A 144179-nucleotide genomic window follows, 5' to 3' on the forward strand; every position below is an offset into this window, starting at 1 on the left:
CGAAACATGACCCGCCAAACCGCACTTCTTAACACCCGCCCGCTTAGCCCTGAAGCAAGCCGCACCAATGTGTCAGAGGAAACACTGTTCAACTGACAACCTGCTCAGCCTGCAGGTGCCCGGCCCGCCACAAGGAGTCGCTAGAGAGCGATAAGCCCTAACCTGGACGACGCTGGGCCAATTGTGCACCGCCCTATGGGACTCCCGATCACAGCCGGTTGTAATAAAGCCCGGAATCGAACCCGGGTCTGTATTGACACGATGCAGTGTCTTAGAACGCTGCGCTACTCGGGAGGATACCCTTTTTATTTTTATGAATTAGCAAACATTTCATTATGGGGTATTGTGTGTAGATTGATTAAATAAAACATTTTCCTCAATTTTAGAATAAGGCTGTAACATAACAAAATGTAGAAAAAGTCAAGGGGTCTGAATACTTTCCGAATGCACTGTATGTCTTAGGAATGTCACTCTCTCCCCAGCACATACAACTACCTGGGCAGCAGTGTGAACAGACTCATTTCGGCCTTTGATAAAGGGGACCTTCCCAAGGCCAGGACTATACAGGTACACCTTCTTTTCAGCCTCAGACAAAACAACAACTCAGGACATCATTGTAGTTTTCCTAAATCTGTGATAATCTGATTGATTCATGTCTTTGATCTCCCTTTGCAGTTCCAGGTGCAAGATATCCTCTGTTATGCAATAAATCTAGGTGAGTGAGTGCAACATTTTCACCCACAAGTCATTCCCATGTGTGTCATCTGTGAGATTAACCTAGAGTGAGTCTGTGCCTTTTGTGATATGATACATTGTGTTTGTCTGTGTGCAGGGTTTGATTTGGCTGTGAATAAGCAGCTGATGAGTGAGGTGTCAGGATTGGCTCTGGGCCCTCCCCGCCTGCCCTTGCTGCCCTGCCCCCATCCCAAGGCCCTCTCCATAGCACAGAGACTCCAGCAGATCCTCGGGGAGCAATGACAGCAGCACGGAGGCTTTGCTTTATAGGCCAGCCTGGGAGCATCACAGTCGGTTTAAACAGTCATGCATTTCTCTGTTTATCTAGACTCTCCCAAGATGTCAACTCTGAAATCTCCTATTCTGTTCTCCTGCTTCTAACTGATTTTAATAAGGAGGAACAGAAAACACTAACACTGTACCCAATAAGTTTGATTTAACTGACTATCGCCTGCACATGTATTCAAATGTAAAGAAACATTCCACTGCCAGAAGCCCAAAATGCCCAAAAAGAACAGACATGCAAGAGGTGCAATCAAGCATCATGTAGTAGGGCATCAAGAGCATCAAGAGCATAGCCTACTAGGGAACTGTTAAAAATACTTTTAGCACCTTGTATCTTAAAATGGTTTCTGATATGTAATCTATATTGTTTTTATAGTGAGACCTGCAGGGTTGTTTTCTTCATACTTTTTATTTTTACTCTCTTTGTCGTTTACATGAGCAACACTGCATTTTTGTGTGGTCGATACCTTTTCATATAAGTACTGTATTAGACTGTAACCTAACCCTGAAGTAAATCAGTACATCTATAAGTTGAATTGCCACTGACCTCAAAAGTGTGAACTGCATTCTTTCCAGTATTGTAGTCTTGATATTATCTTTAAAGTGAATTACAGTATAACTGAACTTGTGAGTGAAAGGGAAATTTAAACAAAACTTGAATCATTTTTGTAAACACTCTTGGACATTGCATATGAAATAAAAGATCAATTGTTTCGGAATGTTATGCCATATAGATTTTCACCCGTTATTCTTCCAAGTTTCATGTTCATTTGTTTGTCTCTATCTTTCTCTGTTATGATTCTGGGCTCTGCAGAGTATGACTTCAGTTTCAGATCTCTTTCAGTACTTGTAAACCAAAAAGCAGAATGATCTCAGAGGTTGTGTGCCTGCCTGCCTCTGTCAGACAGAGAAGTGCTTTGTCAGTCCCTCTTGGCTGTGGTGTCTGCGGTCTCTCTGTGTTCTTAGTCGCTCCCGTCCTCCCTCCCCCTCTACTTCCCTGACCCTTTCCATATCCGCTATTGACTATACTACACATTCCACCCGTGATCATACACACTTTTCACTCTTCTGACGTGAGAGGAGAGACCAAGCCAGCCTTTCTACTCAATAACAGTATCGCCAACTCTTGGACAGAATGAAACTTTGGACATGTTTTCTTTGAGGCTATTGAAGCATAGCTGTTGTGAAATCTATTGGAATTTGATTAAATGTGTACAGGAGAGTGAGACCGGGACAGACCGAGCCGGAGGGAATGAGCGAGGGAGAGGGGTGTGTGGTTTTGGCTGGGATAAGAAAATAGATGGTTGGTCAGGAATCTGGCTGAAGGACAGTGGGAGGAGGAACACATGATGTTCAGAAGTCTCTCAGAGGAACTGAAGCTCTCTTCGAGCCTATGCTTTGGTACGGTAAGGTGGGTTATTGATAACAGAGCAATGGTTTGGGTTTATCTTGGGCTCTGGGTGTTCTTGTTGGGGTGTAGCCCCTCACAGCTGAATGGACAGGTTATTCTAGGTAAGGGGGAAGTGTGTGGAGGGGCAGTGGAGGGCCAGTGTGACACCAACCTCACATGTGTGTCTGTGAAGCCCGCTGACAAGGAGCAAACACCCAGTGCTGGACTCTGCAGCCGTAAGTCTACCTGTTACTATTTCCAATATTATGTGTTCCATATTTTGACTTTTATTTGTTTTATTCATGAGTGTATTTGAAAAGCAGTTAGATAAATAGTTATTTGCATCCTCTAGTGAACTCCACTTTGGCTATGACAATGGAATTGCAGTATTGTAACTAACTACAGAGGTGCGTGCAGTGCATCATATTGTCTATATCGCCCACAGCTCCCCTTGCCCCAGGCTGTGTGCCATGCTCTGGAGTGCTGTGTCCCCATGCCAGGCGAGTCTGCCCTGGGGGACATGTCACTGAGCCGTGTGGCTGCTGCCCACAGTGTGCCCGTCAGATGGGCCAGGTGTGTGGAGGCCCCCACTGGGAGAAAGGCTATTGTGACAGAGACCTCACCTGCACCCTGTTCACCGGACGCAGCCCTGCCAGACCCCCACACACCGGTGTGTGCAAAGGTAAGAGGATTGGTTCTAACAGATGGGGCTTAAGAGGGCACATTGAGGTACGGCCCCTGTACAAATTTAAGCATTGCGTAACAGCCACAGTGATGAAAGTGGTGCATGGTTGTGTATTGTGTAACAGCTTACGTTTGTTAATGGGTGACTGTGTATGTCTGCCTATAACCTACTTAAACTACATAAATCTGTTTTATCTATACATTGTCAGGACAGAACGGTGGTGTCGGGGGAGGGGTGTGTCTGTTAACACCTGGTCTCTAATATGAAGGAAGTCTCGAGTTTCTGCTCGCCAGAGTTAGAATACCTCATGATAAGCTGTAGACCGTACTATTTACCAAGAGTTTATCTATATTTTGCTATCTATTTACCACCACAAACCGAGGTCGGCACTAAGACTGCACTCAACGAGCTGTAGAAGTACATAGGCAAACAAGAAAATGCTCATCCAGTGGCAGCGCAGGGAAACTGAAATCTGTTTTACCTCATTTCTACCAGCATGTCACCTGTGTAAGTAGAGGCGAAAACACTCTAGATCACCTTTCCTCCACACACAGAGACGCATACAAAGCTCTCCCTCACCCTCCATTTAGCAAATCTGACCGTAACTCTATCCTCCTGATTCCTGCTTACAAGCATAAACTCAAACAGGAAGTTCCAGTTACACACATGCTTAATATAGAAGTGGTCTGATGAAGCAGATGCTAAACTACAGGACTGTTTCGATAGCACAGACTGGAATATGTTTTGGGATTAATCCAATGGGATTCAGGAGTTTACTACATCAGTCACCGCCTTCATTAATAAGTGCATCGTCCCCACAGTGACCGTACATAGATATCCCAACCAGAAGCCATGGATTACAGGCAACATCCGCACTGAGTTAAATGCTAGATCTTCCACTTTCAAGGACTGGGACACTAATCCGGACGCTTATAAGAAATCCCGCTACACCCTCCAATGAACCATCAAACAGGCAAAGTGTCAATACAGAATCCTATTACATCGACTCTGATGATCGTTGGATGTGGCAGGGCTTGCAAACTATCACGGATTACAAAGGGAAACCCAGCCTTAAGCTGTCCAGACAAACTATATACCTTCTATGCTCGCAACACTGAACCATGCATGAGAGCACCAGCTGTTCCAGACGACTGTGTGATCACGCTCTCCGTAGCCGATGTGAGTAAGACCTTTAAACAGGTTAGCATTTACAAGGCCGCAGGACCAGATGGATTACCAGGATGTGTACCTAGAGCATGCGCTGGCAAGTGTCTTCACTAACATTTTCAACCTCTCCCTGACCCAGTCTGTAACACCTACATGTTTAAGCAGACCACCATAGGTTACCTTGGCATTCTTGGGCACAGGTACTATCTAAATGACTATCGCCCCCTTTTGGTCCCCTAAAATGGGGGAGACTATGCACAAAAAGTGCTATAATTTGTAAACCGTTCACCCGATATGGATGAAAATACCCTCAAAGATGACATTAAAGCTGATAGTCTGCATTTTAACCTCAGTCATTGTATCATTTCAAATCCAAAGTGCTGTAGTACAGAGCCAAAACAACAAAAATATTGCCACTGTCCCAATTCTTTTGAAGCTTACTGTATCTACCTCAATTACCTCGTACCCCTGCACATTGACTCTGTATTGTTACCATGTATATAGCCAAGTTATCGTTACTCATTGTGTATTTATTTGTCAATTTCTTTTTTTGTGTCTCTACATTGTTGGGAAGGGCCCATATGTAAGCGTTTAACTATTTGTTTACGAAGCATGTCTCAAATAAAATTGTATTTTATTTGACATATATTATAACAGATCTTCAAATAAAATGTTACCTTTCTCGTTACCTTATTCCAGTAATCTCACCCTTTCTGTGACTCTCCCCTGTCGTGTTCCAGTGTTACTTGGGCATCAGGCAGACCCCCTGGCAGACCCCCTATGCCCCTGGATGTGGGGCTGCAACGTCAGGGCAGGGGCCTGTGACTGCTACTCCCTACAGACTTGCCACGCTGCCTTCTCCTATCACAGTTTGGACCAATGTCTCAAAACAATGAGAGGTGAGATACATAGACCTAGGCACCCATGTATACGGACACACACACACACACACACACATACTGATAAGGTTGGAAAGTACTGTAGCCTTTCAAAGTTTTGTAGAATAAGCTCCAGCTGTATGTGCTTTTGATGTTTTAGGCATATAATTGAAACTTGGCTATCGATTTTCCAGGGGATGAGCTCTGGAGCGAGATGGAGGAACAAGGGGAGCATACATGTGTGGAATGGGGCTGTGAGTTGCAGGGAAGCCAGTGTGTGTGTATGGAGAGGAGCTGCTACTCACCCACACCATTATTCTCTGAAGACACCTGTGAAAACATGCTGCGTGAGTTTCACCACAAAAATAATAACCAACTGCTGCAACACAATAGAGTAAATCGATCTTCACAAACAATATGGTATTCAAAAACGAAACGTGAACATCTATACATTAATCTCCGTTCCTCTTTCTCTCCACATGTCTATCTCAGAGAGAGAGAGCTGCAGCAATGTTAAATGCCCTGAGGTCCAAGTCCCTTCCTGCCCTGCTGATTCCTTCCTCACTGAGCCTTACATTCCTCATGGCCAATGCTGCCCCCTGGTGCCAGCTATCTGCACATGCAACTTCGATAAATGCCCGTTGGCACCCCCGACCTGTCCTCCTGGCCAGCAAGTCCACGGTGTGGAGAGCAGGGATGGTCTTCCAGGGGCTTGTTGCCACCAGTACCAGTGTGTGTAGGGTTAGGCACTGCTTAGGCAGCAAAGTTTGATGAGATGATGACAGACAAAGAGAAAAAAAGAGAGAAGGGGTAGACAGGCCAAAGGAAAGTGCCAGGACCTCAAACAGAGCTGGACTCGAAAGACAGGACTCCACTGGTTAATTGCTGATGGATTGCATGGGCAATTTTATATGCATTATGACTCACACATTACCTACAGTTTTATTTCTGAAATCATGGCATTAATCGCTATTTTGAGCAACGTTGCCTAAATGTAACTAAAACCATTTAACTAAATTCTAATACATTCTAATACATCACTGATAATGGGTTGGGAGGAATAGGCTACTGTGCCCGTGGTAGGATACTGGATGTCATGTGCATATTTTCATAATAAAGGAAACAATAGACCCCTCTTTCCAAATGACATGAGTCGTGATTTATATTTTATGCATAGTGGTCATTTTATTTAATCCCAGAGGCTATTCAATTATAATAAGTGAGGAAGTAACGCGGAACCTTTGAGGCATTCCTGATTGGGATGGACGGTCAGATTTGAGCGACACCCAAAGCACTAGCGTTTCCGGCCAGCTCAGCGCGTCCGGAGTGTTGTGTTGTCAATCTAGCTACTGCCTGTCATTAGCTTTCACTTAGCGACACTGTGGCGATCACTAGTGGTGGACAATAACAAATTCAGTTCCAAAATGGTGCTGCTGACAATGATCGCTCGGTTGGCGGATGGACTGCCGCTTGCCGCCTCAATGCAGGAGGACGAACAGGTTAATATTTCTGGTTTTCCTAATGCCATGTATGTTAACTTGAATTGATAGTGCTAGCTATCTATCGTCCCACCTACTATTGGCAAATCGTTTTTCGCTAGTGTGCTACGTGTGCAATATGGACCTTAATCTATGCAGGCCTACTTTCTTCATAATAAAATCATATTATATGAGCTTGATTGTGTCTGACATTTAAATCCAGATGGACGTATTCCAGCTGTGTCAGAGTAACAGGCAGCTAATAATTGAATGGCCTAACTACAGATGTGTTTAAACCAAGATTGTTGGTATCCGTTAGTGGGAGTTAGAGGATATGTACTGTTTGGTGTAGCTTGGCAATGCTTTCTTCATCCTCGATACGTAGTAACAGGAGTCTCGTAAAATGGCCATGTCCAGTTGCACGGGGTCCGTTCGAATTCAGAAAACGCTCCTTTATTAAATTAAGTACATTTTTTTCTACATTTAGTAATCCAACACTGCCATCTGGTCTATTTCAAGTCTTCTCTAATTGACCGAGACAGGTGGGTGTCTACCCCGAAGTGCCGCATGTCTTGATCAATGAGCGAAGACTTGAAATATACAAGATGGTGGTGTACACGTTGTTGGATTACTTAGACCCCTCCAAATTACTTATTTTAATAAAGGACGATTTTCTAACCTCAAACGTACCCCGTGCAACTGGATATGGCCATTTTGAGACTCCTGTTTCCACAACTCGAGGACGAAGACCGTGTCCCCAAGCTAAGGTTGGTCGAAAATGCTCTGCTACACCAAACAGTACCAATCATGTAATGTATACCAAACATCTGAGGTTAAATCACATTATCTGGTGTAACAATCTCTAGCCGCTAATGGCCAGGCTTAGTCAGATCATGTGATACCATATTCCAACATTCAAAATGTATCTCCTTTGGTTAATAAAGTAGGTCCATTGAGTAAATTCTGCTCAAGTTAATTTGCGATTTGTGACGGTCTACTGTACTCCCACAAATTGTTTATCAAAAGCATCATTCGTCCTTGTTATTTCCTTGTAGTTGTAGCAAATGAGGCGGCAATGTATTACCGAGTTGCTGTAGGCTACATGTGAGTCTTGCCACCTGCTGGAAGAACTCTAACATGTTTCCCTTTGCTTTCCTAACTGCTCTCCCAAAGGGAAGTGAGAAGGTTGGTCTTTTCTCTGCACTGTAACCGATGCTTGGAAATCATACACATTGTTCCTGTGATGTGTTACTGTGTTTACCATACCCAGACCACCCGCTTCTTTGTTAATGACGTTTATATTGATCCCGATCATTGGTTCAGTGTCCTTTTAAATCTTCTTGGATGCTTAACCTCTTGCTCTGTCCTGTGTTTAGTTGGGTCGGGACCTGCAACAGTACCAGAGCCAGGCTAAACAGCTGTTCAGGAAACTGAATGACCAGAGTCCCACACGTTGCACATTAGAGGCAGGATCCATGTCCTTTCAGTGAGTTCAAACCACACTCTCTTGGCAAAACACTAGTCATAACACACCTTTCTCAAATGTTTTTTAAAGAGTAATGACTTGCACTAATAAGCAGGCATCCACTGACCGTTATGCATCCAAGACACTGACTCATGTTTCCCTTATGTTTCTCCCTCCAGCTACGTCATAGAAAAAGGAGTAGTTTACCTAGTGCTGTCTGAAGCAAGCTTTCCCAAAAAACTTGCCTTTGCTTACCTGGAAGACCTGCAGGCAGAGTTCCATGAACAGCACGGGAAGAAGGTCCCCACTGTGTCCCGGCCGTACTCCTTCATTGAGTTTGGTGAGATTCAATGAATCCCTACTAACAACCCAATGTTGATTTAATAGGAAACCCTAGCATTAAATTATGAAATTATGAATAAATATGCCATAAAGTCCTGTAACGTTCCCATGTCTCTTTTTTATGGAGTTTTTCCCTCTGTCTACAGACACTTACATTCAGAAGACCAAGAAGTCCTACATAGACAGCCGAGCCCGTAGGAACCTGGGCAGCATCAACACAGAGCTGCAGGACGTCCAGAGGATCATGGTGGCCAACATTGAGGAAGTATTGCAACGAGGGGAGGCCTTGTCTGGTAATGTCTACTTCTTGTTCTTCCTTCTCAGATTTACAGTGATAATGGTTCATGTAGGTCGATGTATAACTGAAACACCTCTATTATACAAACCTTATCTCCGATGTCTAACTAGGGCCGGGCTTATTTCATTAGCATAAATGCATATCATTGCAACAGAATGATAATAGGTAGAATGTAAATGTTAGGTAGAATTCACTAGATTCACTAATAAAAGGGAGTATCACTTCTGTTACATACTGTTCGTCAAGCTCTGACAAAGAATAGTGCTTCAGAGGAAGAGGAAGCAGATGCCATTTTCACTTGTGTTAAATGAGGATTTGTTCTGGTTTCTGTTCCCTCTGATCACCTGGATCCACTCCTATCACATCCAGCTCTGGACTCCAAGGCCAGTAATCTGTCCAGCCTGTCAAAGAAGTACAGAAGCGATGCCAAGTACCTGAACACTCGTTCCACCTATGCTAAGCTGGCCGCAGGCGGGGTCTTCTTCATTATGCTTATCGTCTACGTCCGCTTCTGGTGGCTCTGAGAGAGGGGAGGGGTTGGAGAAGAAGAGCTGGAAGAAGTTGAGCTCTGGTCTCACATTCTATCCAATATGGGATCCCTCCTTTTAACACAAGACTGTTGAAGACTTGTTTTTCCCAACTGTCTGTCCATATATCTATAAAGTAATTACATGTTATGTTTTATTAGCAATTAGGTAGTCATCCTGTAGTGGTTATACTTTGGAGTTGAAAGAGTGTGAGTATTGCATGTGAGAATCTGACAGAGGAAATGTTTGTTTTGTTTGTGTGTGTTACCAAATCCTGTATGATGACAAATCTTCTCTTATCAATTTAGTTGTGTATAGCAGTAAGAAAGAAAAATCTACATAGTTATATTTACCCAGAGGACATCATAAGGGCTTTGCCGTTAATAACACTACTATTATTATGTTGGCATTGTGGTTTGGTGGAGATTTCTTAATGGTTAACCTGCTGTTCTGGGGTGATCAATCACATTACATGTGATATTGGCTGCAGAAATAATATTCCTCATTCACCTTCATCTTCACGCTGAGAGATTGGAAAGGTTTAACACCAGACCAGACACATTTATCAGTTGATGTCTAAAGGGGGCATCTTTTATATTGTAAAAAGTTTACACAAGTTAAGACACCATGTAAAAAATAAATTAAAAAATCAGGATGAGAATTGTAGCTAGTTTATGTTATGTAGCTGGCTTATGCTAATCAGCGGCTGGATAGGATAATGAATTTCAACTTCACTGTTTCGTCTGCTATAAATAAAATGATTTTCACTAAAGTATTGAATTTCTACTACAGAATGCAAACTTGGTAACAAGTCAAGATTCTTGCTGTATCGTTCTATCGAAACACTTGTATTCCTGCCCTGTGCTTGGTCATGAACTTTGGACACAGCCAGTGGTAGTCCATGCATAGCATCAGGTCAAAGTCAGACCTCTAAATACATAAGAGGAAGGTGTGTCATCAGCTGTGTTTCGTTCAAGTTGTGTTTGTTTAAAAGAACCAGCCGCTACTGGTAGGCCTGGTTCGTGCATCAGCTCATGTTATTCCTATCCCAGCCAGCAGTTGGTGCCCTTTGCTTATGATAATGTTGCAAGTGAAAATGGCATTCCTTTGCAACTTGTAGTGTTGCGGCGAAGACTAATGCACAAAATCTTAGGGTGGTATTGGAAGACGAATATAGACTGCTGCTTCCGGTGTAGAAAAAACTATTATCTACATACGTTCAGAAAGTGCTGAAGCCTGTTTCTGCTCACATAGTTTGAACAGGAAGTGGGCATAGCAGAAATGAGAAGCAGCAGAGGGTAGTGTCAGTAGTAGCATGCAAAGCTAACCACAGGGCACAGGCTAACCTTTTCACCTCTCACCATACTCTCATCTTCAAGGGAAGTGTGTGTGACTGACCTAGCAGAGACTGTCTTTACAGGAAGGACACATCAGATACCGATGACACTTAATGGTTTCAAAATGGTAACGCAGCCTATCACTATAGTCACTGTTATTCTAGTCTATGTTACATCGCTGGAATCAGCCCATATGCTCAATGCTGTAAAACAATTTGCATTTATTTCATGAAATTTACTTTGAAAGAGTAGAGTTCATACTGTTGATGCCTCTTGTCAAATAACTCTCTTGCTAGTCAAATCACTCTGTCTTGTTGGAGGTGTGTTTGAATGGGTTCCTCAGGCCTTTGGCCATGGCTGAGAAGACCCTGATGATGAGAGTCTTTTTTTGGGCTCCTCCAGCTGAAAGATGGATGAAGAAATGTCTTGAACTGAAGGCTCAGCACCATGAGGATCAATATGAGGGGCTAAAGACAGGAGAGGGTGGGGGGTAGAGAGTGAAGGAATGAGAGCAAAGTATTTATCATTGTTCCGTAGCAACTGCTATTTACATGTTCCTAACACACACCTAGACAAAACTACAGATCTAGTTACAGTTGAGCTCTCAAATATTGTTAATGTGGCAATTTCCATCAGCAGAGGAAATATTGCCCTGGACTGACTGGCAGTTCTTGTGTCCTCTCTTGGAAAGCTAGCGGTTGAAACAGAAATCAATTACAAAGGGAATATGTAAATAAATGTAACTCCTCCTAATCCCAAAGTCAACAATATAGTGTTGACTCTTGTATTTCTCTCATCATTCCCACATCAATAACACAACCTAATTGGAAAAAACAATAATCCGTCTGATGTACCTTGAAGATCCTGAGTTTGGTCATTGGAAAACAAAGGAAAATCCTTCCTTTCTGCTGAGCCTCGATTCTCTGCTCTTTATTTACGCCCCTGAACACCTTGTGGATACACATGGAGCAGCCGGACGCAGAGCAGAACTCAGACAGGACTCGTCTGATGAACTGCTGAGATGTTGTCATGTCCGCTGACTATTGGGAGGGTCCATTTAGAACTGGGAGTAACACGAAGTACTTGGGATGCTGTGGTTCAACACACTATTGGATGGTCCTACCAGATCCAACCCCCATGATGAGGGGGGAATCAGAGATGGCAGCAAACAGTGCTTCACCGACTCCTCTGCAAAGGTGTATAGGTCATCAGAGGAGGCAGTAAGGTATGAGAGAGGAGAGCTGCCCTGCCATCTCCTCATTGGCTCCTTGGACCAGTATTTATTCTCAAGAGCCAGCAGCCTTCTGTCCTCCTGGATAAGGCTCCACTCCTCAGGTTCACCCCCGTCTGGGTCACGATCTTAACGATCTTCAGGCACAGCATGGATAGCTGCTCGAACGTCAGCTTTAGCCAACAACAGGGTAGGGTTTTGTCAATATCTTAATTTTGTTTTGCATCTCAGATGACACTCTATTCCCTATATAATGCACTACTTTTCACCAGAACCCTATCTAAAGAGACTTACGTTATTCTTCATGCCATGCTTGATCACTCTCTATTGGCTGGATAAAAAAATAATATATATATTTTAGTTGGTGTTCACTGGTGTTAATGAAGTTACCGTGTCACCAGATTGCCATTAGCTACAACAAGTATCTATTCTGTTAATAGTGATTACCGAGTACATGAGTCATTTGTTCTATGCTTATGGTTAGAGTGAAGGGTACGGTTGAGGTTGTGTGTAGTGATTGCTGTTATTGTATTTGAGGTTAGTGAAAGACATGGGACGTACTCATCAGTTAGACGTCAACTTCTCAGGTAGTTGAGGAGGATTGGAGCACAGCCTTTCGCTATGTTGAGAGAAGGCATTAGAGTCCTCTGAGCCTCTTTCTCCAGCGGCTCAGTGGTAGAACTCTGGTCCGTTTTAACCACACCTGGGTCCCTGAGAGGACTCTGGGGAACCACAAAGAGATGAATATGGAGTTGAATCTTAAGTTATATGGCTCCCTCTCCTCGTCTTATTTCCTTCAACTGTACTGATTTGATAGCACTGGACAGGTGAAAGCATATCCAACATCACCATAACGCACTGAACACACCTCAGATCGGTAAAACTTGTTGTACAAATCAAATTTATTTGTCACATACACATGGTTAGCAGATGTTAATGCGAGTGTAGCGAAATGCTTGTGCTTCTAGTTCCGACAATGCAGTAATAACCAACAAGTAATCTAACTAACAATTCCAAAACTACTACCTTATACACACAAGTGTAAGGGGATAAAGAATATGTACATAAAGATATATGAATGAGTGATGGTGCAGAGCGGCATAGGCAAGATACAGTAGATGGTATCAAGTACAGTATATACATATGAGATGAGTATGTAAACAAAGTGGCATAGTTAAAGTGGCTAGTGATACATGTATTACATAAAGATGCAGTAGATGATATAGAGTACAGTATATACGTATACATATGAGATGAATAATGTAGGGTATGTAAACATTATATTAGGTAGCATTGTTTAAAGTGGCTAGTGATATATTTCCCATCAATTCCCATTATTAAAGTGGCTGGAGTTGAGTCAGTGTGTTGGCAGCAGCCACTCAATGTTAGTGGTGGCTGTAACAGTCTGATGGCCTTGAAATAGAAGCTGTTTTTCAGTCTCTCAGTCCCAGCTTTGATGCAACTGTACTGACCTCGCCTTCTGGATGATAGCGGGGTGAACAGGCCTAGTCTCTGTGGGTTTTCGCTCCTCTCTTGTACTTGATTGATGAATTACGGTGAATTACGGTCACTGATTAGTAAGGAAGTCACCTAACCTGGTTGTCTACGTCTTTATTGAAAGGACAAACCAAAAACCAGCAGACACTAGACCCTCCATGAAATGCGTTTGCAACCCTGGTCGAGACGATCCTATCTGCCAATCAGGGCTGAGTACGTAAATATATTTAAATTTGTATAAACACATGATCAGACAGCATTTCAATGGCAAAAGGCGGCTCAGGGAAATAAATAATAAAAAATATGTTGTTTTAATTAAATAAACACACACAACACACAAAATGGTTTATTAGACATACAGTGATAATTTAAAACGTTCAATGAATTATAATAATACAAAAATATATACAGTTGAAGTCGGAAGTTTACATACGTTAGCCAAATACATTTGAACTCAGTTTTTCACAATTCCTGACATTTAATCGTAGTAAAAATTCCCTGTCTTAGGTCAGTTAGGATTACCACTTTATTTTAAGAATGTGAAATGTCAGAATAATAGTAGAGAGAGAGATTTATTTCAGCTTTTATTTCTTTCATCACATCCCAGTGGGTCAGAAGTTTACATTCAATTAAAGTTCAAGTTTACACTCAATTAGTATTTGGTTGCATTGCCTTTAAATTGTTTAACTTGGGTCAAACTTTTTGCGTAGCCTTCCACAAGCTTCCCACAATAAATTGGTTGAATTTTGGCTCATTCCTCATTGGCTAAAGGTTTGTAGGCCTCCTTGCTTGCATATGCCTTTTCAGTTCTGCCTACAAATTTTCTATAGGATTGAGGTCAGGGCTTTGTGATGGCCACTCCAATACCTTGACTTTGTTGTCCTTAAGCCATTTTTCCACAACTTTGGAAGTATGCTTGGGGTCATTGTCCATTTGGAAGACCCATTTGCGACCAAGCTTTAACCTCTTGACTGATGTCTTGAGATGTTGCTTCAATATATCCACATAATTTTCCTGCCTCATGATGCCATCTATTTTATGAAGTGCACCAGTCCCTTTTGCAGCAAAGCACCCCCACAACATTATGCTGCCACCTCTGTGCTTCACGGTTGGGATTGGGTTCTTCGGCTTGCAAGCCTCCCCCCTTTTCCTCCGAACATAACAATGGTCATTATGGCCAAACGGTTCTATTTTTGTTTCATCAGACCAGAGGACATTTCTCCAAAAACTATGATCTTTGTCCCCATGTGCAGTTGCAAACCGTAGTCTGACTTTTTTTTACGGCAGTTTTGGAGCAGTGGCTTCTTCCTTGCTTAGCGGCCTTTCAGGTTATGTCGATATAGGACTTGTTTTACTGTGGATATAGATCCTTTTGTACCTGTTTCCTCCAGCATCTTCACAAGGTCCTTTGCTGTTGTTCTAGGATTGATTTGCACTTTTCGCACAATAGTACGTTCATCTCTAGGAGACAGAACGCGTCTCCTTCATGAGCGGTATGACGGCTGCGTGGTCCCATGGTGTTTATACTTGCGTACCATTGTTTGTACAGATGAACGTGGTCCTTCAGGCGTTTGGAAATTGCTCCCAAGGATAAACCAGACCAACCAGAAGCCATGACATAATTTTCTGGAATTTCCCAAGCTGTTTAAAGGCACAGTCAGCTTAGTGTATATAAACTTCTGACCCACTGGAATTGTGATACAGTGAATTATAAGTGAAATAATCTGTCTGTAAACAATTGTTGGAAAAATGACTTGTGTCATGCACAAAGTAGATGTCCTAACCGACTTGCCAAAACTTGAAATTTGTGGAGTGGTTGAAAAACGAGTTTTAGTGACTCCAACCTAAGTGTATGCAAACTTCCGACTTCAACTGCATTAGGAAACTATTCAGACCCCTTTACTTATTCCACATTTTGTTACGTTACAGCCTTATTCTAAAATGGATTAAATCGTTTTTTTCCTTATCAATCTACACACAATACCCCATAATGACAAAGTAAAAATTATTTTTTAGAAATATGACATTTACATATGTGTTCAGACCCTTTACTCAATATTTTGTTGAAGCACCTTTGGCAGCGATTACAGCCTCGAGTCTTCTTGGGTATGACGCTACAAGCCTGTTTTTGGGGAGTTTCTCCCATTCTTCTCTGCAGATCCTCTCAAATTCTGTCCGGGCTCTGGCTGGGCCACTCAAGGACATTCAGAGACTTTTCTCGAAGCCACTACTGCATTGTCTTGGCTGTGTACTTAGGGCCGTTGTCCTGCTGGAAGGTGAACCATCACCCCAGTCTGAGGTCCTGAGCACTCTGGAGCAGGTTTTCATCAAGAATCTGTCCTTACTTTGCTCCGTTCATCTTTCCCTCGATCCTGACTCGTCTCCCAGTCACTACTGCTGAAAGGCATCCCCACAGCATGATGTCACCACAATGCTTCATCGTAGGGATGGTGCCAGGTTTACTGCAGACGTGACGCTTGGCATTTAGGCCAAAGAGTTCAATCTTGGTTTCATCAGACCAGAGAATCTTGGTTCTCATGGTCTGAGCGTCCTTTAAGTGCCTTTTGGAAAACTCCAAGCGGGCTGTCATGTGCCTTATACTGAGGAGTGGCTTCCGTCTGGCCACTCTACCATAAATCCCTGATTGGTGGAGTGCTACAGAGATGGTTGTCCTTCGGGAAGGTTCTCCCATCTCCACAGAGGAACTCTGGAGCTCTGTCAGAGTGACCGTCGTGTTCTAGGTCACCTCCCTGACCAAGGCCCTTTTCCCTCGATTGCTCAGTTTGGTCGGGCGGCCAGCTCCAGGAAGGTTCTTGGTGGTTCCAAACTTCTTCCATTTAAGAATGATGGAGGCCACTGTGTTCTTGGGGACCTTCAATGCCGCAGACATTTTTTGGTACCCTTCCCTGAATCTGTGCCTCAACACAATCCTGTCTCGGAGCTCTACTGACAATTCCTTTGACCTCATTGCTTGGTTTTTCTCTGACACGCACTGTCAACTGTGGGACCTTATAGACAGGTGTGTGCCTTTCCAAATCATGTACAATCAATGGAATTGACCACAGGTGGACTCCAATCAAGTTGTAAACATCTCAAGGATGATCAATGGAAACAATATGCACCTGAGCTCAATTTCGAGTCTCATAGCAAAGGGTCTGAATACTTTTCTAAAAACCTATCATTATGGGGTATTGTGTGTAGATTGATGCAACAAAAAATAAAGGCTATAACAAAGTAAAATGTGAAAAATGTCATGGGGTCTGAATACTTTCCGAATGCACTGTATATATATTTTACAAAGTGCAGAAAACCACCTTCTCCTTTAACTCTAGTGTGGTTATATTATAAGCCACAAGCTGGATGTCAACATTCCAAACAACAGCCCTGTTCCGTCTGTGACATGTACTCTGTAGTTAGAGCGTGCATGATTCGTGTGCCCTTCTGAATTTCCTGTCAAATGTCCTTTTTAATATGTATCAGCATCTCGCAACTTCAGCAATTCCTTCCTCGCCCCTCTGTTCTTTGCAAATCTCAAAGCTCCCATGTTCCCCTTGCTGCTTGTAAACCATCAAGTCACAATGTTTTTGAGGCCTGCAAAATCTCTCACTGCCCTGTCTCCCCTGTTATATCTTTCCATATTCGGTAAGTTCTCATACTTCACCTCAGACACAGATCTACTATGTAGCATTAGCAGGGAATGGGGAGTAGAATTTCACCACATGGGAAAGCTGAAATGTCAAATTGATAAAAGGATCGAAGGAGTTGAGAGAGTGATGTATTGCTCCCCCTCCTGTCCTTTCTCTCACCCTCCTCTGTATGTTACCATGGCAGCAGGGGGTGCGTGACAGTCATGTGAAAACAAAGCTGATTGGATTAAAATACTTAGAGTGATCAGGGGTCAGGTAAAACTGCACACGCACTAAACACACCATAAACTGATTATGTATACACACAGACACAGGCAGACACACACGCACACACACACACACACACACACACACACACACACACAATCACATTAATGGCATAGAGCTTGGCATACAAATTTAGACCACAGCGACATAGATACAATAGACAATGCATGACACGCTAACTTGATTAAAGACGTTTACTGAAAAGACTCGCAAACACACAAATAGATACACATAGTCCCTCATGTCTCCTGCACATTTTTTACTTTAAAAAGCAACAGCACCTTTAATTGATGACATCCAAGCCACATGCTGTAAACCTTGTTTGATGGGAAATTCAATGACAGATTGTTGTTCCAAGTTTATGAAACATGGATTCAATCAGTCCAGGCCAAGAGCCTCACTAGACAGGATGTGAGAATAAAGGCTCACACACACAACTGTCCTATGTAAAGTGCCATGACTTTAAATGATGGATGTGACTGTGCAACGTACATGCAGTGTTACCAGTTTCTACTACAGTAATACAAGCCCCTCTATTGTAGTTCTACAACTTAGACATAATCATATTTACTATAACAGTATTGAATAATATCAATAACAATGAATGTCATTAAACCAGTGTGTTTCTCTTCTCCCAGCTTTCCTTATGCTTCCCTGTCTCTTCCTGTTCCTCTTCTCTCACGCTCCCTCCCATTCAGCTCCCTCCCATCCAGCAGCTGCACGGTAGTGGACGATGGGGTTGTAAAAGCGAGGGCCGAAAGAGGAAGTCAGCGGGACCTTGTGAGTTATTATCCCCCCAACCCCCAACGTACACATAGGGGCCTGGGAACTGTCCTCTTCTCATAGAGGACCACAGTGCAGCGTGGAGCAGGGCTGTTCTCCGGGCCTACTTTCTCCATCCCCATCTGTGTACCTTACCACCCGATCACAGGCCTGCTATACGTCCACAGCCGTCATAACAACACATGAGCGTATGTGTACAACAAGACAGCATTTTCTTCATAATAAATCCACTTGCTCACCATTGCCTTACAACAAATGAGTTCCCATCGTGATCACTTGCGGGTACTGCCCAAGGTGTCTGTTGGTGTGTGGCCCTAAACACGTCACAACGTGATAATTCATGGCAAAGCCATGGGTCTGCCAACAGAAATAGAAAATGTACATAAATGTATAACTCAATAGGTCGGACATTATACGGGGTACACAAAGATATAGACCATTTACAACACAGTCAGATTTCACCTGTGGAGGCCCATGGTTATGGTGTTGAGATGCACCATCTGGGTTTATTAATAGTGTCCTATCTGGATCCCTGGCCTCTGGTCTGAGAGAAAACTGTGAGGTGTGAATACCAGTCATGCCTTTCCTCTAACAGCTGGTGATGATACAATTAACCTCCGCCTGGAGAAACGCCAGTCTCACTCACTTTACACTCGGGACTCCCGAGTGGCGCAACAGTCTAAGGCACTGCATCTCAGTGCAAGAGGCGTCACTACAGTCCCTAGTTTGAATCCAGGCTGTATCACATCCGGCTGTGATTGGAAGTCCCATAGGGCGGAGCACAATTGGCCCAGCGTCGTCCGGGTTTGGCCAGTGGTAGGTCGTCATTGTAAATAAGAATTTGTTCTTAACTGACTTGCCTAGTTAAATAAATAAATAAAAAACACAATTTCTCTGTATATCAGACACTAACTCACAAACATGAACAAACACACACACCAGTGCTTTCATCTCACTTGCACCTCACTGATAAACACTCATCACTGATATAGAAGAACATCTGACTTACAACAGCAACACTTTTTGTATCCCCCCCCCCTCTCTCCAACTCTCCCCTCCCTCCCTTTTTTTTCTCTCTCTCTCTCTCTCTCTCTGTCACTCACTTTCTCACCCAGTCTGTGTGTCAGTGTGGTTAAAAGGCTATGGACTATGGCAGATTAGTTTGACCTTAGTGTACCGACAGGATATGACTCCAGAGGGGAGAGAGCTGGCACCATGAACTCCAACTCCAGCCCATATACCAAGTCAAATGACAAACATACACATGCATTTGTTATTGTGTATTACAGAGGTCCTGGTATTGACCTGAGAACCTCAGGGCTCGCCATATTCCTCTAACTAATCTGCTCCAGTCATATCAGCTCCAACTCTACCATACCCCAAACAGACCTTGACCCAGCTAGGAGCTGGTTCTATGTATCATGTCTTTGAGTCTCCAGGTCATAAATATGACAGGGAAATAAACCCTGCAGAACCCAGCTCCCACTGCTGGGGCCATCCTTTTCCCACAGTGCAGTATAAATAGCCCAGAATAGTGTAGGCCGGGTGACAGCATGGCCACTCAGGGAAGGTTCCCACACGCAACAGCACATTCCAGCCCACCTGGCCTTGACAGCGCCCAGGTCACCTTTCAGGATATACGTCCCTCTCCCGGCTACCCAAATAACCTCACACCTTCAAACCGCTTCCCCGCCGACCCTCTGCTTTCTCCACATCCCCCTCAGTAGGACCCCTTTGCACTGAAGGCATCCAGGCTACCTCATGCCTGCCTGGATACTGGGTCCTCAGCTCACGCTCAATGACCTTCCAACCCTGACCACTGTGGAACGCCATGACATGGCACGTTGGCGCGCCCAGGGCAGTAACTAGGGTTTGAGTTTTAGTGAGGTCTGGAAAGAGGGGAGGGGGGTTTGAAAGTTGAAATGTTTTGAAAGTTGAAGCTCATTTATTGCATTTCTATTAAATTACAAAACTTTAAAATGCTATTTGGAAAACCCTATCCATTATCACCTTAACTGCTGTAGGTTCATTCACCTCAGTAAATCTATAAAATACACATAGACTATTAGCTATACAATTGTAATATAAAAAATGGGGGGAAATATATCGGACATATCTGTAAGCGACTATTTGTTTACTAGTTGTGCACTCATTCTCCGAGAGTCGGTTTTTGTTTGTTTGTGGGATGTCCATAGACACCGCAGGAGTCGCGGGACAAGTTTAAAATAGCTTTTTGCCCGGCATCTCGCCAAAACCTTCAGCAGCGTCTCTAGACTGTTGCCCATTGCGCAGACTGCGCGTTGGGGTAGTTCGTTTTACGTCCGCGAGAAGGCGAAGATAGCCGTTTTAGAAAGTGGTTAACGTTTTGGTAAAAAGGCACATCCAGGAGGCAAATCCGGGGGACGCAGGTGAACATAACGAACTAACCACTGTTAATGATTCCATTCGTTAGCACAGATGCAAGCGCTAAGTCAGATCAATAATATAAGAGTTCTGAGCTTTGATCAACTGGGAACAATGTTGACCGGTAATTTATTTTCAATATATATTTTTATTGTATTTATTTTTTGTAATGAGAAAAAATTACCGAGGTGAGGTCCGGACTTCGGTGTCTTCATATGTAGGCTTGGTTACCGCCATAAGCGAGCCAATGACAACACAAGCACAAGTAAGCGCCTCACGCGCTTCTCACCAACTTGTGATGTGGTTGTGAAGTAGCCTTAATCATATTTGCATGTATGAACATCAAGTGCAAAATGATATTGTGTGCTGCTGTAGAACTTGATTGGGTTTTGTAGGTCACACTGCATATCTCAGTCAGTGTGTGGAGACATTGTGGAGACCCAGGCCTAGTCACTTATCTATAGTCTAGTCATAACAAATAGTTGAGGGAATCAGTGGTTAGTTGTTATTTAAGGTCTGAACTTGTGACTTGACAAGACCAGAATTCAACAGTATTTATCCAACTTTATTATCCAACGTGTATTGTCAGTCAATGTCAAAAGTCAGCAAGGTAAAGGAATACCACAATGTGTAAATAACATTTGATATGGGTTTCTGTCTAGTCAATCATGTACTGTAGTTGAATTATGAACATGTTTAATGATCTGGGTCTTCTCTATTTCCTGACATTAACATTGGCTCATGTAACCTCAAGTCACACCAACATGATTAATGCAATGCGCTTCTTATTTTGGAAGTGCATTTCTGCTACTGTATCACTTCATCTCTAGCATAGACTAGAAACACATTTTACATTACATTTAAGTCATTTAGCAGACGCTCTTATCCAGAGCGACTTACAAATGGGTGCTTTCACCTTATGACAACCAGTGGAACAGCCACTTTACAATAGTGCATCTAGGTCTTTTAAGGGGGGGTGAGAAGGATTACTTTATCCTATCCTAGGTATTCCTTAAAGAGGTGGGGTTTCAGGTGTCTCCGGAAGGTGGTGATTGACTCCGCTGTCCTGGCGTCGTGAGGGAGTTTGTTCCACCATTGGGGGGCCAGAGCAGCGAACAGTTTTGACTGGGCTGAGCGGGAACTGTACTTCCTCAGTGGTAGGGAGGCGAGCAGGCCAGAGGTGGATGAACGCAGTGCCCTTGTTTGGGTGTAGGGCCTGATCAGAGCCTGGAGGTACTGAGGTGCCGTTCCCCTCACAGCTCCGTAGGCAAGCACCATGGTCTTGTAGCGGATGCGAGCTTCAACTGGAAGCCAGTGGAGAGAGCGGAGGAGCGGGGTGACGTGAGAGAACTTGGGAAGGTTGAACACCAGACGGGCTGCGGCGTTCTGGATGAGTTGTAGGGGTTTAATGGCACAGGCAGGGAGCCCAGCCAACAGCGAGTTGCAGTAATCCAGACGGGAGATGACAAGTGCCTGGATTAGGACCTGCGCCGCTTCCTGTGTGAGGCAGGGTCGTACTCTGCGGATGTTGTAGAGCATGAACCTACAGGAACGGGCCACCGCCTTGATGTTATTTGAGAACGACAGGGTGTTGTCCAGGATCACGCCAAGGTTCTTAGCGCTCTGGGACGAGGACACAATGGAGTTGTCAACCGTGATGGCGAGATCATGGAACGGGCAGTCCTTCCCCGGGAGGAAGAACAGCTCCGTCTTGCCGAGGTTCAGCTTGAGGTGATGATCCGTCATCCACACTGATATGTCTGCCAGACATGCAGAGATGCGATTCGCCACCTGGTCGTCAGAAGGGGGAAAGGAGAAGATTAATTGTGTGTCGTCTGCATAGCAATGATAGGAGAGACCATGTGAGGTTATGACAGAGCCAAGTGACTTGGTGTATAGCGAGAATAGGAGAGGGCCTAGAACAGAGCCCTGGGGGACACCAGTGGTGAGAGCACGTGGTGAGGAGACGGATTCTCGCCACGCCACCTGGTAGGAGCGACCTGTCAGGTAGGACGCAATCCAAGCGTGGGCCGCGCCGGAGATGCTCAACTCTGAGAGGTTGGAGAGGAGGATCTGATGGTTCACAGTATCGAAGGCAGCCGATAGGTCTAGAAGGATGAGAGCAGAGGAGAGAGAGTTAGCTTTAGCAGTGCGGAGCGCCTCCGTGATACAGAGAAGAGCAGTCTCAGTTGAATGACTAGTCTTGAAACCTGACTGATTTGGATCAAGAAGGTCATTCTGAGAGAGATAGCGGGAGAGCTGGCCAAGGACGGCACGTTCAAGAGTTTTGGAGAGAAAAAGAAAGAAGGGATACTGGTCTGTAGTTGTTGACATCGGAGGGATCGAGTGTAGGTTTTTTCAGAAGGGGTGCAACTCTCGCTCTCTTGAAGACGGGAGGGACGTAGCCAGCGGTCAGGGATGAGTTGATGAGCGAGGTGAGGTAAGGGAGAAGGTCACCGGAGATGGTCTGGAGAAGAGAGGAGGGGATAGGGTCAAGCGGGCAGGTTGTTGGGCGGCCGGCCGTCACAAGACGCGAGATGTCATCTGGAGAGAGAGGGGAGAAAGAGGTCAGAGCACAGGGTAGGGCATTAACGGTACAACATGAAAACAGTTGCCACCAATGCTGGGGGGGGGGGGGTGGGGGGTTATAAGGCACTGCATCTCAGTGATAGAGGTGTCACTACAGACCCTGGTTCGATTCCAGACTGTGTATCAAAACTGTCCGTGATTGGGTGTCCCATAGGGCGGCGCACAATTGCCCCAGCGTCGTCCGGGTTAGGGTTTGGCCGGGGTAGGCCGTCATTGTAAATAAGAATTTGTTCTTAACTGACTTGCCTAGTTAAATTAATAAAATAAATTAATAAAAAAATCACCAACTGTATAATTATTTCAATCTTTTGGTCTGTGTTCAGATATTTTCTGTGGATTAGTCCAGGAGCCTACTAGTGGCCATGTTTCATAGATGAGTGTCGTGAATTACATGTAAACAACTCCACCAACCATCATTGTCTATATGTCTACCTCAGAGGAGGCTTGTGGTAGGAGCTATAAGAGGATGGGCTCATTGTAATGGCCAGAATGGAGTTCATGGAACGGAGTCAAACATGGTTTCCATATGTTTAATACCGTTCCATTTATTCCATTCCAGCCTCTCACCAGTCTCCTCTGGTATAAGTATATATTCCTCTCACTTGCCAACTATGCCCCTACAGAAGGTTACTTCTTTCTAGAATGACAACCAGTGATTTGGTTTCCCACGGCTATGAAATCGGGGTGGGAAGGTACCAATCCACGGGCAATCACTCTTCAGCCCTTTATCTGCCCCCTGACACCAATGTCCACCGCTATAAATCTTTTGCCTGGCAGCTAGAGTCTTCCTGATAATCCCGACAGTGGTGTGAACCACACTACTCCAATATTGACAAACACACACATTGAATCCCCAGAACTATACACACACAGAACTATACAGAACAATTCAATATATGTTGGTCTACATATTCCTCAATTGAACAGATCAATTTATCTTAGTTTGTATCCTTGTTATGTCTCCCAAATCATGAAATGGGTACTACAGACTCAAATACATACTTTGTGACACTGCACTGTTCAATCAAAGACTCTGAATTGAGTGGGGTAGTTTCCAGGTGTGTGTCCTTGGTTATTAAACATATTTGAGTTGTTTATAAAAACAGTCATTAATGAACATATTCTAGCCAGACACCAATGCATCAAGTGAAGGATGAACAGCAACCAGGTGAAGTACAGCAACCAGGTGAAGCTGGTTGAGAGAATGCCAATAGTGTGGAAAGCTGTCATCAAGGCAAAGGGCGGCTACTTTGAAGAATCTCAAATGTAAAATATATATATATATATATTTTACTGGTGTTGTATGTCTAATTTTCAAGTAACTTATGGTCTTGGGATAAAGTGCCATTTTACGATCCAACTTATGATGTATCATAAAACTATTTTGATATTTGTTGCATGAAATGTTTCTACAGCAGTGAATTTGTGTCCTGTCTGTTAAAAGAGAATACAAAGTGTTTATTGAAGGCAGATGGGAGAACTGAGAGAAAGAGAAAGTGGTGGCTCTATAAAGGAATAGAAAGTGAGCAAATGTCTTTTTTGTTGTTGTTGCTTTACATTGCATTAACCCTGCTGCCATAAGGCTTGTCTTGACATTGATTACCACTACAATAGAGTTAGGTGGAATCCCTGAGGAGATCAATTTGCTCCCCCTGGACCCAGCTCTTTCATGAGCAGTGAATAGGTACAGTGGGAAGTCCCAACAACAGGGGTCCTGCAATGTTTCTCTAACAGAGTGTGAAGACAAACACATCACTGTGATGAGCTCTTTGTTTAGGTCATGAGTCTGTTATTTACACCTGGATCAGAATGATATGACCACGTCAACCTGCAATAATTTTTTTAAATTATCTGTGGATACAGTAATAGATCATTCAGTTTGTTGTTATATTGGAGGTTGAATGATACCAATAAAGTGATGCTCTTTTGCTCAAACTGCATGATGGAAATAGGATTTTGATAAGATCACTAACCTGTTTCTAATATTGAACTATGTCAAGACCTACAATAACTCTAATGTATGGCATATCACCCACTATTTTACTGTAGACTACCAGATTGCTCTGTGACTCATTTTTATTTACATTGCTTTTTTACTAATCTATTTAAAGTAATTTTGTTCATCAAAACAACATTGACAGTAAATACTATGGTATACATATTGAAGGGAATATTCTTTCACAAATACCAGTAAACCTGCCGATGAGGGCAACCTATAGTTGCACAATGTGTAAGTGGAAGTTAAAAGGCAGAACGGAAAATCGTCAACGTCTATTCGGAGAAAAATACAAATAAATAAATCAACGGATTCGTTTAGAATCGTACGAAGCTTTGAGAAGTTGAAAAGGAGTGAAAATTCCTCCGCCGCGGCGACAGAAAAAAAATAAAAGTTCAATTCGAAAGGTGGGGTTTTAAAACAGTTCTACAATTAAAACCACTCAAATATCTCAGTAATCCAATTGTAATGCAATGTTGGTTGGGTGAGTGTCAAGTGTATATTAAAATGTGACGACACTCAAACAGATAGGCCAACTCCTCAGATAGATCCTCCTCTGTAACTTCTGCGGATGCATATATTTTCCTTTGAGTGACTTCTGTAGTGACGGGGTGAGGGGATAGTAGTGAAGAAACTTTGACCAGGGTGACGTTGTCTTTTATAGGAAAATATAAACAAAAACGAATATTTTAAAGTTAGAACAGACGCGGAAGAAATAAGGGGAACGGGTGTTTTATTATTTTTACTCAGTAACAGTATTGTTCTTGGCGACAGACTTGGAGTTCATTTCACCTAACCAGAGACGGAGCTCAGCCTCGCGCTGGCGACTCTATGTGGATTTTACAGAAATCATGGGCCAATTACCCGGTTTTGCTTCGGACAAAGTATTAGTCTTCGTCGTCTGCTGCATTCGGCTTTCTTTGGGTAAGATGCTGCGATGTTTTTTTGTAATACCTTTTTTTGACCTAAATCGTATTCTCTCGCTAGTTTCTTAGCATCTCTGCACACATGTCTGCATAACAACGCAGATGTGATTTTGACTTATTGATTCGCAAGGTGATTGGGCTACGTTTGATACAAAGTAACACATTTCGATACTTTGAAACTTTGTCACTTGCTTCTATATGTTAGTTTAGTAAATAGCCAGAAATAACGTTGTAGTGGTTACATGGCCTTAGCAGCTCGAGAAAAGGTGAAGAATGGGAAAAAGTTGAAGGACAGCTACTGTTTTCTTTAGCAGTTTATTGTTCAGGGTACATTGCATAGGCCTATTTCTATTTTAAATATGTGATATAGTACACACAATATCACGTAAGATTGATATATGGTGTTTAATTATAAATTATATTTAGTTGCCGAAATTGAGCTATATTGACTTTATTCTCTAGAGCTCGCACCGCTGCCCAGATGTTAGCTAACCATTGCGCTCGTCCATTATAGCTAGGGCTACAAGTGAAAGGAATTCAAAATGGTTGTGTTGTGTTAGCTGTGAAAGTCGGAATTAAAATGTACGAATAAATCTCTTCTTTGTCATTTAATTGAGTTTGATGGAGTGTAGATTTGAGATGTCCTTATGGTATTTTTTGTATTTTTTTTGTTTTGGCAGTATGTGTTTAATGCTTATTGCTGATTGGCTCAAACAATATTGTTTTCTGGCAACACGCATATTGTCACATATTTACGACAATCACAACAATCATCGTGATAACAGTACTATTGTTAATACACTCATTCAAATCATCACACCATGAATTATTAGGCTAATACCAATGATATACATACAGAAATTGTTATTGTAAGGGACAGATCGAAATATACAGGGGGGTGGTCCCAAATAGCGAGAGTTGTCAAACGTTGTAGAGTTGTATTTTTGATATTACCTTAATAAAGTTGAGAAACATTTGTGAATGTTTGGTATTGTGTTGCTATTACTATCTCTCTGGGGTTAGGCCTATGCTTCTCTTCCTTTGTACAGTTGAAGTCGGAAGTTTACATACACCTTAGCCAAATACATTTAAACTCAGTTTTTCACAATTCCTGACATTTAATCGTAGTAGAAATTCCCTGTATTAGGTCAGTTAGGATCACCAATTTATTTTAAGAATGTGAAATGTCAGAATAATAGTAGAGAGAAAGGTTTATTTCAGCTTTGATTTTTTTCATCACATTCCCAGTGGGTCAGAAGTTTACATTCACTCAATTAGTATTTGGTAGCATTGCCTTTAAATTGTTGAACTTGGGTTAAATATTTTGGGTAGCCTTCCACAAGCTTCCCACAATAAATTGGGTGAATTTTGGCCCATTCGTCCTGATGAGCTGTTGTAACTGAGTAAGGTTTCTAGGCCTCATTGCTCGCACATACTTTCTCAGTTCAGCCCACAAATTTTCTATAGGATTGAGGTCAGGGCTTTGTGATGGCCCCTCCAATACCTTGACTTTGTTGTCCTTAAGCCATTTTTCCACAACTTTGGAAGTATGCTTGGTGTCGTTGTCCATTTGGAAGACCCATTTGCGACCAAGCTTTAACTTCCATGTCTTGAGATGCTGCTTCAATATATTACAAAAATGTCCTCCCTCATGATGCCATCTATTTTGTGAAGTGCACCAGTCCCTTCTGCAGCAAAGCACCCCCACAACATGATGCTGCCACCCCCGTGCTTCATGGTTGGGATTGTGTTCTTCGGCTTGCAAGCCTCCCCCTTTTTCCTCCAAACACAACGATGGTCATTATGGCCAAACAGTTCCATTTTTGTTTCATCAGGCCAGAGGACATTTCTCCTAAAGTACGATGATCTTAGTCCCCATGTGCAGTTGCAAACCGTAGTCTGGCTTTTTTTATAGCGGTTTTGGAGCAGTGGCTTCCTTGCCGAGTGGCATTTCAGGTTATGTCGATATAGGACTCGTTTTACTGTGGATATAGATACTTTTGTACCTGTTTCCTCCAGCATCTTCACAAGGTCCTTTGCTGTTGTTCTGGGATTGATTTGCACTTTTCGCACCAAAGTACGTTCATCTCCTTCCTGAGCGGTATGACGGCTGCGTAGTCCCATGGTGTTTATACTTGCGTACTATTGTTTGTACAGATGAACATGGTACCTTCAGGTCGTTTGGAAATTGCTCCCAAGGATGAACCAGACTTGTGGAGGTCTACAATTTTTGTATGATGTCTTGGCTGATTTCTTTTGATTTTTCCATGATGTCAAGCAAAGAGGCACTGAGTTTGAAGGTAGGCCTTGAAATACATCCACAGGTACATCTCCAATTGACTCAAATGATGTCAATTAGCCTATCAGAAGCTTCTAAAGCCATGACATAATTTTCTAGAATTTTCCAAGCTGTTTAAAGGCACAGTCAACTTGGTGTATGTAAGCTTCTGACCCACTGGAATTGTGATACAGTGAATTAAAAGTGAAATAATCTGTCTGTAAACAATTTTGGGAAAAATGTGTTGTGTCATGCACAAAGTAGATGTCCTAACCGACTTGCCAAAACTATAGTTTGTTTAACAATAAATGTGTGGAGTGGTTGAAAAACAAGTTTTAATGACTCCAACCTAAGTGTATGTAAACTTCCGACCTCAACTGTATATACAATACTAGTCAAAAGGTTTGGACACACCTACTAATTTCAGTGTTTTTCTTTCTTTTTACTATTTTGTACATTGTAGAATAATAGTGAAGACATCAAAAATATAAAATAACACATATGGAATCATGTAGTAACCAAAAAAGTGTTAAACAAATCAAAATATATTTTATTTTTGAGATTCTTCAAAGCAGCCACCCTTTGCCTTGATGATAGCTTTGCACACTCTTGGCATTCTCTCAACCAGCTTCATGAGGTAGTCACCTGGAATGAAGGAGTTCCCGCATATGCTATCATGTAGTAACCAAAAAAGTGTAAAACAAGTCAAAATATATTTTACATTTTAGATTTATCAAAGTACCCACACTTTGCCTTGATGATAGCTTTGCACACTCTTGGTATTCCCTCAACCAGCCGTATGTTCCCACATATGCTGAGCACTCGTTGGCTGCTTTTCCTTCACTCTGCGGTCTAACTCATACCAAACCACCTCAATTGGATTGAGGTCGGGTGATTGTGGAGGCCAGGTCATCTGATGCAGCACTCCATCACTTGCCTTCCTTGTCAAATGGCCCTTACACAGCCTGGAGGTGTGTTGCGTCATTGTCCTGTTGAAAAACAAATGATAGTCCCACCTGTCTAATGTCCATTGCTCGTGTTACTTGGCCCAAGCAAGTCTCTTATTATTATTGGTGACCTTTGGTAGTGGTTTATTGCAGCAATTCGACCATGAAGGCCTGCTCAAACGGATTAAGAAGGTAATACATTCCACAAATTAACTTTTAACAATGCACACTTGTTAATTTAAATTTATTCCAGTTGACTACCGCATGAAGCTGGTTGAGAGAATGCCAAGAGGCAAAGGTTGGCTACTTTGAAGAATCTTAAATAAATAATATATTTTGATTTCTTTAATGCTTTTTGGGTTACTACATGATTCCATATGTGTTATTTCATAGTTGTGATGTCTTCACTATTATTCTACAATGTAGAAAATAGTAAAAATAAGAAAAACCCTTGAATGAGTAGGTGTGTCCAAACCTTTTACTGGTACTGTATGTCTCATACAGTGGACACCTAAGCCTATAGGCCTATGCATACAATGCCCTGATACATTTAGTCCTTAAATCTCTGACAGCAGAACTGTGTGTTGGGCAATTATTCTTTTAGGAAAGTAGTCTAATGCTACACATCGAAAACACAAGGAATGGTGTTTTTGTCATTTGTTATAGCTGTTTTTAAGAGCACATAAATGTGGCTCATATTGCCAACATCCCTCGTTTATTGATGGAGCTGTCTGCCCCAGGTCAGATCTGAATGCATATGGATGTCTGGTAAATTAAAATCTTCCCTGTCATGTTTTGGATGGAACCTAGCTATATACACTCTAAAGACTCTTGCAAGTGAGATAGTCCAGCCCCAAACATCTAAAGAATAAGCTACTGGCCAAACAAGCTTGTAAGAATTGTACTCAAACTCCCCCCTCGTACTCATCTGGATAGGTGGCATTTTTTCGTGTCTGTATCTATGTAATGTGTCTGTATCTATGTAATGAATGTGTCTGTATCTATGTAATGTGTCTGTATCTATGTAATGTATCTGTATCTATGTAATTGTTTTCATGTAAAAAATAGGGACCACAATGGAAATAAGTCCCTGACTTTAGTGTGCAATCCTGATCACTTTATAAAACATCTTTGTGTGTGTGTATATATATATATATATATATATATATATATATATATGTGTGTGTATATTTTCTTTACTCACAAATAAAATCAATCAATCCAAACCGTGCAGCAGCCAATTGATGAATGAAAAGAGACGTCTGTTACAAAACACCAAACAGTTGAATGACATTCAGAGATTGTCAAGTCAAGCCTTCATTACTGGGTAAGCCTACAAGGTAGGGAGGGAGGTATTTTCTGTTTGTGAAGATTTACATAGTATATTTATTGTGGTGTTGATAATGCAAACCATGAGGGGGGAGGGTGTTCTGTTTCATATTTGTATTGTTGGGGAGGGGGGCGCATTTTTTTTGACACCTTGAGTTGGACCAGCCCCCCACCAGTACATTTCTATATGCCTCTTACTATTACTATCTGCACTAGAGGTCGACCGATTAATCGGAATGGCCTATTAATTAGGGCCGATTTCAAGTTTTCATAACAATCGAAAATCTGTATTTTTGGGCGGCGATTGTTTTTTTATATTTTTTTATATATAAAATAAGAATTTGTTCTTAACTGACTTGCCTTGTTAAATAAAAATCGGTATCGGCTTTTTTGGTCCTCCAATAATCGGTATCGGCGTTGAAAAATCATAATCGACCGACCTCTAATCTGCACTGTACTATTACTCCTTTGTGATATTAACCAGATTCAACAGTCCTGGTGCAGACACAGTCATAGCACAGAAATGGTGGTCAATAGAAAAACACATGAATTCCAGCCAGGTAAGGGACACTAACATAAAAGTGATTACATGTGACTGTAATTTATCAATTTTACATGGACTCTCACACTTTACAACAGAGGAGTCACACAAAAGAACACAAGACAATGCAAAACTGTTGCATGTAGGAGAAGAAGCGGGTGGAATGTTGCTGTTGGTGTTTCACATTCCTCCCCCTTTCTTTCTCTCTGTCCCTCATGCTTTCTCTCTTCACTCACTCTCACAGTGCAGCACTCGGCTGTAACCTCCCTATTGTGTCAAGCAGATGATGCTGTCTTCTGTTGTGCTGTATTAAGTGTCATCCCTTGAGGAGGAAGCCTCTGCCTATTTTTGTGGCACACGACCTAGTACTTGCTCTTAGTGATGGCTGCATGTATTTACTCAGTCCAGAAGGCATGTGTGTGCACTGAAAAAGCCCAGTGATTGTGCCTGTAACTGCATTGCTTGTTCTGCAGTCCGACCCATGCTGGAGCGTGGTGTGAAATGTAATTTATCTGTGACATGCTGCACCCTCCGCATGGAACACAAGCATCTGTTTATTGACCTGCCCACAGTTCTGCATTACTGAGCAGCTGGTGGCTGAGCGCCTGCTCTTTCCACTGCCAGTGGTGGGCACAATTTTTGATGTTGTTCTGTTTGTTGCTCCTTCCTCTCAATCCTTTCTCCTTCCTAAGCTATAATGCTCATATTAGAATAAAACACCACATGTGTTTTTGCCCTGTTCTTTTGTTTGGGGTAGTAGTAAAAAATAATCAAATGGCGTTACAGCAGAAAAGAACAGAGCTGTGTGACAAGGTCAACGGGCAAGAAGCTATGGTGCTCCAGATGTGTTTTTAGTCAAGTAGAGGGGGTGCGATCTGATGGGGGTCTTGGTCTGGTTAATGCATACATCAAAAGCACAGGCTGCCAAACTGAGCCTGAAGTGGTATCAGTGTTGGATGAGTGAAATACCAGAGGAGGTGAGAGAGCAGAAGGGAGTAAGAGAAGGGGGTGCTGCTGTGAAAGGTGGGGGGGATTACAGAGTGTTGTCTGCATTGTTGAGCAGGTTAGCAAATTAACAGGGAATTAAGATGTCCTGCATTCCTGCCCTAGCAGAACCCAGTAATCCTGGAGCCACCAGGGCAGAGAGCTAGTGCCCATGTCCAGGGCTCTACAGACTGTACACTACACCCCTGCCCGCAGTGTGAAGGCCACTCCACCAGCAGAGCATAGCCCTCCTCTGTGTACACAGCTTTAGATCAGGGGTGCTAACTACTTGAAACAGCAAGATTATCATTGGGACTTAATTGTTGCTCTTGGCACTCTGCATTTTTTTTTAAAGTCGCCTCCCTCGCTGTATGTGACCTAGTCCTAGTACAAACCTAGCTTGATGTTAGTAACCCTCTGACAAAGTTGTTGAGCTTAGTTTCTCTGCATGCTGAGCCAGGGTATTTTATTGCAGGCTCCCATGGCAACTGTTTGGCCCCGGGATATGGGCTATAGCAGTGTTTCCTAACTCCAGTCCTTGAGTACTCCTAATAGCACACATTTTTGTTGTAGTCCCTGACAAACTCATCTGATTCAACTCATTGAGGGCTTGATGATTAGTTGAGAAGTTGAATCAGGGGTGCTTATCCAGGGCTACAACAAAACTGTCTACGGTTGGGGGTACTCGAGGACTGGAGTTAGGAAACACTGGGTTAAAGCAATTCCAGGAAACTGGGTTACTTCCTCAGTCGGTGCGAACAACTTCCTGCCCTCTCCAATATTGGACTGGAGCCAGTGCTCGGGGACGCCCATGTGTGTGCACCCTTTGTCAGTGTTTCATAATTACTTCCCCATCTCACTCCTCAGCCATTAGTTCAAATCCCCTTCGTCACTCATTCCCTCTCCGCAATGGGACCCAACTAACAGAGCCTCCCCTCCCCAGGGTTTGTAGTGGTTTCAGTAACAAAGCAGTGGTGAGCATTGAGGGGGGAATCAACGTGTGCCAGCCAACTGCACAGCAACATGCCAAGGCCCCTGGCCCTGACTAGAGACACTGTTTGTTTGTCTTTGATCTGTGCCCTTTTTTCAATTCCCATTTGTTCCAAAATATTTTCATTAATGACCGTCTTGTGATATATCTTCATTGGAGCTTCTGAAATAGACATGGAACTGGTTAATATTGAACTTCTGAAATGGACAGAGATCTCTGGTTGTCAAATGTCTTACAGTGCACAGACCAATGCAGGCACATGCACACACGCACAGAGAGAGAAAGGAAGAGGGAGCGTGAGGAAGAGGGAGCGATAGATATTCACTTCCATTACTACTCATGTGGTCATTTCATTGTCCAGCCCACACAGTCTCTGACCGCAGTCACACATGCACCTGCTCGCATCACTACACGTGTGGTGGAGGAGTCATTACTGTCTCTCTGTGTGTGTGTTGTCACAATACCAGAAGTTTGACTTTGATACTAATACCAGGTTTAGTATCACAATACTCTATACCATCACGATACGCGATACTGAAACGATACCAAAACACTATACCACAGCAAAAAAAGAAGGCATATTAGCCAAAGTCATAGATTGGGACTTGATACAGACAGATAAACTCAGCTACTGCTTTGTTCAATCATTGGGCATCTTTTGAATTGCATTTAACTTTTTTCAGAGACTGCCATGTATGCGTTAATGAATCAATTATACAATAATACAATCAATTTGACTTTGTTTTTACCAATATAACTTGTATTTGAATGTTAAATCAACATGTAGCCTTAGACCTATTCACAGTACAGGTAGCCTAGTGGTTAGTGTTGGGCCAGTAACTGAAAGGTTGCTGGATCGAATCCCCGAGCTGACAAGGTAAAAATCTGTCGTTCTGCCCCTGAACAAGGCAGTTAACCCATTGTTCCCCGGTAGGCCGTCATTGTGAATAAGAATTTGTTCTTAACTGACTTGCCTAGTTAAATAAGGGTTACATTTTTGTATTAAAAAAATGCATATCAATAGGAGTGTGTGTGCATGCATTGAGTTATTGATCTGGTTTTGGCTGATTTCATGGATCTACTGATCAACAACGTTTGCATAGATGTAGTTTCTCTTGTAAAAATGTGTGCTGTATCTTTAACAAGTAATTACATCATTCACGAAGCAAGAGGGGGGCGGCCTGTCAGAGCACGGTCAGTTTGCTGAGGCAATAGATCATCTCTGGGAGAGATGTGAGAGAGAGACTGAATAAGTGAATTAATAATGTTTTTGGTGGCAATCAGCTCCTGGAGAGAGAGGCAGTCGGGACTGGGCTGTATAGACGCCTGCCCCAGTCGCCCCTCCGTTCAGCCTCTGCTTCACATTAGGTCCTCACAGCTTCACACTCACATTAGCGGGGATCACAGGCTGCTCCCACCCAGACACTGTAAATCTCATCTGTTTTTCCTTTCTCCTTTCCCGTCATGCCATCTCTTTTTTTCTTCTTCATCTCTGTTCCTGCGCTCACTTTAGCCATCCCTCATTCAGTTGCAATGTTGAGGAAACTAGATGGAGGAGGTGAGGAAAATTAATACAAATATAGCTCTAGTAGTATGTGAGGGAAGGAGGAAGGGTATGTTTTAGTCATCTAATACCCTTTGTGTTCTCCCTCTCCAACTGACCCCAGTTTTCCTTAGCTGCCTGGTTCTTATCATGTCTACAATGTCAGGGAATTCCCCTAAAGCACATTTCACTGAATAGGAGAGCCTCCATTAGGGGGAAGAAAGAATGTCAGTTTGTAGTTACAATAGGCTGGTAAAAGTTATTTATCAGCGGGGTGTGTGGTCGTGTGGGGGTACTGTTTGTTGTGTCTGTGTGAGAGGAGTGGGGCCAAGCTGCAGTGGGGAGGACCACCTCCCTCTCCTCTCTCTCCCAGAGTCCTCCCTCCTTTCCAGAGACAAGGCCCGGGCCGGTGGCCTGCTTCAATGGCTGTCCCTGACAAAATAATGAAATAAGTATTGGTCTGCCGGAAGTCATCTGTTCTTTTGACCAATTGATTGGTTGACATTTTTAAATGTCTATTTTTTCGTATATAGACACACCCTATGTGTTTCAATAAAATCAACTATATGCATTCTATATGCATTGAGCTTGTCTGATGCTTTAAGTTTACGGTTGGATTAAATAAGACAAACGCCTTGAGGGCACCGTTTTCATATCTCAAAATAATTGTCATGTGTTTAATCAAAATTCTATCCAAATCTAAACGAAAATGATACAAACCTAAAAAGTAACTTTTATTTCCATTGCCAGCTATGTAAAAATAGCCTACATAAAACCAACACATAAAAACATTGCAGCCTGCAGGTAGAAATTATGCTGATAAAAATCCTATAAATCACATTGGCTACACATGGCCTGTCTTCAATGAACTTGAAACATTGTATCAACTATTAACTTGGGTCTGGCCTAAAGCTTGCACTAGCGAACTTGCAACATTGTACAAAATATTCTGGTCCCTCAGAGTGTCCTGTACCAGTGAGCATTTTTCTACGGCTGGCCATGCTTTCCACCTGGCTACCCCTACCCCGGTCAACAGCTCTGCACCCCCCACAGCATCTTGCCCAAGCCTCCCCATTTCTCCTTCACCCAAATCCAGATAGCTGATGTTCTGAAAGAGCTGTAAAATCTGGTACCCCTCCAAATCAGCTGGGCTAGACAATCTGGACCTTCTCTTTCTAAAAGTATCAGAGAGTAGTACCCTGAACAGCTAATCAAATGGCTACCCAGACTATTTGCATTGTCGTCGTTCCCCCTTTTACACTGCTGCTACTCTCTGGTTATTATCCAACTTTAACTCTACCTACATGTACATGTTACCTCAATTACCTTGACGAACCTGTGTCCCATCACATTGACTCTGTACCAGTACCCCCTGTATATAGCCTCACTACTGTTATTTTACTGCTACTCTTTAATTCTTTGTTATTTACAGTGGGGCAAAAAAGTATTTAGTCAGCCACCAATTGTGCAAGTTCTCCCACTTAAAAAGATGAGAGAGGCCTGTAATTCTCATCATATGTACACTTCAACTATGACAGACAAAATTAGAAACAAAATCCAGAAAATCACATTGTATGATTTTTTATGAACTTAATTTGAAAATTATGGTGGATAAAATAAGTATTTGGTCAATAACAAAAGTTCTATTTTGGTTTCATCTGACCATATGACATTCTCCCAATCTTCTTCTGGATCATCCAAATGCTCTCTAGCAAACTTCAGACAGGCCTGGACATGTACTGGCTTAAGCTGGGGGACACGTCTGGCACTGCAGGATTTGAGTCCCTGCCAGCGTAGTGTGTTACTGATGGTAGTAGGCTTTGTTACTTTGGTCCCAGCTCTCTGCAGGTCATTCACTAGGTCCCCCCGTGTGGTTCTGGGATTTTTGCTCACCGTTCTTGTGATCATTTTGACCCCACGGGGTGAGATCTTGCGTGGAGCACCAGATCGAGGGAGATTATCAGTGGTCTTGTATGTCTTCCATTTCCTAATAATTGCTCCCACAGTTGATTTCTTTACAGGTCTGTGAGAGCCAGAAATCTTGCTTGTTTGTAGGTGACCAAATACTTATTTTACACCATCATTTGCAAATAAATTCATAAAAAATCCTACAATGTGATTTTCTGGATTTTTTTTCCTCATTTTGTCTGTCATAGTTGAAATGTACCTATGATGAAAATGACAGGCCTCTCTCATCTTTTTAAGTGGGAGAACTTGCTCAATTGGTGGCTGACTAAATATTTGAGTGGTTATCGAAAGGGAGAGAGCTGGATAGATTTTTCAAATACATTGAGGAACAAAGTATTGTCGTTCTCAATGGATGTAAAAACAGACTTTGTTTTCTTGATGTTTGAGGTGAAGAAAACATTACTTTGAGAAGCTCCACAGGTCATTAGTGGAGGTGCGTTAAGCCAAGCAGAAATACTATCAGTTCCCCAAATGGGCACATTTTATATGCCTACATTTGTGTGCAGGCCAGGTTGCCTATAAACCCACTTCTATGTGTGTGCGTCCTTACTCAACATTGACAGGGGCGCTCCAAACGACTGACTAAATTGACAAAACTCGTAAATGTAATGAAATAAACCAAAATTTCTTTCTCAAATTTTCTAGCGTAGGTTGTGCACTCTGCAAACAATGTGTCCATTCCTACAATGAGAATGGAAAGACTGACTAAATAAACGAAATATAATAATATTGAATGCATTAACAGAAATTACCATAACCAAAGTAACAAACATTGTAGATTAGAAATGATAGGAATTAACGGTAATGTACTACTGGTGATATATGTAATGGGGAATTGATATACACTACCAATCAAACGCAAACAAAAACAATTCACACAATGAAGTTATGAAACAATGAATGTGCACAAATTGGCAGGAGAGAGCGCATTCTAGACTGAGAAGTGCATTATGCATCTGGGCGCATGGTCAATCTGAAGTCTGCATTGGCCATGCAGCATTTACGTGATAAGGTCTCAGCAGAAGTCAGGGCAAGAATGGCCTCAGCAGAAATCAGGGCATTCATACTTTTTGCGCTTCGCGGAGTAGTACAGATCTGTTGTCAAGGAAGTGAGTTTGTGTTTTCTACAGGATGTACCACCCCCACCTACTGTCAACCAATCATGTCAATGCAGAGCTATACATTGTTACAACATTTGGGGGGGTGAATGGTGATGCGGTACAGAGCTCGATTTGGTCTCTGCATGCCTCTGGAGGCTCCGCAATTGCGTCACACCCTTTATATGGAGCCTCCGACCACATTTTCGGATCAAGTATTGGCTTTTAGTCTAGGCCTCAGCAATTGATTAGTTCACCGAGATGGGCACAAATATATATACTTCTGGACTAGAACAATCTCGGTTGACCAACAGCCTAAAAACCAAGCAATCGACCAGTCGACTAATTGGGGTCAGCCCTACTTGCTTCAGAATGGAAATGTAGTACGTAGTGACAGCACATCCCAAATCCTGAGATCATTGCTCCTGCAGTGTTTCCCCTAGGATTTTCTTCAGCAGCGGTGGCAAAGTTAGCTTGGGATAGTGGGCCTGGCCAATTGTGCAGTCTCCAACCAAAATGTTTTGAGATCGGCCTCTTTGCCACAAGAAAGACAAAGAGCTAACTTCCTGAAAATATATACTTTGCTATGGGCAGAGAGAAAATTATACAGTTTTAAAGCTAGTTCCCTGTAATTTGTCACATTTTGACATGGCTTATGCAGTGTTCTTATGCTATCTGAGTGACTCAAACATTAAAACAAAATCAGTGGGGGCCCCATGCCATGACATTTTTTGAATTTTAGATTCTCCCTAATGGAGAGTAGTTAGTTTTAATTTTGTGATTGTTAGTTCTCAAAGATGTTATTTAAAAAATATATAACTCCATTATCTTTTCTACATACTTTATATCTGGTTTTAGTCATTTAAGTTTACACTGAAAACGTTTTACCGACCACTGGTAAATTAACATAGGGTAAACACTGGCCTGGCATTGTGACGGCGTGTATGTGGAGCTTGTCAAACCAGCCAGGGGAAAGATCACAGCTGCTAACTCGCTCACTCGCTCACTCTCTCCCTCTTGTTGCTCTTTTTAGCGCTCTTGTCGCTATACTTTGCTATTTTTTCTGTCCTCCTACTCAGTTCTGTTTTTCTCTTGTCTTTTTGCTTTCTGTTTCTTTACCCCTTTATATTCTACTTCCTGCTTTCTGTCTATTTCTCTCCTTCGTGTCTAAAAAGTTGTGAAGTTTGGATCGATGTGGTGGCTGGCTTGAGCAGTTTTTACTGAAGAATTTCCTATTAATGAGCCAGTGTCTGTAGAGTGAAGCCCCAGACACGAATTTCACTGTTCAATCATGTGCATATTTTTGGCCCCTCTTTTTTTAACCACAATGACCACAAATGAGACAGGACAGGAAAAGTATGTCTGCCTGCAGCACTTCCAAGTGTGTTTCTGTCACAAGAAGGCTAATAAGCCTAGCATATCGTTTTAGAAATGTTTTGATTTGCATTTTCTTGCAAATATCCCGTTGATAATAGCCTCTTTATGCCTATCTGTGGTTAATGCACATGTAGGATCAGCCTTGAATCATCAGTCACATGGGGACAAAAGTGAAGGATCCAGACAGAGAGTCACCTCAGTGTGATCTGTAATGTCTTCGTGTCTAAGTAGCATGAATAGTAGGTGTATTATTTTCATGGTCAGTTAACATGCAAAGTCACACATGGTATCACAGCATAGTTGTACACTGTACAGCAGTATCTGGTCTGATATGTCAGCTGATGAGTGTGTGTTTTTGCCTCAGGTGTTCCAGGCTCGAGTTAATGGCATTAGTTAATCGCGATTAAGTGCAATTTTTGAATTTGCTCATGTGGACCTAAATAAACCATTTTCCAATTAAAAAGCTGTGCATTGAGTTATAGGCATACTAGACTGAACACAAATATAAATGTAACATGCAACAATTTCAAAGATTTTACTGAGTTACAGTTCATATGAGGAAATCAGTCAATTGAAATAAATTCATTAGGCCCTAATCTATGGATTTCACATGACTGAGAATACAGATATGCATCTTTTGGTCACATCTTTAAAAAAAGGTAGGGGTGTGGATCAGAAAAGTAGTCAGTATCTGGTGTGACCATCATTTGCAGCGCGACACATCTCCTTCACATGGAGGTGATCAGGCTGCTGATTGTGGCCTGTGGAATGGTGTCCCACTCCTCTTCAATGACTGTGTGAAGTTGCTGGATATTGGCCGGAACTGGAACACGCTGTCGTACACGTCGATCCAGAGCATTACAAGCGTGCTCAATGGGGGTTACGTATGGTGAGAATTCAGGTCATGGAAGAACTGTGACATTTTCAGCTTACAGGAATTGTGTATAGATCCTTGCGACATAGGTCTGTGCATTATCATGCTGAGACATGAGGTGATGGCGGTAGATGAATGGCACCACAATGGTCCTCAGGATCTCATCACGGTTTCTCTGTGCATTCAAATTGCCATCTATAAAATAAAATTGTGTCCGTAGCTTATGCCTGCCCATACCATAACCCCACTGCCTCCCTGGGGCACTATGTTCACAATGTTGACATAGGGCAAACCGCTTGCCCACGCAACGCCATACACGCTGTCTGCTATTTGCCTGGTACAGTTGAAACCGGTTACGACACCGAACTGCAGTCAGGTCAAGACTCTGGTGAGGACGACTAGCATGCAGATGGCCTTCCCTGAGACGGTTTCTGACAGTTTGTGCAGAAATTATTTGGTTATGCAAACCCACAGTTTCATCAGCTGTCCGGGTGGCTGGTCTCAGATGATCCCGCAGGTGAAGAAGCCGGATATGGAGTTTCTGGGCTGGCGTGGTTAAACGTGGTCTGCGGTTGTGAGGCAGGTTGGACGTACTGCCAAATTCTCTAAAACAACGTTGGAGGCAGCTTATGGTAAAGAAATTAACATTCAATTATCTGGCTACAGCTCTGGTGGACATTCTTGAAGTCAGATTGACAATTGCACCTGTGTAATGATTATGCTGTTTAATCAGCTTCTTGATATGCCACACCTGTCAGACAGGAGTGGATTATCTTGGCAAAGGATAAATGCTCACTAACAGGGATGTAAACAAATTTATGATGTACATTTTCTTTTGAGAAATAAGCTTTTTGTGCATATCTAACATTTCTGGGATCTTTTATTTCATTTCATGAAACATGGGGCCAACACTTTACATGTTGGGTTGATATTTTTCTTCAGGTTACACTACCGTTCAAAAGTTTGGGGTCACTTAGAAATGTCCTTGTTTTTGAAAGAAATGCATATTTTTTGTCCATTGAAATAACATCAAATTGATCAAAAATACAGTGTAGACATTGTTAATGTTGTAAATATTTTAATGGCTGATTTATGGAATATCTACATAGGCATACAGAGGCCCATTATCAGCAACCATCAGTGTTCCAATGGCACGTTGTGTTAACTAATCCAAGTTTATCATTTTAAAAGGCTAATCGATCATTAGAAAACCCTTTTGCAATTATGTTAGCACAGCTGAAAACTGTTGTGCTGATTAAATAAATAATAAAACTGTCCTTCTTTAGACTAGTTGAGTATCTGGAGCATCAGCATTTGTGGGTCCAGTTACAGGTTCAAAATGGCCAGAAACAAATAACTTTTTTCTGAAACTTTGTATTTTGGTTAGGGCCAGTTTGCGCAGTTCTGTGAAGGCAATATTACACAGCGTTGTACGAGATCTTCAGTTTCTTGGCAATTTTTCGCATGGAATAGCCTTAATTTCTCAGAACAATAATAGACTGACAGGTTTCATAATGAAAAGTCTTTGTTTCTGGCCATTTTGAGCATGTAATCGAACCCACAAATGCTGATGCTCCAGATACTCAACTAGTGTGTAGAATAATACCCAAATATGCAAAGAAGGATATCACATATCTATATAACTTTTGTGTACCTATTCAGGATACATCACCATGAAGAGATTCATTCATATCCATAATAATGCGTTTATATGTAGTACAGATCAGGGACCCATGATGAAATTCCGTTACTGGGTGTAAATCCACTTCACTTACTGTAGTTCAATAAACAAAATAGTTTTTTTTCAAATTCAATGTGTCGTGTCATAGCTGACACCCCATTCTTTCTACAGACATTGTTGAATCTTAATTCAGAGCAGATATTCAAGAGTTTTTGGAAAACGTGGACACGTAAAAAACGGAGGGAGATTTTACCGAAATTCTGTTATCAAACTTTTCGTCTGCACATTTCTTTCAGTAAATGTGTTTTATGTCAAATGTTCAGTATAAATTGATAAAAGTAGTCCTTGAGCATAGAGTTGGTTAGTGTTTTTTTCTATGGCACATATTTTAAGTGAAAAATCTGAGTCAGTGCAATTCCATTTTTGTGGAATTGCCCTAGTGTGGTTGTGTTGATCACAGTTGTTCATAGAAACTCAGTGATTATTAGTTAATATCTATTGCTTACTGGACCTCAGTCTGATTCCCTTCTTTGTCCTCCAACCATCACTCAGTTGTTTAAAATATTTTTGACAAAGATCTCGGCTTTTCCTTTAAATTGGTAGTAGCTTTGGATTTGTATGTGAGCCTGCATTGTGTAATTCCTTTCAGAATGGTATGCATACAATATGTGACAGTCTTCTCACAGGAAGTAGTGTTAACGCTGAGCACACTTCCTGTGCTGTGATGACTGTCCTGTCACACGAGGGTTGGCGTTGCTGTGAAGTCGTCTGACCTGCCCTCTTTCTTCCTGGAAAAGCTCCCTCTGTGTTTTGGCCGTGACTCATCCACTAGTTGATTATGGCAGTGAACCCCAGGCAAATACTTAGACCACACTAAATTAGGCATCAATTTAAAAGGCTTACACTTTATTTTTTAACGCTGTCTTTCTAGCAGCTAAAGATTTTCACAAATGCATGTTCTGTTCCTTCCTGTTGAAAATACACATTTTTAGAATGGTGCATACATGGTGATCTGAAATGCTGTCAGCTTTTTTCATACCTTGAGTTTAATAAACACTAAACCCTCATATTAAATTTGAAAATTGATATTGGCAACTAACATCATCATTCTATTTGGCATGTGCCACCACCTGGTATTCATCAGAACCACTTGAGTTTAGTCTCTGGTTGAATCCTCACCACACGATAGAGGATGTGTTTGGGCCTAAGTGTCTGATTGGCAGCCAGATAGATGAGCTTTGTGGTCACTGATGTCTCTGTCTGCTGTGTGTTCACTCGCTGAGCTATCTGGCTCTAGTAGTTTCCTATGTTGCTATGATCCCCTGGGGATGGGTTTTGCAGTACTGGTGAGTTATACATGAGTTTGATTGGCATAAGACTGTTGAAATATATATTAGGATAATTTGATCTACACTACAGTATGTGGACACCTGCTTGTCGAACATCTCATTCCAAAATCATTGCCATTAATATGGAGTTGGTCCTCCCTTTTGCTGTCATAACAGCCTCCACTCTTCTGGGAAGGCATTCTAGTAGATGTTGGAACATTGCTGTGTTGACTTGCTTCCATTCAGCCATAAGAGCATTAGTGAGAATGGGCACTGATGTTGGGCGAGTAGGCCTGGCTCGCAGTCGGCATTCCAATTCATTCCAAATGTGTTCGATGGGGTTGAGGTCAGGGCTCTGTGCAGGCCTGTCAAGTTCTTCCACCTTGATCTCGACAAACCATTTCTGTACGGCCCTTTCCTGTTTCAGCATGTCAATGCTTCTATGCACAAAGGGCCTTCCCCCAAACTGTTGCCACAAAGTTGGAAGCACAGAATCGTCTAGAATGTTGTCGTATGCTGTAGGGTTAAGATTTCCCTCTGGAACTAAGGGGCCTAGCCCGAACCATGAAAAACAGCTCCAGACCATTATTCCTCTTCCTTCAAACTTTACAGTTGGCAGTATGTATTGGGGCAGGTAGCGTTCTTCTGGCATCCGCCAATTTCAGATTCGTCCGTCGGACTGCCAGGTGGTGAAGCGTGATTCATCACTCCAGAGAATGCGTTTCCACTGCTCTAGAGTCCAATGTCGGTGAGCTTCACACCATTCCAGTTGACACTTAGCATTGCGCATGGGGATCTTAGGCTTGTGTGCGGCTGCTTGGCCATGGAAAACCATTTCATGAAGCTCTCAATGAACCGTTCTTGTGCTGACGTTGCTTCCAGAGGCAGTTTGGAACTAGGTAGTGAGCGTTGCAAACCGAGGACAGACGTGTCCCATTCTGTGAGCTTGTGTGGTCTACCACTTTGCAGCTGAGCCATTGTTGCTCCTAGACTTTTCCACTTTACAATAACAGCACGTACAGTTGACCGGGGCAGCTCTAGCAGGGCAGAAACTTTACAAACTGACTTGTTGGAAAGGTGGCATCCTAAGACGGTGCCACGTCGAAAGTCACTGAGCTCTTCAGTAAGACCATTCGACTGCCAATTTTTGTCTATGGCAATTGCATGGCTGTGTGCTCGATTTTATTCACCTGTCAGCAACGGGTGTGGCTGAAATAGTCAAATTCACTCATTTGAAGGGATGTCCACATACTTTTGTGTATATATAGTGTATGTTTTCAAGAGGGTTCGCAATAAACAGATATTGGAAGGCCTATAGAAAAATATCAATAACATTATTTATCATGTTGCGTGTTCTACACATGTTCCTTCCCAAGAAAATTGCAAGAAATTACCGGGCTTCCTGATATTCCTGTTCAAAGTGCATATGCTATTTAAAAGCATATAATACCTGCAAATTCTGTCATTGTTGATTTTGCCCAGTTTTAACAGGCCTATGAAGCACTGTTGGCCGATTGGTCAAATATTATGAGGTTATTACAGTCTAGTGAAAAATTACAATTTGTTTTAGCCTACCTTTGTTACCATGTGAACTGCAACTAAAGGTTGCTTGTACAGTTTCACCGTAAACAATGCGTGCACTTTGAATTAAGGGCGACTTTGTGTAAGTAAACACTGTAAGCTACAACAACGTGCGCACACACACACACCCTGAGTGTTGATTATTGATTATGCAGAGAGCAGAGAATGCCGAATGAAGACCGATTTAGACATTGATTGCATATCATTTCCATTTCACGTCATGCTGTTCATAGAAATAATGTATTATAATTTACTGTTTTTTCGCAATTATTTATCCCGGGAAAGGGGAGTGGGTTTGGATGGAAAATCCCAGTCAATTTTGGTAACCCAGTTCCAACCATTAAACCCTATTCTTGACTGATGTGTTGTATTCCTGTCTGTTACAGCTCTTCAGTGTCTGGATGCTGTTAAGCCGTGTGTGAACAATGCTACGTGTGCCACCTTCACAAACGGGACAGGGTACTGCAGGTAAGACTGGCTTGGCTGAGGAGGAACCCCTCAGCTGATTGTTGATTCCATGACTAACCCAACCCAGGGGATAAATCCAACCCCATCTTTCCACAGGCACAGGGAGCACTGACTAATACCAACACGGAGAGCACCACCAAAACATATACTTATACCTCCAAAAAGATCTCGGGGGATCTCCCAAGTTGTTGTTGCCAAATTAGCGACTCTGCCACTGTATTCATTGGTAACACTATCATTCACTGTCTAAATCCAGATAGGGTATTGCTTTTTAATGTAGGCGAATTCCACATTAACAGAGTGACACTGAGACTGACTTTTCACTTTAAAATGTATGTGAAACAGAAACCAATGATTGCAAAGTTAAACAATTTCCACATAAAATCTGACAAAAACACATTTACTTGAAGAACAGTGCAGATGCAAAGTTTGATAACAGAATACTGGCACCAACAGCACTAACAGTAATTCTATTACCAAACCTTGCATCTGCACTGTTCTTCAAGTTCTTCTCTTAACACAGGGGCCCCCCAGGGGTGTGTCCTCAGCCCTCTGCAGTACTCCATGTTCACTCACGATTGCGTGGCTTTGTATGACACCAACTCCATCATTATGACCATCCTGTGTCACTTTACTTGGACTAAGAAAATACACTTTATGACACTGTCAATAAGCATTATGACCAGCATTAGGCCAGATTAGGCCTATCACGTACATGTCCTTATGTCAATCATCAGTCAAAAAGAGGGTGTCTTGTCCTGCTCCTGAAATATGCATTAGGGTAGGTGCATGTCTGACATCAATGTGTGCGCAATTACAATGGTTATTTAATATGGTACATTTCAGAAAATTGTATATAACATAAACATACTGTTGACAAGTAGGTTATGGTGTAATGGAATGTTTTGCCTTGTGTGGTAGGTTTTGTGAGATTTGACTCTAATGTAGGTGTCATAACCTTCCATAAAATAATGCAGGTCTAAATATATGTTGTGACGGTGTTATGACCATATTATGACAGGTTATGTCAGCTGTTATGACATAAAGACATGGTATTGACTGTGTCATAATGTGTTAGGTGGCTGGATGTCAAGTACAGTGCTACCTAATTTTCATTGGAAATTGTTAAGTAGACCTTTTGCATAAACAAACCATACAACTTTAACTTTGCAATCATTGTTTTTTATTTGACATACATTTTACAGTGAAAAATCTTGGTCTGTGTCACTCTGTTACCATGGAATTGCCTTGTTCCCAGAAGAGTGGAGGCTGTTACAGCAGCAAAGGGGGGGACCAACTCCATATTAATGCCCATGATTTTGGAATGAGATGTTTGACGAGCAGGTATCCACATTCTTTTGGTCATGTAGTGTATTTGCAAACATTGATTATAGCCGAGATGTTTTCTATTTATTTTGAAAGCAGCAAACTTTTGGGAACAGAAACAGAGTGTGATTCACATACCATTAAATGAAACGTAATAGGCTTATGACCCAGCTGTGTGCTTCCATAATTGGTGATCAGATTGGGAGTATCTGTTCTTTCTCTGCTAAAGGTCATAATTACAAGCCATTTCAAAGGAATTAGGTTTAGGACTATGTCACGACAAACCTAAATAACTACAGACCTTTACAGAAGGCGTTCCACTAGATGTTAGAACATTGCTGCGGGGACTTCGATGGGCTTGAGGTCAGATCTCTGGGCAGGACTGTCAAGTTCTTCCACACCGATCACTGATGTGACAAAGTTGGAATCACAGAATCGTCTAGAATGTAATTGTATGCTGTAGCACTAAGATTTCCCTTCACTGGAACTAAGGGGCCTAGCCAAATCCATGAAAAACACCCTCAGATCATTATTCCTCTGCCACCAAACTTTACAGTTGGTGCTATGCATTGGGGCAGGTTGTGTTCTTTTGGCATCTGTCAAACCCAGATTTGTCCGTCGGACTGCCAGATGGTGAAGCGTGATTCATCACTCCAGAGAACGCGTTTCCACCGCTCCAGAGAGCAATGGCGGCGAGCTTTACACCACTCCAGCCGACGCTTGACATTGCGTGTGGTGATCTTAGGCTTGTGTATGCGGCTGCTCGGCCATCGAAATCCATTTCATGAAGCTCCCGACGAACAGTTATTGTGCTGACGTTGCTTCCAGAGGCAGTTTCGAACTTTTACGAGCTACACACTTCAGTACTCGCCGGTCTCTTACTGTGAGCATGTGTGGCCTACCACGTTGCGGCTGAGCCATTGTTGCTCCTAGACATTTCCACTTAACATTAACAGTAGTTACAGTTGACCGGGGCAGCTCTAGCAGGGCAGACATCTGACCAACTGACTTTTTGGAAAGGTGGCATTCTATGACAATGCCACGTTGAAAGCCATTCTACTTTCGATGTTTGTCTATGGCTGTGTGCTCGATTTTATACACGTGTCAGCAACGGGTCTGGCTGAAATAGCCAAATCCACTAATTTGAACTGGTGTCCACATACTTGTGTATATATAGTGTATGTTACTCTACAGGTGTAGGGAGTCCATTGTGTGTCTTCTCCTGGTCTAGAACACGACACTGACCTTGGTAGCTTTTTACCATCAGTGGTTGTAATGAGAACGACTAGGAGGATAAGGGAGCCGAAGGAAAATAACACTGAACTTGAGTCAAACACACTGGTTTTAAGGGTGACTATTGAGTAACTGGCATTGACTGCCCCAGAGGGAAGTTTCAACATTCGAGTTTGTCCCTCTTCTCTATTATCTAAAAATATAAATGTACTCCTTTGTCCCATATTGAATGTCTATGATGATAACGGTAGCAGCAGAGTTGAGTATGTGAAGGCTGAGGGGCATGGCAGCGGGCTGCGCCTCCTGAAGAGAGGAGTCTTTCAGTCCAAGGCCAGTCAGGTGACCGAGAGCAGGGCAACTGTTAGACTGATTAACCAATCAGTCTATGTGCCGTCGTCACACAGTCACGGCTCCTTCCCGCCGGGCGACCTCAAAAGAGTCATTGTGTGAAAATCCCATTATGTATTTATTAGACTTCCAACATATTAAAAGGCAAGCAGTGAAAAATAAACAGCGAACTTCCATTCCCCCTCAAGACATGTGTAATTATAGACTGTTGAGCAGCCCAGGGGTGAGAGAGATAATTATGATGACTACTGTTGTGTTGACATGCTGTCTTTTGGACAAGACCGGACATTGGCAGGGGACGAGGAAGGCAGGCTGAAATGTGCTTGAAGACGGATTGATGGCTGCCCGTTGGCTTCAGAGAAAGGAACAGGAGGATTCAGAGAAGGGAACAGGAGGATACAGAGAAGGGAACGGGAGGATACAGAGAAGGAAACGGGAGGATACAGAGAAGGGAACAGGAGGATACAGAGAAGGGAACAGGAGGATACAGAGAAGGGAACAGGAGGATACAGAGTAGGAGGAGGATACAGAGTAGGGAACAGGAGGATACAGAGTAGGGAACAGGAGGATACAGAGTAGGGAACAGGAGGATACAGAGAAGGGAACAGGAGGATACACAGAAGGGAACAGGAGGATATAGAGGAGGGAACAGGAGGATACAGAGAAGGGAACAGGAGCATACAGAGAATTGAACAGGAGGATACAGAGGGAACAGGAGGATACAGAGAAGGGAACAGGAGGATACAGAGAGGGGACAGGAGGATACAGAGAAGGGAACAGGAGGATACAGAGAAGGGAACAGGATGATACAGAGGAGGATACAGGAGGATACAGAGAAGGGAACAGGAGGATACACAGAAGGGAACAGGAGGATACAGAGGAGGGAAAAGGAGGATACAGAGAAGGGAACAGGAAGATACAGAGAAGGGAACAGGAGGATACAGAGAAGGGAACAGGAGGATACAGAGAATGGAACAGGAGGATACAGAGAAGGGAACAGGATGATACAGAGAGGGGACAGGAGGATACAGAGGAGGGAACAGGATTATACAGAGAAGGGAACAGGAGGATACAGAGTAGGGAACAGGAGGATACAGAGAAGGGAACAGGAGGATACAGAGAAGGGAACAGGAGGATACACAGAAGGGAACAGGAGGATACAGAGGAGGGAAAAGGAGGATACAGAGAAGGGAACAGGAAGATACAGAGAAGGGAACAGGAGCATACAGAGAATGGAACAGGAGGATACAGAGAAGGGAACAGGATGATACAGAGAAGGGAACAGGAGGATACAGAGAAGGAGGATACAGAGAAGGGAACAGGAGGATACAGAGAAGGGAACAGGAGGATACAGAGAAGGGAACAGGAGAATACAGAGAAGGGAACAGGGGGATACAGAGGAGGGAACAGGAGGATACAGAGAGGTGAACAGGAGGATACAGAGAAGTGAACAGGAGGATACAGAGAAGGGAACAGGAGGATACAGAGAAGGGAACAGGAGGATACAGAGAAGGGAACAGGAGGATACAGAGAATGGAACAGGAGGATACAGAGAAGGGAACAGGAGGATACAGAGAAGTGAACAGGAGGATACAGAAGGGGGTGAACAGGAGGATACAGAGAAGTGAACAGGAGGATACAGCGAAGGGAACAGGAGGATACAGAGAAGGGAACAGGAGGATACAGAGAATGGAACAGGAGGATACAGAGAAGGGAACAGGAGGATACAGAGAGGGGACAGGAGGATACAGAGGAGGGAACATGAGGATACAGAGAGGGGACAAGAGGATACAGAGAAGGGAACAGGAGGATACAGAGAAGGGAACAGGAGGATACAGAGAAGGGAACAGGAGGATACAGAGTAGGAGGAGGATACAGAGTAGGGAACAGGAGGATACAGAGTAGGGAACAGGAGGATACAGAGTAGGGAACAGGAGGATACAGAGAAGGGAACAGGAGGATACACAGAAGGGAACAGGAGGATATAGAGGAGGGAACAGGAGGATACAGAGAAGGGAACAGGAGCATACAGAGAATTGAACAGGAGGATACAGAGGGAACAGGAGGATACAGAGAAGGGAACAGGAGGATACAGAGAGGGGACAGGAGGATACAGAGAAGGGAACAGGAGGATACAGAGAAGGGAACAGGATGATACAGAGGAGGATACAGGAGGATACAGAGAAGGGAACAGGAGGATACACAGAAGGGAACAGGAGGATACAGAGGAGGGAAAAGGAGGATACAGAGAAGGGAACAGGAAGATACAGAGAAGGGAACAGGAGGATACAGAGAAGGGAACAGGAGGATACAGAGAATGGAACAGGAGGATACAGAGAAGGGAACAGGATGATACAGAGAGGGGACAGGAGGATACAGAGGAGGGAACAGGATTATACAGAGAAGGGAACAGGAGGATACAGAGTAGGGAACAGGAGGATACAGAGAAGGGAACAGGAGGATACAGAGAAGGGAACAGGAGGATACACAGAAGGGAACAGGAGGATACAGAGGAGGGAAAAGGAGGATACAGAGAAGGGAACAGGAAGATACAGAGAAGGGAACAGGAGCATACAGAGAATGGAACAGGAGGATACAGAGAAGGGAACAGGATGATACAGAGAAGGGAACAGGAGGATACAGAGAAGGAGGATACAGAGAAGGGAACAGGAGGATACAGAGAAGGGAACAGGAGGATACAGAGAAGGGAACAGGAGAATACAGAGAAGGGAACAGGGGGATACAGAGGAGGGAACAGGAGGATACAGAGAGGTGAACAGGAGGATACAGAGAAGTGAACAGGAGGATACAGAGAAGGGAACAGGAGGATACAGAGAAGGGAACAGGAGGATACAGAGAAGGGAACAGGAGGATACAGAGAATGGAACAGGAGGATACAGAGAAGGGAACAGGAGGATACAGAGAAGTGAACAGGAGGATACAGAAGGGGGTGAACAGGAGGATACAGAGAAGTGAACAGGAGGATACAGCGAAGGGAACAGGAGGATACAGAGAAGGGAACAGGAGGATACAGAGAATGGAACAGGAGGATACAGAGAAGGGAACAGGAGGATACAGAGAGGGGACAGGAGGATACAGAGGAGGGAACATGAGGATACAGAGAGGTGACAGGAGGATACAGAGAAGGGAACAGGAGGATACAGAGAAGGGAACAGGAGGATACAGAGAAGGGAACAGGAGGATACAGAGAGGGGACAGGAGGATACAGAGAAGGGAACAGGAGGATACAGAGAAGGGAACAGGAGGATACAGAGAAGGGAACAGGAGGATACAGAGGAGGGAACAGGAGGATACAGAGAAGGGAACAGGAGGATACAGAGAAGGGAACAGGAGCATACAGAGAATGGAACAGGAGGATACAGAGAAGGGAACAGGAGGATACAGAGGAGGGAACAGGAGGATACAGAGAAGGGAACAGGAGGATACAGAGAGGGGACAGGAGGATACAGAGAAGGGAACAGGAGGATACAGAGAAGGGAACAGGAGGATACAGAGAAGGGAACAGGAGGATACAGAGAAGGTAACAGGAGGATACAGAGAAGGGAACAGGAGGATACAGAGAGGGGACAGGAGGATACAGAGAAGGGAACAGGAGGATACAGAGAAGGGAACAGGAGGATACAGAGAGGGGACAGGAGGATACAGAGAAGGGAACAGGAGGATACAGAGAAGGGAACAGGAGGATACAGAGAAGGGAACAGGAGGATACAGAGAGGGGACAGGAGGATACAGAGAAGGGAACAGGAGGATACAGAGGAGGGAACAGGAGGATACAGAGAAGGGAACAGGAGGATACAGAGAAGGGACAGGAGGATACAGAGAGGGGACAAGAGGATACAGAGAAGGGAACAGGAGGATACAGAGAAGGGAACAGGAGGATACAGAGAAGGGAACAGGAGGATACAGAGAAGGGAACAGGAGGATACAGAGAGGGGACAGGAGGATACAGAGAAGGGAACAGGAGGATACAGAGAAGGGAACAGGAGGATACAGAGAAGGGAACAGGAGGATACAGAGAAGGGAACAGGAGGATACAGATAGGGGACAGGAGGATACAGAGAAGGGAACAGGAGGATACAGAGAAGGGAACAGGAGATACAGAGAAGGGAACAGGAGGATACAGAGAAGGGAAGAGAAGGGAACAGGAGGATACAGAGAAGGGAACAGGAGGATACAGAGAAGGGAACAGGAGGATACAGAGAGAGGAACAGGAGGATACAGATAAGGAGATAGGGGTACATTCAGCTGACGCTTAGTAATGCTTTTTCATTGAGGTGACACCCAAGCATTCCTCTCTCTCTATCTTTTTGCTTACTGGGAACGTATGAGAGAGATGAGTCTGGGAGGGAGAGGCTGGTTGGCTGGCTGGCAGAGCAGAGTCTGGGAGGGAGAGGCTGGTTGGCTGGCTGGCAGAGCAGAGTCTGGGAGGGAGGGGCTGGCTGGCAGTCTGGGAGATAGAGGCTGGCTGGCTGGCTGGCTGGCTGGCTGGGAGGGAGGGAGGGAGAGGCTGGCTGGCTGGTTGGCAGAGCAGGGTGTGTTTCAGCTGTTGGACCGGTGGGACTACAAACCTTCAGCCAGGGTGTGTGAAAGAGGCGTGTGTCACCGCTGTGTGTTTTGTGCCGCCTGTCCGTTGAGCCTGGGCCCAAGTGTACCTATATGTCACAGCACAGTGTTGATCTTAACATTTAGAAAACATAAGCTACGCTAGACCAATAAGGCCCAAAGAGAATGGCCGTTGGATGATGTTCCTGTTTTTAGGAACATTCACAAGATACTAGAGCCTAGTACCTGAGCACAGCAACCCTAGGGCGAGTGATGGCATCCAAACTTGTTTTTCTTTGCTGAACAAAATCCCTTTGTCTACTGCAGTGCCATGGTGCAAACGGATTATTTCTCCTCTCACTCTCTTGGTCTCCCTTTCTTTTCTGGCTAGAGAATTTAGTGTGTAGTTTGTTTGACCTGACAAGTAGAATTTGCCTTGGGGCAGAGGGAGGAAGAAAGAGAGAGTAAAGAAAGGAGGATGTCTCTTTAGCAGTAATTTGAGGAGAGTATCTCAGAGCAGACTCGTCGCTGATGAGCGGTGGGGAGGAGGGGAGAGAGAAATTACCCTGTCACTGCCCCTCACTAATCAATCTGTCCGTCAGTCATCTCTCAGTCTGCCGGGCTAGATGCCTCTGGACACAACTTACCTGGCTTTTTAATCCTTTGCTCTCTCTCTCCCTCAATTTATCTCCCTTTTCATTATTCCCACCATCTCCTCCCTTTCTTTTCATTTAACCCCTCCACCCTACTTTTTGTATCTCTGTCTCAGTCCCTCAATCACTCTGTTACCCCTTGTCTTTGTCCCACTGACTTGACGTTACCCCCTTTCTACATGTCTGTCAGTCCTTTCCCTGCAGAGAGCCATGATGTGATTTCCTATCCCAATGGAGCATCACACAGCCTCAGGTGAAACAGGAGAGAACCAGAAACTCTAGCAGTAAGGAGGGAGAGCAAAGTGGCGGAGCACTGCTGTAGCTCAATCACTTCCTCACTCCTTTCACTGCACTCTACTCCATACCTCTACTCCACTCCAGCAGACTAGCAAGCACACAGCCGCAGTAGCTGATAACACACACACACACAGAGTGGCCAGGCAAACACATGACCAAAACCTAAGTCAATAAAACCCTGTGATTTTGAAGAAACAAACCCAAGGCGTTGATTTTTCTCTTCATACTCTCGAGTCATCACAGTCCTCTTACCACCACAGCTCAACTAGATGCATTGATAGTGTGGAACCACACAGATAAGAGGCTAAAGCCAGGCCCAAGGGCACCTTGAGACTAGGGAGTGGCTGGCCTGGCACTGGGACAGTCAAGCAGGGAAAGAGCTGAAGTGTGGCTGGCACAGAGGGCTAGGAAGAGGTCTGCCGACGGGGGTGTTGGTGGATGTTAGGGAGGGGTATGACTGGGGGCTGTGTGTATGGTCTATGGGAAGGTTCAGGACGGGGTGGAGATGAGACCATTCATCATTATCAACTCTTGTCAACATGACCCGCTAGCCAAGAGGGACTGTCCCTTTTGAGGGTGTGTGTTTGTTCCTGCCACACGCACACACATGCACCCCCACCTCCCACATGTCCACACCCACTCTCACCCTCAATGGGAGGAAGACTTACAGAATAGTGGGGAATATAACAACCAGATTCTAAACTCACAAGACACTGCAGTGACAAGTGGAACTCTGTGACAAAGATCTGTGGTGATAATGACAATAATGAAGAGGTGAAGCCACTCTGAAGCCATCCCACTGTGGTCTAATGTCCCATCTCTGAAGCCAGTACAGTTAAGCTGGGCTAACCATGTGAAGTTTAAAATGAGAGCCGTTTCAAAGGCCCAGTGGTTGTATGACCTCAATGAAATATGTAGGCCTCCTAGACCTTAATAACTAAATGACACCACACAACAGAGGAAAGCAGATGGAGCATACAGACTCAAAATGGATTCCTCCTTCTGTCTGTCAGATCTTGATTCTTTTGGAGTGTGCTTTTAAATACAGTTTGCTATTTTACCACACAGCCCAACATTGGACTCCACCCTCCAACAGTCTCTTTTTCTCTCCTCTCTTCCGCCTTTCATTCCCTCTCCCGTCTCCCCGCAATCCACCCTTTTTCTCTCTCCATTAATTACTTTCCATTCGCACCCTCCCCCTTTCCCCCCCCCATCAGTCGTGTTGTTTTTGCAGCTTTTCTTTCTTCTCTTTATGAAAATAGGTTAAAGCTGAAACTGAACGAGACCAAGTGTTTGCTTCCAAAAATACCACTCTGACATATCTTCTGAGTAAAGAGCATAGAATGCAGTGAGCAAAAAGGAATGGGAGAGTTTTATTGTAAAGAAGCCAAGAAAAGCAATACATTTTCTATTATGCCCATGGAGTGTCCTATAGCTTAGATCACACAGTCCCACAAGGATGATTCTGTGATTCAATTTTTACAGTTAGGAAATATAGCACATTTTCAGTGTGGACCTCCAGACCTCATTGAATACCAAATGTGGCCCCCGGGGAAAAATGAGTTTGACACCCCTGGCCTAGATCTTCTAAAAAGAGGCACACATCTCCCAATATTTTCAACCTACACCATCATTTTTGGTTTTGAATTGTTACTCTCTACTGTAGAATATATACTACATACTTGCACCAGAGAGTCCACCTACGCTCCAGTCCAACCAGCCAAAGCTAATGAGTCGAGTGTGAACAGGAACTCTGTTTGTGCAGCCCAGTCAGTGTGTGATGGCCAGAGGGAGAGAAGAGAGGAGGAGGGCATGACAGAGCTATTAGGCATTAGTGAGCGGGCGGGGATAAATGAGAGAGTTAGAGAGGCGAAATCCTCCCCTCAGCCCTCACCCACGCCCCAGTGGACAGGGCCGGGAGAGGTCAGCCATCGGAGAGCCAGAGGTAGAGGGAGAGGGGGTGCAGGGACGGGGGCCTCTAATGTGAACCAGCTGTAGAAACCTGACACCACGAGAAGAGAGAGGAAAGCTGCAGGGAACTGAACTGAGAGAAGGAAACAGGGAGGGAAAGAAAAATCCCACATTGAGGTTAACAAAGAATCCTATAGATGAGTTTGGCTGCAGAAACTCTGGGTTATTCCTGAAAGTAGAGCTGACTACAGTCTAAGCTATGTGGTGAGGAGCAGTCTGGACCGTATTTGACTGAAGGGCTTTGTGCATGATTTATACAATTTATTTTTTTGTTTGAGTTCAAAAAAATGTATTTGTTCAACATTTCAGTGAACAGACTCCACAGGCCAACATGTTTTGTTGTATTATATACACTGAGTATATCAAAAATTAGGAAACACCTTCCTATTGAGTCACATCCCTTTTTCCCTCAGAACAGCCTCAATTTGACGGGCATGAACTCTACAAGGTGTTGAAAGCGTTCCACAGGGATGCTGGCCCGTGTTGACTCTAATGCTTCCCACAGTTGTGTCAAGTTGATTGGATGTCCTTTGGGTGGTGGACAATTCTTGATGGAAACGGTTGAGTGTGGAAAAACCCAGCAGTGTTGCAGTTCTTGATACACTCAACATTGTGCCTGTCACGTATTACCTTAACCCGTTCAAAGGCACTTAAGTATTTTGTCTTGCCCATTTACCCTCTGAATGGCACACACACAATCCATGTCTCAATTGACTTAAGCCTTAAAAATCCTTCTTTAACCTGTCTCCCCCTTCATCTACACTGATTGAAGTGTATTTAACAGGTGACATCAATAAGGGATCATGGCTTTCACCTGGATTCACCTGGTCAGTCATTGTCATGGAAAGAGCAGGTGTTCCTAATGTTTTGTACACTCAGTGTAAGTCATTTTAGGTCCTCTCCCCTAATAGTAATGATGTGTGTCATGCACAGCCTTGTTCTTCTGTTGCAAGGGGTAGGTACTGATTTGGTTAGGGGCAATATTATACTGAAGTGCAGAGAGTTATAGTTGATATAAGGAAATCCTTCAATTGAAATAAAATCTGGTGTGACCACCATTTGCCTCATGCAACGCGACACATCTCCTTCACATAGAGTTGATCAGGCTGTTGATTGTGGCCTGTAAAATGTTGTCCCACTCCTCTTCAATGGCTGTGTGAAGTTGCTGGATATTGGCGGGAACTGGAACTTACACATCAATCTAGAGCATCCCAAACATGCTCAATGTTTGACACGTTTGGTGAATATGCTGGCCATGGAAGAACTGTGTACAGATCCTTGCAACATGGGGCTGTGCATTATCATGCCGGAACATGAGGTGATGGCAGGGGATGAATGGTACGACAATGGGCCTCAGGATCTCGTCATGGTATCTGTGCGTTCAAATTGCCATTGACAAAATGCAATTTTGTTCGTTGTCCGTAGCTTAGGCCTGCCCATACCATAACCCACCGCCACCATGGGGAACTCTGTTCACAATATTGACATCAGCAAATCATCAGCAACAACGCCATACATGTGGTCTGCGGTTGTTAGGCCAGTTGGACATTCTTACAAATTCTCTACAACTATGTTGTAGGCCGCTTATGGTAGAGAAATTAATATTAAATTCTCTGGCAACAGCTCTGGTGGACATTCCTGCAGTCAGCATGTCAGTTGCATACTTCCTCAAAACTTGAGACATCTGTGGGATTGTGTTGTGTGACACAACTGCACATTTTAGAGTAGCCTTTTATTGTCCCCAGCATAAGGTGCACCTGTGCAATGATCATTCTGCTTACTCAACTTCTTGATATGCCACACCTGCCAGATGGATGGATTATCTTGGCAAAGGAGAAATGCTCAGTAACAGGGATGTAAACACATTTGTGCACATCATTTTATTGAAATAAGCTTTTTGTGTGTATGGAACATTTCTGCTATCTTTTATTTTCACTCATGAAACATGGGATCAACACTTGACATGTTGTGTTTGTATTTTTGTTCAGTGTATATTGAATAGAGCACAAAAACCTGAAGGACAACCTATGTATCACTGACGCTGTGACATTTCATTTTGTCAACACCGGTTTGATAATCCCAATTTAATTCAATCAAATTTATGTCATCTTTTCTTTCAACACTGTTGAATTTCAGACAGATTTTTCAAATAAGTGCACATTAGTTTATAGCCATCTACACAGTAAAACATATTGTTCCCTTTAATCATACAGTATAGGTCTTACTGCTGAAACATAAAACGAATACTAACGTGGACATGGTCGGCTTTGTTTGACAGGCTGCTAATGTGATCTATGTCAGGGGAGCAGGGGCCGTGTCATCATTCTTTCAGAGGGTTGAGAGGTTGTCATGGAGTAGAGGGGAGTGCACATTCCCAGGGCATTAGTATTGTTGAGATACCTCTTAGGACAGCCTGTCGATGGTGTGGATAGTGTAACTGGAGAGAAGTGCTGAGACAGGGAGGAGACAAGATGGAGGGATGGGGAGGAGTTCTGGGGAAGTAGCTATGCCTGTGGAGCATGTCCAATCGGAGAGAGGTGAGGTGAAGAAGTCTGTGTCACAGCTCTTTGAAGATCTGTTTTCCTTGTCTTTCTAGAGGTTGTGTGTGTGAAACAACAAGTGTGTTAAAACAGGTGTGTGAACCCTCGGACTGCGTGATGAATACTTGGGTGAAGACAACACTTACACACTTTCTATTGATCTATTCTGGGCTTCTCTCTGTCATTAATCATCATTAATCATCAATCCGGAGTTTCCCATGCTCTCTCAACCTAATATTTTCAAGCTGCATTTAGTGCAGAATAAATATAGTACGTGTGAGACTCCATTTAAAAAAGATTCCCATCTCCATTTCAAAAGATTCAAATTATTCTAATTTACTGTGGTCCTGCATGTTTGTCTGTCAATTATCTGTGGGGGAAAAATATTACCAGTTTGAAAAACGATGTGTATGGGGTAGAGGTCAACCGATTATGATTTTTCAACGCCGATACCGATTATTGTAGGACCAAAAAAGCCGATACCGATTAATCGGCCAATTTTTTATTTTTTTATTTGTAATAATGACAATTACAACAATACTGAATGAACACTTATTTTAACTTAATATAATACATCAATAAAATCAATTTAGCTTCAAATAAATAATGAAACATGTTAAATTTGGTTTAAATAATGCAAAAACAGTGTTGGAGAAGAAAGTAAAAGTGCAATATTTGCCATGTAAGGAAGCTAACGTTTAAGTTCCTTGCTCAGAACATGAGAACATATGAAAGCTGGTGGTTCATTTTAACATGAGTCTTCAATATTCCCAGGTAAGAAGTTTTAGGTTGTAGTTATTATTGGAATTATAGGACTATTTCTCTCTATACCATTTGTATTTCATTAACCTTTGACTATTGGGTGTTCTTATAGGCACTTTGGTATTGCCAGTGTAACAGTATAGCTTCCGTCCCTCTCCTCGCTCCCTGGGCTCGAACCAGGAACACAACGACAACAGCCACCCTCGAAGCAGCGTTACCCATGCAGAGCAAGGGAAACAACCACTCCAAGGCTCAGAGCGAGCGAGTGACGTTTGAAACGCTATTAGCACGAGCTAACTAGCCAGCCATTTCACTTCAGTTACACCAGCCTCATCTCGGGAGTTAATATGCTTGAAGTCATGAACAGCACAATGCTTGACGCACAACGAAGAGCGGCTGGCAAAACGCACAAAAGTGCTGTTTGAATGAATGTTTACGTGTCTGCTTCTGCCTATCACCGCTCAGTCAGATACTTAGATACTTGTACGCTTAGTCAGATTATACGCAACGCATGACACGCTAGATAATATCTAGTAATATCATCAACCATGTGTAGTTAACTAGTGATTATGATTGATTGATTGTTTTTTATAAGATATGTTTAATGCTAGCTAGCAATTGCCCTTGTCTTACTGCATTCGCATTACAGGCAGTCTCCTTGTGGAGTGCAACAAGAGGCAGGTCGTTATTGCATTGGAATAGTTAACTGTAAGGTTGCAAGATTGATCCCCCCGAGCTGACACGGTGAAAACCTGTCGTTCTGCCCCTGAACGAGGCAGTTAACCCACCGTTCCTAGGCCGTCATTGAAAATAAGAATGGGTTCTTAACCGACTTGCCTAGTTAAATAAAGATTAAATAAAGGTGTAAAAAAAGAAAATCTGCCACTCCGATTAATCGGTCGACCTCTAGTATGGGGGGGGGGGGGGGGTGAGATGTGAAAAGGCTGTGTTTGTGTTCCTGTCGTCTGTTACCTGAGCCTCCTCAGGGAGATAGGTGTGGTGGCCTGTATCTGTGAGGCAGCAGTTCACTCTATGGCTGAGAGTCTCTCCACAATATGTCGGCAGTGTGCCAAACACACACACACACTCGGCAGCACTGAGGAGCAAAAGGCCCCTGAGACAGTGTCTGTCTAGAGCAGGGTGACTGACCACTGATGATGCTTCAACATCAGTCTCTGACCACAACCTGCAGATAGAGCTTAAGAAAATACAGACACAACCAAGACAAAATACGAGACTTAAATACACACGTCTAGCTGACTACAGTACAAATTACACTGCCAAATAGAAAGAGACAAACTGAGAGGGAAATGTCAGACCGAGAGAAGCGGAAAGTGAAAGTAGGGGGTGGTGGGACAGGGGTAAGGGGATAGAACGGGTGGAGTGCAGGTTTTCATTTTTCCTCTTGTGCAATATTGTAATTCCCTCTGTGCTGTTCGTCATGTGGTTAAATCACTTTACAGAGAGAGAAGAAAAGAGAAATGTATTCCCTATGTCTTGTGACCTAGCACACACACACACACACACACACACACACAGGTTTCAAGTGTTTGTCCAACTCCACATACGATTGTTCTTGTTTTTAGTTTTTGCCACTTGGGTAACTTCCATGTAAAACCACCTCGTCACATCCTTCTGCTTTTTGATATTTCAAAAACTTGACCTTGCTGTCAACCTTTCCCCCGCTCAGTTCTTTTCAAATGTCTTAGCTCCAGCAAAATGTACATGACTAGGCCAAATAGTATTTTCCCTGTATGAATCACACACACCCTCTCCAACATAAGATTCTCACACTATGACATGTACTGTCCACTATTACTGCTTTTCTTCCTCTTTGATGTATAGTGTTTGTTGTGTAGGTTTCTATAGCTGATAATATGCTGTCTTTAATGTAGTAGCTAGCTGAGAAAACACCTATTGTCCTCTGTCTACAGGTGTGCCGCAGGCTTCCTGGGTGAGTACTGCCATCACAAAGACCCGTGTCATCCTGGTTACTGTCTGAATGGAGGGAACTGCTCAGTGGCTGTGTCGGGCATCCCGGGCAGCCCCACCTGCTCCTGTCCCCTGGGCTACACCGGGCAGCACTGTCAGACCCCCCAGAACTCCACCTGCTATCCCAACAACCCTTGTGCCAACAGAGGAGTCTGCACCTTGCTCTCCCTCGACAAGTACAAGTGCCAGTGTGCTCACGGATGGACAGGTCAGCTCCTCTCTGACTCAAAAGTACTACTGTACAGTCCATTCCTGACAAGTGCTATGCAGTTCACTAGTCCAAACCCCAATACATTATTTCCACTAGTCGTCATATGTTTGGTACACGGATTCAGGACAGTTCTTGGCCTTTGCATTGATCATAACTCTGTACTGTATGTTGTGGTCATGATAAGTAACCAAGGTTACAAGGACATGAGGCTCTGTTTCCTCTATTTTTCTGTTTTATAACCTTATATAAGCCCACTCATCTCTCTCTCTCTCTCTCTCCCTGTGCATCCAGGCATACGATGTGAGCATGTGGACACCTGTCTACCAGTACCCTGTGCTAACGGAGGCACCTGCAGCTCTCTGTCCGGGAGCAAGTTCAGCTGTACCTGTCCTCCAGGCTACTGGGGTCCTCGCTGCCTCAACGACACTGACGAGTGTGCTGCCTCCGCCCCGGTGTGTCAGAACCAAGGGGCGTGTGTCAACACCCCCGGCTCCTACAGGTGTAACTGCGCCCCCGGGTTCACCGGCCGCCACTGTGAGACCCCCTACATCCCCTGCGCCCCCTCGCCCTGCCTCAATGGGGGCACGTGTCGCCAGACTACTGAGACCAGCTACTGGTGCCACTGCCTGCCAGGTGAGAGAGAGCGAGGGAAGGAAGGAAAGAAAGAAAGAACGAGAGAAAAGAACTAGAGAAAGGCTTCATGAGGCCTGTATGCATGCAGCATATTGTTGCAATCAATGTTTGAGGTGCAAGCACTAGAATCCTGCTGGCGCTGCAACACTATTCACAATGTATTGAAACCCTACTGTACCCAGCAGAGCTATGGGCACAACAATCAAGCACTGTCAACCATAGCCCATGTTATCTTTTTACATTATAACTTGTTATCACTATGATAACTGATACATGATATGACAGAGGTTGCCAGCCAGGTTGATAGCAGTGAAATAATAAGTATCATTCCTATTTTTGACACTCTCATGGAAGGTTTCAATGGGACTAACTGTGACAACAACATTGACGACTGCCCCGACCATCACTGCCGAAATGGAGGAACCTGCATGGATGGCGTCAATACCTACAATTGCAAATGTCCCCCGGAATGGACTGGTAAGTATAAAGAATAGTCTATGAATTTTTTCTGTCTGTCTTTTTTTCTTTGTTCAGTGTCTGTGTTTCTGTGTCTGTCTGTGGTTTCTCTCTGTGTCTAAATGGGGGACTTTTTTCTACTCTTGTCTCACGTATCCAACTCTCTTCCCCCAACCCCCTACAGGTCAGTCCTGTACAGAGGATGTGGATGAGTGTCGCCTGCAGCCCAACACGTGTCAGAACGGAGGGACCTGCAGCAACATCCAGGGCAGCTACACCTGTGTGTGTGTCAACGGCTGGAGTGGCCTGGACTGCTCTGAGAACATAGATGACTGTGCTACGGCTGCCTGCACCAAGGGCTCCACCTGTATCGACCGTGTGGCATCCTTCCTCTGTGTCTGCCCCTACGGAAAGACAGGTGTGGACAAACAGCCTGTCTGCTGCGTAGACATATACAGCTTTCTCCTATAGACTGATCAATGGATAAGTAGAAATATAGTGAATGAATCCCCAAGGGGAATCTATAAGCACAGAAAACACAGGCCAAGTGACTGTTGAATATTCCCTGCCAGGTTTGCTGTGCCACGTGAACGATGCCTGCATCAGTAGCCCGTGCAGGGACGGGGCACAGTGCGACACCAACCCCATCAACGGCATGTTCAACTGCAACTGTGCCCCAGGCTACAAGGGAAGCACCTGCAATGACGACATCAACGAGTGCATCATTGGTGAGGGACAGATCAAAGCACATGATGCCCAAAGTGTTTTGTGAATAGACTATACAGACTATTCTGTAAGAAGTATCCTTCCTCTCTGTTTGATACTTTCTGTACTCCTTTATAGTTCTGTTTAACTAACCTCTCAGGCTTCCCCTCAGGTCCAAACCCCTGTGAGCATGGAGGAGTATGTGTGAACACGGATGGCTCGTTCACATGTAACTGTGCAAGAGGTTATGGTGGGCCGCGCTGTGAGACAGACATCAATGAGTGTGTCTCCAGCCCCTGCCAGAACGACGGCACCTGTCTGGACCGCATAGGAGACTACAGCTGCATCTGTATGGAAGGTAAGTGTGATCAGTGATTCCCTATCTCTCTTTCTCACACACACACACACACACACACATACACACACACACAATACTGTTGTGTAATATTCTCTCTCTGTTTTCAGGATTTGAGGGAACACACTGTGAGATTGACATCAACGAGTGTGCCAGCTCTCCATGTCTGAACCAAGGGATCTGTCTGGATCAAGTCAAACGCTACGTCTGCCAGTGCCCTCTAGGTTCGTCTGCCTTTTTCTAATCAAAATCATTTCTCAATAGTGTTTCAGAAGGTGTCTAGCTACAGTATTTGATGCTGAATTCCATCCCTGGCCTTTAGGGTTCAGTGGGGAGATGTGTCAGATCGACATTGACGAGTGTTCCAGCACGCCCTGCCTCAACGGGGCCAAGTGTATCGACCGACCCAACGGATACGAGTGTGAATGTGCTGAAGGTACTAACCGCGCGCGCGTGTGTGTGTGTGTGTGTGTGTGTGTGTGTGTGTGTGTGTGTGTGTGTGTGTGTGTGTGTATACACACTAATGTTCAAAGGTTTGGGGTCACTTAGAAATGTCCTTGTTTTTGAAAGAAAAGCACCTTTTTTGTCCATTAAAATAACCTGAAATTGTTCAGAAATACAGTGTAGACATTGTTAATGTTGTAAATGACTTTTGTAGCAGGAAACTGCATATTTTTTGTGGAATATCTGCATAGTCATACAGAGGCCCATTATCAGCAACCATCACTCCTGTGTTTCAATGGCACGGTGTGTTAACTAATCCAAGTTTATCATTTTAAAAGCCTAATTGATCATTGGAAAACCCTTTTGCAATTATGTTAGCACAGCTGAAAACTGTTGTCCTGATTTAAAGAAGCAATAAAACTGGCCTTCTTTAGACTAGATGAGTATCTGGAGCATCTGCATTTGTGGGTTTGATTACAGGCTCAAAATGGCCAGAAACAAAGACCTTTCTTCTGAAACTCGTCAGTCTATTCTTGTTCTGAGAAATTAATGCTATTCCATGCGAGAAATTGCCAAGAAACTTAATATCTCGAACAACGCTGTGTACCATTTCATTCACAGAACAGCGCAAACTGGCTCTAGCCAGAATAGAAAGAGCATTGGGAGGCCCCAGTGCACAACTGAGCAGGAGGACAAGTACATTAGAGTGTCTAGTTTGAGAAACAGAAGCCTCACAAGTTCTCAACTGGCAGCTTCATTAAATAGTACCTGCAAAACACCAGTCTGAACGTCAACAGTGAAGAGGCGACTCCGGGATGCTGGCCTTCTAGGCAGAGTTGCAAAGAAAAAGCCATATCTCAGACTGGCCAATAAATAGAAAAGATTAAGGTGGGCAAAAGAACACACATACTGGACAGAGGAATTCTGCCTAGAAGGCCAGCATCCCGGAGTCGCCTGTTCACTGTTGACGTTGAGACACCCGTACCCTGTCAGAACACAACTGAATGGCTCAAACGTATTAAGAAGGAAAGAAATTCCACAAATGAACTTTTAACAAGACACACCTGTTAATTGAAATGCACTCTGGGTGACTACCTCATGAAGCTGGTTGAGAGAATGCCAAGAATGTGCAAAGCTGTCATCAAGGCAAAGGGTGGCTACTTAGAAGAATCTCAAATAAACAAATCAAAATATATTTTATAACTATTGTTTTGGTTAATACAATATTCCCCCCATATGTGTTATTTCATAGTTTTGATGTCTTCACTATTATTCTACAATGTAGAAAAACCCTTGAATGAGTAGGCGTGTCCAACCTTTTGACTGGTACTGTGTGTGTGTGTGTGTGTGTGTGTGTGTGTGTGTGTGTGTGTGTGTGTGTGTGTGTGTGTGTGTGTCCATATACATATGTATACATATATATATATATATATATACAGTTGAAGTCGGAAGTTTACATACACCTTAGCCGAATACATTTTAACTCAGTTTTTCACAATTCCTGACATTTAATCCTAGTAAAAATTCCCTGTCTTAGGTCATTTAAGTCAGGATCACCACTTTATTTTAAGAATGTGAAATGTCAATAATAGTAGAGAGTGATTTATTTAATCTTTTATTTCTTTCATCACATTCCCAGTGGGTCAGAAGTTTACATACACTCAATTAGTATTTGGTAGCATTGCCTTTAAATTGTTTAACATGGGTCAAACGTTTTGGGTAGCCTTCCACAAGCTTCCAACAATAAATTGGGTGAATTTTGGCCCATTCCTCCTGACAGAGTTGGTGTACTATTGTTTGTACAGATGAGCGTGGTACCTTCAGGCGTTTGGAAATTACTCCCAAGGATGAACCAGACTTGTGGAGGTCCACAAGATTTCTTTTTGATTTTCACTTGATGTCAAGCAAAGAGGCACTGAGTTTGAAGGTAGGCCCTGAAATCCACTGGTGGACCTCCAATTGACTCAAATAATGTCAATTAGCCTATAAGAAGCTTCTAAAGCCAGGAATTTTCCAAGCTGTTTAAAGGCGCAGTCAACTTAGTGTATGTAAACGTCTGACCCACTGAAAAATATAGTGAAATAATCTGTCTGTAAACAATTGTTGGAAAAATGACTTGTGTCATGCACAAAGTAGATGTCCTAACCGACTTGCCAAAACTATAGTTTGTTAACAAGACATTTGTGGAGTGGTTGAAAAACCAGTTTAAATGACTCCAAAATAAGTGTATGTGAACTTCCGACTTCAACTGTATATGTATATACATTTCTTGCATGTTAAAACCATGATATCTAAACTAAAGCTTTAACACAGGGAATATTGAACCATTACTCAATGTGTGGTTTCTCTCCCCAGGCTTCTATGGGCCACTGTGTAAAGAGAACATAGATGACTGTGACCCGGAGCCCTGCCACCATGGTGTGTGTCGTGATGGCATCGCCACCTTCTCCTGTGACTGCGACCCGGGCTACACCGGCTCCATATGTAACATCCAGGTCATGGAGTGCCACAGCCTCCCCTGCCAGAACCGCGGACGCTGCATCGACCTGGTCAACAAGTACCAGTGCAACTGTCTGCCTGGCACCTCAGGTGAGCGCAGCGAAAGAATGTGAAATATTTTTCTTATTTCTTTGTTTTTGGGTTACAAAAACGTTCGGAATAAAGAGGAAACCAGTGCAATAACAGAATGATTGGGCAAACAATAAAAGTCAAATACACTGTGCGGTGTGGACGGTGCATCTCTGTCTGCAATCTGTTTGTGAAACTTTGGTCTAGACTCTAGACCATGACTGATTTCTAGTTTGTGAAACTGTAGAAGACCATGACTTAATTGGTGTTTGTTATGTATCTCCAACTGACCCTTTAACTGCTACTCACTCAGTGCTGTCAGCCCCAAAGCTCTGTGCTGTGCTCCTGTGAACTTGAAACACCAGCAGCTTCTACTCTATTCTGTGGAGTAGAAGTGGCTTCCTGCAGGGTAGAGCAGAGCTCTCAGCTCAGAGCACCCAGACAGGAGGGGATCAGTCATAAGGGTAGGCCCAGCTCTGCTCTGCCCAGTACGCTGCCCTGGCCTGGGGGATTTGTGCAGGCCAGTGCACTGGTACTGTACACACACACACGCAGGAGACAGCTTAGGTCACACATACTTTCACTCGCTCAGCTAGCTCACTGTCTTTGGAACACACCTGTTAAACATGGTCAGCTAGTCCACTGCTCCCCCTGGTGGATGCCATTAGAACTGCAGCCAACGTAATGGAGTGCCTATTCAAAAAGCTTCCAAATGCATCCTTCCTTTCTTACATTTGACTCAAAGCTAAATGGTTTGTCTTCTGGTTTTCTTCTCAGGGGTGAACTGTGAGATTAATGTTGATGACTGCGCCAGTAACCCCTGTGAGTATGGAGAGTGCCAGGATGGGATCAACGAGTACAAGTGTGTCTGTGCTCCAGGGTACACAGGTAAACACACACACTTTCCCCTCTCAACTAATCAGATGCTTCTCCATGTTAATGACAGTACATACCTGATTGTTCCAGTGAATTAATGAAGTCATTTCTGAATTATTTCTCTCAGGTGCAAAATGTGACGTGGACATCAATGAGTGTAATTCTAGCCCGTGTATGAGTGGGGGCACATGTGTAGACAAGGTGAACGGCTTCATCTGCCAGTGCCCCCCTGGCACCCACGGCCCCCTGTGCCACTCTGGCACTGACCACTGTGCCCCCCGGCCCTGTGTACACGGAGACTGTGTAGAGCAGCAGAGCGGGTACGCCTCTCCTCACCTTATCTCTTTCTCTCTGTCACTCTAGCTCTCTATCACTCTTTCTTGAGTCATTTATCCTACCCATCGACATATATGATTTCAGGTTATATGAATTAAAATGTTGAATTGTATTAGTAGCCCCATTAGCTGACACCATGACGTCAGCTGATCTTCCTGGGCTCCAACACATAGTTCATATGATAGAAATGCATACTTTAGGTTACTCTCTGTCTGTCATGAACCCTTACTCCCTCCCTTGGTCTGTGTGTAGGTACCATTGTGAGTGTGAGTCTGGCTGGGTGGGGCAGCACTGTGACCAGGAGAAGGATGAGTGCCAGTCCAGCCCCTGCCAGCACAGTGGCAGCTGTGTGGACAGACTCAATGGATACTCCTGCCAGTGTCGCCCCGGATTCACAGGTCTGAATCAGGCTTTTCTAAATCCTTTATTCATTATACAGATGATCCCATTAAACTGCAGTCCTCAATAGAGTAAAGTGTTATTCTGTCCGCTGTTTTATTTAAAAACTCACTAATTTCCTTCCTCCTTTTCCCCTCAGGTGTGAATTGTGAGGTCAACATAGAGGAGTGCGCATCAAGCCCGTGTGAGAACCATGGTACCTGTGTGGACGGAGTCAACAGCTACACCTGCCTGTGTGCCGCCCCGTACTCAGGTAACAATACCATCCGCTCTACGGTACTACCCAGGACATATTCCCTCTGGTGGAGCTGACGTTGATTGTGTCATGGGCATTTTGGATATGAACAATATTGTGTCCACAGGAAAACACTGCGAGGAGGAGTTGGTTCCCTGTGCGTCTCATCCATGTGAGCGGGGAGGTGTGTGTCAGCCAACCCCAGACTACACCTTTTACACCTGTAGATGTCCCAGCGGCTGGCAAGGTGGGTATTCACACAGAGGGTAAAGGTGTGAGTGTGTGTTGGGGAGATTTTCTACCATGATGTTCATTAAAATGGGATGTTTGAATAGGCCCTCGTTGCACTGAGGATGTGGATGAGTGCAGGAAGAACCCGTGTCAGAACAGCGCCCGTTGCATCAACAGCCAGGGCAGCTACGTGTGCAAGTGTCAGCCAGGCTACAGCGGTCTCAACTGCCAAACCAACATCGATGACTGCTCCCCCAGTGAGTTATCACCCAGCTCTTGTGCATACTCCCACGGATAGCCCAGACATACTCACACTACATATTGTGTATATTCTCTATGAGCATCTTGTGCACTGTACTCCTCTGGAGCTAATGTATCAATCTTCACAAACAGCTTCTATTGTGGGTCTGTTGAACTTCTTGTCTCTCTCTTGCTCTCTCTCAGACCCGTGTCTGAACGGCGGTTCCTGTGTGGATGGAGTGGGAGGGTTCTCCTGTGACTGCCGGCCAGGGTTTGATGGGGAGCGCTGTGAGGCAGAGATGGATGAGTGTGCCAGTCAGCCGTGCCGGAACGGAGCCGTGTGCCGGGACTACGTCAACAGCTTCGTCTGCGAGTGCCGGCCAGGTTTCGACGGAATCCTATGTGAACACAACATCCCAGAATGCACTGAGAGGTGGGTTACAAAGGACTGTAACTACAGTCACTGTGTTAAAGTGTTTGAAGTTGATTCACTCAAAATTATTCTTCAATGAGTTTTATTTTTTGATATGTGGCTACATGTGGACTGGGACACATTTAGTAACAAGTATTGAAAATTGATTTCCGTTGCAAAACGCAACGACTTCCATCATGCGTGACCACATATCTTTGTTTCTCTCTCTCTCTCTCTCTCTCTCTCTCTCTCTCTCTCTCCCTCTATTTCCCTCAGTTCCTGTCTGAATAACGGGACCTGTGTTGACGACATCAACACCTTCTCGTGTCGTTGTCGTCCTGGTTTCTACGGGACCTTCTGTCAGTATGAGCAGAATGAGTGTGACTCTCAGCCCTGTAAGAACGGAGGGACCTGTACAGACGGCCTAGGATCCTACCGTTGCACCTGCCCTGTGGGCTACAACGGGCAGAACTGCCAGGTAGAGAGAGAATGTGTAAAATGGCGTTGAATTGAAAATGAAAAATGACTTAAAGTTATCTGATTATAACATCTCTCTTTGTCTGGTTCTTCATATGAAACTCAACACTAACATTTCCTACTCCATTTGTCCCATTGCAGAACTTTGTGAACTTGTGTAGCCAGCCACTGTGCAGGAACGGAGGGTCCTGTTCCCAGTCACAGACCACCTGGTCATGTCACTGTCCTGTGGGCTGGACTGGTCTGTACTGTGATGTCCCCAACATGTCCTGTCAGGACTATGCTGCTCGGAATGGTGAGCATTCCATGTCTCTACAATCCACTGTGTTTTATTCAGTCACCTCTCTCAGTAAACGGTCAAATAGCCCACAGTCAACCAAAGGGAAAGTTCAGGATTTTGGCAATGAGGCCCACTATCTACTTCCCTAGATTAACCAGATTAACCATTTTTATGTATCTGCGTCCACTATGAAGGAAGTTAAAGGTAGTTTTGCGAGCCAGTGCTAACTAGCGATGACTTGTTATCAACTTCCTTCAAACTGCATGCAGATACATAAAAATGGTCTCCACGAGTTCATCAGACTCTGAGGAAGTAGATAAATGGCCTCATTGCCAAAACACCAAACTATCCCTTTAATCAAATTACATGTTTACAAAGACAGATGGATGAATATAAAGAACATGACGATATAAAGGTATTTATAAACTGGGTGGTTCGAACCCTGAGCACTGATTGGCTGACAGCCATGGTATATTTAAGAAATAAGGCCCAAAGAGGTGTGGTATATGGCCAATATACATGGCTATGGGCTGTTCTTATGCAAGACGCATCGCAGAGTGCCTGGACACAGCTATGGGTGTATTGGCCATATATCTCAAAACCCAGAGGAACCTTATTGCTATTATAAACTGGTTACCAACATAATTAGAGCAGTAAAACTAAATATTTTGTCATACCCGTGTTATAAACTGGGTGGTTCGAGCCCTGAATGCTGGTTGGCTGGAAGCTGTGGTATATGATAAAACATGTATTTTTACTGCTCTAATTACGTTGGAAACCAGTTTATAATAGCAATAAGGAACCTCAGGGTATATCGCCAAAATACCACGGGTAAGGGCTTTTTTCAGGCACTCCACATTGCGTCTTGCATATGAACGGTCCTTAGCTGTGATATATTGGCCATATATCACACCTCCTCGGGCCATATTGCTTAAGTAAACTATGCTGATTATGGCTAATATGTTGTGTGTGTGTCTGTCAGGTATTCCAGTGGAGATGGTGTGTAAGCACATGGGTCGCTGTGTGAACGTCGGTAATGCCCACCAGTGTCAGTGCCAGCCTGGCTACACAGGCAGCTACTGTGACAAGACTGTGGACGAGTGCCAGTCAAATCCCTGCCGCAACGGAGCCACCTGCATGGACTACCAGGGCACATATGAGTGTATGGTAAGTCTTGTGTGTGTGTGTGTGTGTGTGTGTGTGTGTGTGTGTGTGAGAACATCTAACAATGTGTCTCTGTTCCAGTGCAAGGCTGGCTACCAGGGGGTGAACTGTGAGTATGACGTAGATGAGTGTCACTCTAACCCTTGTCGTCATGGAGGAACCTGCATCAACCTCATCAACCGCTTCTCCTGCGCCTGCCCACCTGGTACACATGGTAAGCAGATACCAGAAGATTATTTATTGTTTTATCTATCTCTCGCTCTCTTGTTTTCTGGCACATTGGTTTTACATAATGTACAACTACAACTCTGACCTCAACTGATGGTCTTTCCTCTCTTTCCCCTCTCCATTTCCTCTCTCTTTCCTCTCCATTTCCTCTCTCTTTCCTCTCTTTCCCCTCTCTCTTTCTTCTCTCTTTCCTCTCTCTTTCCCCTCTTTCTCTTTCACCTCTCTCTTTCCTCTCCATTTCCTCTCTCTTTCCTCTCTCTTTCCTCTCTCTTTCCCCTCTCTCTTTCCTCTCTCTTTCCCCTCTCTCTTTCACCTCTCTCTTTCCTCTCTCTTTCCTCTCTCTTTCCTCTCTCTTTCCCCTCTCTCTTTCCTTTCTCTTTCACCTCTCTCTTTCCTCTCTCTTTCCCCTCTCTCTTTCACCTCTCTCTTTCACCTCTCTCTTTCCCCTCTCTCTTTCCTCTCTCTTTCCCCTCTCTCTTTCCTCTTTCTTTCCTCTCTCTCTTTCCTCTCTCTTTCCCCTCTCTCTTTCCCCACTCTCTTTCCCCACTCTCTTTCCCCTCTCTCTTTCCCCTCTCTCTTTCCTCTCTTTCCTCTCCCCCTCTGTAGGTGTTCAGTGTGAGGTGAACATGGACGACTGTGCTCCCAAGCCTGGCTCCTGGGGGCCTCGCTGTCTGAACGGGGGCCAGTGTATGGATGGGGTGGGCCGCTACACCTGCTCCTGCCCCCCTGGCTTCGCTGGGGAACACTGTGAGGGGGACGTCAACGAGTGTCTCTCTGGACCCTGTCACTCTCCTGGTAGCCTGGACTGTGTGCAGCTGGCCAACGACTACCAGTGCCGCTGTCGCCTGGGCTACACCGGTAGAGAACTACACCCCTCTGTATATGTTATAAGACACATCAACAACTGTTATCTAGCTTACCCCATACTCATGCTGTGTAACATGACATCGGTCTCTTTTTTAGGACGCCTCTGTGAGTCCATGGTGGATCTGTGCCAGTCTAAGCCGTGCCATAACAGTGGCACCTGTTCCATGAACATGAGCTCAGTGCATGGATACTCATGCACCTGTCAACCAGTAAGTCATTATAATGTTACTCTACCCTTTTATAATGTTGGTTTTCTAATTGCCAGACTGCTGTGTTTCTAAGTACTCCATGTACCAGCTTGCTGATCTTTATCTCTTTCTTTTGAATGGATTGGCAGCCCCATTGATATTGCATTGTGCTGTATAACATTGTATTTACCTCAAATGTAGCTATGGATTGAGTGGCTGAGTGTCTATTGCTTGTTTTCCTAACTACTAACCATTCTCCTCCTCCTTATTCTTACCTTTGCTTCAGAGGGCGAGACAACATAGTTCAGGTATGACTGAGAAACAGCAGCGTTCTAGGAAGAGACCAAACATTCTCACAGGTTTTCTGACTAGTCAACTGCAGGAATGTATGTTATGAATGTAAAACCCAGTCCACAGGTGTCTGTCCAGCCAGTCAGTTCACATGTCTGACGCCTTCTCTGTCTCATCTCTTTACTCAGAGTTTCACTGGCTTCAACTGTGGAGAGGTAGAGGGCTACAACTGTGCCCAGCTGCGTTGTCAGAACGGCGGGCACTGCCAGGATTCTCAGGGTGGTCATCTGCACTGCCGTTGCCAGCCAGGCTTCAGTGGGTCGCGCTGCGAGACCGTGCACAGCTGCCAGAACCGACCCTGTTTGAATGGAGGCACCTGTATGAAGGACCCACACAACCCATACCAGTACAGCTGTCGCTGCCCAGCCCACTTCTCAGGCAGGCACTGTGAGAATGTCATCTTCGACCAGTCCCCCCGCACCCCCTCCTGCCCTTATGTAGAGTGTGAGCAGCGGTCCGGGGATAAGATGTGTGACCCGCAGTGCAACAACCATGAGTGCCAGTGGGACGGAGGGGACTGTTCTCTACATTGGCGCCGGCCATGGGTCAACTGCACCGCCTCCGTGCCCTGCTGGGAGCTGTTCCGCAACGGCCGCTGTGACCACGAGTGTGACAACTCTGGCTGCCTCTTCGACAGCTTTGAGTGTCAAGAGAGCACTAAGTCCTACTGCAAGTATGTACAAAAGTTGTTAACAACATAAACACATCAATACACATGTTTATTAGGTACACCCATCTAGTACTGGGTCAAACCCCCCTTTGCCGCCAGAACAGCTTGAATTCTTCAGGGCATGAAAATGTTGCTCAATTGGTATCAAGGGACCTTAACGTGTGTCAGGAAAACATTCCCCAAACCATTACACCACCACCACCACCAGCCTGTACTGTTGACACCAGGTGGGATGGGGCCATGGACTCATTATGCTTACACCAAATCCTGACTCATCAGCCATCAGCATGACGCAACAAGAACCGGGATTCATCGGACCAGGCAGTGTTTTTCCACTCCTCAATTGTCCAGTGTTGTTGATCACCCGTTTTGCCCATTCTAACGTTCAATCGAACAGTAACTGAATACCTTGATGCACGTCTGCTTTATATAACAAGCCACAGCCAAGTGACTCAGTCTGTAGGAGCGAGCCATTATTGTGAACCTAATAAACTGGCCAATGAGTGTACATGTCTTATTAAGATTATTACGAGAAAATGTATACAATAAATTCAGATTCAAATGTCTTTTAACCCATAGGAACTCCTAGAGTCTTCCAAATTCCATAACCCCTCCCTCTCCCCTTTCCTATCTACAGGTATGATGACTACTGTGCGGATCACTATGCCAACAAGATCTGTGACAAGAGCTGTAACACAGAGGCATGTGGCTGGGATGGCCTGGACTGCTCTGAGGACACCCCTGCTAAGGTGGTTGATGGCACTCTGGTGATCGTAGTGTTACTGCAGCCTGAGGAGCTGCTGGGAGACGTGAGAGGCTTCCTGCGCTCCCTGGGAACCCTGCTGCACACCAACCTCCGTGTTAAGATGGACGCCCAGCAGAAACTCATGGTGTATCCTTACTATGGCCTGGAGCACGACAACGCCATTGAAGGACAGTCTGCTACAATGAAACGTAGAGGCAAACGGGAGCTGGACAAGGAGGTTATCGGGTAAGGAAATGTCTTTATCCTGACTGTCTCTCTCTCTCTTTCACTGCTAGATAAGATTAAGTCTGTATAGTCCTCCATGTTGTGAAGTAAGCCTAACCAAAGTTTTGTTTGTTGCAGGTCTAAGGTTTACCTGGAGATCGATAACCGAGAGTGTGCTGAGAGCTCCATGGACTGTTTCTCCAGCACAGAGCTGGCTGCATCCTTCATCGCTGCAGAGTACCTGAAGTCTGCGCTGCCCTACCCTGTGGTCTCTGTCGACAGTAAGTCCCTCTCCTTTTTCCCATTGTGACACCTCTAAACCACCCTAATGGTAATGTTACATCAGCACACACTTCATTATCTTTGATTATAGACCCGATTAAACTCACTTATCATGTGCTTTGGTAAAAATTGACACTTTGCTCCATTACTCATGCTCTGAATGCAGAGCCCATTTCAGATAGTGTCACCTAGTTAAGAGTTCCATGTCTCCTCCTCTTCCAGGTGACCATATGGACCCCCAGAAGCCCCCCTTCATGCTGTACCTGGCTGTGGGAGCAGCTGTCATCATCCTGCTTATCCTGGTGCTGGGTGTGCTGGCCGCCAAGAGGAAACGCAAACACGGCATCCTCTGGCTCCCCGATGGCTTCCTGGCCAAGAAAGACGACAAGAGGAGAGAGCCCCTGGGCCAGGACGACTTCGGCATGAAGTGAGTGTAGAAAAGACAAAGGTTGCGTCCGAAATGGCACCCTATTCCCTGTACAGTGCACTACTTTTGACCAGGGCCTGCGTATGGTCCATATATACAGTGCTTTCAAAAAGTATTCAGACCCCTTGACTCTTTCCCCATTCTGTTACTTTACATCCTTATTTTAAAATGTATTACATTTGTTTTTTTCCCTCATCAATCTACACACAATACCCCATAATGACAAAGCAACATTTCTTTTAGCATATTTGTATATATAAAAAGAAAAGAAAAATGAAATCACATTTACATAAGTATTCAGACCCTTCACTTCATTGAAGCACCTTTGACAGTGATTACAGCCTCAAGTCTTCTTGGGTATGACGTTACAAGCTTGGCATACTTGTATTTGGGGAATTTCTCCCATTCTTCTCTGCAGATCCTCTCAAGCTCTGTCAGGTTGGATGGGGAGCGTCTCTGCACAGCTATTTTCAGGTTTCTCCAGAGATGTTCGATCGGGTTCAAGTCCGGGCTCTGGTTGGACCACTCAAGGACATTCAGAGACTTGTCCTGAAGCCACTCCTGCGCTGTTTTGGTTGTGTGCTTAGGGTTGTAAACATGTTTATTGAACCTTTATTTAACTAGGCAAGTCAGTTAAGAACAAATTCTTATTTTCATTGACGGCCTACCAAAAGGCCTGTTGGATGGTGCCCCAGTCTGAGGTCCTGAGCGCTCTGGAGCAGGTTTTCATCAAGGATCTCTCTGTACTTTATGCTGTTCGTCCTTCCCTTGATCCTGACTAGTCTCCCAGTCCCTGCCGCTGAAAAACATCCCCATAGCATGATGCCAGGTTTCAACCAGACGTGACGCTTTAAGTTCAAATAGTTCAATCTTGGTTTCATCAGACCAGAGAATCTTGTTTATCATGGTCTGAGAGTCCTTTAGGTGCCTTTTGGCAAACTCCAAGCGGGCTGTCATGTGCCTTTTACTGAGGAGTGGCTTCTGTCTGGCCACTCTACCATAAAGGCCTGATTTGTGGTGTGCTGCAGAGATGGTTGTCCTTCTGGAAGGTTCTCCCATCTCCACAGAGGAACCCTGGAGCTCTGTCAGAGTGACCATCGGGTTCTTGGTCACCTCCCTGACCAAGGCCCTTCTCCCCCAATTGCACAGTTTTACTGGGCGGCCAGCTCTAGGAAGGTTCTTGGTAGTTCCAAACTTCTTCCATTTAAGAATGATGGAGGCCACTGTGTTCTTGGGGACCTTCAATGCTGCAGACACTTTTTGGTACCCTTCCCCAGATCTGTCCCTCGACACAATCCTGTCTCGGAGATCTACGGACAATACCTTCGACCTCATGGCTTGACTTCATGGTTTTTGCTCTGACATGCACTGTCAACTGTGGGACCTTATATAGACAGGTGTGTCCCTTTCCAATCATGTCTAATCAATTGAATGTACTACAGGTGGACTCCAATAAAGTTGTAGAAACATCTCAAGGATGATCAATGGAAACAGGATGCACCTGATCTCAATTTTGAGGCTCATAGCAAAGGGTCTGAATACTTATGTAAATAAGGTATTCCTGTTTTGGTTTTGCAACAAATTTTAAAAAAAAATGTTTTTGCTTTGTCATTATGGGGTATTGTGTGTAGATTGATGAGGATAATGTTTTTTTTAAATCCATTTTAGAATAAGGCTGTAATGTAACAAAATGTGGAAAAAGTCAAGGGGTCTGAATACTTTCCGAATGCACTATATATACTGAACGAAATATGAACGCAACATACAACAATTTCAAAGATTTTACTGAGTTACAGTTCATATAAGGAAATCAATTTAAATAAATGAATTAGGCCCTAATCTATTGATTTCATATTACTCTGAATACAGATATTCAGCGGCAGGGTAGCCTAGTGGTTAGAGCGTTGGACTAGCAGCTGAAAGGTTGCAAGTTCAAATCCCGTGCTGTCGTTCTGCCCCTGAACATAAGAATTTGTTCTTAACTGACTTGCCTAGTTAAATAAAGAAAAAAGAAAAATACGCATCTGTTGGTCACAGATACCCTTTAAAAAAAAGTGGGGGTGTGGATCAGAAAACCAGTAAGTATCTGGTGTGACCACCATTTGCCTCATGCAGTGCGACACATCTCCTTCACATAGAGTTGATCAGGCTGATGATTGTGGCCCATTGAATGTTGACCTACTCCTTTTCAATGGCTGTGCTAAGTTGCTGGATATTGGCGGGAACTGAAACGCTGTCGTACACGTCAATCCAGAGCATCCCAAACATGCACATTGGGTGACATCTCTGGTGAGTACACAGGCCATGGAAGAACTGTGACATTTTCAGTTTACAGGAATTGTGTACAGATCCTTGCGACATAGATCTGTGCATTATCATGCTGAAACATGAGGTGATGGCGGTGGATGAATGGCACAACAATGCTCCTCAGGATCTCGCCACGGTTTCTCTGTGCATTCAAATTGCCATCAATAAAATGAAATCATGTTCGATGTCCATAACTTTTATTTCAGCTCAAGAAACATGGGACCAGCAACTTCACATGTTGTGCTTCTTTTGTTTATATTACATTTCGGCACTATACTGGGAATGAAGACAAATAGTGTACCTCTATAGTGTACAGTACCATACTCTAGTATGTTCAAACTGGTACTGAACTGAGAAAAATGTTTGACCAATGTACCATAATGTAGAGCCTCATTCTCCTGATCCATACCCGGTCTTCTTCTTCCTCTCCTCCCTGCAGGAACTTCAAGACCCAGGATGGAGGGATGATGGACGGAGGCCAGAGATGGATGGAAGAGGAGGCTCCGCCCAAGAAACCAAGGGTGAGAATGAGAAAGGAGAGAGACATTTTGGGTCAGAAGGCTCACCAGTTGCATACCAGCATGATGTATTTAGCTAGTATCTAAACATCTCCTCTCCCCCAGACTGAGGACAAGCCCCTGCTGCCACTGGGTGTGGATGGAGGAGTGGACCGACGGGAGTGGACTTTACAGCACCACAAGGCTGCTGACATCTCTCTCACTCCACCACAGGCTGATCTGGAAGCAGACTGCCTTGATGTCAATGTCAAAGGACCAGGTAGAGTTTAAGGTTGATTAGGATTGTTGTCAATCAAGTATAAGGATTGCCCGTGGTGTAACTGTATAATTCTTTACTCTGAACCAAATTGAAAAATTCTCTTCCAGATGGCTTTACCCCCCTGATGCTGGCTTCTCTACGAAACGGAGGGGCGTCTGATTGCGGCCTGCAGGCAGAGGAGGAAGAGGAGAGTGGGGGAGATGAGCCGGGCCCCAACGTCATCTCAGACCTCATCACCCAGGGTGCAACACTCATAGCCCAGACAGATCGCACCGGGGAGACGGCACTCCACCTGGCTGCTCGCTATGCCCGGGCCGATGCCGCCAAAAGGCTGCTGGATGCCGGGGCAGATGCCAATGCTCACGACAACATGGGTCGCACACCTCTCCACGCTGCTGTGGCAGCCGATGCCCAGGGAGTGTTCCAGGTAAGAGGCTTGAAAGACACTCTTATTAGAGCAGTTGATTAACTAGTGCTGGTACTGTGCTCACATGGGCAAAGGTTTAAAAATCATATTGAGCTTATTGAGTTAACACTCTGTTCCCTTCTCAGATCCTGATCCGTAACCGGGCCACCGAGTTGGATGCCAGGATGAACGATGGCACCACACCTCTGATCCTGGCTGCCAGGCTGGCTGTGGAGGGCATGGTGGAGGAACTGGTCCACTGCCACGCGGACATCAATGCTGTCGACGACCACGGTGAGCCCTGGCATTGTTTTTACATGTAAATTGTATATCAAGGGTCTCCAACAGGTTGATTGTGAGCTACCAGTAGCTCGCAGCCCACCTATGAGTAGCTTGGGGAAAAAATCTGAAAGTACATGGAATTTTTCACGTGCGCCACCGCAAAGTATTATTAACAAGTATCAGACACCCCAAGGTCCCAGCTACTATCTAATCTATGCAACATTGATATTATCCCACCCCTGGTTAGCCACTATTGGCTTAAATAGCCAAATCTAACACAATATCTGCCAATTAATTTCCAGCAATATTGCCCCAGTCTGTCTGTGTGTTATGTGCTTTTGTCTATCACTCCATGTGTAGCCAGTTGATGTGACAACTGTCTTGTAGGTTGACCGAAAAACACTTTCCCCAAATCCTCCTCAATTAAAAGTTAGCTGCAAAGTAGGCTTACCAGGCTTAAGTATATATTTTGTATCTATTGTTATTTGCTAACTTTGCCATGAAATTAGCGTCGGCAGTACAGAACCATCGCTAGACCGGCACATTAGATGGAACATTCCTCACTCATTAGATGCGCAATGAAAGGGGAAATAAACAAAAAAATGTAAATGTGTTAGTTTTCTTCCAGACCCCAAAAATGTGTCTTCCGATGTGATTTAAGCATTGACATGGACTCAGAACATCCAATTTCATTGTTTCTCTATGAACAATAGTAATTTTGAGTGAAAAACTAACTAAATCTCAAACCAGGAAAAATAAAACTGAGAACATAATTTGGGAAAATATGAAACTGCATTTGGGGGGGTGGGGGGGATAACAGATTTTATAGGGCCCCCTTAGAGGTGTTTATGAACCATTATTTTACCAGGTATATTGGCAGAAAACAGTGCACTACTTTCTATTGTATACTAAGGACCTGGGGAAGGAGTTGTAAGGGAGAAGAGAAGAATGTGCCAAATTGAAAGCTTTAAAAAAATGTTGCTCTCATGCTAGAAAAGGTTGGAAAGACCCCTGTATGTTTTTACATTATTTTATACAGTTAATCACATTGGGATGAGAGACTTGTCCTAAACTGAGACTAACTGTTCAGTAATACTGTACATAGGAAATATTGTTTCAGCCATTTTCTCACTGAGTGGTGCCATACAGAGCAAGAAATAGGGAAACAAATAGGAATGGAGTCCAATTACCATTATAGTACGATTAGAGCTGGGTCTTTAGTTTACGTTGCGGTTTTGTCATTTGCATTTCCTTCATGCTATTGCTCGAGAACCATAACAGAGCAATTTGCATATTTGTCTCAATGACCAGTATTCTTCTCTCTCTCTCTCTCTCTCTCTCTCTCTCTCTCTCTCTCTCTCTCTCTCTCTCTCTCTCTCTCTTTCTCTCTCAGGTAAGTCTGCTCTGCACTGGGCAGCTGCTGTGAACAATGTGGAGGCCACCCTAGTGCTGCTGAAGAATGGAGCCAACAGAGACATGCAGGACAACAAGGTTTGTATTTCACATCCCCGTCTTGTTTTACACGAGTTTTCCTACCTCAAACGTAGCTTTTATGTCAAGCTTTGTCCCGTATTCTATCACTTTAGTATCATTTTTTATTAGCTCTGTACATTTACATGTCTTCATGGGTTGTTTTGCCTGTTATGTTCCTCCAGGAGGAGACCCCATTGTTCCTGGCAGCCAGGGAGGGTAGTTTTGAGGCGGCCCAGGTTCTGCTGGACCACTACTCTAATAGGGACATCACAGACCACCTGGACCGGCTGCCCCGTGACACCGCGCAGGAGCGCATGCACCATGACATTGTTCGTCTGCTCGATCAGTACAACCTGGTCCACAGCCCTCACAACGGCCCCAACCACATGGGCGGGGGAGTGGGACACTCCCTGGTCTGTGGGGGCAACGGAGCGGGCTACATGGGCATGCGGCCCGGGCCCCAGGGCAAGAAGAGCAGGCGGGGCGGGGTGAAGGTTGGAGGTCCTGGCGGAGGTACAGCCAAAGAGCTGAAAGACATGAAGGCTAAGCGGAGGAAGAAGCCAACAGGAGGAGAAGGGCCTGCAGTGGGAGCTGTTGGAGGAGCCAGTGGCAACGGCACTAAAGCTGCAGGAGGGCTGTCAGAGAGCTCAGTCACCATGTCTCCTGTGGACTCCCTGGAGTCTCCACACTCGTACACAGGAGATGCTGCCGTGGCATCCAACACGGCCAACTCTCCTCCTCTCCTGAGCAGCCCCTCCTCTAGGCCCCTGCTGCCTCCCGTCAGCCACATGCTGGGCCAACAGCAGAGCTGGCTGGGTTTGAAGCATGGATACGGCGGCCACATGTTCAGCCTCCTTCCCCAGCAGATGGGTAACGGCCATTCTGGTATTTCCCAGCACCACGGCCAAGGCCTGCTCACCCCCATGAATGTCACCATGAGCCGAGAGCAGCTGCCTCCCATCGTTACCTTCCAGATGATGGCACCGGGGGGCGGGCAGTCCCTGCTGAAGCAGCCCCAGCCTGGGCAGGTGCAGTCACAGGGGCAAAACCAAGGCCAGCCCCGCTCTCAGCAGGGCCCTACTCACCTGCACTGCACCCAGGGCATGATGTACCAGATGCCCGGCGTGGGCCTCCAGCACAGCCTGTCCCACAGCCTTCCCCACTCTCACGGCCTGGCCCACAGCCACGGCATGGTGCATGACGGCCAGTCCCGCCAGCAGCTCCCTCCATATCAGGCTATCCAGAGCCCCGTGGATAAGTACCCCACCCCTCCCTCTCAGCACAGCTACGCCACCGCTGGCTCGGAGGGCACCACCCCAGGGCACCCGGCTCACCCGCCCAGTGAGCACCCGTACCTCACCCCCTTCCCCGAGTCCCCTGACCCCTGGTCCTCTTCCTCCCCCACTCCAACTCAGACTGGTCTGACGTCACCACCAGCCCCACCCCCCTGGGGAACCCCCATGCACTGCCGCCTCCCCGCCACACACATATTCCGGAGCAGCCACAGTCCCAGCAGACGCAACAGAACCCCCAGCAGCCTCAGCATGGCAACATGCAGGTGTTTGTATAGATGAGGACTCTCTTAAAGCGCTCAACTCTTAAATTTTTTGTTGATCTTTGTAGTTAAACTACAAAACTTAAACTCTTATCCGTCACTTCTTTCATCATTTGTTTTTGTCTTATCGTCTCTCTGGTTACAGTAATCACTTTTACACTTCATTGTTACATGCTTTTCTTACGTTTTGCACTTAAAGATAGAGTGTATAGTCTGGTTTGAGCATTGCTAACTAAAACCAAAAACTGTTTGAGTACCTTGGACAGTTTGAAAGTGACTGATCATCAGAAATCAAACAAGGAACCAGAGCCAAACAGTGATCATGTCATGTAAGGAAAATGGACTGTTCAAGAAGGCACCAAGACAGAATCAACATTAGATATTCTTCATTTGGCTTAATCGGCTTCTTTTTGTCATCCCTTTTGGGCCGTTTCTTTTGGCTGAGCCTTATTTTTGACATTTTTGAAGGACATATTTGCTCATTTAACATTTTATCGTTTTCATTCACTTTGTTTTATGTAGACCTGCCAATGACATACTAATGTTTCGTTGAAAATGAACTCTACTTTTTATATGATGAGTCCGTTCACTTATGTTAAGTTGTGTTCTTTAAGCAAAAACGTAGGATTTGTATTCTGGAATGTTTCTTCGTAGGATGTGGTGGGGCTATTTTGAGGGGCTGTCGTCGGGTTAGCAAGATACACACAACCTAAAAACATATAGATACATCTCTTCAATGTTTGGTTCTAAGCTAAACTGTGGTGTAAATAGTTGTCATATAAGTCACTGTATTCTTTTTCATTCTTGCTTCTGTTACAGTGTAGCCTCTGTACTCCCCCACACCCTGGGAGGGATGTTAGTAAGTTGTGGCTGTGGTGTTTCTGTGTCAGGAGAATCTGTGTTACTGAAGAGTTTAACATTTATGGTACGTTTATGGATACAAAAAGAACATATGGTGACTGGTGAAATACCAGATGAAAGAGAAGGGCATAATTGGATGTTGCAGTATGTCTCTCTCTATAGATGGTCTTTCACCATAGGGGTTTCACTATGGTGTGTGCAATACGATGAATATGCTTTACACCACCAAGCCAACCACCTTAGTAAGTCCCCACTGTTAAAGAACAAGGTTTGACTATTATACCTGTTACTTTTACAGCTGTTTTTACTATTCTATTTTACATGAATATTGTTGTATATTATCACTTCTCTCAACAGTTTGACTGGTTCTGAAGTTGTACTTTTTTTGTTTGATATGGCAGTTGCTTTTTCCCCAAAATCATTTAATCGCCTTTTTGCTCAATTACAATCAGTGTATTGGTGCACCTTCTTTAATTGTTTTGTGATTCATAAGCCAAGTCTGAATATGTTTAAGATCTTTGTTTTGTAATGAATATGTTTGTTTTCGTAATGTTTCTCATATGAGCACAGCCTTATGTGACCACTCTGTGACTACAGACAATCATTGATTGTTTCTATTTTGCACCGTTAAATGGTACATCAATGTCTCCAAGACCAAATTTACTTGTTAGCCAAAAACGAATTGCAAATCATTGTATATCCACAACATTGTTCACAGTTTAAAGTGTTGATTGGAAATGTTGCATTTGGACGTATTGTCTAATCAAAGTAGATTATTGTCACAATGTATTCTAAATTCATGTATTTTGACAGAGCAAGATCCAAATACACACACTCACACCTGACAAGGTGATTTGCAGTCAACCATTATAAGTCTGTTATAAGGTATATTGTTTTGTGAAAAGTGCCTCCATAAGCAAACCACAAGCCAAAGTCATTTCCCGTTGCCCGTCTCTGGCACTTAATATCCTCCACTACAAATGACTTCCAATGTGCTATCTCTGAGTCCAGGCCTTTTGGCTCATTGGACCATCAATCCACGTGATCAAATCAGCAGAGCTCATGGAGCATGGTATTTACACTTAAATGCCTCATTATTCAAGGCTATTTTTTACATGCTGTATATAAACTATTTTTGTATGTTTATTGTTCTTTATTTTTCTGTTAACCATATACATGTTATATGAATGAAGTAGTTTCCCCTCATGTTTGTATAATGTAGAAGGTGCCTGTTTATAAAGAACAAAACCTATCTAATTGAAATAAACCAAACAAATGATCAAGTGCATATTATATACATAAATAAAGTCAGACTTTTCAGATCCATCTGCCTATTGTGCATGTGTCATTCTTTCATGGTTATTCACAGGAATTGTTTTAAGAAATGAAAATAAATAAAAACGGTTTAATTACAACAAATTGTGCTCTGTATTACAAGGAACAAATTCAGTGATAAAGCAATCAATTCAAAGCATTGATATTATGCTGCTTGGCAGACAATTTTATCCAAAGTGACTTACACAGTTTAAATGTATGCACTCACTGTACTGTATTTGATCTCTGGGGGCATTGAAGCCATAACTTTACCAATGGAGCCAGGAGGAACACGCAGGATGTAAACCATCGTTGCCTCAAACCACATTTCATGTGACCTTACTTGCCAGTATGAGCATACTTGAATGATGCCTGGACAGAAATCTTACATATAGTAAAGACCCGATTATTCTAAAACTCAGACAATGCCACCACAGTTTGCAGCAGAAACCTGTCCACCGGATTGAAATATAATGAATTGTATTTCTATGGTCCACCCATCCAGCAGACGGCAGTAGAGAGCGGGCTGAAGGTTAGTTCTTAGTGTTCTGAGCAGATGAGGAAGCAAAAATACCGTACAAGGAAGTAAAATAATACGAAATGCTTTTGACTTAGCTATGTCGTTGCAACTTTAGAATAAATACTGTCATAACGCAGACAACAATTACGGTATTATGGACAACAACATCGGTATGAAGGGGCAATGGTAGAATCCCGTTGCTGTTAGCCAGCCTGGGTCAATGGACGCGAGGACTTGAACTGTGGATAAGTTACCTGGCTAGCTACTAACAGACAGCTGAGCTCATTAGCTAGCGCTACAGCTCTCGCTTGAAGAATTACAGCTCAAGTTCAACAGCTTTTGTATTACCTAGCTAGCTTTCGAGTGCTACCAGGTAGGTCTGCTAGTCTTGCACTATCAAACTGTATGAGATTGGGTCAGTGTCTCGAGCTAGTCTTGCCTGCTTCCTTGTTGATGAATGATTAGACACCTGCGCTAGCTAGCTAGCCAACTTTCTTGGAATGTGTCACTTGCTTTGACTAATCAAACTGAATTAAAAGTTGAAGTATTAAGTTGATCATTAAATGGTTAGTTTTCTGTCATTTGTTCAATGTAGCCTGACTTGTTTTGTCTAATCCTCATTGAAAGGGATTCTCCAATCATGAGAAGGTCCAAACGCATCTCTCACACTACAAATGAAAGGTAGTTCGTTTTTGATGGACATGGAAACTGTCCGTATGGCATTTGCTGGTGCCCTTGATCTTGTGGACAAAGAGAGGATTGTGTGTTGTTGTTTGTTAGCCAGCAGGAGGAGGCCAGCTTGGCTGCCGGGCTACAGTGTCAGTGTGAGCAAATGTTTCTTCACAGCCACTGAAGCTTACTCCAGTGCCAGACCACAGGAGCAAAAGAGTTGCAGCCATTTGGCCCATCGGTCCTTCCTTTGAATGTTTTAAGACTGTCCCCTCTCCCTGCAGACTGACTCCCGTCTGTCCCCAACATGGCATCCTCCAGGCTGAAGTACCTGTCTCTGGGGGTGCTGGTGTTCCAGACCACCTCTCTGGTGCTGACCATGCGCTACTCCCGCACCCTGCAGGGGGACGGTCACCGCTACCTGGCCTCCTCGGCTGTGGTGGTGGCTGAGTTCATGAAGATCATTACCTGTTTGCTGCTCGTCTTCAAGGAGCACAGTGAGTGGTCTGGAGAGAGCTGCCTACTTCCCATCTGCAGTATAGGAAAATAAGACTTTGTGTTTATGTATAAATTTAGGCCTAGAGGAAGACTCATGGAAGGGTTATGCAAGTTATAGCTCGGTATCTAAGTTTCCCTCTATTTACACCTCTCTCCTGTATGGCACAGGCTACAGTGTTCGGGCTCTGAGCAGTATTCTGAGGCAGGAGATAGCCCACAAACCTATAGAGACCCTGAAGCTGGCCATTCCTTCTGGGATCTACACCCTACAGAACAACCTGCTCTACGTGGCTCTGTCTAACCTAGATGCTGCCACCTACCAGGTAGAACAACCTGTTATGGAGTTTTTTTTTCTCACCATCTCTACACACAATGCCCCATAATGACAAAGTGAAAACCTGTTTTAGACACTTTTGCAAATGTATTGAAAATTAAATGCACAAATACCTAATTTACATAAGTATTCACACCCGTGAGTCAATACATGTTAGAATCACCTTTGGCAATGATTATAGCTGTGACTCTTTCTGGGTAAGACTCTAAGAGCTCCTGGATTGTACAATATTATTCAAGGTCTGTCAAGTTGGTTGTTCATCATTACTAGACAGTCATTTTCAAGTCTTGCCATAGATTCTCAAGACGATTTAAGTCAAAACTGTAACTAGGCCACTCAGGAACATTCAATGTCGTCTTGGTAAGCTACTCCAGTGTATATTTGTTCTTCTGTTTTAGGTTTTTGTCCTGCTGAAAGGTGAATTTGTATCACATTGTCTGTTGGAAAACAGACTGAACCAGGTTTTCCTCTAGTATTTTGCCTGTACTTAGCTCTATCCCACTTCTTTTTATCTGAAAAGAACTCCTAATCCTTGCCAAGTACAAGCATAACCATAAAATGCAGCCTGGTCTCATAGACTACACATAACATAGAAATTGTAAATCCAGAACAGTCAAATTAGTATGATATGTTACATTTGGTATGGTTACATAAGACAGACACTAACTTAAAGCAAAAACGAATGGACTTGAACATTTAGCAAACTAAAGGTTTCGTGTTCAAGTCATGGACAACTTTAGCAATTTAGCTAATTAGAAACTTTTTAACTACTTACTACTTTTTAGCTACAGCTTCGATTGCCCTTTGCTTGAATTCCCTCCAAAAGAGTGCTGAGTGCAAACTTGAACGTTGTGAAAATTCTGTGCAACTTCCAGCGCATAGAGGTTGTACCTGCTTTTAAGTTAGATTTAACAGTGGCCAAGAATGCTATTGTGGCTATTTGATCATAATGTTGGCCTACCATAAAAAGCAATGGTAAAAATGCATCTCATAACATTTTAACATAGAAATAGCTGTTCTATCATTCAGCCTACAGCAGCAGCCAATGTATGGTGTTCAATGTAGGCCTACATTCCATGAGACAGTTGAAAGAAACATGATTATGATTTTTCAACGCCGATACCGATTATTGGAGGACCAAAAAACCCTATACCGATTAATCTGCCAATTTTTTAAATTTTTATTTGTAATAATGACAATTACAACAATACTGAATGAACACTTATTTTAACTTAATATAATACATCAATAAAATCAATTTAGCCTCAAATAAATAATTCAACATGTTCAATTGACTTTAAATAATGCAAAAACAAAGTGTTGGAGAAGAAAGTAAAAGTGCAAATTTGCCAGGTAAGAAAGCTAACGTTTAAGTTCCTTGCTCAGAACATGAGAACATATGAAAGCTGGTGGTTCCTTTTAACATGAGTTCAATATTCCCAGACGTTTTAGGTTGTAGTTATTATAGGAATATTTCTCTCTACCGTTTGTATTTCATTAGCCTTTGACAATTGGATGTTCTTATAGGCACTTTGATATTGCCAGTGTAACAGTATAGCTTCCGTCCCTCTCCTCGCTCCTCCCTGGGCTCGAACCAGGAACACAACGACAACAGCCACCCTCGAAGCAGCGTTACCCATGCAGAGCAAGGGGAAACAACCACTCCAAGGCTCAGAGCGAGCGAGTGACGTTTGAAACGCTATTAGCGCGAGCTAACTAGCCAGCCATTTCACTTCAGTTACACCAGCCTCATCTCGGGAGTTGATATGCTTGAAGTCATGAACAGCACAATGCAAAACGCACGAAAGTGCTGTTTGAATTAATGTTTACGCGCCTGCTTCTGCCTACTGCCGCTCAGTCAGATACTTAGATGCTTGTATGCTCAGTCAGATTATATGCAACGCATGACACGCTAGATAATATCTAGTAATATCATCAACCATGTGTAGTTAACTAGTGATTATGATTGATTGTTTTTTACAAGATAAGTTTAATGCTAGCTAGAAACTTACCTTGTCTTACTGCATTCGCGTAACAGGCAGTCTCCTTGTGGAGTGCAACAAGAGGCAGGTCGTTATTGCGTTGGACTAGTTAACTGTAAGGTTGCAAGATTGGATCCCCGAGCTGACAAGGTGAAAATCTGTCATTCTGCCCCTGAACAAGGCAGTTAACCCATCGTTCCTAGGCCGTCATTGAAAATAAGAATGCGTTCTTAACTGACTTGCCTAGTTAAATAAAGATTAAATAAAGCGGCAAAATCGGTGTCCAAAAACACCGATTTCAGATTGTTATGAAAACTTTAAATCGGCTCTAATTAATCAGCCATTCCGATTAATCGGTCGACCTCTACTTGACATTAACCTGTTTATCCACTTGACCTTCAGACAAGGAGATGGCTGAATTTTTTTTTTTTTTGGTGCAAGAAACCACTTTACAAAGTAAAATGCATTATTACAGACAATCAGACACATTTTGCTACCCACTGCCTATTGGTTACTTAGCTTATTCAAGGCTGTCTCAAAATACAACACTGCCCCTTTAAGGCAAAAAAATAGCTCTTTACCTGACTCGCTTTTCAAAGATGTCTAGAAATGTACATATTTTGTGCTCTTGTAGGAAGCAATCACTCCCCTATTGCTAACTACACATGATCTGTAACTGGGCTGATAACTCACTAACTTGCAAAATATATTAATAGAATGTGCACACATGGCTACATGCTGATCTCAAAACAGGCAGCATCTACTCACGATTGCTCATGCTGTAAACGCAGTACAGTTGAAAGTAAATGGCACAGATCCATATAAACAATGGTCTATTTGCATATATGGCTACTGCAGCGCTGATTGTTTATGCTGCACTGGTCTGTGTAGAATATGTCAATGCATATGGAATCCTACTCCCATGCATTATGCCTACAACAATCTCGTGCATTGTTAGTTTTGTTTTGGTATGTTGCGTTTGAAAGTGGCTAATATTGCATTTATTCGATGACTATTGCTGCAGATTTTCACCTTGTCAGCTCAGGGGATCCAATCTTGCAACCTTACAGTTAACTAGTCTAATTGATAGTGTTAACAGGGAAAACGCTCAGAAAAGTGCTACCAACGTTTTCTGAGTTAAGATCACTTTTTGAGTCAAAATGCAAGCTGAGATCTAGCCTATGCAATATTAACCAATTACAAACAGTACTGTAACAATTAGTTTGTTGTAGTAAGCTATAGGCCCAATACATGATCACCGCATATTGGCTTTGCTTGAATTGCCCTACCAATGCATTGTTGTTTGGGCCATTTTTTAAAATTATATTTCGAAGTTTGAGGTAGGTTATATGATCACATTGGCAATAGATCTGTTGTTGTATTACTTGAAGCACAGCTGAGTGTGCATGCATTAAAAAAAAAAAAAAAGCTTTTCATTTGTATTTTGCTGGTGCCTGCATCTAATGGTCAGTCTAATGGGAGAGAGCAGCAGACTGAGGGGCCGCCTCAACATCCTTCCGCTCTCCCTTACCAAAAAGGGACACCGTCTTCCAGCTGATGGCGAAACTTAAGTCTGATCTCATTATTTCTGCCTCATGCACAAATTCATGTTACGCCTATGAACAGAGAAAGGGAAATATTCCTCAACATTAAAAAAGACCCAAGACGCTAATAATAACAACGTAAGCCTATAGACTTTCCTACTCATTTACAGTACATTCGGAAAGTATTCAGACCCCTTGACTTTTTCCACATTTTGGTACGTTACAGCCTTATTCTGAAATGGATTAAATAGTTATTTTTCCTCATCAATCTACACAGAATACCCAATAATGACAAAGCAAAAACAGCTTTTTAAGACATTTTTGCAAATATATTAAAAACTAAAAAACAGAAATATACATTTTACATAAGTGTTCAGACTCTTTACTCAGTACTTTGTTGAAGCACCTTTGGCAGCAATTATAGCCCAGAGTCTGCTTGGGTATGACGCTACAAGCTTGGCACACCTGTATTTGGGAAGAGTCTCCCATTCTTCTCTGCAGATTCTCTCAACCTCTGTCAGGTTGGATGGGGAGTGTTACTGCACAGCTATTTTCAGGTCTCTCCAGAGATGTTAGATCGGGTTCAAGTCTGGGGCCCAGCCAGACTTGTCCCGAAGCCACTCTTGCATTGTCTTGGCTGTGTGCTTAGGGTCGTTGTCTTGCCCCAGTCTGAGGTCCCGAGCAGGTTTTCATCAAGGATCTCCCTGTACTTTGCTCTGTTCATCTATCCGATTCCCTCGATCCTGACTAGTCTCCCAGTCCCTGCTGCTGAAAAACATCCCACAGCATGATGCTGCCACCACAATCCTTCACTGTAGGATGGTGCAAAGTTTCCTTCAGACATGATGCTTGGCATTCAGGCCAAAGACTTCAATCTTGGTTTCATCAGACCAGAGAATCTTGTTTCTCATGGTCTGAGAGTCCTTTAGGTGCCTTTTGGCAAACTCCAAGTGGGCTGTCATGTGCCTTTTCCTGAGGAGTGGCTTCCGTCTGGCCACTCTACCATAAAGGCCTAATTGGTGGAGTGCTGCAGAGATGTTTGTCCTCCTGGAAGGTTCTCCCGGAAGGTTCTCCCATCTCCACAAATGAACTCTGGAGCTCTGTCAGAGTGACCATCGGGTTCTCGGTCATCTCTCTGACTAAGGCCCTTCTCCCCCGATTTCCTCAATTTGGCCGGGCGGCCAGCACTAGGAACAGTCTTGGTGGTTCCAAACTTCTTCCATTTAAGAATGATGGAGGCCACTGTGTTCTTTGGGACCTTCAATGCTGCAGAAATGTTTTGGTACCCTTCCCCAGACCTGTGCCTAGACACCATCCTGTCTCGGAGCTCTACGAACAATTCCTTCGACCTCATGGCTTGGTTTTTGATCTGACATGCACTGTCAACTGTGGGACCTTATAGAGACAGGCGTGTGCCTTTCCAAATCCTGTCCAATAAGTTGAATTTGCCACAGGTGGACTCCAATCAAGTTGTAGAAACATCTCAAGGATGATCAATGGAAACAGGATGCACCTGAGCTCAATTTACAGTCTCCTAGCAACGTTTCTGAATACATATGTAAATAAGGTATTTATGTTTTTTTCTGTATTGTGTGTAGATGAGATTTTTATTTTTTATTTAATCCATTGTAGAATAAGGCTGTAACGTAACAAAATTTAGAAAAGGGAAGGGGTCTGAATACTTTCCGAATGCACTGTATTACTGCTGCAGTGCTTGTTGTAGCGCAGTGGAAATAGGAAGAATGTGCATTTTATGGATGTATTTAACAGTGCTGAGTAAGAACTTAAACATGAACTCACTCATAAAAACAGTAGTTTTTTGCTGTATTCGTTGACATGGTTTTAAAATCTCACAGTATCAACTTTGCTGTAGCTTTCTTTTATGCCTGCTACGATACTGCAGATACGGTCATCTGAGCCATCCGACTGGCCAGCGGTAGGCCTATGGTGCACTTGATTTGCTCTCCGGGCACGTCGGGAAGGCAGAGTTTGTACCTTCAGACACATGTAATGGTTCAAAATGGCAACAATTTGCCTATCTGGCGCGCAGGGCAGCTGAATCGGGTGCACCTACCGCCAACATCCCCAGACTAAATAAAAAGATGTAGGAACACAAGGCTTTTTATCATTGGGTTTTTTACAGAAATGTTTGGTGATTGACTAGGAATGCTTTGGAGATCGACCACTGGATCGTGATCGACCAGTTGGTGACCACTGCTCTAGAAAGTTGAGTGAAGTTCAGTCTCGTGCTTCTCTCTGTGGGCTGATATTTCTTCTGCGCTGCAGACTCTGGGCTACTGCGTGCTGCTTTAGAGGGAACATTGTTTGCAACTACTTAGCATGTTCGCTTACAGATAATTGTCTATGTGTGGGGAAACAGAGTCATTCAAAATCATGTTAAACACTATTGCACACAGTGAGTCCATCCAACTTCTTATGTGACTTGTTAAGCAAATCTTTACTCCTGAACTAATTTTTAGGCTTCTCCATAACAAGTGTGTTTGAATACTTATTGACTCCTTTCAGCTTTGAATTTTTAAATAATTTGTTACAATTTCAAAAAAACATTCCTGTTTGACATTATGGGGTATTGTGTGTAGGCCAGTGACAAATAGTAAGTTCAGGCTGTAATACAACACAATGTGGAAAAAGTTGAGGGGTGTGAATACTTTCTGAAGGCACTGTATTAGTGTCTGGAGTAGTATATTTTTTTATGGTGTCAAAATGGTGTCCCCTGTTTTCCCCTTGTCTGTCTCCACCAGGTGACCTACCAGCTGAAGATCCTTACCACAGCTCTCTTCTCGGTGTCCATGCTGGGCCGGAGACTGGGTGTGTACCAGTGGCTCTCCCTGCTCATCCTCATGGCTGGGGTTGCACTTGTGCAGGTAAACTCTACTCTTAACTCCTTTACAATCTACCTTTAGTTTTTCAAACCTGCATTTTACACACTCCAGTATGTTTGTGTGTGTCCAATGTCTAGTGGCCCTCTGAGTCCCCTGGGGCCCCTGAGAAGCAGCAGCTGTCTGCGGGGTCCCAGTTTGTTGGCGTGGCGGCGGTGCTGGTGGCCTGCTTCTCCAGTGGCTTTGCTGGCGTTTACTTTGAGAAGATCCTCAAAGAGACAAAACAGAGTGTCTGGGTCCGCAACATCCAACTGGGTCAGTATGAAACGGTTCTACTATACTAGGGTTGTAAGGGCACTTGTTCCAGTTTCCCGTCCCAGAATTACTCTTGTTATTATCAAATAAATACGATTTATGACAGAGCTCTAGTACTGTGTCTTTGAAGTGAGTTCTTAGTGTTCCTTCCTCCTCACTGAAACCCTGCATTTTCTCTGTGTCAAATGAGTCTTCCTGCTGAGTTTATTTTTATTTTTTTACAGCCGAACATGTGAAGCGTGTTAATTCTCCTGTGATTAATTTCCTGGTGTGAACTTGTGCTAGTTTTCTGTATAGAGTTTCTGCATTGAGAAAATGCTGCATTCATCCTCATACACATTGGATGAGACTAGTGTTTTAACATGAATGTCTATGGATGTAGACATAGTTTTTTTCAGTCAATCACTGCAGGTTATTGTTTTTGGTGAAAGCTGGCAGGGTTACGTTAAATCCATTTTCCTATCATTCATATTCAGTTCAAACTCACATCATCTGACCTGTTTGTCTGTGTGTAGGAATGTTTGGCCTGGTGTTTGGTCTGATGGGGATGTTTGCGTATGATGGGGAGAGGGTCCAAGAGTCTGGGATGTTCCAGGGATACAACACAGTCACCTGGATAGTGGTGGCTCTGCAGGTACATCTCACTATTATTTGTTTTTACTTCACCTGTGAGCTGCAGGTCAAATGTAGTCAGTATGTACTGTTAGTTCACAAGCTACAAATGTGAAGAAATGGTGTTGTTAGATTCTAAATAAACAGAGTAAAACTCACAGACAACTAGTAAAGATCAAACCAAGTTTATTCACCCACTGGGTCACACCGCTGCATAAGACAAAGACATATTTACACAAGCACTGGTATTTAAACCGTCCTCCTATCCTGAGGCATCTCACACATCTGGACAGCCAATACATCTCTGTTGCTAGACAGGACTTTAGTGATGCCTGTTCTTTCTCACTTCATCTGGCTTGACCTGACCTTGGCCCAAATTCCTCACTCCTCCCCAACTCACGGCTGTCCTGTTGACTTGTACCAGACTGTGGCCCTTCTCTCCATAGGATACCTGAACAATAACATGTTCTGACAGAATGTAAACATTCTGCGTTCCCCTTTCTCCCTCAGTAACATGGAATAAGGATATTTCAAGTTTAAAAGTCAGAACCAGTCGTGGCCAAAAGTTTTGAGAATGACACAAATATTAATTTCCACAAAGTTTGCTGCTTCAGTGTCTTCAGATATTTTTGTCAGATGTTACTATGGAATACTGAAGTATAATTACAAACATTTCATAAGTGTCAAAAGCTTTTATTGACAATTATATGAAGTTGATGCAAAGAGTGAATATTTGCAGTGTTGACCCTTCTTTTTCAAGACCTCTGCAATCCGCCCTGGCATGCTGTCAATTAACTTCTGGGCCACATCCTGACTGATGGCAGCCCATTCTTGCATAATCAATGCTCAGAGTTTTTCAGAATTTGTGGGTTTTTGTTTGTCCACTCGCCTCTTGAGGATTGAACACAAGTTCTCAATGGGATTAAGGTCTGGGGAGTTTCCTGGCCATGGACCCAAAATATCGATGTTTTGTTCCCCGAGCCACCTAGTTATCACTTTTGCCTTATGGCAAGGTGCTCCATCATGCTGGAGAAGGCATTGTTCGTCACCAAACTGTTCCTGGATGGTTGGGAGAAGTTGCTCTCGGAGGATGTGTTGGTACCATTCTTTATTCATGGCTGTGTTCTTAGGCAAAATTGTGAGTGAGCCCACTCCCTTGGCTGAGAAGCAACCCCACACATGAATGGTCTCAGGATGCTTTACTGTTGGCATGACACAGGACTGATGGTAGCTATCACCTTGTCTTCTCCGGGCAAACTTTTTTCCGGATGTCCCTAACAATCAGAAAGAGGATTCATCAGAGAGTGACTTTACCCCAGTCCTCAGCAGTCCAATCCCTGTACCTTTTGCAGAATATCAGTATGTCCCTGATGTTTTTCCTGGAGAGAAGTGGCTTATTTGCTGCCCTTCTTGACATCAGGCCATCCTCCAAAAGTCTTCGCCTCACTGTTAGAGGTCGACCGAGTATGATTTTTCAACAGCAATATCGATTTAAAAAAAATACAATTTATTTATTTGTAATAATGACAATTACAACAATACTGAATGAACACTTTTATTTTAACTTAATATAATACATCAATAAAATCAACTTAGCCTCAAATAAATAATGAAACATGTTCAATTTGGTTTAAATAATGCAAAAACAGTGTTGGAGAAGAAAGTAAAAGTGCAATATGTGCCATGTAAAAAAGTTCCTTGCTCAGAACATATTCAATATTCCCAGGTAAGAAGTTTTAGGGTGTAGTTATTATAGGAATTATAGGACTATTTCTCTCTATACCATTTGTATTTAATTAACCTTTGACTATTGGATGTTCTTATAGGCACTTTAGTATTGCCAGTGTAACAGTATAGCTTCCGTCCCTCTCCTCGCCCCTACCTGGGCTCGAACCAGGAATACATCGAAACCCTAACCCCTTGCAGAGCAAGGGGAATAACTACTTCAAGATCTGAGTGAGAGCTTTCACCGATTTGAAACGCTATTAGTGCGTACCCCGCTAACTAGCTAGCCATTTCACATCGGTTACACCAGCCTAATCTCGGGAGTTGATAGGCTTGAAGTCATAAACAGCTCAATGCTTGAAGCATAACGAAGAGTTGCTGGCAAACGCACGCAAGTGCTGTTTGAATGGATGCTTACGAGCCTGCGTCTGCCTACCACCGCTCAGTCAGACTGCTCTATGAAATATCAAATCATAAACTTAATTATAACATAACACACAGAAATACGAGCCTTAGGTCATTAATATGGTCAAATCCGGAAACTATCATTTCGAAAAAGAAAAACGTTTATTCTTTCAGTGAAATATGGAACCGTTCCATATTTTATCTAACGGGTGGCATCCCTAAGTCTAATTATTGCTGTTTCATTGTACAACCTTCAATGTTATGTCATAATTATGTACAATTCTGGCAAATTAATTACAGGCTTTGTTAGGAATAAATGGTCTTCACACAGTTCACAATGAGCCAGGCGGCCCAAACTGCTGGATATACCCTGACTGCTTGCACGGAACGCAAGAGAAGTGACAATTTCCCTAGTTAAAAGAAAGTCATGTTAACAGGCAATATTAACTAAATATGCAGGTTTAAAAATATATACTTGTGTATTGATTTTAAAGAAAGGCATTGATGTTTATGGTTAGGTACACATTGGTGCAACGACAGTGCTTTTTTCGCCAATGCGCTTGTTAAATCATCATCCGTTTGGAGAAGTAGGCTGTGATTCGATAAGAAATCAACAGGCACCGCATCGATTATATGCAACGCAGGACACGCTAGATTCATAGTAATATCATCAACCATGTGTAGTTAACTAGTGATTATGTTAAGGTTGATTTGTTTTTTCATAAGGTAAGTTTAATGCCAGCTAGCAATTTACCTTGGCTTCTTGCTGCACTCGCGTAACAGGTAGTCAGCCTGCCACGTAGGCTTCTTGTGGAGTGCAATGTAAGGCAGGTGGTTAGAGCGTTGGACTAGTAACCGGAAGGTTGCAAGATCGAATCCCCGAGCTGACAAGGTAAAAATCTGTTCTGCCCCTGAACAAGGCAGTTAACCCACCGTTCCTAGGCAGTCATTGAAAATAAGAATTTGTTCTTAACTGACTTGCCCAGTTAAATAAAGGTATAAAAATGTTAAAAAATCATCCACAATCGGTGTCCAAAAATACAGATTTCTGATTGTTATGAAAACTTGAAATCGGCCCTAATTAATCAGCCATTCCGATTAATCGGTCGACCTCTACTCACTGTGCGTGCAGATGCACTCACACCTGCCTGCTGCCATTCCTGAGCAAGCTCTCTACTGGTGGTGCCTCGATCCCGTAGCTGAATCAACGGTCCTAGCGCTTGCTGGACTTTCTTGGGCGCCCTGAATCCTTCACAACAATTGAACCGCTCTCCTTGAAGTTCTTTATGATCCGATAAATTGTTTATTTAGGTGCAATCTTACTGGCAGCAATATCCTTGCTTGTGAAGCCCTTTTTGTGCATAGCAATGATGACGGTACGTGTTTCCTTGCAGGTAACCATGGTTGACAGAGGAAGAACAATGATTCCAAGCACCACACTCCTTTTGAAGCTTCCAGTCTGTTATTCAAACTCAATCAGCATGACAGAGTGATCTCCAGCCTTGTCCTCGTCAACACTCACACCTGTGTTAACGAGAGAATCACTGACATGATGTCAGCTGGTCCTTTTGTGGCAGGGCTGATTTACAGTGGAAATATTTTTGGGGGATTCAGTTCATTTGCATGGCAAAGAGGGACTTTGCAATTAATTGCAATTCATCTGATCACTCTTCATAACATTCTGAGTATATGCAAATTGCCATCATACAAACTGAGGCAGCAGACTTTGAAAATTAATTTTTGTCATTCTCAAAATTTTTGGCCACGACTGTACAGTTTTAATGGAAAATTCTTGCACTTTTAATCATGTTGAATGAATATTGCCATGCCTCTTGACTAAGGTGCTATTGCTTGATCTCGTTCCAATTGTGTGAGCTTTGTAGTATTATAGTGTCACTTTGCCCACTGCTCATCCAGTCCATATCTGGTGTGTGTTTCTCTAGGCACTAGGAGGGCTGGTTATAGCAGCTGTCATCAAGTATGCAGACAACATCCTGAAGGGTTTCGCTACGTCTCTCTCCATCATTCTGTCAACACTCATCTCCTACTTCTGGCTGCAGGACTTCGACCCAACTAGGTTCTCACGCAACACACACATTCTCTCTTGAGGCGGGTTATTTTAATTACCTAATTGAATGTCGTTTGTCTCTGACACGTGTAATGCTGTGTCTTGTCTTCTGTCCTCTCCAGTGTGTTCTTCATGGGTGCAGTGCTGGTCATCACGGCCACCTTCCTGTATGGCTACGAGGGCAAGCCCTCTCCCAACCCCAGTCGTGCCTAGGGGACATCGCAGAGGGGGGAAAAGGAGGTCCGAAAGAGAGATCAGGTAAAAGAAGATATGAGAAGAAGAAAGTGGAGAGGAAGAGAGAAGTGGAGTGAAGGACACTAGACTAGTGGCATTGAGATGGGCCTCTGACACCATGAAGTGCATCAACTATGAAATGTGACCAGGAAGTAGCCAGACAAGGCTGTTCCTCACCATGGTTACCACTACAGAGAAATACACCCATGAGAAATAGACCCATGAGTCATGACCAAGCTGAGCAGTGTACTGGTCAGCCAGCTTACCGCACTGGGCCAAAACTAGTTGGGGTGGTTCCCCTGTCTTAATGTTACTGTCATCAGCTAAATCATGAAGATGATGGGTAAACAAAGACACCATAATGTTCACACATGACTTGTGACAATAGTCCAGATGTATTGGACTCCACAGACTTACTGATGACATACTGATGAACTATGTTGCTGTCTCACTGCTGTAGAGACTGTTTGTGGGTCGTTCCACAAAATGTGTGCCTTTTGCGCCCCTTTGATATTTTAAGTAAACATGGTGCACCAATATTACATTTTTAAAAGTCTTATATTAATTGAAGTGCCCTTTTGTGTATATACTGTATTTCTAAAGATGATTATTTATTTAATGTGATTAGTTATTCATTTACATTTTTCCCAAATTTTAAGGTCAACCCTGTTACCTGAACTTCATTCTCATTTTAAATATAAAGAAACACTGAACATCTAATTGTCAAACCATATAGTGTAAAAAAATCTGGTTCTACTCTTTTTGGCCATTTTCTGTCACAAGGGGATTTATGGCTGTTTTTGAGATTAAATCGTCAACCCTGTTACTTTAATTGGCCTTTACTATAGTATCTTTTTGAGATGGGAAAATTTGTTTTTATGAAGTTGAACATGTGGTCTTTGACAGAGTGTTAAATTACGTGATATCAAACACTTTTTTCCCCAAGTTACACTACTCAAAAGGCACCCAATTGGTGAAACGACCCTTGTTCTTTTCCTCTCCTTGTCACTTGATTTGTTATTTGGGGAAGCGGGTAAGAATGACTTTGTTACTGTATTTACCAATCATGAGGAACGCACGTCCATAAAGAAAATGTTTCCTACATCAAAGACGAGTGTGTCATTTAGAAACTCTACAAGTGCTCTGATCCAAGAGATGCAAACACAGTCACACTCATGCTCTCCCTATTATATCTGACAGTAATACATCTTCTGAGTGCATATTGTGCATGAGACCTATAGCTCAGAGGATGAACTGATTCCACTGACCCTCTGTCAACACCGAAACATGAATACGCAGCAGCTGTGTGTACACTGGCAATGTGGGACTGAGGGGAACAACTATTACACTTGCAGATTAATTCAAAGACGTTCTTATAACACGCAAACATGTTTTACCTTCATTTTATTGAATTAAAAACAATGCTTGCATGCTAAATCTCCCACCCATCCATAATGAAACCTTTTGGAATACCTGCCTACGTTGTCCCACTGTACATGTGATTGAATGTACAGTTCTGTACATCCTCCAGTCCGAGTCATTCTGTTCTCAGGCACATCTGTTACTGTGAATGACTGGCTCTCAATGGACGTTTGTCACCATACACAGTATGTGATATGACCTTCAATATAAACAGTTGATTTGTAATATCCTATTCAACCCACTTGTCCCTCATAGAATTATGGCTTGGGTGTAGTCACAGAGGGTGTGTGTGTGTGTGTGTGTGTGTGCATGCGTGTGTAGTCGCAGAGGGGATGTGTGTATCAGTGTAAAGGCTAGTATGGTTTGCACCTCAGTAATGAGCAGCATGGGGAGTTCATTTTGTTACATTTTCAGACTCTGTCTCCTCTGTACATCATACCTGACCTGGCCCACACTGCTGTTCTCATTGGCCATTCTGTAGGTGGCTATAGAGAGCCTGTCTTCCCCTTCTACCAGTAACACATTCATCCTTGTCTGTAACTGTACTGAGCATGAAGGCTGCATTTAAATGTACTACAATCTTTGTTCTTACATATAAAATACATTATACTCCCCAATCTCACCTGTATTATACCCATAAAGCCACATACATGTACTGCTGGGCCTCTCACACCTCGGGTTAGTCTCAAATGGCCACCTATTCTCCACATAGTGCATTACCTTTAACCAGAGCCAAAGGGTAATGGGGTTCCATTTGAGACACAACCCTCTACATCACTGTCATAGAGCCAGAACAGTCTGTAATTAAAGATGGCTGCTCTCATCTCGGTGAAGCAGCATGGTGTGCAGTAGGCTACAGGCTGCTCCCCTAGAGTGTAGCCTACTCTGAGCCCTGCTGGGCCTGGAACACTCACAAAGGACTAGTCCTCTCTGCTTCTCCAGGACAGAGGATGTTATTAAGGCAGAGGTCCCTCTGTGGGTCTGGTCTGTATTTAGGCTCTGGTCCAGGCAGCAGTCCTCTCTCTCTACTCAAAGGCAGTGGTGGGGATTTAAGGCGGCTGTCCCCCAAGTCTCTGTCCATATTGATCTCATAATGGCAGGATGTCTGGGCCCTAGTTACACCTCCCTTCCCTCTCTCTGCTACTTAGGAGGGATGACCACTAGGGGTGGGCCCTTCCTGGGCCTCCACATCAGCACCTGGGCGTCGTTGGCGTTGGGCCTCCCCAGGGCGTTGGGGGGGATGGGCTCCATGTGGGTTAGGACGCGGGGCTGGTCCTGGTGTGTCCGGCCCGTCAGGGTGGCTCTGGAGCCCAGGGGCATGGAGGGGTCCACCAGGATGTCCACCCTCATGCGCCACTTGACCGTCTGCAGCAGGATCTTCTCCCGCGTGGCCGTGTTGAGGGCCACCAGCCAGGTGGTGAAGCTCTGGTCCCTCTTGATGCGGGTGAGCAGGGGCAGGTTGCTGTCGCTGATGGGCACGGCCCAGGTCACACTGGGGTAGAAGTTATCGTTCATGCTGACGGTGAAGCGCAAGGGCTCGGAGGTGGGCCCCGCCAGGGTGACCGTCTCTGTGGTGTTGCCGTACCAGGGGTAGCTCACCCCGTCTGAGTCACTGATGGCCCTCACAAGACCTTCACGCAGCTCTGGTAGCTCCCAGCTAGACCTGCAGGAGGACAACAAGTCAGAGGTCAAACTACAGTTGAATAGATGATGGGTTGGAACCTGTTCTTAGTGGGTCATGGGTGTTGAACTGTAGGTTCACAAGGAGATTCAAAGGGCTTTAGCTGTCTCACGCAGCACATTACATTCGGGAGCCTCTGTGTTAGACATTCTCAAAAAGAACAGAGTAAGACATACAAATACATAGATGTTTGATAAATGTATTTCACCTCAGGGCTCCATACTGTAGACTATGTATGATAGATAGATGGTTCAGTGAGTCAGTGGAATAATATCTTGTGTTTTCCGGCCAATGAGAGGGTGTCGGCTGGTGTGATCTGATGCCACGTTCTCCCCTTCAGATCAGCTCCATTTGTCATGTTTTTCTGCTGCACCCCTAGACCCCCCCCCCATCCCCAGTCAGGATTAAACACCTCCTCACATATGCCTCCTCCAGAGAAAAACACCCCCAGGCAGTGCTGGAGGAGGCTGTATGTGTTACTCGTCTGTAGGTGTGTGATTCTGTCTCCTGGAGAGAAGGGAGCGTGGGAGTGTGTCAGTGCATCTCTCTCTCTCTCTCTCTCTCTCTCTCTCTCTCCCTCGTTTCTGTGAACACAATGTATGTCTAGGAGCAGTTGTGTAGCTCCTCTGTCATCTCTATTTTGATGGTGAAGTCACAGGAACAGAATCAATTGGTGGGGGTTTGAATGAAGGAGGGTGAGTGCATAGTTAACCTTCTGTTTGCACAAATGCTCTGCTACACATACACTCACACATATCCACATATCAAGTGTTGCATTGCATTCATGTCAATTTTGATGGCACACAAAACACACACTTCCTACAGCACCAGAGAAGTGACAGTTTGGGACAGAGCAGCAGAGGGAGGTGGGAGCAGCTGGGGAGCTTCAATCAGCAGCCTGGAGGAGAACTCAACTCACATGCCAATGTCATTGTAGGTGTTGTAGAATTCCATCTGTGTGCATGCCTGGATCCAACCCACCACCCAAGTCTCATTACGGGGAATAGGGGGCATCACTATCCGTGCAGAGGCCTTGAAATAGGCCGTCTTGTAGCGCAACACTATAGGAGAGTTCTCCTCAATAATTGTCGGGGAGTGATCGATAGTGGCGGAAACGTCATAGACCACTATGTTTTCGCGTTTGATGCGCGATTTACAGGCGATGCTCTGAATGCAGCCCATGATGAGATTAGGGTTCTAGTCAGTTGGACCAGACAGGATGATAACACTGTCACGTCCTATCGACCTACAAACAATATGCTTAATATGTCACATTAGTCAATGCATTGTATGCATCCAAAAAGGCAATCAGTACCATTTACATTTATGCACAAAGATAACAGATAGGTGGTCAGATCTTAGGATAGGGGAGCAGATTAATTAAATAACATCAGTTGGTGGTATTGGATCCTCTCTACGCCTCGGATCGCAAGTGTAGCCTATCGGTGTCTGCGTGGCACTGCCCTCTCTTCCAGTCCGGGCTTCCGTGGGCTCCAGCCCCTCAAAATGATTCAAATCCATACGTCCTCTTACAGGTCTGTGCCGGTTGATGCTCTTCTTTCGTCCCCGGGCTGTCATGTCACAAGCCGGGGGAGAGCGGCACACTCAGAGGCGTCGTGTCAATGGCCCAGTCGGGTGGTTGTCGTGATGCATGATGATGCGGCGCTGGCGGCTCACGAGGCGCGCTTGATCCGAGCGATGACAATCTAGACCACCAGGCATTCCTCACCATGAGTGTAAAACGAAGGATAAAACACAGTCAATGCAGGGAGATCCCCCATTTTTTATTCAACGCTTCCTCTACATAATTGGCTGAACAACAGACTCGCGCTTTGATAAATCAGCGGGTGAAAAACAAGTGTTCAAGAACCTAGAAATCATAGACAACAGTTCTATCCAATCCGACAATCAGTGTATCGAATTGTTGCTGCATGGCTGATAAAATCCCCGTATGGACACATTAAGGATGCTGTCTTGTCTCCTCTTCTCTCCCAAGGCGATGCATCGTCTGGCGCTGTTCAGCTTCCTTGGTGCTGATGATGCTGAGTGAACCAATGAACAGCAGAGGGAGAGGGAGCGCGTGGGAGTGCCGGGAGTCCTTTATTTGGCCGTAACAGTCTGTGCATTTCCTCCATGTCTTGAATGGCTATAGCCTATGATTGCTAGGCTACTCACATTCATCAAGTGTCTGCCTGGTGATAAGAATAGACCAATTGATGGTTGAATTTTTTATGAGCTGCATATTCACAATCATGCAATGGCAAGCTATTGTCAAATCTAGCTCCATTCTTTGATGGCAGCACATTTACATTACATTTAAGTCATTTAGCAGACGCTCTTATCCAGAGCGACTTACAAATTGGTGCATTCACCTTATGACATCCAGTGGAACAGTAGTGCATCTAAATCTTTTAAGGGGGTGAGAGGGATTACTTTATCCTATCCAATTGATAAGGTCCGGACATAATTGTTTCATATGATTTTAGGGCAAATCAAAATAGATACGAGGAAAGCTTGATATTGTTATAAATAAATAGTACTTTTCCTAAAATAATTTATAGCCTTCGTCACTAGACTAATCTTTGTTTGACATGATGATGAACCACTGTCGAGTTTTTTCCTTAGCTAATAAATCAACAAAGCTAAGCGTGGCATTATGAGCAGACACTACTGTCCATTTTCAGCTAATAAGGACAAATACGAGGTTCTACAGTTCATTTATGCCACTTCGTATCACATATGCGATCGGCTCTGCGAGTGAATCTGATGTGTACAGGAGACAGAAGTAGCAAAGCACCTCCCCTTAATGACACACTGGCACTCTGCTGTCATCTTTCAGTGATCCATTTGCCTTGGAGTTGGTTAAAGATCACTCCTGCCTCCGAGTAGGCCTACTTTTAACAAAATCATTTTTGCGTGTTCCTGATGATCCTACATGTTGTGTTTCTACTTGAAGGACTGGGCGCGGGGAAATGAACCCAGTGTGCCAAAATTGTGGAAGTATGTGAACATTTGAAATGAGAGGCTATCAGTCGAAAAGGCTTGCCTGTTTTGCATGTTATTTTGACATTAATACGTGTCACATCAGTTTGCAAACAATGTCAAAAAAAATATATATATCATTGAGTTAAAAATGCCGCAGACACACATGGTCTCTTTTTTGATTTATTGAGTAAGGCAGCTCCAAAATGCAGGTGTTTCAGCCTAGCTCAGTGCTTTCTGTGGTGGTGGGGGAGCCAGACAAAAAATATAGGAGGATTGCGCTGTGATTGGCTCAGTGTTCTGTCACTCATGGGGACACTACACCATCGCAAAGTGTATGTCCTTAGTAAGGGTAGACATCCAAAATATCAGCCCTTTGGGTCCTGCCTTAGAGTTATATTACAAGTGCCCTTCCAAGAAGGCTCAAGGTCATTGGCCACAGGTAAAATGACATCAAATCATGTTATATGTACAGTAGCTTTGGTTGGACTGATCATGTCAACATCTTACTTTCAAAGTCTCAGCTAGCAGTCATCATTATGAATCAAGTTGACAATTTACTGGCAAATCCTTTTAATCCTTGTCATATGAAGAGAAATAATGAAGATAAATTATAGATAAAATGTATCGGTGCTCATCGGCCATTGGACATAAAGATTGCGCAACAAAGTTGGAAATCGCATATTCAACAATAAGTCGTTTGGAAGGAATCAGTGGCTAACTGCAAGCAGTGCAAAACAACCAGTAGCCTGCTATTCAATGGAATGGCTGTGTTTTTTTCCAGAGTTCCCACCATAAATCCAGAAAATACCAGAATTTGATTTGATGACGAAGTTTGAATACAAAACCGCCGCGCCACCTTCATGTTTAAGTGAGCACAACACAAGCTAAGGTGAGTCCAAAAATGTCTTGTATGCTGCTGCATAAATGATGTAATATGCCAGGGAGATAGTATTACTTTCTTAGCTACAGTATACATAAGTGTATGTTGTGTAGTAAGCTGTTAGTAGCCCATGTGCCTCACCCTAATAATTTGGTCTATTTTTACCTCTTAATTTCACCTAAGGTTACTGTTCTGACTCGGTGGTGCTGCACATGTAGCCTATAACCTGTTTTAGAGAAATGTCATCATCTAATATTGTAAGAGGTTTCATTGTCTGTTTAAATGCACCCTTTATTTATCCTATGGTTCTGACTTGGTGTACAGGGAAAATACTGTAAGAGCAGCCGATGTGCAGCATTCTGTCGCTGTACATTTCAAAAGTGCTGAACACATAATTAAATTGACTACGTCCTTCGTCACTCGTTAATGTCTTAATCGAAATTACAGAACGCCTCTTATCCGCTCATTGTTCCCTTATGCCATAGTTTGTACATTTCAATTGTCAGTAGAAACCACATTTGTTTAAGCAAGTCAGCCATATCACTTATCTTTTTTTTAAAGGCAGTGAACGAGGCTGAATTAATTATTTCGCTGCCAGACAAGGCTTAGCTGAAAGCCAGGTGTAGCAGTGGTAAGGTGTTGGCACTGCAGTTGGGACTATGTTGTTGGGACAGCTTTATGTAGGCCTTAACAGTTTGTGGGCACCGCTTGTCACCGTTATAGTGCAATTAATGTATTGTTTAGTGTTGTGCCAACCAATATTTACATGTTAAAATTGCCAGTGATGGTATGGTATGTACATCACCCATTTCCTATGACATGTAACAAATTACAATAAGTATTACATGTTTCAAATTTGCATTAACTTATATGTAACAAATTCTAGCTAGATGGTTAGCTGGCTAATGTTAGGTAGGCTAGGAGTTAGGGTTAGGGATAGCTAAAAGGGTTAGGGTTACTTTTATTAGGACCCCCATTAGCTAACGCCGTAACGCTAGCTAATCTTCCTGGGGTCCAACACCAATTAACAAGACATTACATTTAAAGTACCTGACAGGAAACACATTTAACATTCAGTTGATGCTTTCTATTTCCTGTCCAGTCATATGGTCATATTGCATTAAATGTTTTTTTTTTTTTTTCTTGAAGGTGGATTTACTTTTTGCCTGAGAAATATGGATTGGTAAAGAGTTCCATTCAGCTATGGCTCTATATCAAACTGTAGATTTAAGGCGATTTGTCTTAGTTGGGTTGTCTTAGCTGCCCTGAATTTGCCTTTCTGGTTTGGTGGTTATGCGTGTTGCTAGTATGTACTAACTGGCCATGAAAAATACTGTGTTTAAGAAAATATATATAACATTTCTAAAGAAAATCAGAAGACTGATAGTAATTTGTTTTCAACGTGAAGCCATGAGAGATTCTGATGCATTTGGATAATATTCATCTGGTTAGAGCAATGAAGAGCAAATCTGGCAGCCCTGTTTTGAGCCATTTAGAGCTTTTTTTTCATCTATTTCTTTGCTGCAGCTGACCATATACAGTTGAAGTCGGAAGTTTACATACACTTAGGTTGGAGTCATTAAAACTCGTTTTTTCAACCACTTCACTAATTTCTTGTTAATAAACGAGTTTTGGCAAGTCGGTTAGGACATCTACTTTGTGCATGACACGTCATTTTTCCAACAATTATTTACAGACAGATTATTTCACTGTATCACAATTTCAGTGGGTCAGAAGTTTACATACACTAAGTTGACTGTGCCTTTACACAGCTTGGAAAATTCCATAAAATTATGTCATGGCTTTAGAAGCTTCTGAAAAGCTAATTGACATAATTTTAGTCAATTGGAGTGTACCTGTGGATGTATTTCAAGGCCTACCTTCAAACTCAGTACTTCCTTGCTTGACGTCATGGGAAAATCAAAAGAAATCAGCCAAGTCCTCAGAAAAAAAATGTAGACCTCCACAAGTCTGGTTCATCCTTGGGAGCAATTTCCAAACGCCTGAAGGTACCACGTTCATCTGTACAAACAATAGTACGCAAGCATAAACACCATGGGACCACGCAGCCGTCATACCGCTCAGGAAGGAGACGCATTCTGTCTCCTAGAGATGAACGTACATTGGTGCGAAAAGTGCAAATCAATCCCAGAGCAAAGGACCTTGTGAAGATGCTGGAGGAAACAGGTACAAAAGTATCTATATCCACAGTAAAATGAGTCCTATGTCGACATAACCTGAACGGTTACTCAGCAAGGAAGAATCCACTGCTCCTAAACCGCCATAAAAAAAGTCAGGCTACGGTTTGCAACTACACATGGGGACAAAGATCATACTTTTTGGAGAAATGTTCTCTGGTCTGATGAAACAAAAATAGAACTGTTTGGCCATAATGACCATCGTTATGTTTGGAGGTAAAAGGGGGATGCTTGCAAGCCGAAGAACACCATCCCAACCGTGAAGCACGGGGGTGGCAGCATCATGTTGTGGGGGTATCAAAACCGTGAGGCAAAATGGCGTTCAATGATGAGACGACCCATTCCCAAATTTCCAACTTTTAATGGTAGAGGCAAATACAGTATCCTGCTGGTGGAAGGAGCACTGTGCTCAACGATGCCTGACAAAATGGGTTAAACTGACAAATGATCAGATACCTAAATCAATGAAAATACTCCAGAATAAGTTATCTAATTCTGCACTAGACAGGGTATTAAACACCATAATACTATTTAGAAGCTTTAGAGAGAGGAAACAACACCAAAAGACAAGTTATCTATTTCTGCACTAGACAGGGTATAAAACACCATAAATCTTTAGAGAGAGGAAACAACACCAAAAGAGAAGTTATCTAGTGTACCTCGTCATGTGATGTTTGCTATTCATTTGTTTGCACTTAAAGAGGAACTCCATTTTGGTGTTATTTCCAATTAATCCACTGTTGATACAGTCCCAAAATGTTTTGCATGTCAGCAGTCATGTTTTTAAGATATTGGACTGTCAAGAAGCAAAGTGTCAACGGCCACATCATCATGATGATGTCAAATGCAAGCCTACATTATTATTTTAAAAAAAAAATGTTTTAATTGCTACAAATGTGGGATCTTAATTCTATCACCCTGTTGCAGGATAACTTTCCAACATTGCAGAACATTTTAAACTTGTAGTGTATTTGAGGTTTAAAAAGGCTACTGAAATGTGTTATTTACACTTTGAAATTTCAGACATGATTTTCCCTTACGAAAAATACATGAACCCCTACAAAATGTCCATGAATTATAATCCACATAATAATTCACATTTCCAGTTTCCTGCTGTAGAAAACTGTCTCAAATTAAGATCCTAGATCTATACTGGGCCTGAGTAGAAAGGCTTGACAAGGCATTATTTTGAAAGGAATTGAGTAAAACCCTACATACAGTCATCAGATCCTGTTTGTACCCTTCCAAGTCCTCTGTCCCCATCCTCTCCCAGGCGATGGAGGAGACGATGTAGTTGAACCAGCCATAATTCAGCAGCCTAATTGATGGCTTTCCGCGTAACCAAGACAACCTCCAGGACTGGACCCATGTCATGTATGGGACTGCTGACGTCCGATATGTTCTCTTCTTTGACTGCAGTAATCAGATGGGAGGCAACTAACTACAGCGCCGTGAATAGCAGGGAAAGAGCCGTGTGCTCTTGGATACTTTTCTTCCAAATGAAACTGTCCATGTGAGGAAATGACCTGATCCAAGAGAAGGTGGTCAGTTACATTTTGTATGTGCAAGTGTGTATTGACAGGTGTCTTGAGAGATGGAAAAGCAGTAGATGCTCAGATGACAACAGAGACAGTCTACAGAAGCAATAAGGCCCCATCTATCCCAAACCACCAGACATGTATTCTTGTTGTACTGATATGTTCTGTGTTATGGATGTGCCAGTTTGTGTGTGTCATGTACAGGTAACTGCCAAAATAAAGTAAATGAGGGATAAAAGAGTATATTGAAAGCACGTGCTTTCACACAGGTGTGGTTCCTGAGTTAATTAATCAATTAACATCCCATCATGGTTAGGTTCATGTATAAAAATGCTGAGCAAGCCATTATGCTGGCCATAATTTTGCATACCATGTCTATGCCCCCACAGGATGAGAATATGTCCACCCACAAGGCACAAGTGGTCACTGAATGGTTTGTTGAGCATGAAAATTATGTAAATGATGGCCATTTTAGTCACCAGATCTCAGCCCAATTGAACAGTTATGGGAGATGCTGGAGCTATGATTGAAACAGCGTTTTCCACCACCATCAACAAAAAAACTAGAATGCTGTCGCATCCATCCAATAGATTTACAGACACTTGTAGAATCTATGCCAAGTTGCATTGAAGCTGTTCAGGCTTGTGGTTGCCCAGCACCCTATCTCAGGGAACATCAACTAGGTGCAGCTGCGGGCAGATTTTTTCTTGAGGGGATGGTAAGGGGGCGGCAACATAATTAGAAATAATTTATAGACTGCAAATTGACCGCAAGAAGCCCAAACAGATACAGTGCCTTGCGAAAGTATTCAGCCCCCTTGAACTTTGCGACCTTTTGCCACATTTCAGGCTTCAAACATAAAGATATAAAACTATATTTTTTTGTGAAGAATCAACAACAAGTGGGACACAATCATGAAGTGGAACAACATTTATTGGATATTTCCAACTTTTTTAACAAATCAAAAACTGAAAAATTGGGCGTGCAAAATTATTCAGCCCCCTTAAGTTAATACTTTGTATTAAGTCGCTTGGGGTATGTCTCTATCAGTTTTGCACATCGAGAGACTGAAAATATTTCCCATTCCTCCTTGCAAAACAGCTCGAGCTCAGTGAGGTTGGATGGAGAGCATTTGTGAACAGCAGTTTTCAGTTCTTTCCACAGATTCTCATATCCCATAATTAATTGTATCCTGTCTCCTCCAGGTATTTGCTGAAGTCAAGAGAATGTTAACATCAAGTTGGGTCCATTGAAGTCATACCACCAAGCCAATCATTTGTTTTTTGAACTAGTGCGTTATGCAAAAGGTTTAAATATGAGGATTGTTGTAAAACTGTGGCCATTGGTGTGTGGGGCAGACTCCATTGTGACTTGTTTTGAATGAAGGCTCCAAGTTTTGCAATGCTGCCTGCTGCACCAAAATAGAGTTTGTGTTACGTTCCCCAGTTTCTGTGTTGTAGTTTTTGTATTTGAGTGTGTTTCGGGAGATGGCTTCCTGAATTCTCCCCAAGCAGCTGATTGGTCAGCCCCATTGATGATTGGCGCTGACCCCGCCCCATCGTCAAATTACAGCTGTATCCGATTAGACTCCTTCTGAAGCTATATAAAAGACAGTGTTCTGTTCAGAGGAGAGATCATTGCTGGGACGTCATTGCAGAGATATAGATTGGAAACGATACAAGAGTCCTTAGGGTTCAGCCCTGCTGACCTTGTGTTTGGAAACACCCCACGGGGTCCACTGAACGTTTTGAAGTAGCATATTTTATCTCCTACACCCAGTAGCGCCCCTAAAAATGTGTTGGATTATGTCAGTAAAAGGGCGGGAGAGACTGCACGCCGCATGCGCGTTAGCCCAGAAGTCTCTCCTCGTTTCAAAAACGCATGAAGTTGCATTATGACAAAAAGGCTGTTGCCCTTTCTTTTGCACCAGGGGATCAAGTTTTAGTTTTATGTGCGTGATTCTCCCAACAGTTCCTCAGGTAAACCGGTCCAGCCCGCCGTCTCCAGTGTGGCTGTGGTGGTGCTGAAGCCTGGCTGGGACCTAGAGGAGGATAAGGAGGACGGGTTGGAGTTACGCCATACGTTACAGCAGTGTGAACACTTATGTAATTCGGCGATGCTGAAGAAGTTACCCTCTCAAATGGAATATTTGGATAACGATCAAACTCAAGATCTTATCCTATTGATAAACAGTTCTCAATGTGTTTTAGGACGTTCCAAGTCGCACGTCCATCTTGGAACATGCCGTGGATGTGGGGAACGCTGCTCCTATACGTCAGCATCCTTACCGGGTTAATGCTAAGGGAAGGGAGGTAATGAAAAGTGAGGTAGCTTATTTATTACAGAATGACATGGCAAAACCCAGTAACAGCTCCTGGAGTTCCCCATGTATTCTTGTTCCTAAGCCTGACGGGACGTCCCGCTTATGTATGGACTATCGTCGAGTAAATGCCATTACAAAGTCTGATTCTTTTCCTCTACCTCGCTTAGATGACTGCATTGATAGAATTGCCTCTGCTGCTTAAGTTAGTTAGATTTGTTAAAAGGTTATTGGCAGGTGCCTCTGACCTCTCGAGCTTCTGACATATCGGCTTTCGTTACGCCTGATAACTTTGTACAATACACTGTGATGCCCTTTGAAATGTGTAATGCACCTGCTACTTTTCAGCGCCTAGTTAACATTGTGTTCGCGGATGTGCCAAATTGTACTGCTTACCTTGACGATGTGGTGATTCATTCGTCTACTTTATCTGATCATCTCTCCACCTTGAAAAACGTGTTTCAGCGGTTGGAGAATGCTTCTTTAACCCTCAATTTGGCCAAGTGGGAGTTTGGGAAGGCTACTGTGACTTAGGGAAGCAAGTGGGACGAGGTCAAGTGCGCCCAGTATCTGGCAAAGTGGAAGCAATTGTTGCTTTTCCTGCTCCCACAACTCGCCACCAGGTGCGCAGATTCCTGGGGATGGTAGGGTACTATTGTACATTCTGTAAGAATTTCTCGATGGTAGTAGCTCCCCTTTCATCTCTGCTTAGTCCCAATGTACCATTTAAGTGGTCCCAGGACTGTAACTATGCTTTTGAGTCCGTAAAGCGCTACTTTGTAGTTCCCCAGTGCTTGCCGCCCCCAACTTTGAAAAACCTTTTAAATTGGAGGTAGACGCTAGTATAGTGGGGGTGGGTGCAGTTCTCTTACAGGGAGAGTAAGACTGAGTGGATCGGCCCGTCAGTTTCTTCTCCCGTAAGTTCAACTCGTGTCAGTCAAGGTATTCCACCATTGAACAAGAGACGCTGGCTTTATTGCTTGCCTTACAGTTCTTTGAAGGATGTGGGCTCCAGTGCCTTCCCTGTAATGGTCTTCACGGACCATAATCCATTGGTGTTCTTGAAGCAAATGTACAATCAGAACCGCCGCCTTATGCGGTGAATGTGGTTGCCTACGCCTTATGCTCGGCGAATGTGGTTGCCTACGCTCTATCACGGGTTTACTAACTGGGGATGCGATGTGTTTTTTTGTTATTGCAAACTGTATGTTTGCATTTTTTGTGGTGGGCGTGTTACGTTCCCCAGTTTCTGTGTTGTAGTTTGTATTTGAGTGTGTTTCAGGAGATGGCTTCCTGAATTCTCCCTAAGCAGCTGACCAACCATTGATGATTGGAGCTGACCCCGCCCCCTCGTCAAGTTACAGCTGTATCCGATTAGACTCCTTCTGAAGCTATATAAAAGACCGTGTTCTGTTCAGAAGAGAGATCATTGCTGGGAGGTCATTGCTGTGTTGGTTGTTCTCAGAAGGAGATGATTAGTGTGTCCTGTATTGGTTGAGTGAGGGAGCTGATTGGTTATGTCTGTGTGTCAATAGGACGCAGTGTTTTGATTATTGAACTTGTTTGTGTTATTCTGTTTCAGTTGTTCCCAGGGGGGAGGGGAAGGCACCTAGGGAGGGCTTAGGCAAGAGGCCCGCGGGCATACATAACCCGTAGTATATTCACTGTCTATGCACACTAGTTAGGACCTGGGTGGACCACCCCCTGTATTTTGGTTAGGGCACCAGGTGGTGCTGAATTAGGTAAGTAGTGGGTAGGCAGGTTAGATAGGAGAGGGGGCTTTGATATTTACTTTCTTTGCTTTGGTTCTGTCCATCCCCCTTTCCCCATATTACCGTGTGAAGGAATACATTCCTTGTAAATGGTACCACTCTCTCTGCCTTTGTCATCCTTACTCACACCTACAGTCCCATACCTCTTTCACTTCACGGAGAGTTGAGTTGTTGCAGGGTGTTGCGTTCCCTCTTCATAGAGGCGTGCGTAACAGTTAGGTTCTTGTTTTATCTATAAAGAGGTCCATAGCAAATAGCAACAATATGTTTTTATGTATGCTTTTATTCTGCTAATACAGAATCTCTGCTCTAGTGGCAACTCTGTAATCAAAGTTAATGGTTTTAAATGATGTGGCCACTGGAGCGCTCCTCTGAAGGACCACGCTGCACCGGCTACAACAGTCCAGTAGAGGGTAGTATGGGTGTGTGTTTTGCTATGTTCCGACAGCCTGTTTGCTGACATCTTTACTATTGGGCCTAGTTTTCAAATCCTGACCTGTAGCAGTACAGTGTTACTGACTCAGCCATATGCTTACCTTTTTTTAATTCCCCATCTCAATGTTTGATGGTGCTACTGACCAACATTTGAGAGGAGTGTCTGCATCTGGTTCTAATAAATCTACATTTAAATTAACCCTAGAACTCATTCATCTAATACATTGTCATGCACATTTTTGTTTGAACCAAGTGTTAGTACAGAAATGAGCTTTGAGTGCAGTCTACAATTCCTGAAATGCTGGAGTTACTCGGAGTCTTATGATTGAATGCTTCATTACTTTGGAACCTTGCACTTCAGGAAGTGACGTCTCCCCATTCCATATGACCAAATGGATGTCTCAGACTGGGATGACATGCTCCAGTGGAACGGAACCCCTGACACTGCACTAAGGAGAGAGGGGGTGGGGGGGTGTTGGAAGCTAGCTGGGAGTCTACCAGGTGAATGGCCATTTGTGTGCCAAAGTTTTGTGGAACCTAATGGGGGCTGATCCCACTTGTCTGAGCTGGGCTTGGGCTCTTCAGGACAATGGAAGGAAGGGACAAGGGATGTAGGGAAGATAAAGACATGTGATGGGGGAGGGGCACACTGACTGCAAGCGGAATGGTTTTAACCACAGGTGAATGAGAGAGCGATCGAGAGTAGTCTGCTGGCTGGCTGTTAATTAATGAGGGGTTAAAATGACCATAAACCTGTGAGGGGACAGATATAATTTATATCAAAATGGGAACTATTTAGCATAAAATATATATTTTTACGGTTTATAATAGGTCTCCAGATAATACTTGTGAACTAGGGAGGTGGGGTGTACAAGGCGTAATCACCTAGCCTGCCTGCCTGTGAAACGTGTTTTCTGCTGACCTTTCTGCTTTTAATGAAGTTTCACAAAGACAAAGGTTGAACACTGGGACTGGAGCTTGGCCCTCGGTGTGTGTGTTTTTGCGTGCACACACATGCCTCCCCCTGCTCATGTGGGGTGAGCATGTGTGCATCTGCGCAAGCATGAATATGTAGGCTGGGATGGGACATTGTGATTTCTTGTGGAAGTGTGTGTAGCTCTCCCTATCTTGTCTGTGTGTATAAAGGCTGTGTCTTATCACTGCTCCTCCCTCTGCTGTTTGTCTGCCGATGGACTGTCTGTCTGTCATCACCAGGCAATGCCAGGGCCAAGGGATGCTTTGAGGTGAACAACTAATGCTGCTGATGATGTCTAGGGTGACAACAATAGGCTAGATTGGCAATCATTTAATCAATTGGGCCTTGGGTTTAATGAATTATAGATAGATACACCGTGCCTTCGGAAAGTATTCAGACCCAATGACTTTTTCGACATTTTGTTACTTTACATTATTATTCAAAAATTAATTCAATAGTTTTTTTCCCCTCATCAACCTACACACTACCCCATAATGACAAAGCAAAAACATGTTTTTAGAATTTTTAACTAATTTATCAAATAAAAAAACTGAACTATCACATTTACATTAGTATTCAGACCATTAGAATTCAGACCAAGTCTGGGCTCTGGCTGGGCCACTCAAGGACATTGAGATTTGTCCCTTAGCAACTGCTGCATTTTCTTGGCTGTGTGCTTAGGGTTGTTGTCCTATTGGAAGGTGAACCTTTTTGAGGTCCTGAGCGGTCTGGAGCAGGTTATGGTCAAGGGTCTCTCTGTATTTTGCTCCGTTCATCTTTGCCTCGATCCTGACTAGTCTCCTAGTCCCTGTCGCTGAAAAACATCCCCACAGCATGATGCTGCCACCACCATGCTTCACCGTAGATATGGTGCCAGGTTTGCTCCAGACGTGACGCTTAGCATTCATGCCAAATAGTTCAATCTTGGTTTCATCAGACCAGAGAATCTTGTTCCTCATGGTCTAAGTGTCCTTTAGGTGCCAAACGGGCTGTCATGTGCCTTTTACTGAGGAGAGGCTTCCGTCTGGCCACTCTACCATAAAGGCCTGATTGGTGGAGTGCTGCAGAGATGGTTGTCCTTTTGGAAGGTTCTCCCATCTCCACAGAGGAACTCTAGAGCTCTGTCAGTGTGACCATCGGGTTCCTGGTCACCTCCCTGACCAAGGCCCTTCTCCCCCAATTGCTCAGCTTCTCCCCCAATTGCCAGCACTAGGAAGAGTCTTGGTGATTACAAACTTCTTTCATTTAAGAATGATGGAGGCCACTGTGTTCTTGGGGACCTTCAATGCTGCAAAACATTTTTGGTACCCTTCTCTAGAGCTGTGCGTCGACACAATCCTGTCTCTGTGCTCTACAGACAATTGCTTCGACCTAATGGCTTGGTTTTTACTCTGACTTGCACTGTCAACTGAGGGACCTTATATAGACAAGTGTGTGCCTTTCCAATCAATTGAATTTACCACAGGTGGACTCCAAGTTGTAAAAACATCTCAAGGATGATCAATGGAAACAGGAGCTCAATTTCAGAGCTCAATTTCGAGTCTCATAGAAAAGGGTCTGAATAGTTCTCTAAGGTATTTCTGTTTTTATTTTTAATACATCTGTTTTCGCTTTGTCATTATGGGCTATTGTGTGTAGATTGCACATTTTTTTTAGATATGTAATCAATTTTAGAATAAGGCTGTAATGTAACAAAATGTGCAAAAAGGTCAAGGGGTCAGAATACTTTCTGAATGCATTGTATATATAGTATATAGCAATGGCAAGAACTTTTTGTCTACTTTCTTGTATGATGCATGCAGTAGAATCATTTCATTTGTGATGAGATGCTGTAGATATTCGGTAAAAAGACATTAATACTCATAAATTGTAGGTAGGAAATATTGCATGTTATGATAGAACAACACTTAGTTGTTACCTTCTTTTCAGTGGAGAATAGAGGGAGCAAGGGAGAAGTGCCTGTTGATAGCTATGAAGAGACAGTGAGGAGAGGGGTCCCCTCTGAGTGTGGCTCTCTCTCATCTATCTGCCCTCTGAAACTCTGACGTCCAACGCTGAGTCTACCTGCGTCACCTCACTGATACCTAATTTAGCCCCGTGGAACATTATTGGTTAATGAAATGGGGGGGGTGTAATAAAACTCCCAAATTCAGAAGCTTGTGTTCTGACATTTGAACGGTAGGTTAGGCTACTTTCATAGATATTCAGTCGACAACCCCTCCCCCTCTTTACACATGCACACACCCAAAAAGACTTCCCAGACACCCGACCCAAACCTCATCCCATCCACCCCTGCCACAAGCTCTTACTCATCCTCCTTCAGTCTGGGCCACATAGCCCCCCAGGAATGCTCCACACAGACACATCCATATTTAGCTACATCACAGCTTGGAGGAAGGTTTTGGGAGTTTTCATCTCACAGAAAAGGCCAAAATCCTATTTTTGAGAAAGTAGTAAGATCTTAAGATAAAAAACTGTTCTTCTTCCCCTATGATCTCTTTGATATAGTATGATCCTCTTGTTTGTCCTTCTCCTTGGTGACCCTGTGAAGAGCAGGTAGGCCCACAATACCCACCCTGTCAGACAGGACCTCAGAGCTTTACATTATTAGGCCCTTTTTTGTTGGTGTGTGTCTATTTAAAAAAATGTATAGATGTTATTTTTAACATATTATTCATATGATACATTACCTTTGAGTCATAACATAAGTCAGGCCTACGTGAGGCCTATGTAGATTAATGGGTTGGCTACATTAGGAAAAATCTAATTTTCACAAAATCAAAGACTATCTTCATACAGACCTATAAGTAAATGTACTTATTGATTACAGTAGCTAGGTTTCATCCAATTTGCAACAGATTTTCATGTGAATATTATAAAATCTGCATTTAAAGCATATGCGCATTTTTTCCACCAAAGTTTTGTGTCCATCAAAACTGACTTGTTGCAGATAAATGCCTGTACGTGATGTCGTAGTGCAAATAAAAACATTTTTGCTCTAAAGTTCTCCTGTACCGAATAAAAATATATATAAGTTCAACGTGTTTCGATTGCCTTTTCCACTCTATCGATGGTTTCGTCACACAAACTGTTGAGATACAGTGGGGCAAAAAAGTATTTAGTCAGCCACCAATTGTGCAAGTTCTCCCACTTAAAAAGATGAGAGAGGCCTGTCATTTTCATCATAGGTACACTTCAACTATGACAGACAAAATGAGAAGAAAAAAATCCAGAAAATCATATTGTAGGATTTTAATGAATTTATTTGCAAATTATGGTGGAAAATAAGTATTTGGTCACCTACAAACAAGCAAGATTTCTGGCCCTCACAGACCTGTAACTTCTTCTTTAAGAGGCTCCTCTTGTCCTCCACTCGTTACCTGTATTAATGGCACCTGTTTGAACTTGTTATCAGTATAAAAGACACCTGTCCACAACCTCAAACAGTCAGACTCCACTATGGCCAAGACCAAAGAGCTGTCAAAGGACACCAGAAACAAAATTGTAGACCTGCACCAGGCTGGGAAGACTGAATCTGCAATAGGTAAGCAGCTTGGTTTGAAGAAATCAACTGTGGGAGCCATTATTAGGAAATGGAAGACATACAAGACCACTGATAACCTCCCTCGATCTGGGGCTCCACGCAAGATCTCACCCCATGGGGTCAAAATTATCACAAGAACGGTGAGCAAAAATCCCAGAACCACACGGGGGGACCTAGTGAATGACCTGCAGAGAGCTGGGACCAAAGTAACAAAGCCTACCATCAGTAACACACTACGCCGCCAGGGACTCAAATCCTGCAGTGCCAGACGTGTCCCCCTGCTTAAGCCAGTACATGTCCAGGCCCGTCTGAAGTTTGCTAGAGAGTATTTGGATGATCCAGAAGAAGATTGGGAGAATGTCATATGGTCAGATGAAACCAAAATATAACGTTTTGGTAAAAACTCAACTCGTCTGTTTGGAGAACAAAGAATGCTGAGTTGCATCCAAAGAACACCATACCTACTGTGAAGCATGGGGGTGGAAACATCATGCTTTGGGGCTGTTTTTCTGCAAAGGGACCAGGACGACTGATCCGTGTAAAGGAAAGAATGAATGGGGCGAGTGAAAACCTCCTTCCATCAGCAAGGGCACTGAAGATGAAACGTGGCTGGGTCTTTCAGCATGACAATGATCCCAAACACACCGCCCGGGCAACGAAGGCATTTCAAGGTCCTGGAGTGGCCTAGCCAGTCTCCAGATCTCAACCCCATAGAAAATCTTTGGAGGGAGTTGAAAGTCCGTGTTGCCCAGCAACAGCCCCAAAACATCACTGCTCTAGAGGAGATCTGCATGGAGGAATGGGCCAAAATACCAGCAACAGTGTGTAAAAACCTTGTGAAGACTTACAGAAAACGTTTGACCTCTGTCATTGCCAACAAAGGGTATATAACAAAGTATTGATAAACTTTTGTTATTGACCAAATACTTATTTTCCACTATAATTTGCAAATAAATTAATTAAAAATCCTACAATGTGATTTTCTGGATTTTTTTTCTCATTTTGTCTGTCATAGTTGAAGTGTATCTAATGATGAAAATTACAGGCCTCTCTCATCTTTTTAAGTGGGAGAACTTGCACAATTGGTGGCTGACTAAATACTTTTTTGCCCCACTGTAAATGGCTGATAACGTTGACATGTTAGGTTTTATGATGACTTTGATAAGAGCAAGATCATCCTCATGTGGTAATTGGCAGCTAAGCACCCATCGTCATGTCACTTGCATACAAATTAAGACCCTCCATGTGTATCGTAAAAGAGCATCAACCTCATCACCGTGCACTTTCATCACCCTGTGGAGTTTATCGTAACTTGTTTTATCTGTGGGTTTTTTCTATACAGTATGTCTTTACTTGCATAGAAACTGTGGATGGAAACTTGGTTATTGATAATGTTCATGACAGAACTTTGGAGTTGATACTGTTACAGGTGTAAGGAATCATAAGAATAACAATGTCACATGACCAACTTTCCAAATGCTTATATTACAACTAAGTGACACATGTCACAGGTGGGAAAATACCAGAAGTATTTTGTCAACAATTAATAAATCGAATGTGTAAACAGCAGACAATTTTTGTAGTGTTGTGACATTTAACTAACAAATTGAACCAACAAATGTATGTCTTAACTGCTTGTTTGAAAAGTAGGCTATTGTCGCCTGCTTAACTACTTAAACGATATGTGGGAGCATTTTGCCATGAAATGGTAACCCTATCACTGGCTATCCAATCGTTCCTACCAGGAGATTGATTTGAATGTGACATAACTGTTCACTCGACAAGGTGTGTATTTAGCTTTGATATAGTCCACAAAAACCATTGTTATGCAAGATGGACCTGTATTGAATTTCAGACCAAATAAAAGGAGAGGATGAAGGTTTATGAGGTAAATGGGTTAGTATTGAAGAGTTTCTGGGAGCCACAGCAGGTGACTAGGCCTACATATGCTCCACAACAACAAAGACATTAAAGGTCCAATGCAGCTGTTTTTATCTCAATATCAAATCACTTCTGGGTAACAATTAATAACCTAACTGTGATTGTTTTCAATTAAAATGGTCAAAAAGAAACAAATAGCTTCTTAGCCAAAAAACTGTTTCTCAAGCAAGAATTTTGCTGCGACTGTCTGGGAGTGAGGGACCTAATTGGAGGAGCCTAATAGGAGGGATATATAACCTGAAACAATCTGTTATTGGCGAAGAGGCTAGAAACTCTCTTTGTTATTGGCAGACAAACTCCACCCATGCAAAATGAGCTGAAATTGAATGTGGTCTTTTCAAACAGCTCTTACACTAAATGGGTAATATCATAATTTTCACCATTTCACAGTATTATTCCAATCTCATAGTGGGGAAATGTATATAAAACACAGGAAAATCAGCCTAGCTATTTTTTGTACTGCACTGCCCCTTTAACCATAATCTGTAATTGCTTGTCAAGAGCTAGACTTTATATGTAGGAAAGGGAGGTTGAAAATGACCCAAAAGCATTATAAAGTAAAACATGCCCAACAGGGCCTGATAACCCCAGTCCTTCAGTTGCCAAATCCTGGGGGTCTTCCACATTTTGCTCTCCCCCTCGTCACCTGATTGCTCAACTGCTCTGCTTACCTGTAAGCAGGATTTCACCTTATTTTTGGTGTCAGTGGATCATTCCTCAGACATGCATGAGGCGTTGGAGGGTGGGAGTTGCTCGCCTCATACCTGTCATAGGGGGTTTCCTGACCTGATAAAGACCTTGGGGACTGAACACATCAGTGTCTGAACACATCAGTGACCAGTGGACTATTCATCACCCTTGTTTTGTTTTAACATTTTGTTGCTAGACAAAATGCATGAATGACAAATGCAACTAATAAATCTTGATTTGATAAGTATTCACCCCCTGAGTCAATACATGTTAGAATCAATCACCTTTGGCAGTGATTACAGCTGTGAGTCTTCTTGGGTACATCTATAAGAGCTTTGCACACCTGGATTGTGCAATAGTTGGCCATTATTATTTTTCAAATTCTTCAATCTCTGTTAAGGTTGTGACTAGACAATTTTCAAGTCTTACCATAGATTTTTTTCAAGCAGATTTAAGCCAAAACTGTAACTTGGTCACCCAGGAACATTCACTGTCTTCTTGGTAAGCAACTCCAGTGTAGATTTGGCCTTGTGTTCTCGGTTATTGCCTTGCTGAATTAATCTCCCAGTGTCTAGTGGAATGCAGACTGAACCAGGTTTTCCTATTGGATTTTACTTGTGCTTAGCACCATCCCGTTTCTTTATTTAATTGTATTTTTACCCCAATTTCGTGGTATCCAATTGTTAGTAGATACTATCTTGTCTCATCGCTACAACTCCCGTACGGGCTCGGGAGAGACGAAGGTCGAAAGCCATGCGTCCCCCGAAACACAACCCAACCAAGCCGCACTGCTTCTTAACACAGCGCGCATCCAACCCGGAAGCCAGCCGCACCAATTAGTCGGAGGAAACACTGTGCGACCTGGTTAGCGTGCACTGTGCCCGGCCCGCCACAGGAGTCGCTAGTGCGCGATGAGACAAGGATATCCCTACCGGCCAAATCGGCCCTAATCCGGACGACGCTAGGCCAATTGTGCGTCGCCCCACGGACCCCCGGTTCTCGGCCGGCTGTGACAGAGCCTGGGCGTGAACCCAGAGTCTCTGGTGGCACAGCTAGCACTGCGATGCAGTGCCCTAGACCACTGCGCCACAAATTCCATCCCATTTCTTTTATCCTGAAAAACTCCTCAGTCATTGCCGATGTCAAGCATACCCATACCATGATGCAGCCACCCCCATGCTTGAAAATAAGGAGGCAGTTACTCAGCGATGGGGTGTTGGATTTGCCCCAAACATACAGGGGGATACCTAATCAGTTGTACAACTGAATGCCTTCAAAAAATGTGTCTTCTGCATTTAACCCTAAATCAGAGAGGCGCGGGGGGCTGCCATAATCAACATCCACGGCACCTGGGGAACAGTGGGTTAACCGCCTTGCTCAGGAGCAGAACGACATATTTTTACCTTGTCAACTCGTGGATTCAATCCAGCAACCTTTTGGTTACTAGCCCAACACTCTAACCACTAGGCTATATGCCGAAATTCTGAGGGAGATGTTGTATGTATGTGGGACAGAGGAAGGGTTAGGCATTCAAAAATCATGTCATCTCTTATTATTTTGAATTGTTTGAATTGTTCTTCCACTTTGACATTACAGAGTATTTGGTGTAGATCAATGAAATTAATTTCAATCACAATTTGTAATGGAACAAAATGTGAAGAAATAGAAGGGGGTGAATTCGTATGATACCCACTGTATATATTAATACATTATAGGTTTCATAGAGATGCCTTGACAATCTTTGTTAGTAATTATTTAATTTTTATATTAACTATGACCCCAAATCACCCAGATGTTTGCCTGTTGGACTTGGAGCTGAGGCAGTAGCACTGAAGCTGAGTAACAGAACAAGTCCTTTATCTCACTTACTATCTGACCCTGTGTTCACTCTGTACATTCAGTTCTTTCTGTGTCTGGTCTCCACAATGTGTGTGTGTGTGTGTGTTGATGTGTTGTGTGTGTGTGAGTGTGTGTGTGTGTGTGTGTGTGTGTGTGTGTGTGTGTGTGTGTGTATGTGTGTGAGAACCATATGCGGTGCTATAGCAGGGCAGTGTAGCGTGCAGTGCAGGAGCGAGCAGGGCCTAGCCGGCCCAGGAGAGCCCCAGTACTCTGGTAATCCCTGTGTTTTCAGGAGCCCTGGCCCGTACTTGATGAGCTTGGGCAAGGAAAGGGGTAGCGTTCTCTCTAGTGCGTTTCTCTCTCTTTCTCCCTATCCCTCTTTCATTCCCCCCTCCACCCCTGGAGCCGCTTCGCGAATGAATGGGTTCCAAGTATTAACTCAGCAACTCTCTCTTTCTCTCTCTTCTTTTCCTCATTTTCTCCCAAAGAGAGGAAGAGAGCCAGATGTGGGGATGCTAAACGCGTACCCAGAGAGAGAAACAGAAGAGAGATTCTTATCCTCTTTCTAGCTGTGAACATTCTAAATGTTGCCGTGAAGTCTGTGTGAGTTGAAAATGGCATTCAGACATGTTGGACATATCTGACACCTTGAATTATTTTTAGCTGTACATGAATTATATGCAGAATCTTAAACGTTTCTAAACAGAACTATCAATATTCATGTTAATTTGTCATTTTCTAAATTAATAACCAATTGAAGATTTGAATTTAGATAACACTTGCATGTTGCACATACCATACATGTGTTGCTCCTTCAGTGCCTGGAGTGTGTTGGTGCAATGTGTTGGTGGTTAAGGGGTTAAGGGGCAGACTGTGTGTGTGCACGTGCGTGCATGTGTATGTGTGTGCACAGGGAGGTGGGAGGGTACAGGGATTACTGTGAGGCTCTAGGCCCCAGGGCAGAGTGGCTGTTTCCTGGCCATAGCCCCTGTTTGTCCTGCCTGACCTGGCAGCTCTGGGGCCAGATCCTGCTTGGATACACCCCCGCTCCCACGCCTGTCTGAAGCTGTTAGCCACTAGCTGTGAGTGGCTAGCTGGGCTTAGTGCGTCTGAGCTATGGGTGGGGTGGGTGCTGGGGGGGATGCAGGGGACTTTGTGTTGGGATGGCTTAGTGGGGAAAGGAGGGGTGTAGAATGGGGTGGTTATGGTTTATGACTTTGGTTTGATTCATTACACCATTTATTTAATATCAGCCTGTGAATGAGCCCTGTTGGTGTAACCTTTGCCTTAAACACAGTGTCTCGCTGCCCCTCCATCACACACGCTCTGACTGTCCCCCCTCTCTTTTTGGCTCTCTCTATCATACTCACACTCACACTCAGTCACACTCAGATAAACAAATCTTCAGAATATGTTTCTATGTATGACCTCCATCTGAAAAGATCAAATGCATTTTCATAATTTTGTCATAAAGCTATTGAAGCAAATTAGGATTAATTGTATGTTGAAAATGGATATGAAAATAATTGTCTTGGAACATTGTCTTCTGTGTCTTTGATTGGGTTGTTAATGTAACACCCCCAATTTGACCTAACCCTTTAGGAGTGGAATCATGTGATATCCAAGCTTGTCAATAGGGTGACTTTGTGCAGTATGCTGTTGTTACTACAAAGTCCCGAAACATAACACCTCCCTCTCTGCCCTGAGGATTGTTTGATTATCAATCTCAAAAATTCCTAATGAAATGGAGGGATATTTACTTTTTCCCCCCAAAAAAGCTTTCACAGCTCAATTGTTTGTTTTTAATGGGTTGTTATTATTTTTCAATTGGTGGATTGAGCGTTGGGTTTTGAATCCAATAGAGTAGCTCTGTCCGTGTTTTTCTGGCCTAGATATACACTGCAGTCCAGAGCAAACCCACAGAGCCTCAGACACATGGAGAGAACAGACAGGGAGGGAGCGCTCCCTGGGCCTTCACTCACATACTAACTTGTGATTGGAGCACTTACACTGACTGTGCTTGTGATTGGAGCACTTACACTGACTGTGCTTGTGCCAACAATTTAACACCATTTTGACTTTTTACATTCATACTGTAATTGAAACAGTTTGGTAGTATCTAACATGTAAGTATAGGCTTCTTGATCTGAATATCTGAATGTGATGGAGCCTATGCATTCCAACTTCACATTATGCATTATGTCAAACAAATGTGTTTTAGCTGTTTTAATATAACTGACATAGGTCACAATCATTTTAAAATTAGGATGTGGTCCTTTCTATAAAAGAGGCTAACTTCATCCTACTCTCGAAATAAAATGGTCTAGTATCATTAAGTTATTACTCCTAGAGTTACAGTGCGACTTACCGCGTATCATTTTGAAGCGTAGATAGGCCTACTGGAAATCATGATCTGTCAGAGGCCTGTAGCCCCCCACCCCCACGCACACACACATTGTCATAGGGTAGCCAGTGTTGTCACTCGAACCCTGTTTATAAAACTGTCCACGCCACTCACCTGGCAAGAGAGAAAGCTCATTGACGGCGAGGACGACAGGGACTCAAATTCAGGCTCTAAAGTTAACATAGGGAGGGACACAAAAGGCAGACACTGTCTCTGAGCAAAACAATACATCCCTTTTAACTTCATGGTGCCTGCATTTTTATCAGCTGCTATTTGAAAAAAGCTATTTCATTTCAAGCATACATAAAACATATTTTTTTATGAATCTTGAAAATTTCTCTTACTTTTCGGGCATGTGTAACATGACGGCTGAGTCACAGGACTCACCAGCCGAGCTGGCCAGCCCGCTGGTCATGTCGCCTAACGTGAGTCTGGACTCCCCTTTACCGCCATCGCCTCTGATGCTGCAGGCCCGGATCAAAGATGGGGTTCTGATCAAGTCTGAACCACGGGCAACAAGTCCGAACGCGGATCGAGAGGAGGGAGCTACTCTGGGCCAAACCGAGGAGCACCTGCCCACTGGGAGTAGACGTAGGAAGAGGCCCGTTCAGAGAGGGAAACCACCCTACAGTTACATCGCTCTCATTGCCATGGCCATCGCCAACTCCCCCGAGAGAAAACTCACACTTGGGGGTATTTATAAATTCATTATGGAACGTTTTCCCTTTTATCGAGAGAACTCAAAGAAGTGGCAAAACTCCATCCGACACAACCTCACCCTCAACGACTGCTTTGTCAAGATTCCCCGGGAACCTGGAAGGCCTGGTAAGGGCAACTATTGGACTTTGGACCCCGCTGCTGAAGACATGTTCGACAACGGGAGTTTTCTGCGGAGGAGGAAAAGATTCAAGCGCACGGACGTGAGCACCTATCCTGGGTACATGCAGAGCTCTAGTGCGTTCACCCCGAACCCCATGGGCAGACCGGCATACCCCAACACCATGTACCCAGGAATAGGATCGGGTTACGGCTCGCAGCTGGCAGGGACCCCCCACCCGGTGATGCTGCATCATTATCAGACCCCTACCGGGGTCAGTCAAGGACAGCCAAGGATGTTCAGCATCGACAACATCATCAGCCAGCAGTCGGTGATGCAGGGAGGAGAGCTCAACCCGCTGGGGTTAGGCGGTGGAGACTTGGGCACCATGTCTGCTAGCTGCTCCCTCACTGGCACTGACCCCTCCAACTGCTTCCAGATGCAGACTGTCAATCCCTCGGGGAATTCACTGGGCAGAGGCGGTGGGGGACTGTCATCAAACCTGGCACCCGGGTATCCTTACTCTTCCTCGGCATCCCCCCCACACCTACCTTCCATGATGCAGTCCAGTTTCTCTCCAGGTAGCTCTCAGGTGTACTGCACGGGGAACCGTCTGTCTCTACCCGCCGTGCGCTCCGGGTCTTGCGCGGAGCACACTGAGCAACTACTGGGTCTCTCCAGCACAATGAACTCTTACAACAACTCTTACATGAGACAAGCCAATTTTGCATCAGGATTAGATCGGTATATGTGAAAAACGGATTTGTATAGAGACAAACAACGATAGAGCCTCAATTACATTCCATTTGAAATAGGTGTGAAACCTCATCTTTGTTTGAAATGCAAATCGACATTCCATTATAGTTGTGTTCATATCTCAGTGCTATTGGTTCGTTTATCTTATGTGTTTTATAACATCAATATTGATGGGTTTTTAGATGTTCTGTAGCCTATCTACTTGTACTTCCTTGTCCGAGAACAATTCCAATTACTGAACCTTACATTTTTGTCATTGTCACCTGTAAAAAAAATAAGAGTTCTCAAACAATATTATTAGCCATATACCTGTATACTGTTCTATTTTGTGAAATGTAAATAGTTTATTTCTTTGTGAATTATATTGAAAGGCCTACATTGTTATTTACCGTGTTTGGTTGGTGTAATAAATACAGTTTTTGATAAGCACGGTCTTGTTGCTTGCATTTGTTGAACTGAATACGTCTACATGGTTGATACTCGCCTCTCTGATAAGAATTATGCCTACTTTAAATTAATAGTTGATCGTTCATTAGACTTTAAATCCAATTCCCATAAGCCGTATACTCATAAATTAGTGTTTAATTACATACCTATACATTTATATTAAGCGAACAAAATCTTTACTGATTTATTCACGATTGGCCTGCTTGGGAATTTTCGCAGACTCTCTCTAAGTTATTAACTTCATTTATAAAGTCGCTAATTATGTTGATATGATTCGTTTCCCACCTGCTAATAAAAATGACCAAATCAGAAATAGATTGTCAAATGTATAGGGTTGAATTGGCCTAAACAAATGTCTCCTAATTTAACCTTGTGTTCTATTACAAACTTCTAGGGAATATATGCAGTATTTAATTTGCCTGATTTGTAAGATCATGTATATGCATTGTTGGTAGTAGCACAGAAACGACTGGCGTTACAGTTATTTGAAGTAATGTCACAGTATACATATTTGTGGTTGTATCATTATGAATCCACGTACACACGTGGATATCCATATATGCACAGGTTTTGGACTTGACCTAGTTGATCAAGAAGATTGTAGGGCAAACGGACTTCTTAGTCTAGTCTTATTAAGGCCTAAAACATATTTAGAACACATGTGTGTTGCTGTTATCTGATTTTGTAGATTAAAATATATCTATATACATTCGGAACATTGGATTGGGCCAGAACTGTTTACTATCGCCTCGAGTCTACATGCTTGCGTAAAATAGCGAAGTCTATTGACTACATATACAGTGCATTAGGAATTTAGAGTTATTTGTTAACTTTAGCTGTGAATGATACAAACCTTAGAATTTCGTAGAAATATACACACCGTGTCTTAGGAAAGTATTCAGACCCCTTGACTGTTTCCACATTTTATTACGGTACAGACTTATTCTAAAATTGATTAAATATGTTTTTTTTTCCCTCATCAATCTACACACAATACAATAATGTCAAAGCGAAAACAGGTTCATAGATATTGCAAATGTATTAAAATTAAAAACAGAAATACCTTATTTACATAAGTATTCAGACACTTTGCTATAAGACTCGACATTGAGCTCAGGTGCATCCTGTTTCCATTGATCATCCTTTAGATGTTTCTACAACTTGATTGGAGTCCACCTGTGGTAAATTCAAGTGAATGGACATGATTTTGCAAGGCACACACCTGTCTATATAAGGTTCCACAGTTGACAGTGCATGTCAGAGCAAAAACCAAGCCATGAGGTGAAGGAATTGTCCGTAGAGCTCCGAGACAGGATTGTGTTTTGGGGAAGGGTACCAAAAAATCTCTGCAGCATTGAAGGTTCCCAAAAACACAGTGGCCTCCATTATTCTTAAATAGAAGAAGTTTGGAACCACCAACACTCTTCCTAGAGCTGGCCGCCTGGTGACCAAGAACCCGATGGTCCCTGACAGAGCTCTACAGTTCCTCTGTGGAGATGGGAGAACTTTCCAGGACAACCATCTATGCAGCACTCATTTACATTTACATTTAAGTCATTTAGCAGACGCTCTTATCCAGAGCGACTTACAAATTGGTGCGTTCACCTTAAGACATCCAGTGGAACAGCCACTTTACAATAGTGCATCTAAATCTTTTAAGGGGGGTGAGAAGGATTACTTGATCCTATCCTAGGTATTCCTTAAAGAGGTGGGGTTTCAGGTGTCTCCGGAAGGTGGTGATTGACTCCGCTGTCCTGGCGTCGTGAGGGAGTTTGTTCCACCATTGGGGGGCCAGAGCAGCGAACAGTTTTGACTGGGCTGCGTGGGAACTGTACTTCCTCAGTGGTAGGGAGGCGAGCAGGCCAGAGGTGGATGAACGCAGTGCCCTTGTTTGGGTGTAGGGCCTGATCAGAGCCTGGAGGTACTGAGGTGCCGTTCCCCTCACAGCTCCGTAGGCAAGCACCATGGTCTTGTAGCGGATGCGAGCTTCAACTGGAAGCCAGTGGAGAGAGCGGAGGAGCGGGGTGACGTGAGAGAACTTGGGAAGGTTGAACACCAGACGGGCTGCGGCGTTCTGGATGAGTTGTAGGGGTTTAATGGCACAGGCAGGGAGCCCAGCCAACAGCGAGTTGCAGTAATCCAGACGGGAGATGACAAGTGCCTGGATTAGGACCTGCGCCGCTTCCTGTGTGAGGCAGGGTCATACTCTGCGGATGTTGTAGAGCATGAACCTACAGGAACGGGCCACCGCCTTGATGTTAGTTGAGAACGACAGGGTGTTGTCCAGGATCACGCCAAGGTTCTTAGCGCTCTGGGAGGAGGACACAATGGAGTTGTCAACCGTGATGGCGAGATCATGGAACGGGCAGTCCTTCCCCGGGAGGAAGAGCAGCTCCGTCTTGCCGAGGTTCAGCTTGAGGTGGTGATCCGTCATCCACACTGATATGTCTGCCAGACATGCAGAGATGCGATTCGCCACCTGGTCATCAGAAGGGGGAAAGGAGAAGATTAATTGTGTGTCGTCTGCATAGCAATGATAGGAGAGACCATGTGAGGTTATGACAGAGCCAAGTGACTTGGTGTATAGCGAGAATAGGAGAGGGCCTAGAACAGAGCCCTGGGGGACGCCAGTGGTGAGAGCGCATGGTGAGGAGACAGATTCTCGCCACGCCACCTGGTAGGAGCGACCTGTCAGGTAGGACGCAATCCAAGCGTCTTTATGGTAGAGTGGCCAGACGAAAAACACTCCTCAGTAAAAGGCACAGCCTGCTTGGAGTTTGCCAAAAGGCACCTAAAGACTCTCAGACCCTGAGAAACAAGATTCTCTGTTTTGATGAAACCAAGATTGGCCTGAATGCCAAGCGTCACGTCTGGAGGCAACCTGGCACCATCCCTAAGGTGAATCATGGTGGCAACATCATGCCGTGGGGATATTTTTCAGAGGCAGGGACTGGGAGACTAGTCAGGATCGATGGAAAGATGAACGGAGCACAGTAGAGAGAGATCCTTGATGAAAACCTCCAGAGCGCTCAGGACCTCAGACTGGGATGAAGGACCACCTTCCAACAGGACAACAACCCTAAGCACACAGCCAAGACAACGCAGGAGTGGCTTCGGGATAAGTCTCTGAATGTCACACCAAGAAAGTTGTGAAGAGGACAACCCTCTTTCCCCCTCAGAAAACTGAAAAGATTTGGCATGGGTTCCCAGATCAGCTACCTAGGTACATGTACAAATTACCTAAATTAACCTGTATCCCCGCATTGCCTTGGTACCGGTGCCCCCTGTATATAGCCTCGTTATTGTTATTTTATTGTGTTACTATTTATTATTTTTTACTTTAGTTTATTTTGTAAATATTTTCTTAACTCTTTCTTGAACTGCATTGTTGGTTAAGAGCTTGTAAGTAAGCATTTCACGGTAAGGTCTACACCTTTTGTATTCGGCGCATGTGACAAATAAAGTTTGATTTGATTTGACATCTCTGGAAAGACCTGAAAATAGCTGTGCAGCGACGCTCCCCATCCAACCTGACAGAGCTTGAGAGGATCTGCAGAGAATGATGGGAGAAACTCCCCAAATACGGGTGTGCCAAGCTTGTAGCTTGAGGCTGTAATCGCTGCCAAAAGAGCTTCAACAAAGTACTGAGTAAAGGGTCTGAATACTTATGTAAATGTGATAATTCTGCTTTTAATTTAGAATACATTTACAAACATTTCTAAAAAACTGTTTTTGCTTTGTCATTATTGGGTATTGTGTGTAGATTGATGAGAGAAAAATTATTTCATCCATTTTAGAATAAAGCTGTAACGTAACAATGTTGAAAAAGTTAAGGGGTCTGAATACTTGACAAATGCCCTCTAGCTTGCTTCCATTCAACAGGAAAGGGCCTTTCCCAAATGGTTGCCACAAAGTTGTTTTTTTGTATGCTTTGTTTTTAATTGTATGCTGTAGCGTTAAGATTTCCCTTCACTGGAACTAAGGGTCCTAGCCTGAACCATGAAAAACAGCCCCAGACCATTATTCCTCCTCCGCCAAACTTTACAGTTGGCACTATGCATTGGGGCAGGTAGTGTTCTCCTGTCATTCGCCCAAACCCAGATTTGGACTGCCAGATGGTGAAGCGTGAATTATCACTCCAGAGAACGTGTTTCTACTGCTCCAGAGTCCAATGGCTGTGAGCTTTACACCACTCCATCCGATGCTTGGCATGGTGATCTTAGGCTTGTATGCATTCCATGGCTGCACGGCCATGGAAACCCATTTCATGAACCTGCAGATGAAGAGTTATTGTGCTGACGTTGCTTCAAGAGGCAGTTTGGAACTCGTAATGAGTGTTTTAATTGAGGACATACAATTTTTACAAGTTTCAGCACTCGCTCTGAGAGTTTGTGTGGCCTACCACTTAGCAGCTAAGCCGTTGTTGCTCCTAGATGTTTCCACTTCACAATAACAGCACTTACAGTTGACTGGTGCAGCTCTAGCAGGGCAGAAATTTGACAAACAAACTTGTTGGAAATGTGGCATCCTATGTCAGTGCCACATTGAACGTCACTGAGCTCTTCAATAAGGCCAATCTACTGCCAGTGTTTGTCTATGGAGATTTCATGGCTGTGTGCTCAACTTTATACACCTGTCAGCAACTGGTGTGGTTTAAATAGCTGAATCCACTAATTTGAAGGGGTGTCCACATACTTCTGTAATTATAGTGTAGCTAATAGGCATATTTGAGTTTAGGAGAAAATTGGCCTACCTATGCACGACTATGAAATTGAATCCATACACCTGTGCTGTGCTGTTCTAATCATACTTCTGGCGAGTCTATACTAAGCATTATTGGTATTTATTATTTTTAAAGACAATTTATGCTATATCTGAAAATGTGGTCTGAGGCACCATATGGATGGTGTGACGCGTTCGCGGAGCCTCGGAAGGTAAGCAGACGCCAAATTGAGCTCCTTGCTGCATCGCCGTGCTCCACCCAAACAATGCGGGAGGTCCTGTATAAACACAAACGTACTTATTTGACAACTTCCTTCACAATCGTTCTGCTCAACAGCTATGCTCTGCTTCGCAAAGTGCAAGAAGTATGAATGCCCTGACTTCTGCAGAGGCTATATCACCGTCAATTCTGCACCATGTAGCGCCTAGAGATTATGGAGTTTTACCTCAGTCTGGAGATGGAGCGACACCTGGCGGTCTTAATGAAAAGTTCGTTTGTAGTGATTTGTGGTTTGAAATTGGAACCTTATTCTACAATTTGTCCACTAGGGGTCATGTAATACTAAAAAGTCACAAACTGAAAAGCATAGAGTAAAAATGAAAGGGAATGTCTGTAGCAATGTGATATTGTTGAGGTATGTAACATTCGGATGTTTTGTTTGTTAAGTTTCCAGGCTACAGTCCAATATGGATGGAAGTGAAATCTGTTCTCCTCCCTTGAAGAAAATAACATATTTTGAGGCAAAAACAAAAATCGTTTAGGCTACCATGTCCACCACTATAAAAGCTGCACAAAACACTATTTTGAATTGACTGTCCATGGTCCCAAGCAATCAAGACAGAACTGTTGGTTTATATCCTGCAAAAGCCATTCTACAAACAAGTTTTTTTTTAAATAGACTCAGGTTTATTCCATGATTAGCCCACAATAGAGACTTCTCTGTAGCCCATCCCCTGTATTTTATCTCAATACATGTCTGATCCAGGTTTTTGTCGTGGCATGTAGAATAACGAACAGGTGAGCACACATATCAAGAGTAAGAACTGGCTCCTAAGTAGTTCGTTTTTTCAGTGTCAGTGTAGGCCTGTGGTGGAAATGCAGACCCGCGAGACTGCGAAATCCAAGTCTTGGTTAGTGTGATGATCAATTGTAAATGTGCGTCTACAGGTAACTACCAAAATAAAGAAAATACTTGAGTAAATGAGGGATACAAAGTACAGCATATTGAAAGCAGGTGCTTGCACACAGTTCTGGTTCCTGGGTTTGGGGCGGCAGGAAGCCTAGTGTTTGGGCCAGTAACCAAAATGTTGCTAGATCAAATCCCCGAGCTGACAGGGCAAAAATGTGTCATACTGCCCCCGAACAAGGCAGTTAACCCACTGTTACTAGGCCGTCATTGTAAATAATAATTTGTTCTTAACTGACTTGCCTAGTTAAATAAAGGTTAAATAAAATAAAAAAATGCCCTGTTGCTTATTATTTTGGCTACCATGGTTAGAAGAAGGGTGTGTGTTACCCACTTGTGGGAGATTCTGGAGCGGCGCCTAAGACAGCGTTTTCAACCACCATCAACAAAACAGCATATTATAGAATTTCTCGTGGAAGCATGGTCTCGCATCCCTTCTGAAGAGTTCCAGACAATTGTAGAAGATAAGCTAAGGCGCATTAAGGCTATTCTGGCGGCTCGTGGTGGCCAAGCGTCCTATTAAGACGCTTTATGTTGGTGTTTCCTTTATTTGGTCAGGTACCTGTAGAATCAGCCTATACATAATGTTATTTATCGCCAAATAAACTCAAGCCTAAAATGGCGAGATAGCTTCATGAGTGAACAAGTATGAAGTAAGATTTGGCATTCCTCCCAAGCAGCTGTCTGGGTCCTCGGCTGAGCTCAACGATGTGAGCAAGGCAGCCGCTGCCAGCTGGAGGGTCGACCTGCCCAGGGCGGTGGAGGATTCGGGATGGGTAGGGGTTCTGTGACGGACTAGCTGTGAGTGTGTTTAGATAAATTACAATTGAGAGGATCTCACGGTCGACTCTGAAAACTTTAACTTCCCCACGGTTAGGCTACCTTCACCTGCTCTCCACCTCAGTAAAAACTGAACTTGAGTCATGAGTCATCAACAAATTAAAAAATGTGGGCCTATAGCAAATTGACTTGGCCTGAATGAAATATAACTTTGTTTATCATTGATGTGCTATCTTTTGTAGATAGGGATAGCCTAAAATATAAGTCAAATGAATTTCATTATTTATTTCGAATGACATTTGGGTCTGTATCGGGGAAATCGTGAAAGGCTCATTGAAATATCGATTTGAATATTATATAGATGAACGAAAGCCATTTTAACCCACCCAAACATTTCCAATACAGTTTATGTGGTGTTTTGGGCAAGATAAGTCTGTGCTTGTAACGTGCAGGGCCCTGTTATACAGTTAGCTGATAGTCCTGTACAGAGATGGATCAGGTTCTGATGTATGCATTACAATAACACCATGTTTCTGCAACACAATGAACTGCAACACAAGCGCTGCTCCCCTCCTGTCATGGAACACATAGACCTTACACATTAGGCGTGCATGGCATGTCATCTGTTCTGCCCAGAGCATACTCTGACAAAGACCAATTGGAGCAGGTTGCAGACGCATACGTTTGTGTTTGTCTATATGTGAATTATGTAGAAAATGTAGATGGATATTATTGTTATGACTTCTTGACAAGTAACACATAAAACCCGTGAGAAGTGATCGAGGAATGAATGGTGGAAATGGATTCCATAGCTTGTGCTGCCTTTCTCCTCTGAAAATACATCATAAAATGTATTAGTAAACATAGTTTATTATTATGATAATTATACTATTATTCGTATAATTATGATAAATATTATTAAACAGGAGTCATATATTGTTTTATAATTCAAAGAGGATTCTTTCATTGGAAAATGCATCCCATAGTCTCATTTCTGAAAAACACTGCTTTCAATAGTCACACTTGCATGTGGATTTAAATAATATTTACCGGTCAATTTCGCTTGTGAATTAGTATATCAGCCCCATGTTTCAGTTAAATAATCAGTATATGTATACATACTGTATATAGCCATAAGTGAAACTGAGGAGATCTCCCTTTCGATAACATTTTGTTTACAGAAGTAACAAGTCATACGTTTGTTTAAACCCAATGGGCTCAATAATAATAATGATAATATCAATCCTATCATTAATAATAACAACACAATTATATTGTTTAAAAAATATGTATTGATTTGACTGGGTTCGAGTTGGGGTTTCAATAGTGTTTTATTTACAGTCAATAACGTTTATAATTATATTGCAATGACTGTGCATTATTACTGGTTAATAGTATATGTGGCCATCATGGTACAGGCTTATAATAACATGGGACAATATTTGACCCAAACGTATATCATTAAATAACTGAATAACCACTTATTTAATTAACTGTAATGATAATAAACAATTATTTAAGTACTTTTAAATCGTAAGCCTTGGTTTAAGCGATTGTGGATATTTAATTGCATCTATAGCATTGTCTTTTGTTTGTTTAGAAGGGTACAAGAGTGTGCATAATTGCAAATTGCAAAACAAAATATATAGGATATGTTACACATCAGATTCGGAAATTGATGAATACATCAGATTCAAGTGAGAACTAAAATAATCCACCGACTAACAAACAATTAAACTAACTTGTTTTCGACTTGAAAGCCATAACCATAAATATGCAAATTATATTCTACTGGTTCTGGACTTATGTATTGTTTAGCCAATCAACTTACTCAGATTCTTAAGAATTGACCACTATGAGGTTTCAACACTACTGACACTGTGTAAACGTCCATACTGTTTTTATATAACATGCATTCCATCAACATAAAACCAATACTTTTGATGATATTCCATATTTAGAAGATGTACGTGCAGTGGAGTATCGTTAACCCAAGATAATGTGTAAGGTAGCGCACTCACCACTCCTCACCTTGTCCGTCTTCTCTTCCCTTTGCCCTATCCTTCATTTCCTGGTAACGGTGACACGTTAACCACGTGATATAGATGGCTGAATAAATAGCTTTTGAGCGCTATGAAGAGGAATAGTATGAAGCTCACGCAGGATACTTACTCCGTGCCTGTGCGTAAAGATATTCATACAGATATACAACAGTAAATTAACGACCTAAAATACAAACGCATGCAAGAAAGAAATACTTAATTAATGATTAATGTACCTATTAATGAATAAAGACAGCTTGTAGTGAACCTCAAGTAAATAGCCTTACTGATTTATGACTTTTCCATTCACGTTTTGTTTTCCTGCGCTTGAAGTCAGAAGAGTTTCTTCCTCGGTGAAACGAACCATAGCCCCCATACCAACTGGTTGGAGTGGCGTTACACCTGGTTACAAGCGTCGTCTTGCTCTCTTCTATATTCCACTAATGTTTCTATGCAGCTCGTCGAATTAAACAGGAGTTAACTGGTCCTCCGAGGAGCTGGAGAGTGCTATACGCACGGGCTGAGTACACCCAGCGTGGGAGCTGAAAAAACTCAGTACGGAACGAGAGGGAGGAAGAGAACCAGTCTCTCCAAGGATGACTCTAGGGACGGATATGTCCGACAACTCTGCTTTGTCTGATGATGTGGACATAGATGTGGTTGGGGGAGACATTTCCGTTGGCAAGGATGGGAAATACCTTCATCGCGATTTCCTAGACAATGACTCGGACGATAATTTGTCTCAGAACGCGGGGGAGAGGGGTTCCTCTCCCGGCCTCAGCAGCTCAGAGTGTCCGGCTGACCAGGTTGGAGTTGGTGGAGATTCAGGGGCCATGATAGGAGATAAGCCTGGTAAGAACGCTCTAGTCAAGCCCCCGTACTCCTACATAGCCCTGATAACCATGTCTATCCTCCAGAGTCCCAAGAAACGCCTCACTCTCAGCGAGATCTGCGAGTTCATCAGCAACAGGTTCCCGTACTATCGGGAGAAATTCCCTGCTTGGCAAAACTCCATTCGTCACAATCTTTCTCTCAATGACTGCTTTGTCAAAATTCCACGTGAACCTGGCAACCCCGGAAAAGGCAACTACTGGACCCTCGACCCAGAGTCCGCCGACATGTTCGACAACGGGAGTTTTTTACGCAGGAGGAAGCGCTTCAAGAGGCACCAAGCCAACGAAATCCTCAGGGACGCCGGGGGGTTCCTGCCCGGGTTCGGATACGGCCCTTATGGGTACAACTATGGACTCCAACTGCAGAACTTCCATGCTCATAACCCCTATCATCCTCACCTCACAGCAGGCGCTTTCCCTTTCCATAATACACCTTGTGGACTCCCCTCGCCAGCCTCAATATTCCCCACGCCACATCCCCTGCCCTCTCTATTAGGGGCTGATTTACGAAAGCCATTCTACCCTCAACTAAGCCCTACCTTGCCCGGCCTGGCGCCTCTCAAGACGGACACTAACACGCCAATTCGGCCTTCTTTCTCGATAGACAATATAATCGGTGCAGCTAACTCCGTGGCCTCCCCGTACAGCGCACAGTCGGGCAGCCACAGTCACAGTCAGGCTCAGATCCTGGCCATGTTGAACCCTGCACTCACCTCAGCTTCGAACCACTTGAACCTCTCGCAGGAAACCATGCTTCAGCCTGGTTCACAGACATTCTCCAGCAAAACTGCAAATCTTAACATTTGTCATTTCTAAACTGGCAGCAAAAACAAAACTCGCAGAAATCCTACCCGTTATGGTTCTGTCGTCTTATGTGAAGGTAGGATAAACGTTCTTTGAGAAATAAGAGTGTTGCTCTACCCCCCTTTCTGATCGGAGAGAGGAAAGTTAAATGTATATTTATGGATTGTAAATATGTATAGGATACAATAAATGGAAGAAGCATGATGGTCAGATAGCAAATTCTAAGACAAAATGAAGTGTATTCGTTGTCCTACGTTGGCCCAGGCCCTCAACTATCTGAGCAAAGATCCAGCTATTTTAACACAAGTTAAATGTTACGTATCTCACTCTGTGGGGAATATTTCATTGTTTCTTAACTATAATAGAGATTTTATTATGATTTGTATTGTTATATATATGTGTGTGTATATATACATATACATACATATGTATACATACATATATATATTGTGCGTTGTGAGATAAGAGATAAAGCACTGTTAATACCGAGACCGCAAACTCAGGTTTTAATTGTTAGAAAGCACATTGAGACAAGGAGGGTTATTAAATACAAATCTAACCTTTCCCACTGCCCCTCGTTCCCTTAAAAGCGGTGTTGTGGTGACTTTGTATGGATATTATTTCATGTTGTCAGTGGACAGATATGTGGTTTTGGTGTAAAGCGCATTACCTCACATCCTGTTAAACTGTTGTGCTTTAGTTCCTGTCTATTTCATTGAAATTAATATGTGAAACGTATGTTATGTGTATAGACAGAGACACTTAATGTTCATAGGTCATTTTTTGTTGTAATGACAAGAATAATAAATGTTTGTGAATTTAAAAATACTTTCTTTAACTTGTTTATTGGAACGTTTTATTGGCAATATGCCTGCACACATATGTATACTCAAAGCCTAAAATCGCCTTAGGAAATATAGAATGTGTGCGCCTACGTTTTTAACTTGTATTTTTGCATTTATCTAAGTCATCATTGTTGACCCGAGATCAAAGTTCAATCTTTATGTGTAGGCCCAGTTTGCACCGTTTAGTCTTTGAGAGGCCTACAAGCGCACTTTCTGAAACGATTATGAGCATACATGGTAGTTTACGCATTGGTGCCATAGGTTTAAATCTGCAGTTACATTTTGCGTGCAATCTGTAGGAATTAGGAGCATTTATTACTAGTCTATTATCAATTTAAATATCACCAGTAGCCCATAAATGTGCCGATATACCACTACAGCCAACAAGTGTTATGATGACAGACATGCACATATAGATACAGATGTGTGATGTCTGAACTCCCACAATCTGCTGTGAGAAATATTCTGGAAGGGTGCGCATGTATTCCTCTAGTGTGTCTCTAAGGGCGTTAATAATGGACTTTTTTGGGGGGCAAGTAACAAAGGGTTAAATGAATGGGGACATCAGGAATTTTGAGGCCTGTAATTGATTGTGAGCGTTCTGCATGAATACCCAGATTTTTTGCGTTTGGTTTCTAATTTGTAGCAGTATTGTTCATCAGGATCCTAATCCACGATAATGCGGATTTTTGCCCACTTGTTGATGTTGTCACTGAAGACCGAGTGCCCAGGGGCCTCATTTATAAACCGTGCGTACATACAAAATATAGCCTACGCCAAAATGTGGCGTGGGCCTGTTTTCATGCAAAAGTTTGCATTTATAAAAATGTAACTTAACGTGAGAATGTGCTCACATACCCGCAAACTTTAGTACGCACATCTCTACTAGTGGTTGAAATATTGTAGGCCTATTGCAAGCGGGCAGGTAAGTAGGTCTACTTTGTTCAGATGGGGGATAGGATGATAACCTTATTCAATAAAAAACTAAACACAGGAAAACATATTAACAAGAATGCAAGCAGTTTTCCATTAATGAGAAGAGCTATAATCGGTGTTTAACTTTTAGAATCCGATATATTTCCTTTTCATAACCATCGCAGAAAAGATTCCTCACATTTCTGTCTGTGGTGGGTTCATGTTCTCGAAGCAGCCATGCAACAAATTACAATGCAACATCTCTCACTTAATTTGATCAAGTAGCCTATTTGAAGTTTTGCAATCCCATAGGTAGCGCGGTTCATAATATACAGTTGAATTTAAGACGTGAACAGTTGATATGTTATATTGAAGTAGGCCCATGTATGCTCCTGTAAGTACTGTAATTACTTGTTTTGATTAGCCTGCCTTAGACAACGTTTCAGAATTCGCAGGCAGTCCATCATATTTAGGTTGGGGGAAAAGTCGATGCAAAACATTGTGGAATTCACAGGTTCTGCTGACAGATCCACAGCAATGGTACATGGTTTTATTTTCAGAAACTGACACAGTCCTTTGCCAGATACAACATAATTCACTGGAAAAGATTAAAACATTCTGACAACACAGTATGGTATCTTATGTAGAATATTTGACAGTATAGGTAGGCTCCAGTATTGCTGTGCCATAGGAGCGTGACATCATTGCCTATTTAATCTCAGAGTCTATACCAAGGCAGGATATGAAAACCAAATAATCAATTGATAAACTAAACATTGAACAACAATGAATCTGTTGCATAGAAGTGTGGGCTGTAGCGTTTAGCCTACTTTTACGTAGTTTACAATATCCAATCAATATCAATACTATAACACAATACAATCAATAAAATGCAATCAATCTTGCAGAATGTGCTGGACAGTCACTACAGAACTGTGATCAAAATGACCGTTGCTATTTATTTTTAAAACTGCCATGGCCTATCAAATAGTTCCAAATTATATACCAAATGAAGGGCGTTATTATCACCATAAAATGTTAATGGAGGACATTTTCCAGGTGAAGTTTTCATGCACAATTTTGCAACAGGTCGGATTTATAACTGGAAACATGGTATGTATGGCGTGCACCAAGTTTATACATCTCAATATTTTTGTAGGTCTACATGACTTAGATGTGTAGTGTGAAATGTACGCAAGGGCTATAAATGAGGCCCCTGGGCATAAATGCGCCCTGCAGCTAGTGGTCCCCTCCGAGACAAGCCACACACATTTGCCTCTGAAAAGCGATCTTCTCAAAAGGCGCGCGGCTCTCCGCTTTCATTACATCTGTGTTGTCTGTGGACAGATACAAAGGAGGCCCCGGGACTCATCCCGGTGTAGAAAACAGACCGATGATTTAATTTTGTAGTTGACTAAGCACATGTTCCGAGGCAGAGGGGGGTGTAAAAGCTTATTTTATGTACCAGATCTGTGTGCAAATGGTTAAATGACTTGGTGTGGTGTTTTTGACAGCTGATTATTAAGGATAAAGGGTGGGAGGGCTGACTCCTCTGTTCCACGTTCCCCTTCAGCTCACCCAAAGCCTTTGAAGAGAACACAAACATGATGGTTTTACTTTTATGAAGTCTCATGCATTTATTTTGTTGGTGTTAAAAGCCCTCAGAGTAGCCTATACCTTTTATATTATCTTACTTAATTTCGGTTTCTGTGATGGTGCAACTTTAAGAAATAAACTAAACCAACTCTGATTTGATTTGACGTACAGTAGGCCTATACAGGAAAAGCTCCCTTTACACATTGTGAAAAAAAATCGAAACGCCCTTCATTGGAACTTTCCTGCCTGTGAAATTAGTCTGTCAATTAATTCACTTAATTCTCTATACATTGCCGATGCACTTGGTCTATGTTAGCCCTTCATGCAGAGGCTATGTGCAATAAGTATTCCCCTAATAATGCTAAGAAGTGAATAATTATTCCCATAATAATGCTAAGAAGTGAATAATTATCCCCCTAATAATGCTAAGAAGTGAATAAGTATTCCCCTAATAATGCTAAGAAGTGAATAAGTATTCCCCTAATAATGCTAAGAAGTGAATAATTATTCCCATAATAATGCTAAGAAGTGAATAATTATCCCCCTAATAATGCTAAGAAGTGAATAAGTATTCCCCTAATAATGCTAAGAAGTGAATAAGTATTCCCCTAATAATGCTAAGAAGTGAATACGTATTCCCCTAATAATGCTAAGAAGTGAATAAGTATTCCCCTAATAATGCTAAGAAGTGAATAAGTATTCCCCTAATAATGCTAAGAAGTGAATAAGTATTCCCCTAATAATGCTAAGAAGTGAATAAGTATTCCCCTAATAATGCTAAGAAGTGAATAATTATCCCCCTAATAATGATAAGAAGTGAATAAGTATTCCCCTAATAATGCTAAGAAGTGAATAAGTATTCCCCTAATAATGCTAAGAAGTGAATAAGTATTCCCCTAATAATGCTAAGAAGTGAATAAGTATTCCCTAATAATGCTAAGAAGTGAATAAGTATTCCCTAATAATGCTAAGAAGTGAATAAGTATTCCCTAATAATGCTAAGAAGTGAATAAGTATTCCCTAATAATGCTAAGAAGTGAATAAGTATTCCCTAATAATGCTAAGAAGTGAATAAGTATTCCCTAATAATGCTAAGAAGTGAATAAGTATTCCCTAATAATGCTAAGAAGTGAATACGTATTCCCTAATAATGCTAAGAAGTGAATAAGTATTCCCTAATAATGCTAAGAAGTGAATAAGTATTCCCTAATAATGCTAAGAAGTGAATAAGTATTCCCCTAATAATGCTAAGAAGTGAATAAGTATTCCCCTAATAATGCTAAGAAGTGAATAATTATCCCCCTAATAATGATAAGAAGTGAATAAGTATTCCCCTAATAATGCTAAGAAGTGAATAAGTATTCCCCTAATAATGCTAAGAAGTGAATAAGTATTCCCCTAATAATGCTAAGAAGTGAATAAGTATTCCCCTAATAATGCTAAGAAGTGAATAAGTATTCCCCTAATAATGCTAAGAAGTGAATAAGTATTCCCTAATAATGCTAAGAAGTGAATAAGTATTCCCCTAATAATGCTAAGAAGTGAATAAGTATTCCCCTAATAATGCTAAGAAGTGAATAAGTATTCCCCTAATAATGCTAAGAAGTGAATAAGTATTCCCCTAATAATGCTAAGAAGTGAATAAGTATTCCCCTAATAATGCTAAGAAGTGAAACAGTGAAATCAGAACAGATAAAAACAATCGACATGACGATACTGTTTGTTTTATTGAAAATGAAAACACATGACTAAGAGCAACTTACAGCCAACTGTCTTGCAAGTAATGCTTGCAATATTTTTGTTCAATATTGAATGCATTATTAATAAATTAATAAATAAGAGGTTAATTATATGCCCTGCATTTATTTTGTGCATTGGAGTAGCAGGAGACAAAATAACCGTTATGACAAATACCTAAAGACACATATCACTAAACCGTCACACCTGTACCTTAATTATGGTGGGAAGAAGTTTATTTGATTACCATTAAAATGGTAAAATTAAGGTCGAATCATTTGCTGACAGGGTAAGATTGTTATTTTATATCGGCACATATAGGCTACCTCTGTCAAACGTAGATAACTACAGGACTGCGCCTCCTATTCACCCGATGGCATATTGAATATGTTAGTAAATTTATTGAATAATATATTCATATAGTTTTGAGTAAACTATTCACTATAGGCTAACTAACACAGGGATCAATTGCATGCACCACCGTCGTAAGCCTCGTGCAACAAAGGCTGCTATCTATCATCCAGAGAGCACTTATCATTGGAAAAGATGGTGTACCGAAATGGTGTCTCATCTCCTTCTTTACGGTGACCCACAATAAAAATTGGATTACTAATAATACGTCTTGCACAGGTCACAAATCACACAGACGTCCTTTAATCCAATTATATGCAAGACAATTGGTTATCGTCTTAATAGCATGTTCCTTCTGCTTTCATTTGTTCTACGTGCGGTGTAGTTGTCACACGAGGACCACCCACAGTCTCCGGACAGAATGTGTTTCTCTGCGACAGTCGTCCGTCCTACAATTACAGTCTTGCGTCTTGGCTCACTAAAATGAGTTACATGCTTTGAGTATATTTAAAACATGATGACTAGGCCCACTCCTCGCCTTTCTGAATAAAATAATGTAGCCTAATCTTTGACAAGGATTTGCTTTTGATTGGAATGTTTTTCTCACTATGGCACCTCACCAGTGTCTTTCGTCGAAGTGTGCAGACGATAGGTCGTGCTCCTATTCAGATAGGAACAGGGCCAACCAATGTCCTCCAATTTTTGGATGTTGATTATGGCAAATTAGACTAGATTATCGATTTTTGTTTGTGTCATTGAATGTCTTAAACATATTTTGTTTGGGGAGACCAATGGGCTATGACTTTACCCAACACCAGATATACTTTTTGCCCGTGTCACCTTGCTACAAAATATTGCAGCCTCGCCTTTCCTTGGCGTGCAGGGGATTACACGAAATCGTTGTGCTTAAACCATCCATATCCCACTCTCGCTCATATGCTAATTACACCACCAATCAATTTGCCACTGCTAGCTGTGCTGTAAAGGACACTAATGATTTTTTAATTAGGGGCATCAAGATGTGTCTCTCTCCAGTAATGCCTGGAGAGAGAGAAAATGCATATCAAGGCAGCTAATATTTGACACAACGCGCAGTTTGGAAAATAAAATGTAGGCTAATGTTAGTCGTTTTTTCTTTGACCTTATATTGTAATAAAATATTCCAGAGAACACGTCTCTCTGTAGGACTACCTACACGGAAATGATGCACCATAATAGGGACAGAATCGTGAATATTCAGAACGGGTATAGGGGATGGATTGCCATGCACTTGTTCCAAATGTTAACCTCTATATTATGTTACAAAACAGCAATATTATAGGCTGTAGCCGAATTTCCATAAGCTATGGATAAAACATATAATAACACGGCCAAACATAAACAAAAGTATCATCATTCTTATTATTATATTCGTTAGAATTGTTGTTGGTTTAACAATAAATTGAGCATGTGTAAAATAAATCGATAATGCAGGCAGTTGCATATAGTTCTAATAGTTATAATGTCCAAATGTAATCTTATTATTTTGTCATGTAAGCCTACATCGATAATATCCTTTGCTTGAACAAGGTCTACATTTATTTTAATGTCTTGAAATGTATCATAGGCAAGCATCTTTACTATAACATTTTTCTGTGGTCAACTGGGCCATATTTTTTTGTGGGGGGGGGTTCCTAGTAACAGAGAGAGGCAGTGTATTGGTATTGCTTTATCAAAAACACTTATCATACTTAACACGTCTGTATATGAACTATCTGCAGCGCGAGGGCAGACAGCCCTGCTTTACTTTTTCATGGACTCTATTTCAAATTGGGGTTACAAAGTGAGTTTAGCCATGTATACAATTTTCAATGCAAGATTATTATTGCAATATGGTCGATGCAGATGTCATCCAAGGCTTGTTCCATTCAAATCCGCATTGCAGTAGGCTATTGACGCAGTGGAAAAAATGACATCCCAGAATGGAATAAACCAACAACGTCAAATATAGGAGAATAAAATATAGAAAATGAATGAGAACCATTGTTTTGATCACATCAAATGTTTTATTATTCACATACACATATTTAGCAGATGTTATTGCGGGTGTAGCGAAATGTTTGTTTTCCTAGCTCCAACAGTGCAATAGTATCTAACAAGTCACAATAATAGACACATCTAAAAGTAAAATAATTTAATAAAGAAATATAGAAATATTAGTATGAGCAATGTCGGGGTGGCATTGTCTAAAATACAGTAGAATATATGACAGTATATATATGAGATGAGTAAAGCTGTATTTAAACAGGATTAAAATGACCAGTGATTCCATGTCTATGTATATAGGGCAGCAGCCTCT

At 43.2% G+C, this 144179-nt stretch overlaps 8 protein-coding genes across 10 annotated transcripts in view; 7 read left to right on the plus strand and 1 right to left on the minus strand.

The window, feature by feature from the left end:
* The window catches only part of npl (N-acetylneuraminate pyruvate lyase (dihydrodipicolinate synthase)), a 14933-nt gene extending 13194 nt beyond the window's left edge, over nt 1-1739 (plus strand). For both annotated transcript variants that reach the window (XM_029632606.2, XM_029632607.2), the window contains exons 10-12: nt 483-567; nt 676-715; nt 833-1739. In XM_029632606.2, coding sequence (XP_029488466.1) covers nt 483-567; nt 676-715; nt 833-978 — 271 coding nt within the window. In that variant the 3' untranslated portion in view covers nt 979-1739. The remainder of the gene's footprint in view (nt 1-482; nt 568-675; nt 716-832) is intronic.
* Nucleotides 1740-2050: 311 nt separating this feature from the next.
* LOC115108367 (cysteine-rich motor neuron 1 protein-like) lies at nt 2051-6276 on the plus strand. Its single transcript, XM_029632604.2, has 5 exons — nt 2051-2646; nt 2856-3092; nt 5003-5161; nt 5335-5487; nt 5633-6276. The coding sequence occupies exons 1-5, from the start codon at nt 2367-2369 to the stop codon at nt 5878-5880; spliced, it is 1077 nt and encodes a 358-aa protein (XP_029488464.2). The 5' UTR covers nt 2051-2366; the 3' UTR covers nt 5881-6276.
* A 148-nt stretch (nt 6277-6424) lies between these two features.
* sec22bb (SEC22 homolog B, vesicle trafficking protein b) lies at nt 6425-10022 on the plus strand. The gene is made up of 5 exons (XM_029632609.2): nt 6425-6639; nt 7995-8104; nt 8263-8423; nt 8572-8718; nt 9093-10022. Exons 1-5 carry the CDS (start codon nt 6565-6567, stop codon nt 9245-9247), a joined length of 648 nt encoding a protein of 215 aa, XP_029488469.1. The 5' UTR covers nt 6425-6564; the 3' UTR covers nt 9248-10022.
* A 15558-nt stretch (nt 10023-25580) lies between these two features.
* Nucleotides 25581-83590, plus strand: notch2 (notch receptor 2). The gene is given in 35 exon segments (XM_029632610.2): nt 25581-25924; nt 44832-44913; nt 60541-60806; nt 61101-61442; nt 61797-61919; nt 62083-62316; nt 62471-62626; nt 62776-62961; nt 63069-63182; nt 63281-63394; nt 65758-65991; nt 66748-66858; nt 66974-67166; nt 67435-67580; nt 67721-67834; nt 67944-68063; nt 68152-68304; nt 68492-68720; nt 68976-69177; nt 69318-69471; nt 70439-70623; nt 70702-70834; nt 71455-71706; nt 71812-71924; nt 72383-72927; nt 73562-73915; nt 74033-74175; nt 74399-74603; nt 77350-77431; nt 77534-77687; nt 77795-78114; nt 78240-78387; nt 79769-79866; nt 80031-81243; nt 81246-83590. Coding segments are annotated over 35 exon segments (7464 nt in total). The 5' UTR covers nt 25581-25851; the 3' UTR covers nt 81419-83590.
* A 519-nt stretch (nt 83591-84109) lies between these two features.
* On the plus strand, nt 84110-98433 carry slc35a3a (solute carrier family 35 member A3a). Of its 2 annotated transcripts, XM_029632611.2 has the most exons (8): nt 84112-84471; nt 85052-85264; nt 85434-85588; nt 91888-92010; nt 92106-92280; nt 92796-92914; nt 96966-97099; nt 97213-98433. In XM_029632611.2, exons 2-8 carry the CDS (start codon nt 85075-85077, stop codon nt 97301-97303), a joined length of 987 nt encoding a protein of 328 aa, XP_029488471.1. In that variant the 5' UTR covers nt 84112-84471; nt 85052-85074; the 3' UTR covers nt 97304-98433. The 2 variants fall into 2 exon arrangements, with proteins under 2 accessions (XP_064865106.1, XP_029488471.1); XM_065009034.1 differs by lacking the exons at nt 96966-97099; nt 97213-98433 and adding an exon at nt 96417-96959 and having other exon boundaries at nt 84110-84471.
* Nucleotides 98434-98506: 73 nt separating this feature from the next.
* Nucleotides 98507-102414, minus strand: fam78bb (family with sequence similarity 78 member Bb). Its single transcript, XM_029632612.2, has 2 exons — nt 101347-102414; nt 98507-100409 (listed from the first exon to the last, which is right to left on the minus strand). Exons 1-2 carry the CDS (start codon nt 101607-101609, stop codon nt 99887-99889), a joined length of 786 nt encoding a protein of 261 aa, XP_029488472.1. The 5' UTR covers nt 101610-102414; the 3' UTR covers nt 98507-99886.
* A 21501-nt stretch (nt 102415-123915) lies between these two features.
* Nucleotides 123916-125890, plus strand: foxe3 (forkhead box E3). The gene has a single exon (XM_029630804.2). The coding sequence runs from the start codon at nt 124270-124272 to the stop codon at nt 125518-125520; it is 1251 nt and encodes a 416-aa protein (XP_029486664.1). The 5' UTR covers nt 123916-124269; the 3' UTR covers nt 125521-125890.
* Nucleotides 125891-134815: 8925 nt separating this feature from the next.
* On the plus strand, nt 134816-137217 carry foxd2 (forkhead box D2). Its single transcript, XM_029630805.2, has one exon. The coding sequence runs from the start codon at nt 135297-135299 to the stop codon at nt 136407-136409; it is 1113 nt and encodes a 370-aa protein (XP_029486665.1). The 5' UTR covers nt 134816-135296; the 3' UTR covers nt 136410-137217.
* Nucleotides 137218-144179: the final 6962 nt, after the last annotated feature.

Source organism: Oncorhynchus nerka, linkage group LG24, assembly GCF_034236695.1.
Source record: "Oncorhynchus nerka isolate Pitt River linkage group LG24, Oner_Uvic_2.0, whole genome shotgun sequence".
In the NCBI taxonomy this organism is placed as follows: domain Eukaryota; kingdom Metazoa; phylum Chordata; class Actinopteri; order Salmoniformes; family Salmonidae; genus Oncorhynchus; species Oncorhynchus nerka.

Coding starts and splice junctions, on each gene's coding strand:
- slc35a3a (XM_029632611.2), top strand. CDS start 85,075: ATGGCATCCTCCAGGCTGAAGTACCTGTCTCTGGGGGTGCTGGTGTTC. Junction 92,281..92,795: donor GGTCCGCAACATCCAACTGG/GTCAGTATGAAA, acceptor GTCTGTGTGTAG/GAATGTTTGGCCTGGTGTTT. Junction 92,915..96,965: donor GGATAGTGGTGGCTCTGCAG/GTACATCTCACT, acceptor GTGTTTCTCTAG/GCACTAGGAGGGCTGGTTAT.
- LOC115108367 (XM_029632604.2), top strand. CDS start 2,367: ATGATGTTCAGAAGTCTCTCAGAGGAACTGAAGCTCTCTTCGAGCCTA. Junction 3,093..5,002: donor ACACACCGGTGTGTGCAAAG/GTAAGAGGATTG, acceptor GTCGTGTTCCAG/TGTTACTTGGGCATCAGGCA. Junction 5,488..5,632: donor CACCTGTGAAAACATGCTGC/GTGAGTTTCACC, acceptor TGTCTATCTCAG/AGAGAGAGAGCTGCAGCAAT.
- foxd2 (XM_029630805.2), top strand. CDS start 135,297: ATGACTCTAGGGACGGATATGTCCGACAACTCTGCTTTGTCTGATGAT.
- fam78bb (XM_029632612.2), bottom strand. CDS start 101,609: ATGGGCTGCATTCAGAGCATCGCCTGTAAATCGCGCATCAAACGCGAA. Junction 100,410..101,346: donor ACCTACAATGACATTGGCAT/GTGAGTTGAGTT, acceptor GTCCTCCTGCAG/GTCTAGCTGGGAGCTACCAG.
- foxe3 (XM_029630804.2), top strand. CDS start 124,270: ATGAATCTTGAAAATTTCTCTTACTTTTCGGGCATGTGTAACATGACG.
- sec22bb (XM_029632609.2), top strand. CDS start 6,565: ATGGTGCTGCTGACAATGATCGCTCGGTTGGCGGATGGACTGCCGCTT. Junction 8,424..8,571: donor GTACTCCTTCATTGAGTTTG/GTGAGATTCAAT, acceptor CTCTGTCTACAG/ACACTTACATTCAGAAGACC. Junction 8,719..9,092: donor ACGAGGGGAGGCCTTGTCTG/GTAATGTCTACT, acceptor TATCACATCCAG/CTCTGGACTCCAAGGCCAGT.